This window comes from Wolffia australiana, chromosome 10 (assembly GCF_029677425.1).
Source record: "Wolffia australiana isolate 7733 chromosome 10, ASM2967742v1".
Lineage (NCBI taxonomy): Eukaryota > Viridiplantae > Streptophyta > Magnoliopsida > Alismatales > Araceae > Wolffia > Wolffia australiana.
Window position 1 is genome coordinate 7700887 of NC_135844.1, and position 144179 is coordinate 7845065.

The window sequence follows — 144179 nt, forward strand, 5'->3', positions numbered from 1 at the left end:
ATAAATACCCCGTAAAAACACCCCAAAACTGAGATTATCAGTGTGAAGGGGAGGGTGAGGGAATTTGTAAACGATCACTTGGATGGCTGCAAGTCGGTAGCCGACGGCGGAAGTCGACGGGGCTCAGGCGGATGGCTACGACTCCCGGCAGGGGCGGTCGGTCGGGAAATAGCGGTAGGGAACGTCCAGAGACACCGACACGGAGCATAAGGGTCACACACCGGAGTGCCCCAACCAACAAGACGAAGATCCTCGCGAATGTCACCGAGCAGGGAGAGGGCTCTCGGGGCAACTCAGCTGAAGACGTGCAGGCCGCTGGGAACAGTTCGGGTGATCGTGAATGCTCGTGACCGAGAGTGTCGGCGGTTCAAGGAGAAGAAAAGGAACCCAACGTTATCCGCCGGCGTAGCTGGGCTGGCTGGAGACGATCTTGATCGTTGATGGAGCTTGCTCAAGGGGGAAGACCAGCGGGCGCCTGTGGAAGACCAATTGACTCTTTGGGGTGGTGAGAGGTACAGGATGAGTCCCTTCTAAATTTGACTAAGAAAACATGATGAAAATTTACTAAAGAAGACCAATTATTTTTTTCTCAAAATGACAGACTGAGCAGTCCTTGGGCAGGCCTCCCCTTTATAAAGGTGGGGGAAGGGAGGATGCCAAGAGTCTAGACTAAGGGGGAGGGTTCCGTCAAGCGATGTGGCCCTCCTCTTTACACGAGAACGAACAAACATCAAATGCGAGACCGGTCCAAAGCACGACGCGGTCCGAAAGCAATACTTTAGAAAAGAAATAACAATGCTTACTTGGGGTACTTGAACTCCGGGTCACGGACGTCGGCACGAGCGGCTCGGAGTGGTCAAACATTTCCCGTGTCGGTGTCGACACGATGGTCCCCCATCACCATGCTCCTGCAGTAGGTTTTGCGTGTTCCCCCTAAGCAGTTGTGCCACTATTAGTCACTGATAACACCCTGAATTCTATCTTTATTACATGTTATTAGCACAATTTTATGCATTTAAAGAGCTTAAAATGGGGTTGTTATCATATATTTACATGAAAATAGTGGTTTCAAGTGATTTCTAATTTTTCCCTAATTTTCAGTTAATTCTATGAATTTTAAAGGATTTATTGAAGCTCAAAATAACTATTTTTGAATGAAAATGGTAATTTTAATATTTAATTTTGATATTTATCAGCATGGGGATGAATCAGCGAATTTTCTAGACTTTTCTAGAACCTTTTACGAATTTATAGGATTTTTCTGAATTTATTTGAAGAGTAAATGTATTTATTCTAAGGAAAAAAGGTATATTTATAAGAGAAAAAAGTATTTATATCATTTTCGAACTTTGAAGGGCCTTTTTGTAAAGTTTCGTTGCAAAAAGACCCTAAAAACAGCTCTCAGTCGCCACTGCAGGCGTAAAGATGTAATTTAAAATCTTCCAGGGTTTTATTGCAATTATTTAATATATTTTTTAATATTTTTAGCAGAAACCAGAGGAGAGAGAGTGCGCCAGGGACATATACACAATTACTTTTGGGCGGCGTCCAACAACAATTCCAGGCTTTTTAAGGACTTTTCTGCAAAAAGAAGGATTCAAAATGCGCTAGCCAATGAGAGAGTGACACGTCATGGTGTGTTTAAAAACGAAATGAATAAATAAATAAATTTTAAATCCAATGGATTAAATTGGTTGAAAATTAATTTATTAATAACTTTTGATCCTAAAGTCCGATTGGGGTGATTTTTTTATGGATCTGTTCGTCTTGATAATTTATTAATCATCAGTTCAATAAGTCCAACTATTCCCAAGTTGTACTTATTGACTAGGGAGAGGAGATGTGACAGGGTTAAAGGGTTGTCGATCCCTCTACAATTCCAAACAAGACTTGGAATCATAAAACTATCGACTCGCGTGACGCACCCGCGATCGGGTGTTATAGATGCGGCGTGGATCTGGGGTATCTGAGTGATGACATGGTGGAGGGGGAGTGTCCACGTCTGACTCCTCAGAGAGGGAGGTGATATCGTCCTCTTCTCCTGTGGAGGCGTGGCCGCTAGTATCTCCACAGGTGTCCTCGGAACTAGGGAGTGGTGCTTGAGTGTTAGTCAAGCATCCTGCTCAAAAGGTATATGTGATGGGTGGAGGTTGGGCAAGGAGGAGAGTATATCCGGGGGGGGGAGTGTGGCTAGGGTGGGGCGGTACGGCAGGGATGGGGATGGGTGGCGGGCAGGGTGGAGAAGAAGGGGTGGGTAGTGTCGGGGGTAGGTGGGAGCAAGGTGGAGGGGAATGAGGTGTAGGGGAGCGAGGGAAGCGAGGCAAAGATGGATGGTGAGGTGATGGAGACAAACGGGTAGGCGGGGATGATGGGGAAGGTACTAGGGTGGGAGTGGTTGGGAGGGGGCGATGGTGGGGCGGCGGGGAAGGTTGAGGTGCATGGAAGGAGCTCGAGGATGAAGGACGGAAGGATGGGGTAGTGGAGTGGGTATGCGCGACCTCCGTGCCATCTCCTTCGTGTCTCTCTAGCACATCTAATAAGGCAAAGGTGTTTGAGGTGAGGGCAGCCCTTACCTCTTTACCTTTGCCCGCCCGAGCTCTAGTAGGGGATGTCTCCGGGGCTAGGGTTGGAGGTCGCTTGTTCGCGACCTTCTTCACCCACTGTGATGTAGGCTGGCCAAGCTTGGCCGAGACCGGCTTGGGCAGCAGGGGCCCCTGTGAGGGCGGAGCACTAGGCGCTCCCTACGCTACAGGGGTATGGCGGCCAGTCTAGGGTGGCCTATGGGTAGGGCGACGGTCGTGGGTAGTGGGCCTTGCTGCTAATATATAATCGTTATACGGCAAAGGGGGGAGGTACTCCTCTATAGAAGTTGGTGTGGTCTGTGATGCCTTTTGGCGGTACATGTGGATAGTATGGCCAAGGAGGGTATAGTGTGTACAGAATTGTGGAAGGTTCTCATACAAGATCGGCTGACGGATCAACTCATCTCCGTTCCTAATAAGTACCATGCGGTGAATGGGCTCAAGGAGATCAATCTCAACACATAACTGCGCATATCCTGGGCGGTTAAACAAATGTACATCCCTATCAAGACGTATAAATGTTCCTACTCCACCAGCTAGAGATTCAAGAGCAGCCGGCGTGAAGAGATGGGGTCGTAACCCTGGGAAGCCTATCCATACCGGCACGGAGTGGGGGTGGTACTCGTCTGTTCAGCCGTCCAGCGATATGTGTGCATGGTGGAGCCATTGATCGTCCATGTAGTCCGACTCTAGGCCTTCCTAAATTCATCTTCCAATTGGAAGCGGATGAAGACACTCCGATGGTTGCGTGCGCCAATAACCACCGGGCCGAGGAAGTGTCCCGGCGCTAGATATAGCTTCATAATATCGTCAATGAGTGGGTGTTTCGTAGTGAATCGCCCAATCAGTGTGAAAGCAAATGGTGCGGCCATCCGCTAGACATCCTCCTTAGAGAAGGTTACTACGCGCATACCCCCGGTTGGGGGTCGAAGCATCATAGTGGGGGGGGAGTGCGAGTTTGGGAAGCGAGGGTGTAGTACTCGTGTTTGTAGCGCCCATGTGTGCAGCTCCCTCCACACGCGCTGCCCATGTCCTCGGTGGTACTCGTTCATCTTGTTGCTCCTTATGCGCCGGTCCTTGCATTTGCGATGCGTTGTGGTCCTCCATGCTATCAGCCGGGTTCACATTGATCGAGGCAACCAAGGCGACCGGATTGACTCGATCACGGTTGACCGGGTCAGCCTGGTTGACTCGGTCATGGTTGACCTGCTCGTCTCGAACTCGGTCATGGTTGACCGGGTTGACCTGCTCATCTCGGTCCTGGTTGGCTGAGTCGACTAAGTCAACTCGATCAGGGTTGATCGGGTCTTGGTTGACCGGTTCAACTCGATCAGAGTTGACTAAGTCAACTCAATCAGGGTTGACCACGTCTTGGTTGACCGAGTCAACTCGATCAAAGTTGACCGGGTCGACTAAGTCAGAGTTGACCGCGTATTGGTTGATTGAGTGAACCTCTTCGATCGGGTCCTATTTGACTAGTGCGGCCTGTTCACCTCGGTCCTGTTTGACCGAGTCAACTCGGCCTTGAATGGCCAGGTCGACTGGGTCAGTTTGGACCATATCGGTCGAGTCGACCAGGTCGACTCGAACCTGTTTGGGCGAGTCGACCAGGTCAACTCAGACCGGTTTGGGTGAGTCGACTAGGTCGGCTCGGGCTGGGGCGCCTAGGTCGACCCGATCGACTCGGCCATCGTCCGCCGTGTCGACTCGGTCGGACGTGGCCTTATCAGCCTGCCCAGTCTGCGTTGACTGGGCAGAGAAATCTATTTGGTCCAATAGGACCCCCTCGTTTGTGCCAGGTGGCGCCGTGAAAGCCAGAATCCGGGCGGCCACGTCATCACAGTTTTTGAAATTCAAAGAAGGAGGCGAGGTGGCGTGATCGCGGCCTTCCATCTGGTGTTCTCCGGAGCAATATAACGATGGTAACACCGTTGAATGGTCAACAAAAGTGGGCGCCGCTAGCGGTGTACTTACCGCCGCATTTGATGTGCCGCATTCTTCATCCACATGGGCGGATTCTTTCAATCCGACAGCTAGCGATGGATCCAAATTGCGGCTGAATTCCCTGCTAGCCGTCGGATCTGACGTGGATGTAGGAATCATTTCGGGTAGATATAAAGAGCCATCGGCAGTAAATGCCAACAGCTCTTTTTTTGGATTGCGTTGGTGGTCCATCATAGGTCCATCATCTAGACCGTTGGTTGTGCGACACGTGCCGTCGCCAACAGTCCAGATAGATGGACAAAGTGCGACTTCAACATTGAAGGCGGGCAATGACACAATTTCTAATTTTTTTTATTTATATGTGATTTCACTTTTTTTTCGATTTTCTTGTTGGAAGACTGTTGGATCCATCCAGGCGGTGTCGCGGCCAGCTCACCGTTATCTGATGTGGCAAACACGTCAGATGGAGGGCGAGTTGGCGACAACAGCTCGCTTGGATGGGCGGGCTGGCCATTTGACGTGGTTGACATGTTAGATGGCCAGCTCGAAAGAGCCACTGACCCTGTGGCCCGCATTGGATTGCGGGCAGCGAAATGGTTTTCTTTTGAACTTACGGCGAGGGCGTTTGAAAATCAAAATTTACATACTAAAATGATAAGTAAATAGAAAATAAATTGTACCTTATCATTCTTTGCCCAAAGACGAACAATCCAAGTCCCAATTTGACAATATTTGGCTTCGTGTAGTGCCCAAAATTAGGAGAATAAATTCGGAAATAAAACTTACCTCGAATCTTCAATTTCCTTCAAAATGAGCTATATTGATTCATTTTCAGCGATCTATGAGTCGATTCCAATAGATTTTGGCCTTTTGAATCCAAAGAAACCACACTTCAGCTTAATCTAAGGTTGGATGTAAAATTTATGGGCAGAATCGCCTCCTACGGAGGAGAGAGAAGCTCCGCCCGAGGTTCAGGGTTAAGGTTAAGGTTAAGGTTAGGGTTAGAGTTTTAGGGTTAGGGTTTTAGGGTTAAGGTTTTAATGTTAGGGTTAGGGTTAGGGTTAGGGTTAGGGTTACAGTTAGAATTAGGGCTAGGGTTAGGGTTAAGGTTAGGGTTAGGGTTTGGGTTAGGGTTAGGGTTAGGATTAGGGTTAGGGTTAGGGTTTTAGGGTAAGGGTTGTAGGGTTAGGGTTTTAGGGTTAGTGTTAGGGTTAGTGTTAGGGTTAGGGCCTTTTATTTTTATTTTTTTCCTTTTTTTTGGCAAGAAACACGGTGCCGGGTAGGGCCCTGGGGTTGTGCCCGTAGACCGATCCATCCGTGCCCTGGAGGCCAACTAGGGGGATTTTATTTATAAAGTGAAGTGTTTACCAATGTTTATAGGCCTGGAGCGAGTATAAATATCCCAATTACACTCGAATCCCACTTGTCCACGCCAATCTGCAGAAGAGGAAAAGATACATAAGTGATACCGGGCAGGTGCTCGGAGAAGTGCTCCCATCGACGTCTCACCGGAGCCCCCCTAATGACGATGATGGAGCAGTGATGCTTGTGTTATCCTCGCCTCCGACAAGTGGCAACGGTGAAGATGGTCGACGCGATAGCAGCCCCTAGCTGTCAGAGGGAGCGCCCGCCAAGAGAAAAAAAGACAAGGGGTTTGTGTGTACCGCGTGGTTGGCGAGGGCATCTACTGTCTGGTTACCTTCTCGCATCTAATGACGAACACTGATTGTGCGAGGTTGGCAGCGCACGATGTCCTACCATACACGGTGTAGTCTTCACTAGGAGCATGTACCTGCACGGAGCATGTCAACTAACACTTGTGAGTCCGATTGTACGACAATATTATGAAGGTTTCGTTCCTCGCAGAAGAGTAAACCATCACGTATCACTGTAGCTTCGGTTACTGTGTTAGTTTGTACACCATAGAAAGACAAAAAAGCGAAAAGAATATTCTCTATATGATCGCGAGGGATATCACCTCCCTTTGCTGGGCCCGAGTTCCTTTTGCACGCCCGGGTTAGGGTTAGTGATGCAACACGCCCACGGCCAAGATCGATCAGTGCGTGTTGCAATACAACAATTTGGCCAACTATATCCAATGAATGGATGATGACAAGAAGTATGCACTCGATACAGGAAAACACAAAAAACAATACGCCGTCACGAACGTGGGAATTGGCTCTTCTAGTTCATCGGGATGGGCTAGTAGGGGTCAAGCGCCCCGACTCCAGCGAATGATCCGAGACCTCCGGTTGGGGCCCCTCACGGGTGGGGTTGAAGCCTTCACTTAGAAGTTACCGATGGGTGGCTAATTCTCTCACTGAATACGCCCATCTCAAAGGTTCCCTATCAATTACCCAACCCATCTAAAGGATGTGGGGAAAGGGAAAATCATATGGATGATAGTGGAAAGTCACGTTCAACTAATGCTTGGAAAGGGATAAGTAACAACCAAATTACGAGACAGAAGTTGCAGAATGACCTCTAGAAACACGGTTCCGGCGGTCGTAGTGGGGGCAAGTCCACGCCGTGGGGGAGGGGGTCCAATCCTTGGCTGTAGAAGCTGGTAGCAAGCCTGTTGGAATCACGAGCATGGACACCGATCGGGGCGTGCCAAGAGAATTCACGTACTCGTCGTATTGGCGTCAGCCTGAGAAGTGGCGCTTCTCAATGGCAAGGAGGGCAAACCAAGAGGGCCTCTGGCAGACCGCTGGGCGATCTGATGGGGGACCATCCAGTGGACGCCACGACGGGACGACTCCAGCAACGCCGAGCTGTGCGCGCCGATGCTCGCCACCCGGGGTTTGAGTACTCCGCGTAAGCATCTTATCTTTGTCTTTTATTTGTTCTGTCTTTGCTTTGTTTTCGTTTTTGGATTTTACGGACTGGGCCGGTGTTTTGGGCCTCGTCCGCCTTATGTTTTCCTTTGATTGTAACCATTAAAGAGAGGCCAAACCACCTCTCACGACGGTTCGTCCTCTCCACAATCTCACTTGGCACCTATCCTCATTATATAAGGGGATAGCATGCCCAAGTGAAGGTTGAGGCATTTGTTGTGGAATTTTCCAAAATTGTCTCCACCTATCATAGTTAGAGAGTTAGAGTGTAGAGAGGAGTGGTTGCCCTCGCCCACGTTGAGACCACTCCGTGGAGTAGAGCCCGCGTCCCCACGTCGAGATCACTCCATGGGAACGCGTTCAATTGTCTTCGTCGAGATCACTCCGAAGACGTCTAAAGATTCAAGATTCACCGTTTCTTGAAGCCTGAAGTCTCCTTCGTCGAGATCACTCCGAGAGTGCCTTCAGATTCAAGAAGAGCCTACATTGGTGGTCATATCGTCGCCAGCCATCCTTGTCAAGACCACTCTGGGTTCATGCCACCGACGTCTTCCTCCAACGATGTTATCACCTCGCCAGCAAGAACCCGCCAACAGCTCAAGAAGTTGCATCTTCCCTTGGGAATCTTGGTTGGTTACCCTTCAAGAAACCCCATCTTGAAGGTGCCTCGCGCCGCACTCCGCCATCTCTCCGCGCGCAAGTGATCACCCGTCGCGTCCGGCCCCCCTTGCCATCCCTCGCCATCTGCCACGCTCGAATGTCGGCCGGCCGTGTGCACGGAGCACCATCCACGCACGCACACCACCCGTGGGTCCGTGCTGGTCCCAGTCCGTGCACGACCCTGCGCCCCGCCCTCAGCCGCACGTGCGGATCTCCCCTCCACCCGTTGGTCACCGCGCGCAGGATCCTGTCCGTGTGCGCGCGGCTCCCCCTTGTGCCCACCGGCCCTCCTGCCCGCCAGCTCTCCATGTCCGCGCACGGCCACGCGGTCTGTCCTCAACTGTGCACATGGACCTCCATAGCGCGTGCTCGTGCGCACCTCCTGTCCACCGGCTCGCCCTTCCCGCTTACAGCACGCAGGCCCTGCCTGCACGTGCTCGCCCTCGGTGCACCCGTCGTTGCACGCGCCTTGGTCTGTCCACTGCCCTCAGCTTGCACAGTCACCGCTGCACGTGCCAGCTCCACAATCTATCGCCGACGAATCTGCCATCTCCCTAGTCATCCATACGACTCCCAATGCCGTGGACTATCGACATTCAGGTGCCTACTCGTCTCTCCTCTATTAATCCATGCAATATTACTTATTGCAGTGTCATCCGTCCCTATCTCTTCCTCTGCCAGATTTTCACGATCTCATCTATAGGCTAGCCACCTTTGTCAAGAGGTAGGACTTTCTTGCGATAGAAGATTAATCATTGATTCCTAGACGGTGAATGCCTTTGGGCCGTTAAATGCCCCTCACTCCTTAGATGTCGTAGTTGGTCCCAAGGGTCATCAGGAGTCTAATCAGATCAATATCTCCCCTTATGGGACGACGTTGATCATCCTCCCTCTTCAGAATCATCTTATCTACTCATTTAAAGGGTTTCTCAAAGCATTCATTTCATATTAAATACGAACCATACTCATCCTTGTCTTGTGACGTAATACAAGCCGTCCGATCCCAGCACGACCATCGTATTACATCACGATCCAAATCCAGGGGAGCTCTAAAAACTGGGATCAACCTCAGTCGGGGCAGCACGAGCCGATTTCAGGATCGATTCGCCAGGGCAGCGTCGTCAAATTTCTGGTACCGCAGCACCATAGAGCCTACAACGAATTTTGCAGCTCCAAAGATTCCACTGAGAAAATCCACGTCTCAGTTGTAGTTGATGGTGTGGATAATACCGACCGATGAATCAGGATTCAGAGGCAAGAGGGTGAGGGATGGTTTAGAGAGGAGAGGAAGGGCCTGGGGAAGGACAGAAGGGATTGGAAGTTCAGTTGGAGTTCAGGATAGGATGAAGAAACAGATAGAGATGGGAGGGTGAGAAGAAAAGGGAAATCGTCAGAAGGATAGTAGGGGAGGGAGGGTCGAGGGGAAAACACGGGAGAAGAGAGGGAAGATTTGTCGGGTGGAGAAAGGGGGCCGGTGGAAGAGGGGAGATTCGTGGGAGGGGGTGGAAGAGAGGGCTAATGGTGTTGGGGGGGGGGGGGGGGGAGAAGGGGAGGGAGGAAGGCAACTCACTAGGGGAAGAACAGACACACTAGAGGGTGGAGAGAATGGGGGGGGGGGGGGGGGTGTGTGGGAGACAATGGAGGAACAAAGGCTTGTCGACAGATGTGGGTAGACGTGAAGGAATTCTCAAGAAACTATTCTTCTTCTTCATCAAAAATTCCTGCGACAAACGTAGGGCACCTCTCCCCTCTTATAGGGTGGGGAAGGGGATGCCCTAATCCAGCTTATTGGGTTAGCATTTAAGCTAACGGCGCCACCCCACGGCCTACATCAGTCCTGAAAATACACGGTGAAAACAAACGTGGAACCCCCGAATACACGTGGGTAGTTACGCAAAACAAAGAAAAAAGATGAAAGCAACATAGGTTCATGGTAAATAGAGAAAATAAACCTCACGTTATGTATTTGAATTGTGGGTCCTTAGCGTCAGCTCGGGTTGCACGTTGAGGTTGCTGGCGGCGTGGTTTTGGTTTGCGTGGATGGTCCTCCTTCAGCGACCTGGGCACTTCGGCGGTCTGGCGCTGAGAGGCTAGGGCGCGAGCGGCAGCCCTAGGCGCTGGGCAGTCGGGACGCGGGCGGCAGCCTAGGGCGTTGGGCGCTAGGCAGCCTAGGCACTAGGCGGCCTTGGGCGCAGGGCGGCCTGGTGCTAGGTGGTCTGGCACTGGGCAACCGGGCGCGAGCAGCAGACTGGGGCTCTGGGCACTTGACGATCTAGGCACTGGACAGCTGAGCGCGGGGCGGCTAAGGGTGGAGAACCCTTGGGCGCTTGGTGGCGGCCAAGGGCGTGGACGATCGGGCACGGGGAGGGGGCGGCGGCTTTCAGCGCGAGGCGATGGCGGTGGCAGCGGTGGTCTGAAGGGGTGAGGGCTAGGGCAAATCTTCCAAGAAGAAAACTCAATTCTTGAAAATAAACTTGCCAAATGTTTCTTGCAACATTAGCCTTCATATAGACCTTGGAGGAAAGAGAAAATATGAGAAATGACATAAAATAAAAATAGACGACGTGTAATCGTATCACGTCAAAGGATAGTTGAAGCCGAACGTCGTCAAGACGTCGTCCGGTTGACACCGAGGGTAGCGGCTCGGTATCAATTCAGGATCTCATTCGAACGACAACGGGCAATGTCGTCCGAGAATGCTGATGGCAGTTATAAATGATGACGATGAATGCGTGAAAGTGCTACTATCGTACGTGCGTGTGCTGAAGTGTGGTGTTGTCGTTCCAGAGATTGACGGGGTCGCGTATAGTGAGGTCAAACAGACCTCCCGAACCTCGCCCGAGAGGGTCGAGGGTGAGTTTGTCGCCGAACGGGGAAATCCCGCTAAAGTGCTCACACGCGTCGGATGAAACCGACTTGTACCAGGCAGGTAAGACTTTTGTATAGTTAATCGTCGTTTTCTCAACCTGTCTCACTCACCTATGTCTAACCCGAGCGCAGAGGAGGCAAATCGAAGGTATACTGAAGAACGTAAGAGACGTAAGGACGGCAAGGAAAGGACTACATTTGTCGCGTCCACGGACGGTAACTTCGGTCAATAATCTTAGGAGAATCAGCACGCTCGAGGGCTTTGGCGGGGACTGCTGCGGGAGTGGAGGATGGCGACGGTGCGGGTTGACCAGGAGGGCGACGGCGTAATGGGCGCAGAATGGGCCCAGCGCACCGCAAGGAGGCGAGGCACGCGAGCGGGCATAGCGCATGGCGGGCGCCGTGTGCGAGGGGGGCACAGCGCGTAGGCAAGCGCGGTTCACTGGCGGCGTCACGTGCGGGCAGCACGAGAAGTGGGGCGCACATTGCACCGCGGCTTGGTGCGCAAGTGCGGTGCGCTGGCGGGCGCGATGCGGGGGCGGACGCAGCGTGCAGCCCCGAGGCGCGGGCGGAGGCGCTGGGCAGTGAGGCTCAACGCCGCGGAAAAAGTAGTACAGGACAACGGCGTCGGGCGGCGAACAGGACGTGGAGGTGGCAGACCGGCGAGGCGAGGGTGGCCGGCGGCGGTGACCGTCGGGCTGCGGCGAGGCCGTCCGAGCAAGGTGAGTTTGACCAATGGCAGAGGGTGTGGTAGCAGTGGCGTGCCCGACAGAACAGCGGTGTCGAGGGGCGACGGAAATGGGCAAGGGACGGCGGCGTGAGCGTCTGAACGGCGAGTTCCCCCGACGGCGGCAGAAACGACTGACGGCGGCGAGCTGACAGTGGCGGCGGCACAGTGAGTCAGACAGGCAGCAGGTCGACGAGGGTGGAGCAGGCAACAGAGCTTCTTCCTCTTCCTTCTTCTTCTTCTTCTCTCTTCTCCTTCTCTTTCTTCCTTCTTCTTCTTCTTTCTTCTTCTTCTTCTTCTTTCTTCTTCTTCTTCTTTCTTCTTCTTCTTCTTCTTCTTCTTTCTTCTTCTTCTTCTTCTTTCTTCTTCTTCGTCTTCTTCTTTCTTCTTCTTCTTCTTCCTCTCATGATCATGACTCTTGGTCTCCCAAAAAACGTTATAACTTTCAATTGGAAATTTCAAGAGTGTTTTGGGGGGTGCGCCCTCCCCTCTCTTATATAGGAGAGAGGAAAATGGGCCCCCATAACAACAAAAGGAAATAGAAAAAAAGAAGGAAATAAAAAAGGGGGGTTGTAAGGCCCACTAAGGTAGGGGGAGGGGAAGATATCCTCATATGGGTCCTTCCCCTCACTACAATGACAAAATGAAGGATGAAAAGCTACGAAAGAAAATAAGGACGAGTAAGTAGAATGATCCGACGATGAAGATGGCGCGTCATCATGGCGAGTATCTGAATCTGGGGTCGCGTGTCGCTGCTGCAGCTCGTCATGTCGGCTGGATGCGTGTTGGCGGCGGGCTCGACGACGGCGCTGGTTCTTTGAGTGATGGCTCTGGGATGTCGGACGGTGCCGCGCCATCAGTCCTCCCTGGGTGGAAAGGACTCGACTCCGGCAAGTCAGGGTGGATGAATGGCATCGGTGGAAGCAGATCTGGCCGAAGGCGCTGGAGCTCCTGCTCTGAGATCCAAGTGTCGTCCGCGCAAGTCCGTCCCGCCCAATGCCCCAGGAACCTCCTCGATATCCCCTCACCTGCATGGTCAATTACCTCCTGCAGTACACAATCAATTGCCTCGTGCCTATCGGGCGAAACAATGGGGGGAGTGTTTGCGGCAAACTCACTCACGCTGATGGGGTCTAGAGAGGCTGGGTCTAGGGGTGAGAAGGGGCCGATACGGAGCTAGGTCCGCCACATTGAATGTTGAGCCTATTCCCCAAATGGGAGGAACCTCGACGACATACGCGTTGTCGCCCACTCTTCAGAGGATCGGGAACGGGCCGGCACTACGAGCATGCAGCTTCGTAGCCATCTCGGGAGAGTACCTCTCCAGCCTAAGTCTAACCATCACTAAGTCTCCCACGTCAAATTCTCTAGGTCAGCGATGCAAGTCGGCAGCTTGCATGTACAATGCATTTTGCTGCGTGATCCTATCATGTATACGATGATGTAATGCAGAAATATGCTGGGCAAATGCAAGACTGTCTTCGGAAACCCTAACATGCGGATCTATAGGAGCTAGGTCTAATGGTCGACGTGGTGCCTGGCCGTAGGCGATCTCAAAGGGGCTCAACCCGGTGGTACAGTTCATCGAGGAAGTGTATGCGAACTCAGCGCATGGTATGATAAGGTCCCACGACGCGAGATGTTTGCCAACTAGGGAGCTGAGAAGGTTGCCCAAACTTCGGTTGACTACCTCTGTCTGACCGTCGGTCTGCGGATGGTAGGCAGTCGAGAACTTGAGTTTCGTGCCCAAGAGGCTCCACAAGGTCCTCAAGAAGTAGCTTGTGAAGCGTACGTCACGATCGGACACGATCGGACACGAACGAGGATGGCAGGCTGTGGAGGCGCACGATCTCCCTAAAGAAGAGCTGGGCGACCTTCACGGCGTCGGATATCTTCATGTAAGGCACGAAGTGTGCCATCTTCGAGAACCTATCCACGACTACCATGATAGAGTCATGGTGCCTCGTGGTGCGAGGCAACCCTAGGATGAAGTCCATGCTCACATCGTCCCAGGGACGCTTGGGCGTCGGTAGCGGGGTATACAACCCGGCACTCTTCTTGACCTGCTTGGCCAAGACACATACGCGGCATTGGGCAACTATGTTGCCGACATCGCGCTTCAGCGAAGGCCAGTAGAACTGGTATTCTACGGCCGCAATCGTCTTGTCACGGCCAAAAATGGCCGCTAAGTCCTCCAGTGTGACACTCCCAAGTGAGGAAGTCACGCAGCGACGTGCGTGGCACGCATAATCTGTTCTTGTAGAATAGATATTCATCCGTGATGACGAAGTCTCTATAGTCCTGGGACGGGCCTCGTCGGACCTCGGCGATGGTTGAACTGAAATCGAAGAAGCTGTTGTAGCCATCTCGGATGGTGACGACGTTCATGACGTTCATCGAGGACTGTCACCTTCATGACGTTCAGCACGTAGACTCTCTTGCTAAGGGCGTTGGTGACGACGTTGTCCTTGCCCTTCTTGTGTTTGATGACAAACGTGTAGTCATGTAGGTATTCGACCCACCTGGCATGTCGGTCACTCAGTTTCTGCTGCGAGCGCAGATACTTGAGTGCCTCATGATCTGAGAAGAGGACAAACTCCGAAAATAAGAGGTAGTGCCGCCAATGTCGTAGGGCCTGTATGACAGTATAGAACTCCTTGTTGTACATGAAGTAACGCAACTTGGCGTCATTCAGCTTCTCGCTGAAGAACTCGACAGGGCGACCCTCCTGGCTGAGGATGCCTCCAATCCCGATGCCCGAGGCATCACATGTGACCTCGAATACCTTCCCGAAGTCGGGAAGCCGAAGTACCGGCGCCTGTGTCATCATGAACTTTATCTGTTGGAAAGCTCGTTCTATTGTCGGTGTCCAAGTGAACAACTCCTCCTTGAGGCAGTCGGTGATGGGAGCTATGACGGAACTTAAGTTCCGTATGAATCGTCTAAAGAAGGTTGCGAGACCTATGAAACTCCTAACGTCGTGCATGTTGGCCAGTGTCGGCCACGACGTGATAGCCCGGACCTTCTCCGGGTCCGCGGCAACGCCCTAAGCGGAGACGATAAACCCAAGGAAGGCAACTTCCGAGGTGAGGAAGCTGCACTTCTTGGGGTGAGCGTATAAGTGCTCGCGCCGCAGGACGGTGCAAACCTGCCAGAGGTGGTCGAGGTGCTCGTCTGTCGATTGGCTGTAGACGAGAATGTCGTCGAAGTAGACGACTACGAATTTCCCTATGAACACGCGTAGTACCTCATTCGTGGGGCACTGGAAAGTACTAGGTGCGTTGGAGAGGCCGAATGGCATTACTCTCCACTCATATAAATTGTTCTTTATCTTAAAGGCAGTCTTCCATTCGTCGTCGGGACGAATCCGAACCTGATGTTATCCGCTTCTCAAATCTATCATGGAGAAGATAGTAGATCCTGCCATCATGTCGAATAAGTCCTGGACTCAGGAAATGGGAAAATGGTACTTGACCGTTATCTTGTTGATGGCACGACTATCGTAGCACATACGCCACGTGCCATCCTTCTTCGGTGCTAAGAGTGCCGGAACCGCACATGGGCTAAGGCTCTCCTAGATAAGGCCCTTCTCTAAGAGCTCCCTGACCTGTCGTAGTAACTCCTCGTACTTTGGCAGCTCCATGCGGTAATGCGGTAAGTTCGGTAGTGACGCGCCGGGTACTAGGTCGATTGCGTGCTGTGTGTTCCGCATCGGGGGCAATCCACCTGGTAACTCATCCGGGAAGACATCTCTGAACTCCGATATGAGAGCCTCGACCTCTGGTGAATGAGGTGTAACTGGGGGGTCGACAGGGACATCGAGGGTGACGGTGAGACACAAGGGTGTGTCGTCACCCTCACGACCCAGGTCACGGGCGAACAAGGGCCCTCTGACGACCATTATCCCTATGGGTTTGGTCGCGGTCGGCTTGCCTGCCGGCTTCATGGCATATGAGTGTCATGTAACCTGTCGTCCCTGGTACATGAACGAACAGGTGTTCGCATGCCCGGCTAAGGTGACATCGTGGTCATACAACCAAGGGCGGCCCAGGATGATGCTCCCCACTTTCATGGGGAGTACGTCGCAGAGGACGTCTTCGGCGTAGGTGCTCACCTTCAACGGAACGCGGCATTGACGCTTCACGGGTAGTGAAGAAGCGTCAATCCACGAAACATCGTAGGGAGTGGGGTGCTCGATTGCTATCAACCCTAGTCCGGTGACCAACATGTCGGAGATAGCGTTGATGCAACTACCACTGTCCACGATCAGCTTGCATGCCCTGCCATTGATCTTGACGTACGTATAGAAGATCGAGGTGCAGAGGGTTGCATCAACGAATGGCGTCGGCTGAGGTGTAGCCAAGGGGTCCTAGTAGGATTGGCAACCCGCGGTGATGGTCGCGCTCTAATAGTGCCGGATATGTCGACGGCGATGTTGGCCAACGGCCGGTTGGACACTCAGGGTGCCACGGAGGTCTCTTGTGCCTCGATAATCTGTAGTACCCGACCTGACCATCGGGCTCCTCATACTCAAGGGCGTACTCCTCGTCTCGGTGGTAGTGATCCTCCTACGGTGTATCTGCTCCATCAATGTGATCATGTTCGACATCTCCAGCGTCGATCAAAATTGCGGAAGAGGGGCATTGATTGGCCCGATGTCCTCTTCCTTGGGACTTGTAGCACGTCACGTGTGCTTGGCTGACGGCGGTGCTCCGGGCCGATAAGTCGTTGGCGGCGGCCCGAGCTAGTGGGGTGGACCCCATAGAAGTGACGGGGGCGGTCCCTTGCCCCCCCGTGGTCGGAGTGACCCGTGTGGTCGTGGGTGGTGGGGTACGAGCAAGAATGATCCAGACGGGTGGAGTCCGGGGCGCGGAGTTCGCGCTAGGTGCCGGGGTGTCGTCAGCGGGAGGATCCATATGTTTCACTAGGTGGTAAGCCTCGTCGACTTCAGCCGGTTGGCACTCGAGGACCTTGCTGAACAAGGAAGGTCTGAGGCCACGGGCGAAAAGTCTGATGATAATCCATGGGTCCTCCACGAAGCGGCAGCGCATCCGACATTCCTCGAAGGCTTCGATGTACTCTGTCACTGGGAGTCGACCATACTTGAGGTCGAGCCACGAGAGGAAGAGGGACATCTGGTATTGCCGAGGAACGAACTTGCTCCGTAACTTCTACGTCATTTCCACCTAGGACGTGATGGGTCGTCCTCGTCGCTCGACCGCGACTCGCTCGTTCTCCCAAAAGATCTTAGCCTGTCCGCCAAGTCGTGTCTCCACATACTCGACACAAAGGTCGTCATCCATGCGATACCACCTGAAGTAAGAGTTCATATTCAACTCCCAATCAATGAACTCTTTGGGCTTCCGAGAGCCCTCAAAGATGACAACGTCGGCGCGCACGCTTCTATGGATGCGTGCACGGTGCTCCTCGCACCGACGTTATTCATCGTCCAAGTGCTGTTTGGGCACGGGGTAGTCTCCACGTCACGGCTCCAAGTGGCGACGGTGCAGGATCGGTTTGTAACCGCGATCGTCTTTGAGTATGATATTAAAAACGCCTTTCTTCATGATGACTTAAAAGAAGAGATCTACATGGATGTTCCACCAGGCTATGAAGAAAACATAAATCAAGGAAAGGTATGTAGACTCTGAAAAGCTTTGTATGGATTAAAGCAATCACCTAGAGCATGGTTTGGAAGATTCACCCAAACTATGAAGAAACTTACGTACAAATAGTGTAATGGTGAACATACTATGTTTTTTCAAGGGATGACCCAAGGATTGATAACAATTTTGATAGTATATGTAGATGATATTATAATTACAGGAAATAATCTAGAAGAAATTAAGAATCTCGAACACCACTTAGATAGGAATTTTTCGAGTCAAACAATTAGGACCCCTAAAATATTTCCTAGGAATAGAATTTGCACGAAAAAGTGAAGGAATTTTAATGATACAACAAAAATATATGTTGGAACTTCTAGAAGAAACAAAACATATAAATTGCCACACAAATGAAACACCAATTGAAGTTAATCATAGATTAACTATCAATGAGGACGAACCCAGAATAGATATTAACTCATATCAAAGTATTGTTGGAAAACTCCTATATCTGTCTCACACCAGACCAGATATTTGTTATATGGTAAACGTGTTAAGTCAATTTATGCACTCACCTAGAAACTCTCATTTTCAAGCTGTTAACAGGATTCTCAGGTACTTAACGGGAACTCCAGGGCTGGGCATCGCATATCGGAAAATAGGTAAACTTGACCTCACTTTATATACAGACTCTGATTATGCTGGGTTTCGTCTTGACTACAGGTCAACTACGGGATATTTTACAATACTGGGAGGAAACTTAGTGACTAGGCAAGAAACAAAGTGTCGTCTCCAAGTCTAGCAAGGAAGCTGAATTTCGAGCTATGTCAAAAGGAATTGATGAAGTGATGTGGATTAAACATGTGCTAGATGATCTGAAGATTACTTATATAAGCCCAATTGTCATCCGCTGCGACAACAAATCTGCTATCAGCATAGCACATGATCCCGTTGATCACGGCAAGATGAAACATGTCAACATTGACCGATTCTACATTCAAGATCATTTGGAGCAAGGGCTATTGAAAACAGAGCGCGTCAAATCTGAAGACCAATGCGCTGACATCTTCAAAAAGGGTCTACCAACCAAAAGCTTACAACATCTAATATCCAAGCTTGGAATGGCAAATATCCATTCCTACACTTGAGGGGGAGTGTTGAATGTATTGGAAAATTATAAGCCAAAAACTATATTTTTTGTTTTTTCCTTTATCGGGTCCGGGTAGACCCATTACCTGATTCCTTATCAGAATCGGGCAAGTTATACTGGTTAGTTTAATAGCCGTTATAACTAGCCATTATTAACAGCTAGTTATCCCTCTATAAAGAGGGATAAACTATGTTCTCTTTTTCTTACCTATTTTTAATACAATCAAGTTTTCTCTTCTTCCTCTTCTGCTCTTTCTCTTCCTCTCTCTCACTGTGTTGGGCAAAGTCAACAGTAATAAGTAAAATTAACGTTTCCCTACACGCAGAATCCGGCAGAAGACATAAAATACTTTTTTTTTTATGTCCCAGAAATTTCATGAGAGCCCATTAATCTAAATGGGTCATATGAGTAAAAGCACCAACGCGTTGCACAATAACATTTTCTAATGCTAAAGTAACTTTGGGTACTTCGCCAAACCCTAAGAACTCTGCAGAATCAGAATGAGAATAACAATATTTTACCCAAGCCAACTCATCAGTCATAAATTATCAGAACTAAATAACAAAAACATTTTAAAGATTCAAATAGCAATTAAAGAGCGAACACACCACAGGAAAGTTCAATAACCTACAAGTCTAAAAGACGCGGAAAAAAGAACTTCAAACATATTATCGATCAACGCTCCGTTGACACCAATAAATAAAAATGAAAGCTACATGATGTTCAGATATAAATATTTTTTTTGTCCTGCACTTGCAGAATCCAGCAGAACATTTAAAATATTTTTTTGAATGACCCAGAAATTTCCAGAACGAGAATAACAATATTTTACCCGAGCCAGCTCAACAGTCATAAACAATCAGAACTAAATAACCAAAAACATTTTAAAGATTAAAAAAAAAATTCAGATATAGATAATTTTTCTGTCCTGCTTAGTAATAGGTAAAACTAATGTTTCGCTACACACAGAATCCAGCAGAACATTTAAATATTTTTTCTGACGGCCCCAGAAATTTCCAGAAAGAAAATAACAATATTTATCCAGGCCAACTCAACGGTCATTAATAATTAGAAATAAATAACAGAAACATTTTAAAGATTAAAATAACACTTTGTGAACAAGCCAGAGGAAAATTGATAACCTAAGCTACGAGTCTACAAGAAGCAGAAATAAGAACTTTAAACCTACTATCGAAAAAATTGTTGCCAAAAGGAGCGAAAAAGCTCCTTTTGGCAACAAGAAGTAAAAATGTTAAGTACATGACGTTCAGAAATAAATGTTCATTTTCTTCTACTCGATAATAAGGAAAAACAATTAAATAATTTATTTGGATAATGTTATGATCCCCATGGAGATCTAGTAAAACCAAGAAAGGGGACAAGGGATAAAGAGGAAAATAGGAGAGATGGAAGAGGTTAGAGCGCGAGAGGTGAACAAGCTCTCAAGAACTTCCGAATCGGGAGCTCTTACCCTCGCGAAAGCCAGATACAGCTACTTGTGCCATGAAACCACAGGGTAATCATTTATCAAAAGTCTCCGTAATGGACTTACAAGGGGGAATTTATAACCGCACAATTTAAAGAATTGGTTACGCCATCAGGACTCTAACAGATGACTTGGTAGTTGAATCTAAATGTGTTATATGAGAAAAAACAACCAATCCCTAAGAAAACAAATTCTCCTTGGCAAACCCCTGTGAAGTCTATAGGAAAACCAAATCAAAACAAATATTACAATATTTTACTCAAACCCAACTGAACGGTCATAAATAACAGCAAACCCAATTATCTGTACCTATAAAAAAAATGAACAAGGTCCTAAATTACTTAGGAATAAACTAAATCCACATAGACAACATTAAATTAATAACATTCAAATTGTAAAAAGATAAAATAGCATTAAAAGTAAAATATAATACGTAAGAGAAAAATTTATAGCATAAACTCTAACTCAAAAAAATACTAGAAATTTTTTTCCAAACCTGTTTTGGATCAAAAACTTAAATTAGCGCAGAAAAAAATTTAAATCATAATGAACAAAATACACAATCCCTTGAACAGATTACAATAAGAAACTAGCAAAAATATTAGTATTCGAAAAAAAACATCACAGAAGAGTAAAATTTTGAAATAAATTATTTAGAAGAATGAGAACAATAAATAAAAATTCATATTCGAAACCTCTTCCACAAATGAACAAACAGCAGTGGCTTAGATAACGAATTTTCAAATAGTAACATCACTTAAGTTACTGTACGCAAATTTTCAATAAAAAACATTACTGTACGAAACACTGAATTCTTTTTTTTTTGAAATGTGATACACTATGAATACTAAAAAGATAGAAATCCTAAATATGGAAGAAACTTTCAACAAATTATGTAAAAATACTGAATCCACAACAAATAAATAATTTTAATATTAAAATTCTTTATTAATAATCTTAAGAGTAAAATGAAATCATAAGAGGAAAAATTAGAAGATAAACAAAGACTCATATAAAATAAGAACAAAAGAATTGGATACATATTTTGGGACAAATTAATTAATCAATGGATGTAATTGGTGGTTAATATTTTTAGGATCAAACAGAACATCTGAAATATGTTAAAAAATGCTTCATTCTTTGATATAGGTGTTCAAGATATGTTTATTTTTTAAAAAATAAAGACATAAGAGTGTAAATACTAAGTTCAGAAAACAAATAAAGATGAAATTTATAAAGCATTGAGAAATAATAAAGAGGAAAACATAACACTACATGTTACGAGATAAACCAGGACTGAGAAGAAAAAAGAAAAAATAATAATGGAGCATATATTAAGTAAAAAATTTCAAATTTATTCAAATAAAAAAACTCTTGTTTGAAAAACTATTATGATAAAAGAATAAATATTATCACAACATATATAATTTGTATTTATGTATTGTAATAATAAATAAAAATCGGCAATACCAAATACTTAAGAGAAAAACTTGTTGTGAACACTTTTTCGAATTCAAACATTTTTAATAAAAAATTTATTTGACAATTATAGTCCACAAATTTAACTTACAGTAAAAACATAAAATATTAAATTATTCAGATCAAGAAAATATCACAATATTTCTCAGAAAAGCAGATAAAACATTTGGATTTATAGGACGTAGAAAATACTAAACAATTTAAATTTAAAAAACCATAAAGATAAACTAGTTAGATATATTAACGTTTTTTATTTATATAACTTGTTTTTATGTGACGTGCTAGAAATTCTGATAAATAAATATTTTAAAAATAAAAACTTATGGAGCTTGCTGGCCCACACAATAGATGTAGCCCCGAGAGTGAAACCTGTTCTGATGTCAACAAGCTGCCTTTTGTCCACTTCACCTCTCCTTTCTCCCTGTCTCGGTCTCTTTCTCTCCCTTACAGACTTATTAATCTTATGTTCTTCATCTTCTCTCCTATCATAACTCCTCTATCTTGTTTACCTCCAACTTTTCTTCATTTTTTCTCGCTCTATTTTTTTTTCACGTGTTATCGCCTTCACCCTTATTTCCAACCTACCCCAACGTCCCCAACTGCAGAGGCGTATCACACCTGACATTTCAGAAACAATTTCAGACACTCGCAAGCACAAGGCAAGTACAAGCATGAGCATTATAATGAAAAAACATTACGTGGCAGCCAAAACATTTCAAGGCAGCCAAATCCACATCATTTTGAATGACATCCAGCATTACGTAGAAAAATATTTGGGAAAGTAAAAGCTTTTGACCTTGAATGATACCTCTCAAAGGCTTCCATTTCTTCTCATTTTTGGCCCCATATGAGACTTTACAAACTGAACTGCAGATGATGTCAGGTTTCTGTCTTCATAAATATATAACAAGCAAAGGTGAATCTTTTTTGAACACGATATGCAATCCTTAAATGTTTCCCAACATTGAGAGGCTGCGGCCTGAAGACAAATTCGGGTTTTGTATTCTTTATTGAATACATAAAAATCATGAGATAAATGCAATATTTAGTGAGTTCTCATGCCCATCAGCTTAATTCATCGCTTTTCCCTAAGCAATGCCCTTGAATTTTCCTTGGATCATCCACTTACCTTAGAAACCTAAACGCATGAGTATGAAGTGTTAGTAGTACCAATTACACCTCTAAGTATGAATATCCCCATGAAATACTAGAACACCCATGATCAACTCCTTTGAGGTTTTGGAAAGAGCTGGTGGTGATGAGGAGTGAAGCTTACTTCTCGCAGGGTATGATACTATAATCCAGGAGGTGATCAAACATCTCTCCCTCTCTAGGTCACACTCTCACATATGGTGGCTAATTAGTGCTTGGGGTTTCCCACTAACCTTCCTCCTATCTGAGAGTAAAGGATGGTCATTCTTCTCCTCTTGTTCAAGCACAAAATATCAAATGTGTGTCAATAAGATAAGGTGGTGAGGATATAATAGAAGAGGGTCTCTATGGGTACAGAGGGAAGAGAAAGGCGGAATGGCACAAGAGAGGGGAAGAGGTGGATATAACAAGAAACGAAAGATGAACAAAGGGCACATATTACTTAAGATAGCCAACTCCCAAGATAGAAGAATGCACAGAAGGGTAATAGAATGAGGGGAAGATGATTTGCATCATCAATGATGCAAAAATATTTTCAAAGTAAGCAATAAACAATGTGCACAACATCAGACATGGGAAGATGATGATGAACAAATCATGTTGATTTCCTTGGAACAATAACTAAAAACATAGTACAAGCCCCCATTTATTTTTTTCTTTTGCTCCTCGGATTTTTCTTGCTATTGAGGACTTCCATATTTTCATTTTGTTTCTTTCTTCGTTTTTTGCTTGTCAGCTTTCTTGCTTTTTTTTCATTTTTGCTTGCTTGATTTTTTTGCTGGCTTTCTCTTTTTTGCCTTTTGCTTTTTTGGTTTTTTCTTAAAAAGGGGTAGAAACAATCAATCCTACTTAAATAGAGCAAACATCATACAAATGATATCTCTAACATGAAGGACATGCCTCACAATAGATAACTAAAAAGTGATAACAGCTCTTCCCAATTCAAAGTCAAAAGAGCTGGTGATAACTTAAGAGAAAAGAATGAAGAAGAAGAAGAGAAGCAAAGAGGAGGAAAAGAAGGAAAGCATAATAACAAAGAGGGAGGAAAGGATGGCTTGGGATTGGGAGTTGGGCATATCTTAAGTAATAAGGAAATAGGTTCAAGATGGGTTCCTATAAAAGATATGATGATGGTAGATATGGTTAGTCGGTGGCGAGATGCAGACGGTAAGAATATTTTCCAAATTTTGGCTTTAGGTAGCTCAAGGAAAAGTGATTCTGTGCTCAAGACTTGAAGAAATGATCACCCGGTACCCTAAGTAAGATTCCATTTAATGGAGATCCAAAACAACTAAGTAGGTTTTGCTAACACGAGGTGGTATGATGAGGTTGTTTACTCAGCACTCAACCTAGGAAAATAGTACTTCAACCCTTTGATTTTCATGTCTGTTCCTCACCCTACCAGATATCTTAACCACTTAGAAGCTTAATACGCAAGTCTAGACCCATGGCTCATACCATAAAGAGGTGCATTTGATCCGTTACAAGAGCCTAACTTCAATACACATGCATCTAAGAAGTAAAATAAATGAACTCTCCAAGGTGGGGTTTGATTAAATTCATTAAGGAAAATTTTGGAAAAATTTCAACATTTTACACCTATTACTTCCCCCCACCCCATCTTTGAATTGATGCACCAAACAAAAAACTTTGGAGCCCATGTAATGGTGTCTTCTCATCCCCAACTTAAAACATGCATCGTACCAAGTGCAAGAAAATTAAATATATGTCAAACCTCAATTCCTTCTGCTCCTACAGCTTATGAAATGATAATAATTTCTCCTTGAATACTTTTGCTCGTTTCACTTGTTTCCCCTTGATATCCTGATAACATAAAGAAACACAATCAAAAAGAAAAAGATAAAATCACAGTATCAGATGCTTGGTAGGAATTTTCTAGTGAAGCTAAGGTCCTCGTTAGAATCAGTGGACCTTGGTACTAATCAGTGTCCAGTTAATCTACCCTTTGCCTTCTCCTTTGCCCTCCCGATCTATTTCCTCATCTATTTTCCCAATTGTTCTAGTGTTTTTCTTGATAACCTAAAGAAACACAATCGAAAAGAAAAAGATAAAATGACAGTATCAGATGCTTGGTAGAATTTTCAAGTGAAGCTAAGGTCCCCGTTAGAATCAGAGGACCTTGGTACTAATCAGTGTCCAGTTAATCTACCCTTTGCCTTCTCCTTTGCCCTCTCGATCTATTTCCTCATCCATTTTCCTAATTGTTCTAGTGTTTTTCTTGAGATTCTGTTATCCTGATAACTTAAAGAAACACAATCAAAAAGAAAAAGATAAAATGACAGTATCAGATGCTTGGTAGAATTTTCTAGTGAAGCTAAGGTCCCCGTTAGAATTAGTGGACCTTGGTACTAATCAGTGTCCAGTTACTCTACTCTTTGCCTTCTCTTTTTCCCTCCCGATCTATTTCCTCATCCATTTTCCTAATTGTTCGAGTGTTTTTCTTGAGATTCTGTTATTTTTCAGAAGCTCTTTAGAGTCCAAGAAAAATCTCAAGTAATTTTTCTACTCCTCTAGATGACTATTTGATACCTCTCCAAGGGAGAACGCATCAGTTTGACAGGGATTCTAGATGACAAAGTGTTCCCTTATTCGTATCGGTTGGATATCCCCGTGATTCTTCCTCGCCAGGTAAAGTCATCTATTTTCCTCGCGGATATATGATCACGACGAGAAGTCACCTATTTTCCTTCCATCTCTTGCATGAGATAGAGAAGTACTCACGACGAAGCCAGCAAACAAGCCAGTCCTTGTTCGCTCGAGACTTGGGCCGCGAGGGCAACGACATGCCCCTATGCCTCGCCGTCACCCTCGACGTCTCTGCCGATCCACCCATAGAGCCCCGAGCCCCGGAGATCGACACCATTTTATCGGAGTTTGGCGAGGTGTTCCCTGAGGAGCTACCCGACGAACTACCGCCGATGCGTAGCATCCAGCATGCGACCGACCTTGTGCCCGGCGCCTCATTGCTGAATTTGCCACACTATCGCATGGAGCCGCAGAGATACGAGGAGCTATTACGACAGGTCCACGAGCTACTCGCGAAGGGCCTCATACAGGAGAGCCTCAGTCCTTGCGCCGTACCGGCACTACTCGCTCCAAAGAAGGACGGCACATGGCGCATGTGCTGCGACAGTCGCGCCATCAACAAGATAACGGTACGATACCGTTTTCCCATTCCGCGCGTCCAGGACCTCTTCAACATGATGGCTGGAGCCACTATCTTCTCGAAGATAGATCTACGTAGTGGCTACCACTAGGTTTGGATTTGTCCCGGAGACGAATGGAAGACCGCCTTTAAGATAAAGGATGGGTTATACGAGTGGAGAGTCATGCCTTTTGGTCTCTCCAACACGCCGAGTACCTTTCAGCGCCTCATGAATGAGGTGTTGTGCGCCTTTATCGGGTGGTTCATTGTCGTCTACTTTGACGACATCCTCATCTATAGCCAGTCTAGGGAGGAACACCTCGACTACCTTTGACAGGTCTGCACCGTCCTCCGGCGCGAGCAATTATACGCTCACCCTAAGAAGTGTAGCTTCCTCACATCAGAAGTCTCCTTCCTCGGGTTCATCGTATCCGCCCAGGGCGTCGCCGTGGACCCGGACAAGGTCCGGGCCATCACATCGTGGCCCTCACTGACCAGCCTTCACGACGTACGGAGCTTCATCGGCCTCGCCACCTTCTACCGACGCTTCGTACAGAACTTCAGTTCCATCACGGCTCCCATCACCGACTGCCTCAAGGTGGAGCTGTTCACTTGGACCCCCGCCGTCGAGCGAGCTTTCCAGCACGTGAAGCTCTTGATGACTCAGGCGCCTGTCCTCCGCCTACCCAAATTCAGGAAGGTGTTCGAGGTTACATGTGATGCCTCAGGCGTCGGGATCGGTGGTGTCCTCAGCCAAGAGGGTCACCCCGTTGAGTTCTTTAGCGAAAAGCTGAATGACGCGAGACTACGTTACTCGACATACGACAAGGAGTTCTATGCAGTCGTTCAAGCACTACGACGCTGGCGACATTATCTCCTTTAGAAGGAGTTCGTATTTTTATTGGATCACGAGGTGCTCAAATACCTACACTCCCAGTAGAAGTTGAGCGACTGACACGCGCATTGGATGGAGTATCTACAAGACTATTCCTTCGTCATCAAGCACAAGAAGGGCAAGGACAATGTCATCGCCGACACACTTAGCTGATGAGCACATGTGCTCAACATCATGAGGGTGAAAGTCCTCGGGTTCAAGACCATTAGAGACGGATACGACAGCAGCTCGGACTTCGGGCCGATTATCGCACGAGTTCAACAAGGACCGTCCCGCGACTACCAGGACTATGTCATCACGGACGATTACCTATTCTATCAGAACAGACTCTACGTGCCCCACACGTCACTACGTGACTTCCTCACGTGGGAATGTCACGTCGATGGTCTTAGCGGTCAGTTCGGATGTGACAAGACCATCTCCGCCGTAGAGTACCAGTTCTACTGGCCGTCGCTGAAACGCGACGTCGGCAACATCATTGCCCAATGCCGCGTATGCGCCTTGGCCAAACAGGTCAAGAAGAGCGTCGGGTTATACACCCCGCTACTGACGCCCAAGCATCCGTGGGATGACGTTAGCATGGACTTCGTCCTAGGACTACCTCAGAAAGCACGACGACACGACTCCGTCATGGTCGTCGTTGACAGGTTCTCGAAGATGGCACACTTCGTGCCCTGCGCGAAGACGTCCGACGCCGCGAAGGTCGCACAACTATTTTTCTATCATGCGCCTCCATGGACTACCATCTTTGATCGTGTCCGATCGAGACGTCTACTTCACGAGCTACTTCTGGAAGACCTTGTGGAGTCTCCTTAGCACACGGCTCAAGTTCTCGACTGCCTACCATCCGCAGATCGACGGTCAGACAGAGGTCAGCAATCGTAGCTTGGGCAACCTACTACGTTCTCTAGTGGGCGAACACCTCGCGACGTGGGATTTGATCGTCCCTCACGCCGAGTTCGCCTACAACTCCTCGGTGAACCGCACCACCGGGTTGAGCCCGTTTGAGATCATCTATGGCCAGGTCCCTTGTCGCCCACTAGACTTAGCACCTGTTGACCCGCATGTTAGGGTATCCGAGGACGGCATTGCATCAGCATATTCATGATCGGATCACGAGCCAAAATGCATTGTGCACGCAGAGGGCGACCCCGCGGGCGGCCGAACTCGGTTTGGAGTGCGCAGGCGCGACGGCTAGGCACGTGGACGCGGCGGCGAACCCGCGGCATAGGCGAGCGCGGGTGTGCAGGAATAATACCCCAGGGCGGGGCGGATGGCAGGCGGGTGTCCCGTCAGATAGCGGCGCCAGACGAGGGTGACTGGCAGCCGTGAGCGCGCCGGCAGGCGGTGTAGAGTGGAACTGGGCGAGAGGTGGTAGGTCAAGGAAGGGGGGGGGGCGCGAGGGAGGTGGTAGGTGGTAGGGAAGGTAGAGGTGGTGTGAATGGGGACGGACGAGGATCAAGAATCGTGGGAGGCTGGAGAAGCGTTGTGAGAGGGAAATTGGTGAGGGCGAGGATCAAGAAAGCGAGAGAAGATGAGAAGGAATCGGGAACGGCAAGGTGGAGGGGCGTAGGCAGCAGGGCAAGAGTGGGGGAGGGCTGGCGATGGTGGGGAAGAGATGGTGGCTTGATGGTAAAGAGAAAGGTGGAAGAGGCACGAAGAGGGGGGGGTTCTTGGGTGTCACAACCCAATAACTCTTCAATAACTGGGTTTTCTATGGTACCTTGAGGGGCCTTGGGTGGGATCCTTGGCGATCCCGTAGAAGGCGAGAATCGTCAACCAGCCGGTAGCAACCGAAGCTCTCGGAGTGATCTCGACGAGGACTCCTTCGGCTTCCGGTAGAGAAGACTTCTTGAATCTTGAAATGTTTCGTCCGGAGTAATCTCGACGGAACGATTGGGCACATTCACACGGAGTGATCTCGACGTGCGAACGAGGGCTCTAAGCCACGGAGTGATCTTGACATGGTTGAGACTAGCCACGTCTCCTACGCTACTTCCTATGGTAGGGAAGACACAATTGTGATTTTCTTCAGCAAAATGACTCCAAAGAGTTCCTTGGGCATGCCATCCCCTTATATAGTGAGGATGGGTGCCAAGTGAACGTGGGGAGAGGATGAACCGTCGCGAGACGTGGTTCGACCTCTCCTTACAAATTTGAAATACAAATGAAATGAAAAGGGAAAGACCGAGGATGGGGCCCAACATTAGCCCAGTCCATAAAATCCATAAACACAAATGAACAAGAAATAAACATAAGAAAAAAAAAGTACTTACGCGGGGTACTTAAACCACGGGTGGCACGCGTCGACTCGAGCCGCTCGACGTGGTTGCTGGCGTCCCGTGGTGTCTTCTTCCTGATGGTCCTCCATCAAGGTAGAGATATAGATGGAGATATAGATAGAGATAGAGATATAGATAGAGATAGAGATAGAGATAAAGATAGTCATAGAGATAGAGATATAAACAAAGAAAGAGATAGAGATAGAGATAGAGATAGAGATAGAGATAGAGATAGAGATAGAGATAGAGATAGAGATAGAGATAGAGATCGAGATAGAGATAGAGATGGAGATGGAGATAGAGATAGAGATAGAGATAGAGATAAAGATAGAGATAGAGATAGAGATAGTGATCAAGATAGATATAGAGACAGAGATATGGGTAGAGATAGATATGTAGATAGATGGAGAGATAGAGATAGAGTTAGAGATAGAGATAGAGAAAGATAGAGATGAGATGGAGCGCGTCCAGAGGACACCAACGAATCATCAGCGGAGTGAATCATCACCACTGGTCCGTGTCCAGCTGGACCTGCATGCCAAAGTATCCATGAAGGCGCGTAGGTTCATTACCCTGGGTAGAGCACGTGTTCCCATTTTTATGTTATCTGTTTTATTTTGTTTAGTCACTGTTTTGTGTTTGTCAGGGCGTGTGCTCCTACTTGTCATGACACGTCCGTGTCGCCATGGTTTTGTATCTGTTCGTATCATTTTCATTTTCATGTCGTTTAATTTTGGTATTTTTTAACTATGATGTAAATTGGGGGGGGGGGAGGTTCTTATTGGACTCCCCTTTCTGGACTCCTTGTAGGGGCCCATCATGGCCATATATTAGGCCATGATAGGACCACGTTCATGTTCAGCTCTAGAAGTATTGTTGCAGTTACATTCACTTTTTTATATCTCTCCATAGAGGAGGAAGAGGAATAGAGGGAGAAGAAAAAAAGAGGAGAAAGGAGACATTGCGAGGAAGATTGGTGCCCTACCTCCATGGCAGCAGCCCAACACCGACAAAGGTCGGTATTGGGCTGCTGCATCGCGCAGTCTATATCGCCGAACCAACTCCACACACTGTCAAGAGTTTCACCTTCGAGTTTCTCCCTGACACGTAGACCTTTGCTCGATTCCTATCCCGCGATTCACCCATGCAGAAGATCCCACGACCGATGAATCTGACGATCTGCACGATCGATTGTGCGACATCCAGGAACCAAGATTCGCCGCTACCCCTCCAAGCTCGGCCGCTCCAGGAACGCACCCGTACAGCATCTTTTTTTATCAACTCCCGCCGACTTCTCCAAGCATTTGATTCCCGGTCGACAATACGGCTGATCGCTCGCCCATCCCTGATACACACCCTATCACGGCTGAACAATGGTCTTCACTGTGCACACGATGGTGCGTTGATTGCATCTTGAACTACACGTTGTGCGACGCCTGGTTGGATCATGGATGGCCCACCAATCCACTCTCTCTTTGAATGCTTGTTGGTGGGTGCGCTAAAGCCAAAGCCACGCACCGACGATGCATACGATCCTCATTAATGATACCAAGCACCAACTTTGCGAGGACATCCGCTTGTTCTCTAGAACAGTCTGTTGACCACGACTAGGCCCTTTGACAAGGCGGGGTGGGGGGGGGGGTGGGGAGGGAGAAACTATTGCTTGTCTTCTCAGGCGGTCCCCGGACACCTTCGGCTGGATGTTGCACTACTAGACGGTTCCGCAAACACCGACGGTCGCGTTTGCGCGTGTACCACCAGGTGGCCCAACTGTCGTCGTGCTTGCTCCCTTGCACTGCCGGGTGGCCCCTCTACCATTAACGTCGCCAACAAACATCGATCTCCCTTTCATCTTTGGCCTACCCACTGAACACGGTAGCACAGTTGAGACTCAGACATTCATTCGTGTTGCGAGCCGTTAATCTTGCCTCTCCTCGCCTGCGCTCTTCAACTGTTCTCTTCAACGTCATGCTAGCACTACTAGTTGAGCTACTCTGGGCCCCTCCCTGGCATCCCTCCACCGTTCTTGCCTACACCGGTTCTTGCACCGACAAAATAGCCATTGACGAACACCACCACCAATGAGGTATGCCATTCCCCTAGCTCGTCAAGTTACATTATGTCTTCCAGTATATTTTTGTCTTTACTCCATCCTGCTCGGGTTAGAATAGGTGAGAGATTATTGAGAAAACTACGAGTGGAGCGGCTTCCTAGTTCAGGGTTGAGCCCGTCCGTTACATGTGAGCCCCTACAGAATTACTCTGGTCAGCGCCGTGGTCACCATCATCCCTCTGACGAGGGTCAGAAGGTCACCGTCATCGTCATTGGTTGCCCACTCTATATCTCAGAATTCGACAAATTCCAACTCGTTGGCCCTGCACGTACATTCCACCTATGTCATCTGCATCCACGTAGTTCCGTTCTCATTAGGGAATCACCCGTCAAACGTTGCCTTAGACGACGTCTGACATTATTTTTGGTATTAGAGCCAGGTTGTGGATGCCCACAGTATGCCTCCGTACCCTCGCATCATAACATCTGCATACATCCGTTTTCGAAAACCCATCTGAGTGTCCCATAAAGAAACTCGCCATGGTCGTCGAGACTCGATCGAGTACAATGATGCAGTTGATAAGCTCAAATTTTGGGTGTTTTTACTGGTTATTTATCAGTTAAATCGTGAGAGGATTGAGCTTATGCAACAGTACTTATAACCTCACTGCCTTAGGGCAAGAAAGGGTAGATCCACAGGGAGCAGAAAAAATAGCAGAAAATTCTTTTCAGTTTATTGTAGATTATCAGTTCAAGATTTTTAATTTCAGCTTTAATTTTCAGTTAAACTAACCTCAGTTAAGTTCTACAAATTATTCTTTGTAAAACTTAACTGAACGGACCCGTCAGCAGAGAATTTCCTGCTGACGGTGTGCTCTTGCCCTTTGAGGCAAAGGAGCAAACACCTTGCGCGCAGGTGCTGTCTGTGCGCAGGTGAATGCTCACACACGGGGTTGCTGCCCGTGTGCAAGTGCTGCCTACGCGCGGGCACGACCTGGGCGGTTCGCAGCTAGCTGCGCGCGGCCTTGGCAGCGTGCGGCGGTGCGCGCGGGGGCTGCGCGGCGCGGCGGCGGTGCCTTGCGCGCTGCGTCGCGGCGATGCGCGCCGCGACGGCCGCAGCGCGCGTGCGGCGCTGCGCACGGCCTTGGCTGCAGGAAGCTCGGCCTGCTGGCTATCGCAGTGGTGGCCTTGGTTGCTGGCTGCCTAGACCTGCTCAGAGGAGTCGATTTCACAGAATTTGCTGAAGAACAGTTTAGGTTTTCAAAAAAACGAGAGGGAAAATCAATCTGAACAAACAAAGAACTCAAAGATCAAACTAGAAGATGAACAATCTCATTTGGAACAACAGAGAGGTACTACTCAGCACCTTCCCCTCCAACCTCGATTGTCTTTGTAGAGAGAGGATGCACCACTGAAACTGAAACTCTCACACCACCTTGTGTCACGCCCTTCCGGCAAGATGATGATCGTCGTGCTCCAGCTACTCCTCAGCTTGCTTCTCTCCCAGCTCCAATGCTCATCAGCCTTGGCGGGTCTGCAGAAATCCTTCCTCTCCAAGCCCTAGCTTCCTTGAGAGAAATTCTGGACAACCCCAAAATGAACTCTCAAGAGAGTATTTATAGGTTTCTCTTAACACATGCCCCGGGGGCATTTTTGGAATTTTCTTCTTCTTGAATTTTCGCCAACTCCTCTTGATTCTTGTCGTCCTCCTTTGGTTGTCTTAACCTGTTTCTGAACTTACTAACCAAAAAATGTCAAATATAATCCACTTGATTCGACGAATCAAGTGGGGTTAGTAATTTTATAAAATAATGCATATGTATGACAACTCACATGAATTAACTAAATATTCTTGATGCTTTGATACTTAAAAGTCTAAATATTTGATGACTTATTGAGAGTCATCAAACACCCCCCAACTTAGATCATTACTAGTCCCTTAGTAATGAAATGCAAGTGAGAAATAATGATGATCTCTAGTTGACTTTTGACGTTTGATAACTTTGACTCATGCTCTCGTCAAGGAGTGCTTTCATCAATTGAGCTTAGCCAATTTAGGGGAAAATCCTAAGGATCTATTTCAGCCTTTCTACCGTAACTAGGTGCACTTCTGACTTACGGAGTACATATAATAATTACATAATATATATGGAGTAAGGTTGAGTCAACACCCCAAGTGCACTACTGAATGAGGCGTAGAGAGCGGTACTAATGCTGGCTCAATACTAACGGCTATACTAGCATCGGCTCAAACACATGGGAGACAGCTTTTCCAACTTTATTTTCGATTACGTTTGCTGCTTGTTGGCCATTTTTCGATGACAATCAACTTTAATTTCAATGATGCAAGCTTATGCTTGTTTTGCTCAATGCAGCTTATACTTTGCACTTTGATGGCGCTTATCCACTACCCATGTGCCGTCCTTAATAGACTGGCAGCTTATTCCCCCGAAGAGGTTTTGTATCCCTCTTGGTTCAGGGAGCTTCACTCACGTCAATAATAATAGTGCCATTGAGCCAACACTCGCCCTACTCTCCACTAAAGCTAAAAATTTCATGCATGTAAGTGCTAACTCAACCCGAGGTGGATGGCAAGATGAGAGAGATATGGGGATAAGATGTGTGAATTGTGGATAGTAAGAATCATTTTTGCACCTAGCTAGGCCTATTTCACCTAGGGTCCCCTAAATGGCCAGTCTTTCAACTCTAACACCCTTGAAAAGAGCCCTATTGTCGTGCTTATCATTGTGTGAGTATCGCCTAAGATCATCGAATATCCATGGTTTGGTTAATGCAAAACGAAAAAATTTTGATGGATGACAGAGTAGTTATGCATGCGGCATTATTCCCCCCCCCTCCATAAAAAGGCATGTTCCTACATGACGAGAAGTAAAATGGAGCAAGGGAAATAGAGACCAAACCAGGAGATGGAGAGCGGCGACCGGCGTTTGAGTTGTCCACTTGCGGTGTAGGTGAGCTAGGAGAGGGATGGCTGCACATGACGACGCAAACAAAAACGAAGAAAACAAAGGCAGAACGGAATAACAAGATATGTAAAATAAGGAAACAAACAAAGATACTAGTCAGATCATGCTGCTATCATTCTGTGGTTTCTCTAGAGGGATATTCACAGGGCCTTGTAGATCTTCCTCTTCTAAATAAGGTTTGAGCCCTTGTCCATTAACAGTGAATTGTTTTTGAGACGTAGGATCTAGAACTGTGACAGCTCCGTTCTCAAAAACTTTTTGAACAATGAAGGGGCCATCCCACCTAGTTTTCAATTTTCCTGGAAAGAGTTTTAACCTAGAGTTGTAAAGCCACACTTTCTGGTTTTCTACAAAGGCTCTTCTCCGCAAGCTTTTATCATGAAACACTTTCATTTTGGCTTTATAAATCCTCAAATTTTCATAAGCCTCATTTCGTAGTTCTTCCAATTCATTCAACTGAAGAAGTCCTTGTTTGCCGGCTTGATCTAAATCCAAATTGAGTTTTCTAATGGCCCAAAGGGCCTTGTGTTCTAACTCAAGAGGTAGGTGGCATGCCTTCCCAAAGATAAGTCGAAATGGGGACATCCCTAGAGGGGTTTTGTAGGCTGTTCTATAGGCCCATAATGCCTCGTCTAGTTTCCTAGACCAATCATTGCCATCAGGACGCACTATCTTCCTCAAGATTTTCTTAACTTCCCTATTGCACAGTTCCACTTGACCATTGGCTTGAGGATGATACGGAGTAGTGACTCGATGATGGACACCAAACTTCTTAAGGAGAGTTCTAAAGTTGTAATTTGTGAAATGAGAACCTCCATCACTAATAATGGCTCGAGGGCATCCATATCTATAAAAAATATTTTTCTCTATAAAATTGATCACTACTTTACTATCATTGGTTTTGGTGGGAATGGCTTCTACCCATTTGGATACATAGTCGACTGCTATGAAGATATATTCGTATCCATGAGAGTTAGGAAAAGGACCCATAAAATCAATTCCCCACAAATCAAAGATTTCTACTTCTAGGATGGGTTGGAGAGGCATACGATCTTTCTTGTGCATGTTAATGGAAGCTTGGCAAGCTAGGCAGGTATTATAAAATTTTTGGGCATCTTGAAATAACGTCGGCCAGAAAAAACCAGATTTGACTATTTTATGAGCAGTTACCTTAGCTGAGTAGTGCCCTCCTCCTAGTTTTGCATGGCAGAATTCCAAGATGCTTCGCTGCTCACTTTCGGGGACGCACCGCCTCAAGATTTGATCCTGCCCTTGGTGAAATAACTCCGGGTCTTCCCAAAAGTAAAACCTTGCATCCTTCAACAGCTTCTTCCTCTCGTGAGATGTCCAACCTGTAGGAATTTTTCCTGCAACAAGAAAGTTGACAATATGTGCATACCAAGGAACCGATGTTCCTTGTGCGGATAGAACATGCTCGTCAGGAAATGCATCATTTATGAATTCAGGTGGGGCGCCTACTATCCTAGAGAGGTGATCTGCAACTACGTTCTCACACCCTCTCTTGTCTTTAATCTCTAAATCAAATTCTTGTAGTAAAAGCACCCATCTAATGAGTCTAGGTTTAGCATCCTTCTTTGCTAACAAATATCTAATAGCTGCATGATCAGAAAAAATGGTAATTTTGCTACCTAATAAGTAAGACCTAAATTTTTCTAAAGCAAAAATAATCGCCAGCGGTTCCTTCTCAGTGGTAGTGTAGTTCAGTTGCGCATCAACTAAGGTTTTGCTGGCGTAGTAGATGACCACGGGTTTCTTGTCAACTCGTTGACCTAACACTGCTCCTACAGCAAAATCAGAAGCATCACACATTAGTTCAAAGGGAAGGGTCCAATCTGGCCCTTGCAAAATAGGCGCATTCACCAAAGCTTCTTTCAACATATAAAATGCATTTTTAGCTTCTAGTGTTAGTTCAAAATTATTATTCTTAGACGATAAAAGATTCGTGAGAGGTTTAAAAATTTTAGCAAAGTCTAAAATAAAACGTCTATAGAAACCCGCGTGGCCGAGGAAACCCCTAAGGGTTTTTAGGTTGGTTGGAGGTGGAAGGTCCTGGATGATTTCGATCTTGGCCTTGTCCACTTCCAATCCACGGCTGCTTACCATGTGGCCCAGCACTACTCCCTCCTGCACCATGAAATGAGATTTTTCCCAACTTAGTACGAGGTTGGACTCAATGCACCTCTTTAATACTTTGGTGAGGCTTAGGAGGCAGTTTTCAAAGGTAGATCCAAATACAGAAAAATCGTCCATAAAGATTTCTAAACACTCTCCCACTAAATCGGAGAAGAGTGCATTCATGCATCGTTGGAATGTGGCGGGTGCATTACATAGCCCGAAGGGCATACGCCTAAAGGCATATGTCCCTACCGGACTCGTGAAGGTCGTTTTCTCTTGGTCTTCAGGATGAATATTCACTTGGTTGTATCCTGAATAGCCATCAAGCAAACAGAAGTATTGCTGCCCCGACAGTTTTTCTAGTATTTGATCCATGAAGGGTAGTGGATAGTGATCTTTCTTGGTCGCCTTGTTTAATTTTCTATAATCAATACACACCCACCATCCTATGGTTAACCTCTTCTGCACCTCTTCTCCTTTCTCATTAATCTCTACAGTCACTTCTGACTTCTTAGGAACCATGTGCACCGGGCTCACCCATCTACTATCAGAAATCGCGTTTATGACACCGGCATTTAACCACTTTAGGATTTCCTTTTCAAGGACTTCTCTCATATGAGGATTAAGCCTTCTTTGATGCTCTCTACAAGGCTTAGCTTCTTCCTCCAAGAAGATCCTATGCTCACAAATTGAGGATGGGATCCCCTTGATATCATCAAAAGTCCAACCTATTGCTTCTTTATGCTCCCTAAGCACCTTGAGCAAGTCTTCTTCTTGTTCTAGAGTGAGTGATGAGGATATGATCACAGGTAAACTCTTCGTGTCATCTAAATATGCATATTTGAGGGATGAAGGTAGAGGCTTTAACTCTAGATTTACCTCAACTGAAGGTAAGTCCCTAATCTCTTTATTTAGCTCTCTATTTTCTATGTGTGATAAGTATTCCTTCACTACGTTTTCCTCTTCTTCGTCTTCTGCACAAAACTTTAACTCCTCATTACTCCCTAAGGGGCACTTCATCATCTTCGAAATATCAATTTGCACTCTCTCTTTTCCTATCTTGAACTCTACAGTCCCCTTCTCCCAATCCATGATCGTCCTTACCGTTACTAAAAACGGTCTTCCTAGAATAATAGGAGCTAAACTAATGCTTCCTGAAATCTTCACATCAGTAACTATAAAATCTACAGGAATTTCACAATTTTCTATAGTAATCATGACATCATTCAGTCTTCCTTCAGGTTGCCTAACAGTTCCGTCGGCTAAGAGTAGGTCCATATGGATTTCTTTAAGCTCCCCAAAGCCATATTCCTCGTATAAGGCCGTTGGAATGATGCTAATGCTCGCTCCCGTATCTAATAAAACTTTCGAAAAATCCTTTCCTCCTATTACACATGTGATGAAAGGGGCACTTGGATCCCTCATTTTGATAGGGATGTCGTTCAAAATACTAGAAGCATTTTCTGAAAGTTTTACTACCTCCCTAGTTTTTCTAGTAGTGCAAGAATCCTTAAGATATTTCTTAAGAGAGGGTGCACACCTAAGCATGTCTTCCACTGTGAAAGTCATGGTGGCCTTTTTAAAGTTTTCTAATAACCTGTTCTCATAATCATGTACAGGTTTTTTTCTATTCAGAGCAGATGGGTAGGGTACATTTTGCCCACTCGTAGAAGGTAGAGGTTCCTCCGCGTAGGGAAGATCCTCCCCTTCTTCCTCCTGATGACTCTCAAATATGTCATCAAATAATTAAACTTTTTAGTTTTCATTCATCAAAATTATAATGTTAATTCATGCTAATATCATGCATATGCATCATTTTAGGAAATCACTAACCCCACTTGATCCTTTGAATCAAGTGGAATATATTTAACATTTTATGGTTAGTAAACATTCAGAGACAGGTTAAGAAGATCAAGGAAAGAGACGAGGATCAAGAGGAGCGGGCAAAAATTCAAAGAAGCAGAAATTACGAAAATGCCCATGGGCATGGCTTAAGAGAAACCTATAAATACTCTCTTGAGAGTTGATTTTAGGTTGTCCAGAATTTTCTCTAAAGGGCAAGGGCTTGGAGAAGAAGGTGTTCTGCAGACCCTCCAGTAGCTGATGAGCCATTGGAGCTGGGAGGAGAAGCAAGCTGAAGAGTACCCGCTCAAGAAGATCATCGACTCACCGGACAGGACGTGACACGAAGTCGGAGTGATTGAGCTGGTTCAGCTTTGTTTTCTTCTCCCTCTTGGACAATCTCAGTTGGGGTTGAAGCACCTTGCAAGGTTCTTCAGCAGTTTCCAACCAGAGTTGTTTTGTTTAATTCGAAGATTTTCTTGTTGTTCAGAGTTCATTTTCTTTTACCTTTTCTGTGTTTGATTTCATCCGAATCTTAACTCATCATGCTTAATCGATTCTCTACATAACAATCGGTGAGGTCTTGCTCAGGCAGGAAGAACATAGCCGCCTGCTGCCAAGGGATCTGCGCGTAGGATCGACCAGCACACAGCCGCCTGCGCGTGAGAACCTGCGCGCAAGCAGCGCCGTGCACAGGGATCCCGCGCGCAGGCCACGCCCGCGCGGAGGCCATGCCCGCGTGCAGCAATAGCCGCGCGCAGGCCACGCCCACGCGCAGCAGCTGCCGCGAGCGAGCACTCACCTGCACACAGGACACCACCTGTGCGCAGGGTGCTTGTTCTTTTGCCCCAAGGGGCAAGAGAGAACCGTCAACAAGAAACTCTTACTGACGGTTCTGCTCATTCCAGTTTATAAGAACTTGATCTATAAACCTAACTGGAAACAATCTAATTGAGGAATTAGCCGAATCTATATTTGTAAAGAATCTCTGCAACTTAACTAAAAAGTTTCTACAGAGATTAACACTCAGAATTAGAGAATTAAATGAACTGATTTGATAGAAAGAATTCTTCTGCTGTTTTTTGCCGTCTCCCTGTGGATCGACCCTCACTCGCCCTAAGCTGTGAGGTTATAAATTTCGTTGTATAAGCTCAATCCTCACACGCATTAACTGATTATTAACCAGTAAGAAACCATTGCAAAATTGAGTTTATCAATGCCGCTCGCCGCCGCCGCTCCCCCCCGCTGCTCGCCGCCGCCGCTCGCCGCCGCTCGCCGCCGCTGCCTGTTGCTGCCTCCAACTACCGCCCACCGTTGCCTTTTAAGATCGCCGCCCGCTGCTATCGTCGAGAGCACCGACACTGCGACGTCCGTCACGGCTGCATTGTTCGCCGCCGTTTTCGTCGTCCGGTCGGTGAATCGCCCCCCCACCAGTAGTGGGGCCCACCAGTGCCTCGATGACTATCCATGGAGCGTCGATCACGTGAAGATAGAGACACCCTTCGGCCCCAACAAATTGAGGACCCCACGCAGGACCTTGCCGGGACACCCCACCTAGAGCGGGACATGTCGTCCAAGATGAACGTCCTCAAGCCGGACAAACGGGCACCATGATTCCCACTGCAGGACGTCGACCACGTCTTCCATCCTGCATCACAGAGTGAGAGCAACCCAAATTTCCCTCCGTTTCCTACCCTTGTACGGCACGAAGAGATAGAAATGGTACTGCCGGAGGTAATTCACGCAGCATCACGGCACTATGACCAGCCAGCTTACCAACCTCGGCATCACAAGCATTGGAGCTGGGAGAATCACCGACGGAGATCGCAGCCACCCGACGGGTATCGCACCCAGCGCTACCACGAGGAACGGCCCTATCGGCATGATAGGGAACACTACCCATCGGAGGCGAGAGTGCCCCCTCATTATGATCATCCCGGTCAGCATCACGGGGCCCCCCCCATGCAGACCCATGCCTCGGCGCCGTATGCGCCGACCTACGCCACAGGGCCAAGTGGGCTACCCTATGTCGCCCTCCTCCGGCACCTCCAGTCACTTATGGGCCGCCGACCTACTATAGTACGGCACAAGTACCCGTGCCCCAGCCTCACGGCGCCCCGCACACACCACCTACCATGGTCCCACAGTACCCCACGGGGTATCCTCCGGCATCGCAGCCGACCTATCCGGTAGGCATGCATGGTCAGCCCGCCGTTACCCATACCTATGCTCCCCATCCATATCAGGAGCCAGCGGCCCGTACGAGACCACCAGCACCGACCACGGCCTACCCACACCCGGGCTACGCCCCGGAGGCGGCCTACTACCTGCAGCCGGTCCCGCCGGCCGTACCCGCCCCGGACCGTGTAGGGCAAGTAGGCCCTCGGGAGGTCCCTCGACCTCCACCAGCTCGTCATCCGGATGATGAACAAGAGAGACGACGTGAGGCGCATCGCGCCGTGATCAAGAAGAGCGTGCGCATGGAAGTACCCATCTTCGAAGGATTGGGAATCCGACTTGGAGAGCTACTTCTAGTGGTACGATATGGACGACGATCTCTGCATGTCCTATGCCGAAGCTCATCTCGGAGGGCAAGCCAAGATCTTCTGGAAGAACGAGAAGGAAGCTGCCCGACACCGTGGACACCCACCCCACACGTGGGATGAGATGTCTCGCAAGCTTAAGGATAAGTACATCCCTAAGCTCTACATGACCCGCTTGTTACTCAAGTGGATGGACCTAAAGCAAGGTCGACGACGAGTCAGTGAGTACATTGAGGAATTTGAGGAGTATCGCATGAGGTGCAAGTTCATAGAAAGCCCTCAGATTCAGATTGCTTTCTTCATCCACGGATTACGGTCAGACTTAGGGGTCAGAGTTCTAGAGCAGAACCCTAGCACCGTGGACCTAGCATATAGCCTAGGGGAGAGTAACGAATACTCTCATGACGACGCTACCCCGACGACCACCGTCGCGCCCCGAACGAGCAGCACTGGCTCATTCGCGAATTCTACCCCTAGAGCGACATCCGGATGGACACGAGGAACACCGGCAACACCCCGACCAGCCACTCCGGCCTCCACCCCAGCACCCGCTCTGGCACCGTCGACCCCCTCCGCGATGTCGACCGCTAGGGCACTGGTAGCCACCCGTGAACCCATGCAGTGCTTCAAGTGCAAGGGGTTCGGACACCGCCGCACGGAGTGCCCCTCGCTCCTACACATGGACATTCACGGGAACCCGATAGACGCCCCACCGGAGAACGATTGGGAAGTGGCCAAATACCCAGGGGAGTGTCCCGAAGGGGAAGACTACGAGGAGCCCCTCAGATACATACAGATCACCCCAGTACCTCCGAACCCAGCCCAGCCCGTTGCGACCCTACGCATATAGCAGGGCACACCGTCTAGAGACCTTAGCACCCGTGCACGTCCCGTCACCACCCCACCAGCGGGGTCGGCCCCCGTGGCCATCGCCATTCCTCGGACGAGGGCACGTTTCACCGAACCCGCTTTGGTAGCCCCCCCGCGCGCCCAAACCCTGGCGCCAAAGCTACCCACTCTGGGAGGTGCGGACACGAGCACCGCACCTCCATCTTCTATCTGTACGTGAAGATCGCCGGACGTACGTAAAAGCTCATCGTGGATAGTGGAAGCTATGTCAACGCCATATCCGAAGACACATCTCACAAGCTAGGACTCACGTTGGTACCGCACCCGACGTTGTACAACGTGTCTTGGATCGATGCATCCACCCTCCCGGTACAGATGTAGTGTCATGTCCCCTTGAAGATGAGCACGTATGATGAGCAGGTGCTCTATGACGTACTACCAATGAAAATTGGTAGTATCATTCTCGGACCATGGTTGTTTGACCATGACGTCCAACTAGCAGGACGAGCGAACACATGTTCGTTTGTTTACGGGGGTAGGCGCCTCATATGGTCCCCCTTGACCCATGCCCATAGCCCCCAGCCAGCACCCACTACCGGACAGGCAGTCTCACTGCCGACACCGGTCGTCACCAATGGGTACATATTTAGGCGAGGCCTAGAGCCCGTCGAGGACACGCTACCGGTCTACTTTGCACTCGCCATATCACCATCCTCGGCACCAGAGGAGATGGAGCCCAAGGACCCTGAGGTGTCCCAGATAGTACCGCAATTCGCAAACGTATTTCCTGCCGAACTCCCTTGTGAACTTCCTCCACTGAGGAACATCCAGCATGCGATAGACTTAGTTCCGGGAGCATCTCTCCCAAATCTACCTCACTACCGGATGGACCCGGTCAAGTACGAGGAATTGCCCGGGCAGGTGAAGGAGCTGCTCTCCAAAGGATTGATCAGGGAGAGCCTTAGGCCGTGCGCCGTACCAGCCTTACTCGCGCCCAAGAAGGACGGGACTTGGCGCATGTGTTGTGACTCTAGGGCCATCAACAAGATTACGGTGAAGTACCATTTCCCGATCCCTAGAGTACAGGACTTGTTCGATGAGATGGTCGGCGCCACTATCTTTTCGAAGATAGACCTACGAAGTGGATATCACCAGGTCAGGATCCGACCTGGAGACGAATGGAAGACGGCGTTCAAAATCAAGGACGGACTATACGAGTGGAATGTCATGCCATTCGGGCTCTCGAACGCCCCGAGTACTTTTCAGAGGCTCATGAACGAGGTACTCCGCCCGTTCATAGGGAAGTTCATCATCGTATATTTCGACGACATATTAGTTTACAGTGCTACGAGGGACGAGCACCTCCAGCACCTTCGGCTAGTGTGCACCACGCTGCGTCATGAGAAGCTGTATGCTCGCCTGAAGAAGTGTAGATTCTTTGTGCCCGAGGTATCATTTCTAGGATTCATTTTGTCATCGAGAGGAGTCGCCGCCGATCCAGCCAAAGTGGAGGCGATCACCACTTGGCCGAAACTGAAGAACGTGCACGACGTTCACAGTTTCATAGGACTCGCCACCTTCTACAGGAGATTCGTGCCCGGCTTTAGCGGTGTAACTGCACCCCTCACGGACCTCCTCAAGAAGGACCACTTCGAGTCGACCCCAGCGGCAGATCACGCCTTCGAGCTAGTGAAGAAGCTCATGACGAAGGCATCGATACTCCGGTTACCTGACTTTGCGAAAGTCTTCAAGGTGTCATGCGACGCCTCGGCAGTCGGGATAGGGGGAGTCCTCAGCCAGGAAGGACACCCCATAGAGTATTTCAGCGAGAAGTTGAATGACACGCGCCAGTGATACGACAACTACGACAGGGAATTCTACGCCCAAGTCCAGTCATTACGCCATTGGCGTCACTACCTCTTCCCGAAGGAGTTCGTCCTCTTCTTGGACCATAGTGCCTCGCGCCACCTTCACGATCAGCGCAAGGTCAGCGATCGCCATGCGCGTTGGATCGCCTATTTACAGGATTTCACATTCATTGTTCGTCACACGAAGGGCAAGAAGAACATAGTAGCCAACGCCCTGAGTAGACAACCACTGATCTTGAACGTGATGAGGTCTCAAGTCCTCGGGTTTGAGCAGCTACGCAAGGATTACAGCGATTGTCCCGACTTCGGGAAAATCTTCGCGCATTTCTGCAACAGCACAATCCCGAAGTCCTGGGATTACTACATCGACAACGGGTACCTCTTCCATGGCCAGAGGCTTTGCATACCTCGGACGTCCCTACGAGACTTCCTAGTATGGGAGACGCACGCTAGGGGGTTGAGTGGACACTTCGGCATCAACAAGACCATCCAAGAGATGGAGCATCGGTTCTTCTGGCCATCTCTGAAACGAGATATGGGAAAGATCATTTCCCAATGCTCCAGGTGCACGAGGGCCAAGATGACAAAGCAGAACACGGGCCTCTACACGCCACTACCCGTTCCCAACAGGCCGTGGGAGGACGTCAGCATCGACTTTGTCTTAGGTTTACCTAGGACCATTAGGAACCATGTCGTCGACCGCTTCTCGAAGATGGCGCACTTTGTGCCATGCTCAAAGGCATCCAACGCATCTCGAGTCGCTCGACTCTTCTTCGATAACGTAGTTAGGTTAAACGGCGTACTTAAGACCATCGTCTCTGATCGAGACGTTAAGTTTACTAGCTATTTCTGGAAGACTCTTTGGGTTTTCATGGGGACCCAACTGAAGTTTTCCACCGCGTATCATCCTCAGACGGATGGTCAGACGGAGGTTACCAACCGTCATCTGGGTAACCTCCTTAGGTCACTAGTGGGTAAGAACCTTAAGACGTGGGATTAAGTCCTACCGCGCCGAATTCGCCTTCAACCACTCGGTGAACCGCACATGCCACTCGCCGCTCGACGCCACCGCCGCCACTCGCCACCGCCACCGGCGCCGCCGCCCGCCCGCCGCTTGCTGTCGCCGCCGCTGCCGCCGCTGCCAGCTGACGCCGCCGCCTCGCCGCGCCACCACTGCTCGACGTTGCCACCGCTCGACGCTGCCGCCGATGCCCCTCGCCGCCGCCGCTCACCGCCGCCGCTCGACACCGCCGCTCGACACCACCGCCACGCGACGCCACTAGCCGTCGCATGTTGCTGCCTCCAACTGCTGCCCGCCGCTATCGTCGAGAGCACCGACATCGCGATGTCCGTCACCGCTGCATTGTTTGCCGCCGTTTTCATCATCCGGTCGGTTGAGTCGCCAATCCACCAGTAGTGGGGCCCACCAGCGCCTCGACAACTATCTGTGGAGCATCGATCACGTGAAGATAGAGACACCCTTCGGCCCCAACGAATTGAGGAACCCGCGCAGGACCTTTTCGGGACACCCCACCTAGAGCGGGACATGTCGTCCAAGATGAACGTCCTCAAGCTGGACGAATGGGCAGCATGATTCCCGCTACAGGACGTCGACCACGTCTTCCATCCTGCATCAGAGAGTGAGAGCAACCCAAATTTCCCTCTGTTTCCTACCCTTGTACGCCACGAAGAGATAGAAACGGTACTACGGGAGGTAATTCACGCTGAGGGGAAGCGAGTAACCGCACATTTCTAGTCCACTGGCAGGGACGGCCTTCTGATGACTCTCAATAAGTCATCAAATATTTAGACTTTTAAGCATTAAAGCATCAAGAATATCTAGTTAATTCATGTGAGTTGTCATGCATATGCATTATTTCATAAAATTACGAACCCCACTTGATTCTTTGAATCAAGTGGATTATATTTGACATTTTTTGGTTAGTAAGTTCAGAAACAGGTTCAGACAACCAAGGAGGACGTCAAGGATCAACAGGAGCTGGCGAAATCTCAAAGAAGAAGAAAATTCCGAAAATGCCCCTGGGCATGTGTTAAGAGAAACCTATAAATACTCTCTTGAGAGTTCACTTTGAAGGGGTCCAGAATTTTCTCTAAGGAAGCTAGGGCTTGGAGAAGAAGGTTTTCTGCAGACCCTCCAAGGTTGATGAGCATTGGAGCTAGGAGAGAGCAAATTGAGGCATACCTGCTCAAGAAGATCGTCGACTCGCCAAACACGAGGTGACACGAAGTCGGTGTGATTGTGTTGGTTCAGTTTTTACTCCTCTCCCTCTTAGACAATCTCAGTTGGGGCTGAAGAATCCTGCAAGGTTCTTCAGCATTTCCCAATCAGAGTTGTTTGGTTTTTAATTCGAAGATTTTCTTGTCGTTTAGAGTTCATTTTCTTTTCCCTCTTAGGTGTTTGATTTCATCCTTATTTCAACCCACAATGCTGAATCGATTCTCTACATAGCATTCTCTCAGGTTTCGTTCAGGCAGGTAGAGCATAGTGGGGGCGACCAAGGTTTCTGTGCGCAGGATCGACCTGCACACAGCCGCCCGTGCGTGAGAACCCCGCGCGCGAGCAGCACCGTGCGCAGGGATCTCGCGCACAAGCTACGCCCGCGCGCAGGCTGCGCCGGCGCGCAGGAATAGCCGCGCGCAGGACAAGCCCGCGCGTAGTCACAGCCGCGCGCAGGACAAGCCCGCGCGTAGTCACAGCCGCGCGCAGGCCACGCCCGCGCGTAGCTGCTGCCGCGAGTGAGCACACCCCTGCACACAAGGCACCGCCTGTGCGCAGGGTGCTTGTTCTTTTGCCCCAAAGAACAAAAGCAGTACTATCAACAAGAAAATTCTTGCTGACGGTTCTGCCCATTCCAGTCCTTAAGAACACTATTTATAAACCTAACTAGAAACAATCTAACTAAAGAATTAGTTGAATCAATATTTGGAAAGTATCTCTGTAATTTGACTGAAGAATTCTTTACAGAGATTAACACTCAGAGTTAGAAAATTAAATAGACTGATTTGCTGGAAAGAAATTCTCTGCTTCCTTTATCGTCTCCCTGTGGATCGACCCTCACTCGCCCTAAGCTGTGAGGTTATAAATTTGTTGTATGAGCTCAATCCTCACATGCATCAACTGATAAATAACCAATTAAATCACCTAAAAATCAAGTTTATCACAAGGCGAAGAACAAGCGAGCGTTGAGTGGGCGAGCGAAGAGCGGGCACAGTGCCGGCGCGACGCAAGGCGCGTGGTGCGGCACGGAGCACCGGGTGCGGCATGACCCGGCGGGCACAGCGCGACGCGCTGGGCGTAAGGGGTGGCACGAGGTGCAGGGCGTTGGGCACGTGATGCGGCGCAGAGCACTGGACACGGCCCGACGCGCCGGACACGGTGCGGAGTGCCGAGGCATCGTGGCACGACGCGACTCAGCGTCACAGGGATGGCACCACGGCGCACAACAGCGGGAGGCACGGAGTTGAGCTCAGGTGCGGCGGAGAAGCTGAAACAGCGGAGGCGGCGGCGAGGGAAGTGGCGGACGGCGGCGAGAGCAGCTGCTGGTGGCGGCGGGCAGGCAGCTAGCGTCGGCGCGGCCAAGGTCAGGCGGCGACCCGAACGGAGGCGACCGGCGGCAAACTACAGTAGGCGGCAATGGGGACAGCAGCAGACGGTGGCGTGCTCGGGCAATGAGCGGCGGTGCGGCGGCGCTGCGGCGGCGCTATGGCGGGGAAGAACAGTCTCGGTGGCCTGCTCTCTCCTCCTCTTTCCTTCTCTTCTCCTTCCCCTTCCTTCTTCTTCTTCTTCTTCTTCTTCTTTCTTCTTCTTCCTCTCACGAACGTGACTCTTGGAATTCCAAAAACGTTATAATATTGCAATGAAAATCAAGAGTGGTCTGGGGGGGGGCGCCCACCCCTCCCTTATATAGGAAGGATGAAATGGGCCCCTTAAACTACAAAGGGAAAAAATAATAATAATAAAAGGGCTTGTAAGGCCCACTAGGTAGATGGGAGGGGAAGATATCCTCATATGGGTTCTTCCCCTCACTACAACGACAAAATGATAAAGATGAGAAAGTGATGAAAAGAAAATAAGAAACAAGTAAAACGATCCGAAGGTGGTGTGTCATCACGCCGAATATCTGAACCCGGGGTTGTGCGTCGATGCTGCGGCTCATCATGTCAGCTGGACACATGTAGGTGGCGGGCTTGATGATGGTGCTGGCTCCGCGAGTGAGGACCCTGTGGTGTCGGACGGTGCCATGCCATCAATCCTCTTGGTGTGGAAAGGACTCGACTCCAGCGAGTCAGGGTGGATGAACGGCAGCGGTTGGAGTAGATCTGATGGAGGACCATCTCGGAGACGACACGCCGGGGCGTCGTCAGCCACAGCGAGCAGCTCGCGTCGACGCTCACCACCCGGGTTTAAGTACCCCGCGTAAGTATGTCTTTTCACTTACGTTTTTTTTCATTTGGTTGTATTTCTGGATTTATGGATTGGGCTAATGTTGGGCCCCATCCTTCGTCTTTTGTTTTCTTTTTATGTTTGTATTTCAAATTTGTAAGGAGAGGCCAAACCACATCTCGCGACGGTTCGTCCTCTCCCACGTTCACTTGGCACCCATCCTCACTATAAAGGGAATGGCATGCCCAAGGAACATTTGGAGTCATTTGTTGAAAGTTTCAAACTTGTGTCTCCCCTACCATAGGACTTAGCGTAGGAGGCTTGGCTAACCTCAGCCACGTCGAGATTACTTCGTGGTGTAGAGCCCACGTTCTCTTGTTGAGATCACTCCGAGGGACGTGTTCAAGCGCGCCGTCGAGATCACTCCGGTGCGAGGAAAGATTTTCAAGAAGTCGCCGCCGTCAAGAGCCGAAGAGGCCCTTCGTCAAGATCACTCTGGAGGTCCTTGGAGATTCAAGAACGACGCCGGTCCACTACCGAACTGGGATACCCCATCCCAGGTTCATCAAGAAATCTTCGATTTGGAAGAGTCTTGGTGGTTACCGGGCCAAGAACCCCTTTCTTGGCACCTTCTCTCCACAATCAGCCCATCCCTTGCACCCTGCCACCCCACCCTTTCTCCACTTCCATCCTCCACCCTCATTCCCCGTTCTCCCCACCCTCTCCTCTCCATCCTCTCCATTTCTTGTCCTGCCGTCCCTCCACCTCTTCTTCCCCTGCCGTTCTTGATCCTTAACCCCGCCCGCACCCTTGCCCCCACGTTTCTTGATTCACCTGCTCACCCCGCCCCCATCCCTTTCGGTCCTTGACCACTCATGCTCGCCGTGCCCCTCCATCTTCGTCCCACAATCCACCCCGACGCCGCCCCCTTTCTCCCTCTTTTCCCCTCCATTGTCGTCCAAGCTCCCACATCGGGCGCCAAGATCCCGCCCGCGTTGATCGTTGGCCGATCGCCAAGACCTTCTGTGCACCGACGGCCACCGGTCCCGACGCTGCAGCACCTTCCCGCCTGGCGCCGGTGCCTTCATGCTCGCACCACATCCCTGTGTGTCGCGCCCAGGGATCAGCTCGGGAATGCCCTACCGCGACGACTCGGCTCCAACCTCTCAGCACCGTGAGCACGCGCGTGCCTAACGATTAGGCGCGCACATTGGTCACGTGCTCCCTCAGGGTGCCTCCTCCCTCGGCGCCTACGTGTGTGCCTTCAAACGCCGCACGACAGTGCCGCGCGCACGCACCACTCGGCACCAGTATCACGACGCCCGCCGGTCGCCCCCGTCACTCAGCCCGCCATCCCAAGATCTCCTCTGCAATCCTTCATGACGTTGCGAACACCACTGCCCCAGGTCGTCTCTCGCATGCATCGCCATAGTGCGTAGAGATCGTTACGATGACTCAGAGCTTAACGCTACACCGTGGACTAGCGCTCTCCAGGTATCTTCTCGTCTCCCCTCCGTTGCTACCAGTATTATTACTGCTTGCAGTCTCGTCTTCCGCTATCACGTCCTATGCTGTCGAATCTCGATACAATCTCACAGATAGGATTAGCCACTTGTTGAGTGTAGGGTTTATTGTAGTTGATAGGATAATCCACTGATCTAGCTGTCGAACACCTCTGGGCAGTAAAACGCCTCTCATTGACTGGACGTCTAGTTGGTCTTACGGGTCACCAGGAGTTTGATCCCTGGATTATTCTCTTCTCCCTGACCGGCGTGACCTGCACCTTACCTGTTGATACTTGCCGGTGCTCATTCGTCATTTCCACTTCATCTGCTTGCATCTCACGCATTCCTTCTTCCCTGTGAAGTAAAACGAGCTGATCGATCCCGGCCGATCGTATTACATCAAGATCTGGCCGAAGGCGATGGAGCTCCTCCTCTGAAATCCAGGTGTCGTCCACGCAAGTCCGTCCCGCCCAGCGCACCAGGAACCTCCTTGATATCCCCTCACCTGCATGGTTAATTATCTCCTGGAGTACACAATCGATTGCCTCGTGCCTATCGGGCGAAACAATCGGGGGAGTGGTCGCGGCAAACTCACTCACGCTGATGGGGTCTAGAGAGGCTAAGTCTGGGAGGTGAGAAGGGGTTCGATACGGAGCTAGGTCCGCCACATTGAATGTAGAGCCTATTCCCCAAGTGGGGGGAATCTCGATGATGTATGCATTGTCGCCCACTCTTCGAAGGATCGGGAACGGGCTGGCACTACAAGCATGCAGCTTCGTAGCTGTCCTGGGAGAGTACCTCTCCGGCCTAAGTCTAACCATCACTAAGTCTCCCACGTCGAAATCTCTGGGTCGGCGATGCAAGTCGGCGGTTGCTTGTACAATGCATTTTGATGCATGATCCTATCATGAATGCGATGATGTAATGCAGAAATATGCTGGGCAAATGCAAGACCGTCTTTTGAAACCCTATCATGAGGATCTATGGGAGCTAGGTCTAATGGTCGACGGGGTGCCTGGCCGTAGGCGATCTCAAAGGGGCTCAACCCGGTGGTACGGTTCTGAGGAGTTGTATGTGAACTCGGCGCGCGGTATGATAAGATCCCACGACGCGAGAAGTTCGCCAACTAGGGAACGGAGGAGGTTGCCCAAACTTCGGTTGACTACTTCCATCTGACCGTCAGTCTGTGGATGGTAGGCAGTCAAAAATTTGAGCTTCGTGCCCAAGAGGCTCCACAAGGTCTTCCAGAAGTAGCTTGTGAAGCGCACGTCCCGATCGGACATGATCGAAGATGGCAGGCTGTGGAGGCGCACAATCTCCCTGAAGAAGAGCTGGGTGACCTTCACAGCGTCGGATGTCTTCGCGCAAGGCACGAAGTGTGCCATCTTCGAGAACCTATCCACAACCACCATGATAGAGTCGTGGTGCCTCGCGGTGCGAGGCAATCCTAGGATGAAATCCATACTCACGTCGTCCCAAGGACGCTTGGGCGTCCGTAGCAGGATGTACAACCCGGCGCTCTTCTTGACCTGCTTGGCCAAGGCACAGACGCGGCATTGGGCAACTATGTTGCCGACATCGCGCTTCAGCGAAGGCTAGTAGAACTGGTATCCTATGGTCGCAATCATCTTGTCGCGGCCCAAATGGCCGCTAAGTCCTCCGGCGTGACACTCCCAAGTGAGGAAGTCACGCCGCGACGTGCGAGGCACGCATAACCTGTTCTTGTAGAACAGGTATCCATCCGTGATGACGAAGTCCCTATAGTCTCGGACCTCGGCGATGATCGAGCTGAAATTGGGGCAGTTGTCGTACCCGTCTCGAACGGTCTCGAACCCTAGGACTGTCACCTTCATGACGTTCAGCACGTGGGATCTCCGACTAAGGGCGTCGGCAACGACGTTGTCCTTGCCCTTCTTGTGCTTGATGACGAATGTGTAGTCCTGTAGGTATTCGACCCACCTGGCGTGTCAGTCACTCAATTTCTGCTGTGAGTGCAGATACTTGAGCGCCTTATGGTCCGAAAAGAGAACGAACTCCAAAGATAGGAGGTAGTGCCGCCAATGCCGTAAGACCTATATGACGGCGTAGAACTCCTTGTCGTATGTGGAGTAACGCAGCTTGGCGTCATTCAGCTTCTCGTTGAAGAACTCGACGGGGTGACCCTCCTGGCTGGGGACGCCACCAATACCGATGCCCGAGGCATCACATGTGACCTCAAACACCTTCCCAAAGTCGAGTAGGTGAAGCACCGGCGCCTATGTCATCATGAGCTTTATCTGCTGGAAAGCTCGTTCTGCTGCCGGTGTCTAGGTGAACGACTCCTCCTTGAGGCAGTCGGTGATGGGAGCCGTGACGGAACCAAAGTTCCGTATGAATTGTCTGTAAAAGGTCACATGACCTATGAAACTCCTAACGTCATGCATATTGGCCGGTGTTAGCCACGACATGATGGCCCGGACCTTCTCTGGGTCCGCGGCAACGCCTTGAGTGGAGACGATAAACCCGAGGAAGGTGACTTCTTAGGTGAGGAAGCTGCACTTCTTGGGGTGCACGTATAGCTGCTCGCGCCGTAGGACGGTGCAAACCTGCCGTAGGTGGTGGAGGTGGTTGAGGTGCTTGTCTGTCGATCGTCTGTAGACAAGAATGTCGTCAAAGTAGACGACTACGAATTTCCCTATGAGTGCGCTTAGTACCTCATTCATGAGGCGCTGGAATGTACTGGGTGCATTGGAGAGGCCGAATGGCATGACTCTCCACTCATATAACCCGTCCTTTATCTTAAAGGCGGTCTTCCATTCGTCGCCAGGACAAAACCGAACCTGATGGTATCCACTCCTCAGATCTATCTTGGAGAAGACGGTAGATCCGGCCATCATGTCGAATAAGTCCTGGACTCAGGGAATGGGAAAACGGTACTTGACCATTATCTTGTTGATGGCATGACTATCGCAGCACATACACCACGTGCCATCCTTCTTCGGAGCTAAGAGTGCTGGAACCGCACATGGGCTAAGGCTCTCCTGGATAAGACCCTTCTCTAAGAGCTCCCTGACCTGCCATAGTAACTCCTCGTACTTCGGCGGCTCCATGAGGTAATGCGGTAGGTTCGGTAGTGATGCGCTGGGTACTAGGTCGATTGCATGCTGTATGTTCTGCATCGGGGGCAATCCACTAGGTAGATCATCTGGGAAGACATCTCTGAACTCCGATATGAGAACCTTGACCTCTGGTGAACGAGGTGTAACTAGTGGATCGGCGGGGACGTCGAGGGTGATGGCGAGGCACAAGGGCCTGTCGTCACCCTCGCGGCCCAGGTCACGGGTGAACAAGGGCCCTCTGACGATCATTAACCCTACGGGTTTGGTCCCGGTCGGCTTGTTTGCCGGCTTCATGGTATATGGGTACCATGTAACCCGTCGTCCTTGATACATGAACGAACAGGTGTTCGTTCGTCCAGCTAGGGTGACATCGTGGTCATACAGCCAAGGACGGCCTAGGATGATGCTCCCCACTTTTATGGGGAGTACGTCGCAGAGGATGTCCTCGTCGTAGGCACTCACCTTCAACAGAACGAGGCATTGACGCTTCACTGGTAGTGAAGAAGGGTCGATCCATAAGACGTCGTAGGGAGTGGGGTGCTCGATCGCGGCCAACCCTAGTCTGGTGACCATCGTGTCGGAGATGGCGTTGATGCAACTCCTGCTGTCCACGATCAACTTGCACGCCTTGCCATTGATCTTGACGTACGTATAGAAGATTGAGGTGCGGAGGGCCGCATCAACGAATGGTTCTGGCTGTGGTGCAGCCGGAGGGGTCCTAGCGGGATCGGTAACCCGCGGTGATGGTCGCACTCTACTAGTGCCGGATGTGTCGCCGGCAATGTTGGCCAACGGCCTGTTAGACACACGTGGTGCCACGGAGGTCTCTTGTGTCTCGATAATCTATTTGTCCATCGGGCTCCTCATACTCGAGAGCGTACTCCTTGTCTCCGTGGTAGTGATCCTCCTACGGTGTGTCCGCTCCATCAATGTGATCCGGGTCGACATCTCCTGACGTAGGACGGCTACGGAATGGACGACTAAGGAATGGACGACTAAGAAAAGAGCGACTGAGGAGACGGATGGGTTGACGACAGGTAAAGGGTGCTAGACGGGTTTGTAGGAAGGGATAAAACAGTCCACAGAAATTCACACGGTCGGATTCGGACTTTAAAACCGATGAAATCTGGTGGTGCAGCTCCGACCCTTATCGAGGGCGGGAGTACTGTCTTCCCCCACCGCGACGATGCCTAAGCACTGAAATCAATACCCGAATTCGCGGTGCGAGGAAACATTCAAGAAAGAGGGAGAAGAAGTAGAAAATCTAAACCAAATCTAATTCTGACGGTGGTGGAAACTTCTCGAGAAAACACTGAATGGAGAACACTTCGACACCAAAGAGTTCAGGCGTACCTCGGCACCGTAGTGCGTGAAGAGGTTGCGGGGAATTCAGATCGTGACAAGGCTGGACGAATCCGGGCGTTGAGTGGCCCACTAGACGAGGAAGATTCTGGGTGTTCCAGGCGTTGAACGGCCCTGGTAGTGAGTAGACGTCGTTGTCGCAGAGTCAGGCGTAGGTGACTACCCGCGCGCGTGAAGCGCGGCGTGAGTCTGTGAGCACACAGGCGTCTTGGCTGCGCGCCGCAGCGCTGGCGCGCGCAGCACGCAGAGTGCCAACGCGCGCGCAGAGTGCGGCGGAGCGCACCCGGAGCGCACGCGACTCAAAGCGTCGGACGGCGTCGACAACGACCGGCGGCCTAGGGTGCTCTGGGCGACGATCTAGGACGTGGCTTGGGCGGCCCTGGCAGGGGCGGCCTGGGCGGCCTGGGGCGGCACTGGCAAGGGTGGCCCTAGGCGGGCCTGGGGCTGCCCTGTTGAGCAATTTTGGTGGGGCTGCCTGAGGGCGGCCCTGGGCGTTCTTGGGCGGCCTTGACGGGGCTACAAAGGGCGGCCAAGGGCTGCCCTGTTGGGGCGGCCTGGGGGCGTCCCTGGGCGGCCTTGGCGGGGCTACCTGGGGCGGCCTGGGGCTGCCCTATTGGGTGGCCTTGGCGGGGCTGCCTGAGGGCGGCCCTGGGCGTTCTTGGGCGGCCCTGGCGGGGCTACCAGGGGCGGCCAAGGGGTGCCATGTTGGGGCGTCCTAGGGGCGTCCTTGGGCGGCCTTGGCAGGCCTGCCTGGGGGCAGCCTGGGGGCATCCCTGGGCAGCCCTAGCGGGGCTACCTGGGTGGCCTTGGGCGGCTTGGGTGGCCCTGGCGGGGCTGCCTGGGCAGCCTTGGGTGAGAGAGAGGGAGAGAGGGAGAGAGAGAACGAGAGAGAGTAAGAGAGAAAGTGGATGGAGAGAGAGGAAGGAGAGAGGATGGTAGGCTGACGTCGCGAGGCAGCGGCGGCGGCGGCGACGACTAGGTTTAAGTGCGATAGGGGAGGCTGGGTAGTCCTCCAAGAAGAGTTAAACAAAACTCAATTCTTGAAATTATGACTGCCTAAGAGTTTCTTGAAAACAATGGCCTTTATATAGGCCTCGGAGGAAAGAGAAATTGACGAGAAAGTAAAGATGTGTGCCGTGTCACGCCAAAGGGTAGTTGTGGATCTGCCTTTGGCGTCGTGTCATGACGAGCGTAGAGACGTGCGCAGGTGGAGACATGCTAGTTGGCGGTGGTGGTGTGTCAGCTTTAGTGTTGTCTCCAGTTGACCGTGGCGGGTTGACTTTGGTTGACTCCAGTTGACCGTGGTCCATAGCAGGCGTGTTGACTATGGTTGACCTTGGTGACGCGTTTGTCGATGATATGTTGGCATCCTCGCCATCATCTCCGGCGTCGATCAGAAGTGCTGAAGAAGGACATTGATTGGCCCGGTGTCCTCTTCCTTGGCACTTGTAGCACATCATGTGTTCTTGGCTAACGGCGGTGATCCGGGCCAGGAAGTCGCTAGTGGCGGCCCGATCTAGTGGAGTGGACCCCACAGAGGTGAGGGGGGCGGTTCCTTGCCCCCCGGTGGTCTGAGTAACCCGTGTCATCGCGGGTGGTGTAGTACGAGCGGAATGGTCCGGATGGGCAGGTTCTGGGGCGTGGTGTTCGCACTAGTGCCAAGGTGTCATCGGCGGGAGGATCCATGTGCTCCACTAAGTGGTAAGCCTCGTCGACCTCGGCCGGTTGGCACTCGAGGACCTTGCTACGCAAGGCAGGTCTGAGGCCATGGGCGAACAGTCCAATGATGATCCGTGGGTCCTCCACGAAGCGGCAGCGCATCCTACATTCCTCGAAAGGCTTCGATGTACTCTATCACCACGAGTCGACCTTGCTTGAGGTCGAGCCACGAGAGGAAGAGGGACATCTGGTACTGCCGAGGAATGTACTTGCTCCATAACTTCTGCGTCATTTCCACCCAGGACTTGATGGGTCGTCCTCGTCGCTCGACGGTGACTTGCTCATTCTCCCAAAAGATCTTGGCCTGTCCGCCAAGTCGTGTCTCTGTGTACTCGACACAAAGGTCATCATCCATGCGATACCACCAGAAATAAGAGTTCATATTCGACTCCCAGTAGATGAACTCTTTGGGCTTCCGAGAGCCCTCAAAGATGGCAACGTCGGCACGCACGCTTCTTTGGATGCATGCACGGTGCTCCTCACGCCGACGTTCTTCGTCATCCAAGTGCCGCTCAGGCACAGGGTAGTCTCCTCGTCGCGGCTCCATGTGGCGATGGGGTGGGATCGGCTTGTGACCGTGGGGAGGACCATCCCGAAGTGCGCGGTCGATATGCATCGCGCAATGTGGAGGTAAGGGAGCGTCATCCACCCCGTAAGGTTGGGATGGGGGCGGCTGAAAATAGTCGTCACAGCGCGCCGGTGGGTCAACCATCCTAGGATCACGGGGCTGGATGGGGTCATATCGAAGGACCGGATAATCGTTGTCCATGTCGCGGTCATATCGTCGGATGTAAGGGTCCGGGCGGACCGGTCGGTCTGCGTCATACCCGCGGGCGGGGTCGTCCCGCAGGTGCTGCATATCCCAAGCACGGATATCCTGGGGCTCTCGTGCTGGCTCTCTGATTAGGCGTCCCTACGGAGGGGCGCCGTCTGAACGATAGTCGAAACCCTCGTAATCATCATCGAGGTCGTGGATAAGTCTCCCCTGGGGTCCTTGTCGAGCAACTCATGGTCGGTTGCGAGGTCACCCTCTGGCGGCCGGACCCACATCAACTATGTGCTCGTACGTCCGTTGGTTGGCGAACATGCGCTCCATGAGTTCCATCCTAGCAGTTATGGCGCGGAAGTAAGCTCCTTGATCGTCCGAAAATTCTTCTCGTAGCGGGTACTGGCGAGGGGCTCCTCCCCGACCTCGTCCTCGACCCCGTGTGGGGGTCGCGCGGGGGGTGTACTCAATAACGGGAGATTTCCCGTGGGGTCATCGACGTACGGTCGCCCTAACCTCGTAATCACTAGTCGAGGCATCGTCAAGGAATCATGGTGAGCCGCATGGAGAGTGCTGCAGCTCGCGGGACGCACCGGGAAGTTCCGATGGGCCTGATGTCCCGGGACCAACCGTACCGTCGGGTGTGGTCCACGTGGCCTCGACATGCGATAGGACGGGGTCAGCTATCGGGGTCGCGGGTTGGGGTCCTGAGAGGGTAGTATCATTGCCTCTCTCGTCGTGCGATGGTTCGGATCATCGCGGGGAGGTAGAACCTCCACGTTGTGCCATCCGTGTGGATCGCGTCTCTACGGCCATTCTTGGAATTCCTATATGAATGTTCGAAAAGATGATGTAATGCGGATGCAACTAGATGCGGATGCAAAGTCGGAGACGTGCTATGGGCGACCACAGCCTAGCTCTGATACCAATTTGATGCCGGACGTTGTCAAGACGTCGTCCGGTCAACACTAAGGGTAGTGGCTCGGTATCGAGTCAGGATCTCGAACGGACAATGACGATCTGCATCATCCGAGAATGCAAATGGACAGGTATAAATGATGACGTGAATGCGAGAAATCCTACGTGTAGTACGTGCGAGTGCCGAGATGCGGTGTTGTCATTCCAGAGATTGACGAGATCACTATTAGTGAGGTCAAACGGACCTCCCAAACCTCGCCCGAGAGGGTCGAGGGTGAGTACGTCGTCGAAAGGGGATTTTCCTCTAGTATGCTCACACTCGTCGGGCTCGCCCGACTTGTACCAGCCAGGTAAGACTCTCGTTGAAGTCGTCGTCATTTTCACAACCTGTCTCACACTCACCTACATCTAACCCAAGCGTGGAGGAGATAAATCGAAAGTATACTGAAGAAAGTAAGAGACGTAAAGAGCAGTAAGGAAGGGTACCTTCCTTGCGTTCTACGACGGTTATATCGTAACACTTTGGAGCCAGAGATCAGCAACGTCGAGGGTGCAGCGCCTGGGATGTAGGGGCAGTGGAGTGGCGGTGCGGGCAGACCGGAGGTGTAGACAGAAGCGTGTCGACGGGGAGTGTCGGCTCGGCGCACAGCAGGCTGGGCGCAACCGAATGCAGTGCCAGGCGCAGGGCGAAGAACGGGCGAGCGTTGAGTGGGCGAGCGACGAGCAAGCACGGTGCCGGCACGACGCAAGGCATGTGGCACGGCACAGAGCACAGGTGCGGCACGACCTGTCGGGCACAGCGCGACGCGCTGGGCGTAAGGTGTGGCACGGGGTGCAGGGCGTTGGGCGCGTGGTGTGACGCGGAGCACTGAACACGGCCCGATGGCAGGACATGGTGCGGAGTGCCGAGGCGTTGTGGCACGGTGCGGCTCGGCATCACAGGGATGGCACCACGGCGCACAACAGCTCAAGGCGCGGCGTCGAGCTCAGGTGCGGCGGAGAAGTCGAAATGGTGGAGACAGCGGCAAGGGAAGTGGCGGACGGCAGCGAGAGCAGCTGCTGGTGGCGGCTAGATCAGCTGCTGACGGTGGCGGGTGGGCAGCTGGCGCCGGCGCAGCCAAGGTCAGGCGGCAACCCGAACGGAGGTGGCCGACGGCGGACTACGGCAAGCGGCAATGGGGACAGCGGCGGACGGCGGCATGCTCAGGCAATGAGCGGCGATGCGGCGGCGCTGTGGTGGGGAAGAACAGTCTCGGCGGCCTGCTCTCTCCTCCTCTTTCCTTCTCTTCTCCTTCCCCTTCCTTCTTCTTCTTCTTCTTCTTCTTCTTTCTTCTTCTCCCTCTCGCGAACGTGACTCTTGGAATTCCAAAAACGTTATAATATTGCAATGAAAATCAAGAGTGATGGCGCAGCACCGTCCGACCCCGCAGATTTGTCACACGAGGAGCCAGCACCATCATCGAGCTGGCCACCGACACGTGTCTAGCTGACACGACGAGCCGCTACATCGACGCGCGACCCCGGGTTTAGATACTCGGCATGACGACGCACCACCTCCATCTTTGAAGCGTTCGACTTATCCGTTCTTATTTCCTTTTCATCGATTTTCGTCTTTCACTTGTCATTGTAGTGAGGGGAAGGCCCATATGAGGACATCTTCCCCTCCCCCGCCCCCAATACTTTAGTGGGCCTTCATTTTCGTCCTTTTCTTCTTTTTTTTCCTTTTGTTGTTATGGGGGCCCATTTTCCTCTTTCCTATATAAGGGAGGGTAGGGCGCCCCCCCTACTCACTCTTGAATTTTGAAGTTATAACATATTAAGATGTTGAAGAGTCACGTACGCGAGAAGAGGAAGAAGAAGAAAGAAAGAAGAAGAAGAAGAAGAAGAAGAAGAAGAAGAAGAAGAAGAAGAAGAAGAAGAAGAAGGAGAAGAAGAAGAAGGAGAAGAAGGAGGAGGAGAAGGGGAAGAAGGAGAGAAGGGAGAGAGGAAGGAGATCTCGATGTGCCGCCGCCCTCCTACCGGAGTTCCGCCGCACCGCCGCCCTCCTGCCGGAGCACCGCCGCGCCGTCACCTTTCTACCCTCCGCCACAGGCCGACCTCACCCGTCGCCCAATCTGACTCGCAGCAGCCCGACGGCTGACTCCGCCGGCCAGTCTTGTCCGCCGATCCGCCATCTCCACGACCCGCCGCCCGTTCGCGCGACGGCACCGCGCTCAAGCCAACCGCGCCGCGCCACCTCTGACCCACACTCCCCCGCAGTCGGGTCCACCGAGCCCTGTGCCCGCCGGGGGTCAACGGTCGCCTGAGCCCAACGCATCCACCCGCGTGCTGCCCGCCTGCGCGCGCGCCCTTCGCGCGTTGCGCCGCCCCGCGCACATCGCGCTCGCCTGAGCCACGGCCGTGATGTGCAGTGCGCCCACTGTCACTGTGGCCGATGTGACCCAAGGCTTCCCGGTCCATCGCGCCTGCTTGCGCGCGGCCGACCCCCAGCGCACCTGCAGACGCGCAGCCAGCCCGCACGCGCGCTCGCTGCGCCCCGCTCGCTAGCCCACCGTATCCATCGCGTCGCCACCCCGCCTATCAGAAGACGCCCTCGCCTACGCCAACCCCAGCTCTTCACCCGCCTCACGTCGGCACCTCGCCCTCTTATTATCTCCGGGATCTCCTCCAGTTCGTGATATCCGTCGCCAGCGCGACGAAGGTACTCCCATGCCCCTGCTCTTTAAGTCTCTTACGTCCTTCAGTGCTCTTTGGATTTGCCTTTTCTGTGCTCGGGTTAGAAGTAGGTGAGCGAGACAGGTTGAGAAAACGATGCATTTTACGAGAGTCTTACCTGCCCGGTACAAGTCGGGTTCTCCCGACGCGTGTGAGCACTCTAGCGGGCCATCACTCATAGCGATCCCGTCAAACTCTGCCCGGTACAAGTCCGTTTGACCTCACTCATAGCGATCCTGTCAAACTCTGGAACGGCACACCCTACTCTTCGGCGCACGCACGTACGACACGTAGGATCTCATACATTCACGTCATCATTCATACCTGTCCCCTAGCATCCTCGGACGACATCGCTCAACGTCGTCCGACTGAGTTCCTGATTCTATACCGAGCCGTTACCCTCGGTGTCGACTAGACGACGTCTTGACGGCGTCCGGCATCAAAGAGTGGTCTGGGGGGGGCGCCCACCCCTCCCTTATATAGGAAGGATGAAATGGGCCCCTTAAACTACAAAGGGAAAAGAAAAAAGAAAATAAAAGGGCTTGTAAGGACCACTAGGTAGATGGGAGGGGAAGATATCCTCATATGGGTTCTTCCCCTCACTACAATGACAAAATGATAAAGACCAGAAAGCGATGAAAATAAAATAAGAAACAAGTAAAACGATCCGAAGGTGGCATATCACACGCCAAATATCTGAACCCGGGGTTGCGCGTCGATGTTGCGGCTCATCATGTTGGCTGGACACGTGTTAGTGGCGGGCTCGATGACGGTGCTGGCTCCTCGAGTGACGGCCCTGTGGTGTCGGACGGTGCCGCACCATCATGTGGCCTTTCTCATCATATTCATAGTTGTCGTCGTCGTATGCGTAGTTGTAGTTGTACATAGTATTATTGGGATACCTTGCACCTTTCTGATATGGTTGATAGTGGGTGGAGTTTACTCGCTCTGGATTGGTGCTCCAGTAATCAGCTGGATCGATGTTGGCAGCTGATGGCGTGTTGATCTCAGTTTGGGCTGAATAATTCTCCAGTAGTTCAATGGTCTCCCAGGGCTTTGTGGTAGAGGACGAGTTGTCTGCCGATGGGGTGGTAGTTGGCCCGACATCAACCGACAAACCGGTCTGCGCAGCTATGGATGGGGTGGCCACGTCGACTGATTGAGCAATGGCTATGGGAGGCTCCTATGTTGCAGATAAATCAGCGATGCTCGCAAATATCGTCGCCATGTTCAGTGCGAGGGAAGTAGAGGGCAACCCCTCTGACCCGACGATGATTGGTGACGAGATCATTGTAGTGCAGGTGGTGAGGTTGGCAGGGGGGATGATGCAGCTGGCATCCTGTGGACTGTCCCCTCCAACTGGGCCTCCCTGGACCGCTGAACCCCAACGGCCAACAGGCCTTATTGGGACCAATGGTTCTCTGAGATCGGCCTTGGGCTCACAGTCCATCGATTGGGCTGAAGAGGGCCCAATTGTGTGTGGCTCTTTAGGACCTTCTTGGTCCAGGTCGTGACATGACACACCACTTCCGGTCGTAGGCTCATGTCTAGATAACTCCTTTATTGCCCTACAAACCATCTCTATAGAACCGTTTTGGGGAAATTGATCCATAGCAATCATAGGGCCATGTGTTGCTACCTCGGTAACCTGGGTGATTTCGGTGGTGGCGTTGCTGTAGATGTCCTTCTCTGGCAGCACTGCGAAAACCCCTTTAGATACATCCCATTTATCCTTCTTCTTCTGGTGCTAAGGTGGTCTTCTCCACAACAGGAGAGGTGCTGATGGCTTGGTTGTGGATGAGACATGCTTGGTCTAGTCGTGTGATGACAAGCCCGAGCATTTTCTCCATGCGGTCAAAGCGATCATCTCTTGCCAGCACTTCGGCAACGAGTGTAGAAACTTGGCGTTCAAGGCGCTCCAGCCTGGATGAGAAGAGACCGAGAGCCATCAGATAAGGATCCTTTGCTCTGATACCAATCTGATGCAGGACAACTAATGAAAGGATGACTCAGGGGATGGATACGACAACGACGGATGTGGGGTGCTGGAGGGGTTTGAATGGGGAGGACAAAACAGACCACGAAATTCACACGAACGAATTCAAATTTAAAACCGATGAAATACTGGTGGTGCAGCTCCGATCCTCGTCAAGGATGGGAGTACAGTCTTCACCCACCGCGACGATGCCAAACCACTAAAATCGATACCCAAATTCACGTCACGATAGAAACACTCGAAGAGAATTTTAGGAAAAATCCAAATTAAAACAAATCTGACGGGGGGGGAGACTTCTCGAGGAACACTGGACGAGGAACACTTCGACACCAAAGAGTTTAGGCGTACCTCTGCACCGTAGTGTGTGAAGAGGATGCGGGAAATTCTGATCGTGATGAAGCTGGGCGAATCCGGGCGTTGAGAGGCCCACTAGAAGACGGGTTCTGGACGTTCCAGGCATTGAATGGCCCTAGTTGAGACTCGGCATGGTTGCTCAAAGGCCGGAGTGCTTGGGCGTGGGGCGTCGTTGGCGGGACGACTGACGTGCGCTACGACAGGGTGTCGCGGATCCAACTGTGCGGTCAGTTGGTGGGGGGTCAAGGGGGGAGTCGCCCCCTTGCGGGGTTTGGGGCAGCGCCCTGAAACCTAAATGGTATGCGCCGCAGTAAGAGGCTTCGAGGGCGTCCAAAAGCTCAAGTGACGAAGGCGCGGTGTGCACGGGTGGCCCTAGGCAAGCGGCCTAGGGCGACCCTCGGTGGGAGGCCTGGTGCGGCCCTGGGCGGCCGGCCTGGTGCAGCCTAGGGCGGCCCCAAGCGGGTAGCCTGGGGGCGGCCTTGGGAGGCTCTGATAGGGGCGGCCTGGGCGGCCCTAGTTGGGGCGGCCTAGGCAGCCTTTGGGCGACCCCAAGGGGGCGGCCTGGGGGCAGCCTTGGGTGGCCCTGGCAGGGGCGGCCTGGGTGGCCCTGGTTGGGGCGGCATGGGCGGCCTTTGGGTGGCCCCATGTGGCGGCGTGGGGGTGGCCTTGGGCGGCCTTAGTAGGGGCGGCCTTGGTAGGGGCGGCCTAGGCGACCTTTGGGCGGTCCAAGTGGGCAGCCTGGGTGGCCTTGGGCAGCCCTGGCAAGGGTTGCCTGGGCAGCTCTTGAGCGACCCTAGGCGGGCAGCCTGGGCGGACCTTGGGCGGCCTTGGGCAGGTGGCCTGGGGTGGCCTGGAGGTGACCTTGGCTGCCTTGGTAAGGGGCGGCCTGGGGCCTTAGGGCAACCTTGGGAAGGCGAGAGAGAGAGGGCGAGAGAGAGAGAAAGACAGGAATGAAGGGGTGGAAGACCGACAACGGAAGGCGGTGGCAGCGGCGGTGGTGGCGGCGGCGCTAGGGTTAGAGGAAGGGTAGGGGAGGCTGGGCAGTCCTCCAAGAAGAGTTAAAACAAAACTCAATTCTTGAATAATGACTGCCTAACTGTTTCTTGAGAACAATGGCCTATATATAGGCCTTGGAGGAAAGAGAAAATGGCGAGACATTAGAGACGAGAAATTAAAAACGAAGGATGTGCTTCATGTCATGCCAAAGGACAGTTGTTGATCTGCCTCTGGTGATGTGTCATGACACGCGTAGGGACGTGCGCGGGTGGAGACATGCGTGACGATGGTTGCGGCGTGTCCATGGCGGAGATGTTGACTTCGGTTGACTGCATCGTTGTGTCTGTAGCGGAGATGTTGACTTCGGTTGATGGCGTTCGGTGTCGAAGCATTGGCGTCCACGCCACCAATTCCCCTGAGGTGCGAAGAACTCGACTCTATCAAGTAGGTGTCTGAAAGCTCCAGCAGGGTCACCAAGTCGGGGCGCAGGCGAGCCAGGTCTTCCTCTGTAATCCATGTGTCGTCCGTCGATGCTTTGTCCTGCCAACGAACAAGAAACTTCTGCACCATCCCACCTTTGGTGAAGGTGATTACCTCGTCCAGTGTAGCCTCGATGTTCTCTTGCCAGTCAGAGGGTAGTGAAGGAGGAGTGGACAAGTCAAACTCACTCACAGAGAAGTCCGAGGGTAGAGGAGGGCCATTAGATGAAAGAGGTGGGGCTTTGAATCCGATGAAATCCGAGACATTGAAAGTGGTGCTTATCCCCCACATGGAGGGTATGTCAACGGCATAGGCATTTTCCCTAACTCGTTTGAGGATTGGAAACGGCCCGGCACTACGAGCATGAAGCTTAGTAGCCCGCTTGGAAGAGAATCTCTCCGGCCTAACCCGCACTATCACCAAGTCACCTTCTTTAAATTCGCAAAAATGTCGGTGTAAATCTGCGGTCTGTTTGTATGAGGTGTGGCTACTGATGATGCGCGTATGAATTTCCTCGTGCAGACGCCTAATATGACTTGCAAACTCATGACCATCATCTGAGACTCTAGTATGCGGTAACATGGGTATAAGATCAGTGGGTGTACGAGGGGAATGACCATGGACTATCTCAAATGGGCTCATGCCCATAGTATGGTTGAACGACGCGTTGTAGGCAAATTCGGCACGCGGAATGACAGAATCCCAAGACTTGAGGTTCTCTCCCACCAGTGATCGTAATAGGTTGCCGAGGCTCCTATTAACGACCTCAGTCTATCCATCAGTTTGGGGGTGAAAAGCTGTGGAAAATTTGAGCTTCGTCCCCAAAAGATGCCAAAGAGTCTTCCAAAAGTAGCTAGTGAATCAGACATCTCTGTCTGATACTATGCTTTTTGGAAGTCCATGGAGAGGCACAACTTCATTGAAATATAATTGAGCAACATGAGAAGCATCAGAAGTTTTAAAGCAAGGAATGAAATGAGCCATGTTCGAGAAACGATCCACAACCACCAAGATGGAATCATAACGTTTGTTCATCCTCGTAAGCCCTAACACAAAGTCAATGCTCACATCGTCCCAGGGTTTTTCAGGGACCGGAAGAGGGGTGTAAAGGCCAGTGTTTTGTTTAACCTGCTTGGCAAGGGAACATACACGACATTGGGAGACTACATTAGCTACGTCTCGCTTAAGGGATGGCCAATAGAATCTGTGCTCGACCATGGCAATCATTTTATCTCTCCCAAAATGACCACTAAGGCCTCCAGAATGTGTTTTCCACACAAGAAAATCCCTAAGAGATGACTGTGGGATGCATAGGCGACGATCATAAAATAAGAATCCATTCTCTAAGATATAAACTTGGTTATCAGGGCTCGAGTACTTGCCTAAAGTCTGTAAAACGGGAGCAAAATCCGGGCAATCAGGATATAGGTCCTTCATCTGATCAATAACCTCAACCTTCATAACATTCAACAAGTGGACTCATCTATTCAAGGCATCGGCGACTCGATTCTCAACTCCCTTCTTGTGTTTACGGACAAAGGTATAAAACTGAATGAATTCGACCCACTTAATGTGCCTAGGTTTAGATTCTGTTGGGAGTGGAGATACTTTAAAGCTTCGTGGTCAGAGTAGAGGACGAACTCCTTGGAGAGTAAATAGTGATGCCAATGACGTAAGGATTGGACAATCGCATAAAACTCTTTGTCATAGGTAGAATACTTAAGCTTAGCGTCATTCAACATTTCACTAAAGAAAGCGATGGGGTGATTTTCTTGACTCAGGACTCCTATTCCTAATCCTGAAGCATCACAGGTGACCTCGAATACTTTATCAAAATCAGGTAAACGGAGAATAGGGACCTGAGTCATTCTAATTTTGATCTCCTCAATGGACTTTTGCGCTTCTACCGTCTACTCAAAATGATTTCCCTTAAGGCATTCAGTCAAGGGTGCCATGATGGTGCTAAAGTTGGATATGAATCATCGATAGAAAGTTTCTAGACCGTGAAAACTATGAACATCATGGGTATTTTTAGGCGTTGGCCACTGGGTTATGGCGTCAATTTTGGCCGGAGCAACAGATACGCCTTGGCCAGATAAGATAAAACCTAAGAATGAGACATGACTAACAAGAAAGGAACATTTTTTTGGGTGAACGTATAATTGCTCGGTTTTCAATACTTCACAAACTAAACATAGGTGATGGAGGTGATCGGGTGTCATCTTACTATAAATAAGAATATCATCAAAATATACGACGACAAAATTTCCTATGAACGGTCTAAGTATGTGGTTCATCAATCGCTGAAAGGTGCTAGGTGCGTTCGATAAACCAAAGGGCATGACTTTCCACTCATATAGTCCATCTTTGATCTTAAAGGTGGTTTTCCATTCGTCTCCTGGTCGGATACGAACTTGGTGATAACCACTTTTAAGATCAATCTTGGAGAAAATTGTCGTCCCTGCCATCATATCAAACATGTTGTCGATGCGGGGAATAGGAAACCTATACTTGACTGTAATCTTATTTATTGCTCTACTGTCTATGCACATGCGCCAACTCCCATCCTTTTTGGGATCCAGCAGTGCGGGTACGGCACACGGGCTAATGCTCTCTTGGATGAATCCCTTGTCCAAGAGTTCTTGGACTTGACGATGTAGCTCCTTGTACTGTGTGGGATCCATCTGATAACGAGGAAGGTTGGGTAAGGATGACCCCGGAATGAAATCAATGGCGTGCTGGATATCACGCATCGGGGGTAGGTCATCGGGCAAATCATTAGGGAAGACACTTGCGAATTCCTCGAGTAGCTGAGAAACCTCGGGGGGTGGCGTGGAGGAATCCTCGAAGGAGTGATCAGGGATCATGGCTAAGCACATAGTCATTTCACCATCGAGTTCCTTTTGAAATTGGTAACAGCTAATGACACACAAGCCTACGGATGGAGATTTTGGTGAGGATCTCTACGGGCTATGAGTATAAGGATGCCATGTAATCTTCTTGCCCTGATGGATGAAAGAACAGGTATTGCTCCGACCATAGAGGTGTACATCATTATCACACAACCTAGGGCGGCCAAGGATAATGCTGCCCACCTTCATGGGTAAAACATCACACAGTATCTCCTCTTTGTAGGATTGAACCTTCAAAGGGAGACGGCATTGGCTCTTCACAGGGATTGAAGTAGCATCAATCCAACACACAAAATATGGGTGAGGATGATCAATCAAAGGTAATCCCAAACGTGATGTCATAACATTGGAGACGACATTGATACAACTACCACTGTCTACGATCGTCTTACACATCTTATCACCAATTTTAAAATATGTGTAAAATATGGATGTCCTCAATGCGGGATTATCAGTGGAAGGCTGAGTAAGGTTACAGAGGACGATTCCCCTAACTGACGTAGATGGGTCATGACGAGGAAGAGACGGTGGACAGTCCGTGATGCCAATGAAACTCACTAATCCTTTTTCATGCACAAATTCATCGACAACATAACTCTCAAGTCTATACTCCTCATCAATAGGTTGATCGTCTATATTGGGGTCGCTATCGAGGGGCTCTTGTCCTATGTGTAAGGCTCGTGATGAACATTGGGAAGCTCTATGACCTCGACCCTGGCATTTAAAACAAGTCAAGCCGGAAGGACCGAGTTGTGCGGGATTGGGTTGAGGAGGGGCCCTAGCAGTGGACTCGAGGGAAGGTGATATACGAGTATTTGGTGTAGTAGATGACCGAGTCGGAGCTAGAGGGCGGTGCTCGGTGGTAATACGAGTGGGAGTGGGAATGGGAGGTGCCAGGAGAGCTAACGGAGGATGGCATTGGATGGCACGAAGGCCGCCTCCAGGCCGCCCAAGGCCGCCCAAGGCCACCCCCAAACCGCCCAAGGCCGCCCCCAGGCCGCCCGCTTGGGGCTGCCCAAAGGCCGCCCAGTCCGCCCCAACCTGGGCCACCCAGGCCGCCCCTGTTAGAGCCTCCCATGGCCGCCCCCAGACTACCCGCTTGGGGCCGCCCTAGGCCGCATCAGGCTGCCCGCCCAGGCCCGCACCAGGCCTCCCACCGAAGGCCGCCCTGGGCCGCTTGCCCAGGGCCACTCGTGCACGCCGCGCCTCCATCACTCGTGCTTTTGGACGCCCTCGAAGCCTCTTACTACGGCGCATACCATTTAGGTCTCGGGGCGCTGCCCCAAACCCCGCAAGGGAGCAACTCCCCCCTTGACCCCCCACCAACTGACCGCACAGTTGGATCCGCGACACTCTATCGTAGCACACGTCAGTCGTCCCGCCAACGACGCCCCACGCCCAAGCACTCCGGCCTTTGAGCAACCATGCCGAGTCTCAACTAGGGCCATTCAATGCCTAGAACGTCCAGAACCTGGATTCGCCCAGCTTCATCACAATCAGAATTTCCCGCATCCTCTTCACACACTACGGTGCAGAGGTACGCCTGAACTCTTTGGTGTCGAAGTGTTCCTCGTCCAGTGTTCCTCGAGAAGTCTCCCCCCCGTCAGATTTGTTTTAATTTGGATTTTTCCTAAAATTCTCTTCGAGTGTTTCTATCGTGACGTGAATTTGGGTATCAATTTTAGTGGTTTGGCATCGTCGCGGTGGGTGAAGACAGTACTCCCGTCCTCGACGAGGATCAGAGCTACACTACCAGTATTTCATTGGTTTTAAATTTGAATTCGTCCGTGTGAATTTTTGTGGTCTGTTTTGTCCTCCCTATTCAAACCCCTCCAGGACCCCACATCCGTAGTTGTCGTATCCATCCCCTCAGTCGCCCTTTCATTAGTTGTCCTACATCAGGGAGCGTCACATTCAACTTAAAGAGCAGCTTGAGGACACTATGTGGCGCCAGGATATTTTTTATCTCTAGAAATCGTGTATCCAATGGCTACGAGAAGGTGATAGAAACACACGTTTCTTTCACACCTCAATCCACCACAGAGCTAGGCCCAATTATATAACTTTACTAGAGACGCATAATCAGGACCCCGCCCAACTGGCAGACGCAAGAGTTGCATTTTACCGCTCGCTCCTATCCTCACAACTAAATGCGGTGAGTGAGGACCTTCTCTCCTCTATCCCTCACTTGGTGGCCAACCAGTAAGCGCCCTCCTCACAGCCCTTCCCACTCGAGCAGAGATCAAGGCGGTCGTCTTTTCCTTGGCTACAAACAAAGCCCCCGGACCAGATGGATTCTCAGTGGAATTCTATATGGCTTGTTGGGACATCGTAGGCATCGATTTGTGCTCGCTATCAAGGAAGTGTTTACGCGTAAAGTCTTCCCTCGTAGTTGGAAATCTACTTTTTTGGTGCTCATACCAAAAGTGGCTCTTCCAACTACCTTCCGAGACTTTTGCCCCATTAGTCTTTATAATGTATGCTACAAAGTTGCATCCAAAATCATTACTAACATACTAAGGAACCTCCTTGAACAACTCATCTCGCCTGAGTAGTATCATTTTGTCAAGGGTAGATAGATCCATGACAACATCATGCCCGTCCATGAGCTAGCCCAATCCTTGGACGCTCATATTCTGGGCTCAAATGTCATCATCAAACTGGATATGGAGAAGGCCTTTGGTCGAGTCAAGTGGAATTTCCTCACCCAAGTGTTGCGACGCTTTGGGTTCACTATTGAGTTCATCAATCTTGTCGATGCTTGCATAAGAGAGAATCACTTCTCTCATCTGATGGATAGAAACTCCACTGGCTTCTTCACGGCCACGAGAGGCCTCCGGCAAGGCGACCCTATCTCGCCTACCCTTTTCATATTGATGGAAAGAGGTCTTTAGCCGATCGCCCACCCGTGCGATCGATCAAGGCCTCATCCAACCGTATTTAATGAAAAGGGGTTGTTTGATCCTCTCGCATTCTCTATTTGCAAACAATGCCATCCTCTTCCTCAATGGATCTAAAAAATCTATTAAGGCACTTATGAGTCTCCTCACGGCATACGAGCAAGCTTCGGGCCAGCTAGTAAATGCCTCGAAGAGTAGCCTTATAGTTAATCCTTCCACTACTATAAAGCGCTCTCTTGGATGCCTCGAAGAGTAGCAGATCATCCAACATTATACTCACTACTCACGAGGATGTCTTCCTTTTGAATATCTTGGATGTCCTATCTTTTGAGACCCGCAAGGCATCATTACTTTGATACCTTGTTGGGTAAACTCCGAAAGAAACCAGAGGGATGGAAGCTTCATTTCCTATCACCTGGCGGCCATATCCAACTTATTTGACACGTCCTCATGAGTATCCCATTGCACACCCTCACGGTTCATTCACTATCTTCTACGGTCCTCTGCTTAGTGGAACGACTATGCGCACGTTTCTTATGGTCAGGTCACCTCGAGGGATAGCATCGCCAGCATGGTGTTCTTGGGAGAAAGCATGTCGGCGGACAGATGAGGGGGGTCTAGGGATCAGACGCCTCACGGATGTCCAGGACATGCTCCAAAAGAAGCTCGTATGGCGTTTGCGCACCACATACTCACTATTGGGTTGTTTCATTTACGCCAAGTATGGCGAGTGGGCCCATCGAGAGGTCAGTATTTGGTGTCCGCGGTGATGGCAGACTTGGCAGCGCCCCTAGCTTCAGCTTGTCGAGGTCACCCGTAGGCACATTGGACGAGGAGAGATTAGCGCCTGGTTTGATACCTGGCATGATGATGACCCACTCGCGCACCATCCACAGTTTGTCCCACATGAAATGCGCCTAATAGTGGCTCAGCTGCTTATGGGAAACACGCAACACCTACTGGAGCAGCATGGCCTCCCTTCAGATACGTTACCAGAGGTCTAGAGTACCTCAATAGGGTCTACTCCCGACTTTGCCATTTGGACGCTCACACCCGAAGAAACATACTCGTGCAAATCTTCATGGAAGCATTTTTGTGAGAAATCCCCTATCCACCACTAGGGTCACCGCATCTGGCATCCGGCGATCCTTCCTCGAGTCTCCTTTTTCCTCTGGAGACTCTTGCATCACAGTCTACCGACTGATGATCGCGTGACCCGTAGAGGTTACTCTCTCCGTTCCCACTGTCACTACTGTCCCACAGCCCCACATACTGAGACCATGGATCATCTTTTCTTTCATAGTGAGACATCACTTGAATGCTTGCGCCAAATCACAGACCATTGGCGCCCACTACCTCATGCTACACTGACCCCATTCGAGAGTTTTGGCAGGGTGTTTCTCTCGCCAACCTACTCTAAACGAAGCCCCATTCTATACATCACCTGATGTAGAACGACTAGAAAAATGGACGACTGGAGGGACGGAGAAATGACAAGGACAGGTGGAAGGCAATGGATGGATGGGGTATGGGAGGGACAAAACAGACCACAGAAATCCACACGATCGAATTTGAAGTTTAAAATTGATGAAATACTGGTGGTGCAGCTCCGATCCTCGTCGAGGGCGAGAGTACTGTCTTCACCCACCGCGACGATGCCGAAGCACCATAATCAATACCCGAATTCACGTCACGATAGAAACTCTCGAAGAGAATTTTAGGGAAATCCAAATCAAATTAATTCTGACGACGGTGGAGACTTCTCGTGGAATATTGGACAGAGAACACGTCGACACCAAAGAGTTCAGGCGTACCTTGATAAGCCTAAAAATGAGCGTAAATATGTCGTTAATTTTGGATTTAGACTTATACAATAAAATTTATGATTTTCCTTAATTACTAAATGTGGAATATAGAGCAAGTAAGGGGTTGAACCACACGGAGGCAGCAAGTAAGAATTTTATCCAATTTTAATGAATTAATTCAAAAAATGAATTAATTTTGCAATTAATAAATCTTAACTATCCTCAATAATATTCTTTAATTAATCAAAATTAAGTAAAACTTAATTTTGATTTTTAATATTTATGTCATAAAATTCAAGATGGATTATTTTAATTTTAAGCTCAGATTAATTCAGATCATTAATTTCCCAATTATTATAAATTTAAAAATTCAAAAAATTGGGAATTATATAATCAAGAAAGGGATTTTAAAATTGGACTTCAAGATGATCAATTTTCGATTCAAATTTTATTTTTAGTTTTTTATATGTTGAATTAAATTCCTAAATAATAAAAACCAAAATCTAGAGAGAGAAACTAAACAAATTAACCTAGAGAGAGAGAGTGAAGAATTTGGGGAAAAGATTAAATCTAACCCTAAATTAAAAATCTAATGAAGCAGAAATGTTTTAAATTGATGTAGAATTAAGGATCAAAAATCAGATCTTGAATTTGAATCAAAATCAGATCTTCATTCAAAACAAATTTGTAGGGCATGTACATTTCGCCCATGCCTTGGCATTTTAGAATTGTTCAAGAAGAAGATTGAAATACGAATCAGAGACTTACAAATTTGAGTTCAGAAGCAAGATCTGTCAACTTCAAGAATCCCTCCTGTGTCCTTCATGGCCAATTGCTTGGGGGAGAGCATCCAAAAGTATTTTTCGCCCTTTTCCAGACCTCCATTTAAAGATCCAACCGTCTGGATTGTAGAGGGAGAAAAGACAAACCTACCCTCAAAATTTCAGCCCAATCTGACGTCTAGATCTCAAGATATCAAGGTTTTAGTGATGATAAATCTAGGCCGTTGGATCATTTTATCTCTCCTCCAAGAAGCTTGGAAATGGCGTTTTCTGATTGGTTGCCATATTATTTCTCATTTTTCGCTTCCTCGGATCGCATTCTGAGGCTTCGTTGTCTGCGTCGGCCGCCCGTAATGATTGGAGATTGATTAGCCTTTTTCAATGGCTATAGAGAAGCCACGTCACCCTGTACATAAAAAAAATATAAAACAAACAAGGCCAGCCGCAATTTTTTATCCACGTGCGCCGTAGCCGCAATGTTTGACTTGAGTTTTTTTTATAAAAGAAGGGCGGTGAGCTTACCTTAAAATAATAATAAAAAAAACAGACTCTCTCTCTCTTTTTAAAGATATTTAAATCGTATAGCCGCAATTTTTTTTACCCACGTGCGCCGTAGCCTCAATGTTTGACTATTCTTCTCTCTCTTTATTATTTTTCACGTGTGTCGGTGGCCGCAGTTTTTGACTAGTCCTATAATAAAAAAGCGGTGAACATACTGTTTTCATTTTTTTATTGTTTTTGGCGTCGATATCCGCGGAAAATCGACGCCGTGAGGCGTAAATTTTCAAAAATGTCGGTGGGCGTATATATATAAATAAAAATCTCTCTTATTATTAATAATAATTATCCACTCATTCACCCGAATCTCGGGCGAATGACGTGGATGCCCTTTAATATATAAAAAATATATTATCAAATTCCAAATAAATTAAATATGTATTATTTAAATATATAAAAATCATTTCTTGGCTATATAATGGTCAAAAAATTATATAAAAATATGGAAAAATTCCATAAAAATCATGAAAACACTTACCAACCGTAAGCCAAGTATTTAAAGCCCTGCAAAAAATATTTCTTCACTAAAATGAGGTTAAATATCATGTGATAAATGATAAAAAATCAGAAAAAATAATAAAATGAAAGTGTAACTGATTTATCTTTATTTAAATATGATAACATGCAAATATAGTCATTAAAATACATAAATATAATGTAAAACTCATTAATTAATCATATTAATTTGCAAGTTATCATACCTCGGCACCAGAGTGCGTGAAGAGGCTGGGCGATCCGGGCGTTGTATGGCCGACTGGACGAAAAGATATGGACGTTTCGGGCATTGAGCGGCCCTGGCAATGAGACATTCCGCGCTTCAGTGTCCGGAGAGCTCGGGTGTGGGGGCGTCGTTGGTGGGACGATTGATGTGCACTTCGACAAGATGTCACGGAGGACAAGATGCAGCGCCCCGAAACCTAAACGGTATTGATGGGGGACCATCGCGCCGACGCCGACACCGACACTAGACAAGCCCGACCACTTCGAGCTGCTCGTGCTGACGTACGCGACCCAGGATTCAAGTATTCGTCGTGATCTCCCGTAAGTTTTCTTGGTTATTCTACTTAATTGTAATTTTCAGGACAATTGGATTGGGCCATCGTTTGGGCCTCGTCCATATCTCCGTTTTCATTTTGAAATACGTGTAGAGAGGAGGACCACGTCTCGCAACGGTTTCCTCCTCTAAGGTTGGCCTCTTGGCACCCTTCCCCCCTATATAAGGGGAAGGTATGCCCAAGGGGAGGTAGAGAGACTTTTGAAGAAAAAAACCACTTTCTTGTTTGTTTTTTTCTGTCGTTTCCTTTTCCTAGTGAAACCTAGTGCAATTTTCTCTTCTAGTGCAATTTCTCTTCTAGAGCAACCATACTCCCAGCGCCGGCCCTCCCTCTTCTCAGATCAGATCTGGAGGAGGGTCACCGCCGAAGACATCCACCGCCGTCGACTGGTTGGTCCATAGACCACCCCTTGCAGGAGCTCCGCCTGCCTTCATCCGACGGCATCTCTATTTTGACCTCGCTGACGGTAGATCATCTGGTCTGGCCTCGCCAGCGCGGAGCCCGCTGCGCGCCTCGTCTTGGTTGTTGGTTTGCACATCAACCCGCGGTCAGCCGACTCATCACTGAGCTTATTCTGGCCAACGCGCAACGCGGGCATTTAGTCCTTGTCACCGCGCACGGCCCCGCGCCATTGGGGACTCCAACGGAGAGCTTATGCTGCCAAACGTGATCCCTCTTCAGCACTCCTTGTGAAAGTGAGTGCCCCGCCATGCCTGGTGCTGCTCGACCGCTGTTCTCGGAGCCTCCGCACGCCGCCTACCGCTTCCCTCGCTCGCTACGCATTGCGTCCCGCCAGCCCATCCCCTTGGATTGCTATACCGGTGAACCTACGCCTCTTCATACGTATCCCTCAGTGATATGAGAATTCCTATGGAGCAAGCTTGCTAGACGCTGGTGCTGCCCGACGACGTCGTCCAGCCAGCCTTGGCGCCACAGTCGCTTTTGAGTGTCTCCTAAGGCGTGCCGAATCTAGTTAGTTCCTGCTCTCTGCCCTTTCCATTCAGTATCATTACCTCCTTCAGTACCGTCCTTCCCTATCGCATTCCTCTGCCTATTTCATCGATAAAGTCGATAGGTTAGCCACCATTGTCAAGAGGTAGGATTTCCTAGCGATTGACGATTGGGTCGCTGGCGACGAGGGTTGACGCCGACGGCCGTAAAATGCCTCTCTCGTCATAATTGTTCGTGTAGATTTTGAGGGTCATCTGGAGTCAACCTTAATCTATTCACCTGTCTGATTTTGCTGAAATTGTTCGCCTTCGTCGGAATGTACTTACTGCTCGCTAGAGTTCTTAAATTTACATTCTTTGGCATTAATAAAAATCACCTAACGTGCGTAGCTGTGACGTAATACGTGCCGTCGATCCCGGCTGACAACGTATTACATCAGGTATGCACCGTGGTAGGAGGCTTCAAGGGCTTCTGGAAGCGCGAGTGACGGGCATGCGGCGTGCACGGGCGGCCTTGGAGATATGGCATGGGCCGGCTCTGGGCGGGCGGCATGGGGTGGCCCCTGGGTGGGCGGAATGGGGAGGCCTTGGGCGGCCTTGGGCGGGCGGCCTGGGGGCGGCCTGGGGGCGGCCTTGGGCGGCCCTAGGCGGGTGGCCTGGGGCAGCCTAGGGCAACCGTGGGGGGGCGACCTTGGGTTGCCTTGGACGGCCTAGGGCAACCGTCGGCGGGCGACCTTGGGTTGCCTGGGGCGGCAGCCTAGGGCGTCCTAGGGTGGCGGAGTCGACCGTAGCCGGCAGCGCGAGACGACGACGGAGGCGGCGGCAATGACGGTGGCGGTGAACGGAGGCAAAGATAGGGAGGCTAGGGTTGGGGCAAGTGCTCCAAGAAGAGTAAGTTGAAACTCAATTCTTGAAATTACTTGCCTAACTGTTTCTTGAAACAATGGCCTACACTGATATGCCTTGGAGGAAAGAGAAAACACAACTTAATGACGAGAAATTAAATACGAGGGACGGGTCGTGTCACGTCAAGGGGTAGTTGTGTAACTGCCATTGGTGACGTGTCACGACTCGCGAGGGAGCGTGCGTGCGTGGCAATGTGCATGACGGTTGCAGCATGTCTGTAGCAGTGGCATGAATCTCGGTTGACTGTGGCGGAGTCTCTGTAGTGGCGATGTTGACTTCAGCGGATTGTGGCGACGCATCCGATGTCGATGTGTTGGCGTCCTCGCCATCCTCACCATAGCTTATCTGCTATGGGAGATCTGGAAAGGGCGAAACTCTTCTCGTTTTGCAGGATCGCCCATGCGCCCCATGGATATCATGTGTCGAGTCAAGTTGTGGATCAGGCGCATCCACCATCTCATTCCCCCTCAAGCTGGCAAATCAGCACTCGCATGTGACCTCCTCCGTCCCTAGGGCATTCCGGTGACCTCGGCCCCTACATGCATTCTGTATCGGGTTGTTTATTGGCTGCCACTGCCAATCCGCATCCTTAAATTGAATGTGGATGGTGCGGCCAAAGGGAACCCAGGGCCCACGGGAGGGGTGGTATTCTACGAGACCATACAGGGAGCATTCTTTTGCTTTTTCTTCTTTCTATGGCACGCAGACTAATAAAGTAGCCGAAGCTATGGCGATACGTGATGGTCTATTGATGCCGGACGTCGTCTCAACGGCGTCCGACCGTCACCGAGGGTAGGAACTCGGTGTCGTATCACTAACTAATCGGTTCACGTCCGCGACGTCAACCGATGGATATGCGGAGAACAGAAATGTATGTATGACGATAACGAGGATGATGGTCCTACTATGGTACGTGCAATGCGCCGACAAGCTATGAGAGCCAACCCGAGCGGGGCGGGTCGCCAGCTGGTCGACCCAGCCCTCCAAGTCGTCCGAGGTGGGTCGAGGGCACGCACGCCGTCGAATGGGATAACTCCCACTGGAATGCTCACACGCGTCGGGGCGTCCCGACTCGTACCGGACAGGTAAGACGCTCGTCTTTGTTTCGTCGTTCTCTCAATCTGTCTCACTCACCTATCTAACCCGAGCGCGGTGGAGGCAATACGAAAGAGTACTGTAAGAAATAAGGACCGAAGAAGCGAGGGTAGCAAGGTACCTTCGTCGCGGGGCGACGGTTGACTCGAGTAGGAGCTTCCACGAGAGGAGCCGCTGGTGAAGGAGTATGCCAATCACGAGCACGTGACAAGGGGGAGGCGACCGGGCGCAGCAGCAGCAGTGCAGCAGCAAGAGCGGGGGCGGCGCGCGCGGCGCAGCTCGGCGGTGACGAGCGATGCGGACTCACGGTGCAAGCTCACGGCGGACCCGGCAGTTGTGCTTGCGGCGCGCCGGTCGAGCAGGTCGCACTCACGGTCGGCTCGGCGCGGCAGGTGGCAGCACGCACGGCGCTCGCGCGCGACAACGAGCAGCGGCGACACGCAGCGCGGCTCAGCGGCGGTCGGGCAGGCACACGGCGCGACCAGGTCGCGTAGCTGGCGGCCTGCTGATCGCGCAGGCGAAGTCGCGCGATCGGCAGCGCCGCGCGCGTTGATCGGCGATGCGCGGGCGCGGCGCGGCAGCGGCGCTGGCGCCGCGGCGTCGGCGGCTCGGCAGCGGGCGGCACTGGTAGCCCTAGCGGCGCGAAGCGCGGGCGGCTGCGTGGCGCGGCGGCGGTGCTGCTCGAGCAGCGGGCGGCGCGGCGGCGGCGCGCGCGCGGCGGCGCGGCAGCGGCGGCGTGGCGCGGCGGCGGGCGGCAGCGGCGCGGCGCGCGGCGCGCTGGCGCGGCGGCGCTGGCGCGCGGCGCGCGGCAGCAGCGGCGGCAAGCGCGGCGCGACGGCGCGGCTGCGCGCGCGGCGCGTCAGCGCGGCTCGAGCAGCGGGCGCGCAACGGCGACGCGGCGCGGCGGCTGCGCGGCGCGCGCGGCGCGGCTCAAATGGCGGCGCAGCGGCGGCGCTAGCGCGGCGCGAAGCGGCGGCGCGCGCGGCGGGCCGCTGCTCTAGCGGCGCGGCGCGGCAGCCCCTGGCGCTGCGAGCGCGCGGCGGCGCGCGGCAGCGTAGGCGGCGTGATCGGCGCGCGGCGGCGCGCGCAGCTGCGCGTGCGCGCGGCGCGGCGTGCGATCTCCTTCCCCTTCTCTTCTCCTTCTCTTCTTCCTTTCTTCTTCTTCTTCTTTCTTCTCTTCTTCTTCTTTCTTCTCTTCTTCTTCTTTCTTCTCTTCTTCTCCGACCTGACCCTTCTTTCTCAAAGTGCAATTCTTCAAAATTAGGTCAAAGGTGAGGAAGCGCCCACCTCTTCCCTTATATATGGGTGAAGATGGGCCCTTCCTTAAGTCCAATAACACAAAAGAAAAGGAAGGAAAATAAGCAAGAAAAATAGGAAACGCGCTTGTCAGGCCCAACATAAAAAGGGGGGGGGGGGAAAAGGGGTCCTCATATGGGCCCTTCCCCCGCTACACGACAATACGAATAAAGGGAAAAACTATAAGATAAAGTAACTGACTGTAACGGTGTGCTCCGGTGGTCGGCGTCCGCGTCATGCCGAGTAACGGAATGCGGGATCCCGTGTTGCTGCGGCGGCTCATCGTGGTGGCTGGACTCGTCTCGGTGGCGAGCTGGGTAGTGCCGGCTCCTCGGGTGCTGAGTCGGGGACGTCCTACTGCTCCTCTGCTGCTGGCTCGATGACGACCGGTGGTGACGCGCCATCATCTACTCCTCTGTGAGGAACGAAACCTTCATAGTATTGTCGTAAAATCGGACTCACAGGTGTTAATCGACATGCTCTGTGTAGGTACATACTCCCAGTGGCGACTCCATCGTGTATGGCACGACATCATGACGTGCCGTCCTCACACAAAATGCTTTCATCATCAGCTCCGAGAGGGCAACCAGACAGCAGATGCACTTGCCAACCACGCGGTACATGCACAAACCCCTTCCTCCATCTTTCTTTCTTGGCAGGAGCTCCCTTCGACAGCTAGGGGCTGTTATCACGTCGATCGTCTTGGCATGCCGACCCTCCGCACACGGCGCATCCTCGTAGGCCCGCGGGATTGGAGGATTGCGTGGAACACTGGAGCTAGAGGGGTGGAGTGCGCCCGCCTCGACTAGAGCCCTCACCACGCCCTTTATCAATCTTACTTGAGCGAGGACATCTCCCAAACTACATCGTCATCGCAAGGCGGCTTTGGTGGGACGAAGACGTGCACACTTCCCTGAGCGCCTGCAAGGTATCATTTATATATCTTTTCTTTTTCTCAACATGGGCGTGGGCAAGTGGGATCCATGTGTAATTAGGATATTTAAACTCTCTCCACGCCTATAAACATTGACAAACACTTCATTTTATAAATAAAATCCCCCTGGGTGGCGTCCAGGGCACAGATGGATCGGTCTACGGGCCCAACCCCAAGGTTGGCCGTACCCGGCATCGTATTTTTTGCCAATAAAAAAAAACCCTCAAACCCTAACCCTGAAACCCTAACCCCGAAACCCTAACCCCGAAACCCTAACTCCGAAACCCTAACCCCAAAATCCTAACCCCAAAACCCTAACCCCGAAACCCTAACCCCGAAACCCTAACCCCGAAACCCTAACCCCGAAACCCTAACCCCGAAACCCTAACCCCGAAACCCTAACCCCGAAACCCTAACCCTGAAACCCTAACCCTGAAACCCTAGCCCTGAACCCTAAACCTGAAACCCTAACCCTGAAACCCTAACCCTGGCCATTAAGAAACTTATGAGTGTCCTTACCACGTACGAGCAAGCTTCGGGCCAGCTCGTCAACGCCTCGAAGAGTAGCTTTATTGTGGGACCTTCCACCACTATAAGGCGCTCTGAGATACTTCAGCATTATACATGATTCTCACGAGGACGCCTTCCGTTCGATTATCTTGGATGCCCTATCTTTCTTGGCCCCACTCGTCATCATTATTTTGGTGCTGTACTGGGCAGGCTTAGAAAGAAGTTAGAGGGATAAAAACTTCGTTTCCTATCCTCAGGAGGATGTATCCAACTTATTCGTCATGTCCTCATGAGTATCTCATTACATACCCTTGCGATCCATTCACTATCTCTCACCGTTCTCCGCTCTATGGAACGCTTTTGCGCCTATTTTCTATGGTCTGGTCACCTTGAGGGAGAGAGCCGTCATCATTGGGTTTCTTGGGCGAAAGCATGTCGGTCGACGGATGAAGGGGGTCTAGGGATCAAACGCCTCTCGGACGTCCAGGACATGCTTCAAAAGAAACTCATATGGCGTATGCGTACCACACACTCCCCATTGGGGAGTTTTATCTTCGCCAAATATGGCGAATGGGCCCGTCGAGAGATAGATATTCGGGGTCCTAAGAGATGGCGCACGTGGCAACGCCACTGGCTTGAGATGGGTCAAGTCACACGTTGGCATATCGGCCGGGGGGACATTAGCGCATGGTACGATACCTAGCATGCCGATGCGCTACTCGCTTGCCACCCACAGTTCGTACCATCCCGAGTGAGACTCACTGTGACCCGTTGTTTAGAGGCAACACGCCACAACTATGGGAGCAGCACGGTCTCCCCTTGGACACACTACCCGAGGTCCAGACTACGCCTCTTGAATCTAGTTCTGATTGTGCTATCTGGACACTCACATCTGACGGAGCATACACGTGCCGCTCCTCCTGGGAGCATTTCCGTGTGAAATCCCCCCCACAGCACTAGGGTCGCCACATCTGGCATCCGGTGATCCATACGAGACTCCTACACCAAGACCTCCCGACTGACGACTGAGTGACTCGGAGAGGCTATTCTCTTAGTTCACACTGCCATTGCTGTCCCACCCTCCCGCACAAGGAGACGATCGACCACCTTTTCTTCCACAGCGAGACAGTAGTGGAGTGCTGGAGCCTCATCACCGACCGCCTTCGCCCTCTAACCCCGTCTAAGTGTTTTGGCAAGTTTATCCTCTCGCCAACTCGCTCTACACGGAGCCCCATCCTTCATATCACCATAACTTATCTTCTATGGGAGATTTGTAAAGGGCAAAATTCTTCTCGTTTTGCAGGAACGCCCATGCGTGCAGTGGACATCATGCGTCGAGTCCAGTTGTGGCTTCGGCACATCCATCCTCTACTTCCCTCTCAAGTCGGTAGATCAGCATTTGCGTGCGACCTCCTCCGCTCCGCTGGCATTCCGGTGACCCCCGCCACCACCCACATCCAGTACCGAGTTGTTTATTGGCTTCCGCCGCCAATAGGCTTTCTTAAACTGAATGTGGATGGTGCGGCCAAAGGGAACCCAGGGCCAGCAGGGGGAGGAGGTATCCTCAGAGACCACACCGGGAGTATACTCTTTGCCTTTTCTTCTTTTTATGGCATACAAACTAATACAGTAGCCGAGGCTATGGCGATACATGATGGATCCTCCTCTGTAAGGAACGAAACCTTCACAATATCGTCGTAGAATCGGACTCACAGATATTAGTTGATTTGCTTCGTCTAGGTACATGCTCCCAGTGGCGACTCAGTAGTGCGTGGAAAGACATCATGCGGTGTCGTTCCCGCATAGCCTGCTTTCGTCACCAGCTGAGAGAGGGCAACCAGATAGCAGATGCCCTCGCAAACCACGTGGTACACGCACGAACCCCCTCCTCTCTTTTTCTTTCTTGGCAGGCTCTCCCCCCCACGGCTCGCGGTTGCTATCGCCTCAATCGTCTTGGCATGCCCACCCTCCGCACACGGCGCATCCTCACGACACCAGGCCCGCGGGATTGGAGGATTGCGTGGAACGCTGGAGCTAGAGGCGTGGACAACGCCCGCCTCGACTAGAGCCATCACTACGAGATTCCTCTCCCCACTTGACGACGGAGAGGACACTTCCCACATAACATCGTCATCGCGGAGCGGCTCTAGCAGGACGACGGCGAGCACGCTTCCCCGAACACCCGCGAGGTACCACCCATGTTATCTTTTCTTTTCCTCAAATATGGGCGTGGACGAGTGGGATCCGAGTGTAATTGGGATATCTATACTTGCTCCACGCCCCAAAACATTGAAAAACACTTCACTTAATAAATAAAAACCTCCTGGGTGGCATCCAGGGCACGGATGGATCGGTCTACGGGCACAACCCTGGGGTTGGCCGTACCCGGCACCGTGTTTTTTGCCAATAAAAAAAAAACCCTGGCCCTAACCCTAACCCTAACAAATAATGTTTAATATTTAAAAAAATATCAAATTAAATATTTAATAATGTTCAATATGAATTAAGTATTTTAAATTGCTTAAGAAAATAGTGAATTACATATGATTTAATAATGTTTAATTTTGAATTAAATATTTTAAAATTTAATACTGTCATTTAATTATGTTTAATAAAATTGCTTAAAAAACAGCAAATTAAATATTATTTAATAATGTTAAAATTAGAATTAAATATTTTAAAATTAAACACTATCATTTAATTATGTTTAATAAAATTGCTTTAGAAACAGCAAATAAAAGATTATTTATTTAATTTAGAATTAAATATTTAATAATGTTTACCACATATATTATGAATTAAATATTAAATAATGTTTAATATTTAAAAAATATATAGAATTATAAATTAAATAATGTTTAAAATGAATTAAATATTATTAAATTTAATACTATGATTTAAAATTGCTTAATAAACTTGCTTACAAAAACAAAGAATTAAATATGATTTAATAATGTTTAATTTAGAATTAAATATTTAATAATGTTAAATAATTAAAAAAATTAGAATTAAATATTTTATAATGTTTAATATGAATTAAGTATTTTAAATTTAAATACTATGATTTAATAATGTTTAGTAAAATTCCTTAGAAAAATAGCGAATTAAATATGATTTAATAATGTTCAATTTTGAATCAAATATTTTAAATATTAATACTATCATTTAATAATGTTTAGTAAAATTGCTAAAAAAAACAGCCAATTAAATATGATTTAATAATGTTTAATTTAGAATTAAATAATTAATAATGTTTACCACATATATTATGACTTAAATATTAAATATTATTTAATATTTTTTAAAATTTTTAATTAAATATTTAATAATGTTTAATATGAATTAAATATTTTAAATTTTAATACTATGATTTAATAATTTTAGTAAAATTGCTTATGAAAACAGCAAATTAAATATGATTTAATGATGTTTAATTTAGAATTAAATATTTTAAAATTTCATACTATCATTTAATTATTTTTAATAAAATTGCTTAAAAAACAGAGAATGAAATATTATTTAACAATGATTAATTTAGAATGAAATATTTAATAATGTTTACCACATATATTATGAATTAAATATCAAATAATGTTTCGTATTTCAAAAATTTAGAATTAAATATTTAATAATGTTTAATATGAATAAAGTATTTTAAATTTTAATACTATGATTTAATAATGTTTAGTAAAATTGCTTAAGAAAACAGAAAATTAAATATGATTTAATAATGTTTAATTTAGAATTAAATATTTTAAATTTTAACACTATGATTTAATCATGTTTAATAAAATTGCGTAAAAAAGCAACAATTTAAATATTATTTAATAATGTTTAATTTAGACTTAAATATTTTATAAGCTTACCACATATATTATAAATTAAATATTAAATAATGTTTCATAGCATTAAATATTTTAAAATTTTAATACTATGATTGAATAATGTGTAATAAAATTGCATAAAATAGAACGAATTAAATATGATTTAATAACGTTTAATTTAGAATTAAATATTTAATAATGTTTAACACATATATTATGAATTAAATATTATATATTTTTTAATATTTTCAAAAAATATATAGAATTTAATATTTAATAATGTTTGATGTGAACTAAGTATTTTAAAATTTAATACTATCATTTAATTATGATTAGTAAATTTGCTTAAAAATAAGCAAATTAAATATGAATTAAGTTTTTAGAAATATTTTTTAATATTTTCTAAAAATATATAGAATTTAATATTTAATAATGTTTAATATGAATTATGTTTATAAAATTGCGTAAAAACCAGTGAATTAAATATGATTGAATTATGTTCAATATAGAATTAAATATTTAATAATGTTTACCACATATATTATGAATTACATATTTATTCATGTTTACCACATATATTTATGAATTAAATATTTAATAATGTTTAGTATGAATTAAGTATTTTAAATTTTCATACCATGATTTAATAATTTTTAATAAAATTACATAAAAACAAAAAATTACATATGATTTAATAATTTTTAATTTAGAATTAAATATTTAAAAATGTTTACCACGTATATTATGAATTAAATATTAAATATTGTCTCATATTTTCTAAAAATGTATAGAATTAAATATTTAATAATGTTGAATATGAATTAAGTACTTTAAAATTTAATAATATCATTGAATTATGTTTAATAAAATTGTTTAAATTAGAACCAAATTGAATATGATTTTATAATGTTTAAATTAGAAGTAAATATTTAATAATATTAAATATGAATTAAATATTTTAAAATTTAATACTATCATTTAATTATGTTTAATAAAATTGCATAAAAAACAATGAATTAAGTACAATTTAATAATGTTTAATTAGAATTATATAAGTAATAATATTTACCACATATATTATTAAATAATGTGTAATATTTTGAAAAAATATATAGAATTAAAAAGTTAATAAGGTTTAATATGAATTAAATATTTTAAAATGTAATACTATGATTAAATAATGTTTAATAAAATTGCTTAAAGAAACAGCAAATTAAATATGATTTAATAATATTTAATTTAGAATTAAATAAGTAATCATGTTTACCTCATATATTATTAATTATTAATTAAATATTAACACCACATATATTATTAATTAAATATTAAATATTAATAACTAAGAAAAAAGCAAATTGAATTTGATTTTATAATGTTTAAATTAGAAGTAAATATTTAATAATATTAAATATGAATTAAATATTTTAAAATATAATACTGTCATTTAATTATGTTTAATAAAATTGCGTAAAAACAACGAATTAAGTACGATTTAATAATGTTTAATTTAGAATTATATAAGTAATAATCTTTACCACCTATATTATTAATTAAATATTAAATAATGCGTAATATTTAAAAAGTATATAGTATTAAAAGTTAGTGAGGTTTAATATGAATTAAATATTTTAAAATTTAATACTATGATTTAATCATAATTAATAAAATTGCTTAAAGAAACAGCAAATTAAATATGATTTAATAAAGTTTAATTTAGAATTAAATAAGTAATCATGTTTACCTCATATATTATTAATTAAATATTAAATGATGTTTAATATTTAAAATTAGAAATAAAAATTAAATAATGTTTAATGTGAATTAAATATTTGAAAATTTAATAATATGATTAAATAATGTTTAATAAAATTGTGTAAAGAACAACGAATTAAATATTATTTAATAATGTTTAATTAGAATTAAGTAATCAAAAATGTTTACCTCATATATTATGAATTAAATATTTAATAATGTTTAATATGAATTAAGTATTTTATATTTAATACTATGATTTGATAATATTTAGTAAAATTGCAATAAAAACAGCGAATTAAATATGATTTAATAACGTTTAATTTAAAATTAAATATTTAATAATGTTAACCAAATATATTATGAATTAAATATTAAATAATGTAAAAATTCTAAAAATATATAGAATTAAAAATGAAATAATATTCAATATGAATTAAATATTTAAAATTTTAATGCTATGATTTACTAATGCTTAATAAAATTGATTAAAAACAACAAATTAAATATGATTTAATAATGTTTAATTTAGAATTAAATAATTACTAATGTTTACAACATATATTATGAATTAAATATCAAATAATGTTTACTATTTAAAAAATTATAGAATTGAATATTTAATAATGTTTAATATCAATCAAGCATTTTATATTTAATACCATGCTTTAATAATATTTACTAACCTTGCAATACACGCAAACAATTAAATATGATTTAATAATGTTTCATTTAGAATTAAACACTTAATAATGTTTACTGCATATAATATGCATTACATATTAAATAATATTCAATTGTAAAAATATATAGAATTGAAGATTAGATAATGTTTAATATGAATTAAATATATGCAAATTTAATACTGTGATTTAATAATGTTTATTAAAATTGCTTTTAAAAATGACGAATTAAAACTAATTTAATAATTTTTTAATTTAGAATTAAATATATTAAAATTTAATACTATCATCTAATTATGTTTCATAAAACTGCTATTAAAAACCGTGAATTTATAATTTAATATTTAATAATGTTTACCACATATGTTATGAATTAAATATTAAATAATGTTTAATATTTAAAAAATATATAGAATTAAATATTTAATAATGTTTTATATGAATAAAAAATTTTATAATTAATAATATTATTTAATAATATTTAGTAAAATTGCAATAAAACAGCAAATTTAATATGATTTAATAATGTTTGATTTAGAATTAAATATTTAATAATGTTCACATATATATTATGAATTAAATATTACATAATATTCAATTATAAAAAATATATAGAATAAAAAATTAGATAATGTTTAATATGAACTAAATATTTGAAAATTTAATACTGTGTTTTAATAATGTTTAATAAAATTGCTTTAAAAAAGCAAATTGAATATGATTTTATAATGTTTAAATTAGAAGTATATATTTAATAATATTTAACATGAATTAAGTATTTTAAAATTTAATACTGTGCTTTAATAATGTTTAATAAAATTGCTTAAAAAAACAGCAAATTACATATGATTTAATAATGTTTAATAAGAATTATATAAGTAATAATATTTACCACATATATTATTAAATAATGTGTAATATTTTGAAAAAATATATAGAATTAAAAAGTTAATAAGGTTTAATATGAATTAAATATTTTAAAATGTAATACTATGATTAAATAATGTTTAATAAAATTGCTTAAAGAAACAGCAAATTAAATATGATTTAATAATATTTAATTTAGAATTAAATAAGTAATCATGTTTACCTCATATATTATTAATTATTAATTAAATATTAACACCACATATATTATTAATTAAATATTAAATATTAATAACTAAGAAAAAAGCAAATTGAATTTGATTTTATAATGTTTAAATTAGAAGTAAATATTTAATAATATTAAATATGAATTAAATATTTTAAAATATAATACTGTCATTTAATTATGTTTAATAAAATTGCGTAAAAACAACGAATTAAGTACGATTTAATAATGTTTAATTTAGAATTATATAAGTAATAATCTTTACCACCTATATTATTAATTAAATATTAAATAATGTGTAATATTTAAAAAGTATATAGTATTAAAAGTTAGTGAGGTTTAATATGAATTAAATATTTTAAAATTTAATACTATGATTTAATCATAATTAATAAAATTGCTTAAAGAAACAGCAAATTAAATATGATTTAATAAAGTTTAATTTAGAATTAAATAAGTAATCATGTTTACCTCATATATTATTAATTAAATATTAAATGATGTTTAATATTTAAAATTAGAAATAAAAATTAAATAATGTTTAATGTGAATTAAATATTTGAAAATTTAATAATATGATTAAATAATGTTTAATAAAATTGTGTAAAGAACAACGAATTAAATATTATTTAATAATGTTTAATTAGAATTAAGTAATCAAAAATGTTTACCTCATATATTATGAATTAAATATTTAATAATGTTTAATATGAATTAAGTATTTTATATTTAATACTATGATTTGATAATATTTAGTAAAATTGCAATAAAAACAGCGAATTAAATATGATTTAATAACGTTTAATTTAAAATTAAATATTTAATAATGTTAACCAAATATATTATGAATTAAATATTAAATAATGTAAAAATTCTAAAAATATATAGAATTAAAAATGAAATAATATTCAATATGAATTAAATATTTAAAATTTTAATGCTATGATTTACTAATGCTTAATAAAATTGATTAAAAACAACAAATTAAATATGATTTAATAATGTTTAATTTAGAATTAAATAATTACTAATGTTTACAACATATATTATGAATTAAATATCAAATAATGTTTACTATTTAAAAAATTATAGAATTGAATATTTAATAATGTTTAATATGAATTAAGTATTTTATATTTAATACTATGATTTAATAATATTTAGTAAAATTGCAATAAAAGCAAAAATTAAATATGATTTAATAATGTTTAATTTAGAATTAAACATTTAATAATGTTTACTGCATATAATATGCATTACATATTAAATAATATTCAATTGTAAAAATATATAGAATTGAAGATTAGATAATGTTTAATATGAATTAAATATATGCAAATTTAATACTGTGATTTAATAATGTTTATTAAAATTGCTTTTAAAAATGACAATTAAAACTAATTTAATAATTTTTAATTTAGAATTAAATATATTAAAATTTAATACTATCATCTAATTATGTTTCATAAAACTGCTATTAAAAACCGTGAATTTATAATTTAATATTTAATAATGTTTACCACATATGTTATGAATTAAATATTAAATAATGTTTAATATTTAAAAAATATATAGAATTAAATATTTAATAATGTTTAATATGAATGAAGTATTTTATATTTAATACTATGATTTAATAATATTTAGTAAAATTGCAATAAAAACAGCAAATTTAATAGGATTTAATAATGTTTGATTTAGAATTAAATATTTAATAATGTTCACCGCATATATTATGAATTAAATATTACATAATATTCAATTATAAAAATATATAGAATAAAAATTAGATAATGTTTAATATGAACTAAATATTTGAAAATTTAATACTGTGTTTTAATAATGTTTAATAAAATTGCTTTAAAAAAGCAAATTGAATATGATTTTATAATGTTTAAATTAGAAGTATATATTTAATAATATTTAACATGAATTAAGTATTTTAAAATTTAATACTGTGCTTTAATAATGTTTAATAAAATTGCTTAAAAAAACAGCACCTTACATATGATTTAATAATGTTTAATAAGAATTATATAAGTAATAATATTTACCACATATATTATTAAATAATGTGTAATATTTTGAAAACATATATAGAATTAAAAAGTTAATAAGGTTTAATATGAATTAAATATTTTAAAATGTAATACTATAATTAAATAATGTTTAATAAAAGTGCTTAAAGAAACAGCAAATTAAATATGATTTAATAATATTTAATTTAGAATTAAATAAGTAATCATGTTTACCTCATATATTATTAATTATTAATTAAATATTAACACCACATATATTATTAATTAAATATTAAATATTAATAACTAAGAAAAAAGCAAATTGAATTTGATTTTATAATGTTTAAATTAGAAGTAAATATTTAATAATATTAAATATGAATTAAATATTTTAAAATATAATACTGTCATTTAATTATGTTTAATAAAATTATAAAAACAACGAATTAAGTACGATTTAATAATGTTTAATTTAGAATTATATAAGTAATAATCTTTACCACCTATATTATTAATTAAATATTAAATAATGTGTAATATTTAAAAAGTATATAGTATTAAAAGTTAGTGAGGTTTAATATGAATTAAATATTTTAAAATTTAATACTATGATTTAATCATAATTAATAAAATTGCTTAAAGAAACAGCAAATTAAATATGATTTAATAAAGTTTAATTTAGAATTAAATAAGTAATCATGTTTACCTCATATATTATTAATTAAATATTAAATGATGTTTAATATTTAAAATTAGAAATAAAAATTAAATAATGTTTAATGTGAATTAAATATTTGAAAATTTAATAATATGATTAAATAATGTTTAATAAAATTGTGTAAAGAACAACGAATTAAATATTATTTAATAATGTTTAATTAGAATTAAGTAATCAAAAATGTTTACCTCATATATTATGAATTAAATATTTAATAATGTTTAATATGAATTAAGTATTTTATATTTAATACTATGATTTGATAATATTTAGTAAAATTGCAATAAAAACAGCGAATTAAATATGATTTAATAACGTTTAATTTAAAATTAAATATTTAATAATGTTAACCAAATATATTATGAATTAAATATTAAATAATGTAAAAATTCTAAAATATATAGAATTAAAAATGAAATAATATTCAATATGAATTAAATATTTAAAATTTTAATGCTATGATTTACTAATGCTTAATAAAATTGATTAAAAACAACAAATTAAATATGATTTAATAATGTTTAATTTAGAATTAAATAATTACTAATGTTTACAACATATATTATGAATTAAATATCAAATAATGTTTACTATTTAATAAAATTATAGAATTGAATATTTAATAATGTTTAATATGAATTAAGTATTTTATATTTAATACTATGATTTAATAATATTTAGTAAAATTGCAATAAAAGCAAAAAATTAAATATGATTTAATAATGTTTAATTTAGAATTAAACACTTAATAATGTTTACTGCATATAATATGCATTACATATTAAATAATATTCAATTGTAAAAAATATATAGAATTGAAGATTAGATAATGTTTAATATGAATTAAATATATGCAAATTTAATACTGTGATTTAATAATGTTTATTAAAATTGCTTTTAAAAATGACGAATTAAAACTAATTTAATAATTTTTTAATTTAGAATTAAATATATTAAAATTTAATACTATCATCTAATTATGTTTCATAAAACTGCTATTAAAAACCGTGAATTTATAATTTAATATTTAATAATGTTTACCACATATGTTATGAATTAAATATTAAATAATGTTTAATATTTAAAAAATATATAGAATTAAATATTTAATAATGTTTAATATGAATGAAGTATTTTATATTTAATACTATGATTTAATAATATTTAGTAAAATTGCAATAAAAACAGCAAATTTAATATGATTTAATAATGTTTGATTTAGAATTAAATATTTAATAATGTTCACCGCATATATTATGAATTAAATATTACATAATATTCAATTATAAAAAATATATAGAATAAAAAATTAGATAATGTTTAATATGAACTAAATATTTGAAAATTTAATACTGTGTTTTAATAATGTTTAATAAAATTGCTTTAAAAAAGCAAATTGAATATGATTTTATAATGTTTAAATTAGAAGTATATATTTAATAATATTTAACATGAATTAAGTATTTTAAAATTTAATACTGTGCTTTAATAATGTTTAATAAAATTGCTTAAAAAAACAGCAAATTACATATGATTTAATAATGTTTAATAAGAATTATATAAGTAATAATATTTACCACATATATTATTAAATAATGTGTAATATTTTGAAAAAATATATAGAATTAAAAAGTTAATAAGGTTTAATATGAATTAAATATTTTAAAATGTAATACTATGATTAAATAATGTTTAATAAAATTGCTTAAAGAAACAGCAAATTAAATATGATTTAATAATATTTAATTTAGAATTAAATAAGTAATCATGTTTACCTCATATATTATTAATTATTAATTAAATATTAACACCACATATATTATTAATTAAATATTAAATATTAATAACTAAGAAAAAAGCAAATTGAATTTGATTTTATAATGTTTAAATTAGAAGTAAATATTTAATAATATTAAATATGAATTAAATATTTTAAAATATAATACTGTCATTTAATTATGTTTAATAAAATTGCGTAAAAACAACGAATTAAGTACGATTTAATAATGTTTAATTTAGAATTATATAAGTAATAATCTTTACCACCTATATTATTAATTAAATATTAAATAATGTGTAATATTTAAAAAGTATATAGTATTAAAAAGTTAGTGAGGTTTAATATGAATTAAATATTTTAAAATTTAATACTATGATTTAATCATAATTAATAAAATTGCTTAAAGAAACAGCAAATTAAATATGATTTAATAAAGTTTAATTTAGAATTAAATAAGTAATCATGTTTACCTCATATATTATTAATTAAATATTAAATGATGTTTAATATTTAAAATTAGAAATAAAAATTAAATAATGTTTAATGTGAATTAAATATTTGAAAATTTAATAATATGATTAAATAATGTTTAATAAAATTGTGTAAAGAACAACGAATTAAATATTATTTAATAATGTTTAATTAGAATTAAGTAATCAAAATGTTTACCTCATATATTATGAATTAAATATTTAATAATGCTTAATATGAAATAAGTATTTTATATTTAATACTATGATTTGATAATATTTAGTAAAATTGCAATAAAAACAGCGAATTAAATATGATTTAATAACGTTTAATTTAAAATTAAATATTTAATAATGTTAACCAAATATATTATGAATTAAATATTAAATAATGTAAAAAATTCTAAAAATATATAGAATTAAAAATGAAATAATATTCAATATGAATTAAATATTTAAAATTTTAATGCTATGATTTACTAATGCTTAATAAAATTGATTAAAAAACAACAAATTAAATATGATTTAATAATGTTTAATTTAGAATTAAATAATTACTAATGTTTACAACATATATTATGAATTAAATATCAAATAATGTTTACTATTTAAAAAAATTATAGAATTGAATATTTAATAATGTTTAATATGAATTAAGTATTTTATATTTAATACTATGATTTAATAATATTTAGTAAAATTGCAATAAAAGCAAAAAATTAAATATGATTTAATAATGTTTAATTTAGAATTAAACACTTAATAATGTTTACTGCATATAATATGCATTACATATTAAATAATATTCAATTGTAAAAAATATATAGAATTGAAGATTAGATAATGTTTAATATGAATTAAATATATGCAAATTTAATACTGTGATTTAATAATGTTTATTAAAATTGCTTTTAAAAATGACGAATTAAAACTAATTTAATAATTTTTTAATTTAGAATTAAATATATTAAAATTTAATACTATCATCTAATTATGTTTCATAAAACTGCTATTAAAAACCGTGAATTTATAATTTAATATTTAATAATGTTTACCACATATGTTATGAATTAAATATTAAATAATGTTTAATATTTAAAAATATATAGAATTAAATATTTAATAATGTTTAATATGAATGAAGTATTTTATATTTAATAATATGATTTAATAATAATGAGTAATATTGAAAAAAAAAAAGCAAATTTAATATGATTTAATAATGTTTGATTTAGAATTAAATATTTAATAATGTTCACCGCATATATTATGAATTAAATATTACATAATATTCAATTATAAAAATATATAGAATAAAAATTAGATAATGTTTAATATGAACTAAATATTTGAAAATTTAATACTGTGTTTTAATAATGTTTAATAAAATTGCTTTAAAAAGCAAATTGAATATGATTTTATAATGTTTAAATTAGAAGTATATATTTAATAATATTTAACATGAATTAAGTATTTTAAAATTTAATACTGTGCTTTAATAATGTTTAATAAAATTGCTTAAAAAAACAGCAAATTACATATGATTTAATAATGTTTAATAAGAATTATATAAGTAATAATATTTACCACATATATTATTAAATAATGTGTAATATTTTTAAAAAATATATAGAATTAAAAGTTAATAAGGTTTAATATGAATTAAATATTTTAAAATGTAATACTATGATTAAATAATGTTTAATAAAATTGCTTAAAGAGACAGCAAATTAAATATGATTTAATAATATTTAATTTAGAATTAAATAAGTAATCATGTTTACCTCATATATTATTAATTATTAATTAAATATTAACACCACATATATTATTAATTAAATATTAAATATTAATAACTAAGAAAAAAGCAAATTGAATTTGATTTTATAATGTTTAAATTAGAAGTAAATATTTAATAATATTAAATATGAATTAAATATTTTAAAATATAATACTGTCATTTAATTATGTTTAATAAAATTGCGTAAAAACAACGAATTAAGTACGATTTAATAATGTTTAATTTAGAATTATATAAGTAATAATCTTTACCACCTATATTATTAATTAAATATTAAATAATGTGTAATATTTAAAAAGTATATAGTATTAAAAAGTTAGTGAGGTTTAATATGAATTAAATATTTTAAAATTTAATACTATGATTTAATCATAATTAATAAAATTGCTTAAAGAAACAGCAAATTAAATATGATTTAATAAAGTTTAATTTAGAATTAAATAAGTAATCATGTTTACCTCATATATTATTAATTAAATATTAAATGATGTTTAATATTTAAAATTAGAAATAAAAATTAAATAATGTTTAATGTGAATTAAATATTTGAAAATTTAATAATATGATTAAATAATGTTTAATAAAATTGTGTAAAGAACAACGAATTAAATATTATTTAATAATGTTTAATTAGAATTAAGTAATCAAAAATGTTTACCTCATATATTATGAATTAAATATTTAATAATGTTTAATATGAATTAAGTATTTTATATTTAATACTATGATTTGATAATATTTAGTAAAATTGCAATAAAAACAGCGAATTAAATATGATTTAATAACGTTTAATTTAAAATTAAATATTTAATAATGTTAACCAAATATATTATGAATTAAATATTAAATAATGTAAAAAATTCTAAAAATATATAGAATTAAAAATGAAATAATATTCAATATGAATTAAATATTTAAAATTTTAATGCTATGATTTACTAATGCTTAATAAAATTGATTAAAAAACAACAAATTAAATATGATTTAATAATGTTTAATTTAGAATTAAATAATTACTAATGTTTACAACATATATTATGAATTAAATATCAAATAATGTTTACTATTTAAAAAATTATAGAATTGAATATTTAATAATGTTTAATATGAATTAAGTATTTTATATTTAATACTATGATTTAATAATATTTAGTAAAATTGCAATAAAAGCAAAAATTAAATATGATTTAATAATGTTTAATTTAGAATTAAACACTTAATAATGTTTACTGCATATAATATGCATTACATATGAAATAACATTCAATTGTAAAAAATATATAGAATTGAAGATTAGATAATGTTTAATATGAATTAAATATATGCAAATTTAATACTGTGATTTAATAATGTTTATTAAAATTGCTTTTAAAAATGACGAATTAAAACTAATTTAATAATTTTTTAATTTAGAATTAAATATATTAAAATTTAATACTATCATCTAATTATGTTTCATAAAACTGCTATTAAAAACCGTGAATTTATAATTTAATATTTAATAATGTTTACCACATATGTTATGAATTAAATATTAAATAATGTTTAATATTTAAAAATATATAGAATTAAATATTTAATAATGTTTAATATGAATGAAGTATTTTATATTTAATACTATGATTTAATAATATTTAGTAAAATTGCAATAAAAACAGCAAATTTAATATGATTTAATAATGTTTGATTTAGAATTAAATATTTAATAATGTTCACCGCATATATTATGAATTAAATATTACATAATATTCAATTATAAAAAATATATAGAATAAAAAATTAGATAATGTTTAATATGAACTAAATATTTGAAAATTTAATACTGTGTTTTAATAATGTTTAATAAAATTGCTTTAAAAAGCAAATTGAATATGATTTTATAATGTTTAAATTAGAAGTATATATTTAATAATATTTAACATGAATTAAGTATTTTAAAATTTAATACTGTGCTTTAATAATGTTTAATAAAATTGCTTAAAAAAACAGCAAATTACATATGATTTAATAATGTTTAATAAGAATTATATAAGTAATAATATTTACCACATATATTATTAAATAATGTGTAATATTTTGAAAAATATATAGAATTAAAAGTTAATAAGGTTTAATATGAATTAAATATTTTAAAATGTAATACTATGATTAAATAATGTTTAATAAAATTGCTTAAAGAAACAGCAAATTAAATATGATTTAATAATATTTAATTTAGAATTAAATAAGTAATCATGTTTACCTCAGATATTATTAATTATTAATTAAATATTAACACCACATATATTATTAATTAAATATTAAATATTAATAACTAAGAAAAAAGCAAATTGAATTTGATTTTATAATGTTTAAATTAGAAGTAAATATTTAATAATATTAAATATGAATTAAATATTTTAAAATATAATACTGTCATTTAATTATGTTTAATAAAATTATAAAAACAACGAATTAAGTACGATTTAATAATGTTTAATTTAGAATTATATAAGTAATAATCTTTACCACCTATATTATTAATTAAATATTAAATAATGTGTAATATTTAAAAAGTATATAGTATTAAAAAGTTAGTGAGGTTTAATATGAATTAAATATTTTAAAATTTAATACTATGATTTAATCATAATTAATAAAATTGCTTAAAGAAACAGCAAATTAAATATGATTTAATAAAGTTTAATTTAGAATTAAATAAGTAATCATGTTTACCTCATATATTATTAATTAAATATTAAATGATGTTTAATATTTAAAATTAGAAATAAAAATTAAATAATGTTTAATGTGAATTAAATATTTGAAAATTTAATAATATGATTAAATAATGTTTAATAAAATTGTGTAAAGAACAACGAATTAAATATTATTTAATAATGTTTAATTAGAATTAAGTAATCAAAAATGTTTACCTCATATATTATGAATTAAATATTTAATAATGTTTAATATGAATTAAGTATTTTATATTTAATACTATGATTTGATAATATTTAGTAAAATTGCAATAAAAACAGCGAATTAAATATGATTTAATAACGTTTAATTTAAAATTAAATATTTAATAATGTTAACCAAATATATTATGAATTAAATATTAAATAATGTAAAAATTCTAAAATATATAGAATTAAAAATGAAATAATATTCAATATGAATTAAATATTTAAAATTTTAATGCTATGATTTACTAATGCTTAATAAAATTGATTAAAAACAACAAATTAAATATGATTTAATAATGTTTAATTTAGAATTAAATAATTACTAATGTTTACAACATATATTATGAATTAAATATCAAATAATGTTTACTATTTAAAAAATTATAGAATTGAATATTTAATAATGTTTAATATGAATTAAGTATTTTATATTTAATACTATGATTTAATAATATTTAGTAAAATTGCAATAAAAGCAAAAATTAAATATGATTTAATAATGTTTAATTTAGAATTAAACACTTAATAATGTTTACTGCATATAATATGCATTACATATTAAATAATATTCAATTGTAAAAATATATAGAATTGAAGATTAGATAATGTTTAATATGAATTAAATATATGCAAATTTAATACTGTGATTTAATAATGTTTATTAAAATTGCTTTTAAAAATGACGAATTAAAACTAATTTAATAATTTTTAATTTAGAATTAAATATATTAAAATTTAATACTATCATCTAATTATGTTTCATAAAACTGCTATTAAAAACCGTGAATTTATAATTTAATATTTAATAATGTTTACATATGTTATGAATTAAATATTAAATAATGTTTAATATTTAAAAATATATAGAATTAAATATTTAATAATGTTTAATATGAATGAAGTATTTTATATTTAATACTATGATTTAATAATATTTAGTAAAATTGCAATAAAAACAGCAAATTTAATATGATTTAATAATGTTTGATTTAGAATTAAATATTTAATAATGTTCACTGATATATTATGAATTAAATATTACATAATATTCAATTATAAAAATATATAGAATAAAAATTAGATAATGTTTAATATGAACTAAATATTTGAAAATTTAATACTGTGTTTTAATAATGTTTAATAAAATTGCTTTAAAAAGCAAATTGAATATGATTTTATAATGTTTAAATTAGAAGTATATATTTAATAATATTTAACATGAATTAAGTATTTTAAAATTTAATACTGTGCTTTAATAATGTTTAATAAAATTGCTTAAAAAAACAGCAAATTACATATGATTTAATAATGTTTAATAAGAATTATATAAGTAATAATATTTACCACATATATTATTAAATAATGTGTAATATTTTGAAAAATATATAGAATTAAAAAGTTAATAAGGTTTAATATGAATTAAATATTTTAAAATGTAATACTATGATTAAATAATGTTTAATAAAATTGCTTAAAGAAACAGCAAATTAAATATGATTTAATAATATTTAATTTAGAATTAAATAAGTAATCATGTTTACCTCATATATTATTAATTATTAATTAAATATTAACACCACATATATTATTAATTAAATATTAAATATTAATAACTAAGAAAAAAGCAAATTGAATTTGATTTTATAATGTTTAAATTAGAAGTAAATATTTAATAATATTAAATATGAATTAAATATTTTAAAATATAATACTGTCATTTAATTATGTTTAATAAAATTGCGTAAAAACAACGAATTAAGTACGATTTAATAATGTTTAATTTAGAATTATATAAGTAATAATCTTTACCACCTATATTATTAATTAAATATTAAATAATGTGTAATATTTAAAAGTATATAGTATTAAAAGTTAGTGAGGTTTAATATGAATTAAATATTTTAAAATTTAATACTATGATTTAATCATAATTAATAAAATTGCTTAAAGAAACAGCAAATTAAATATGATTTAATAAAGTTTAATTTAGAATTAAATAAGTAATCATGTTTACCTCATATATTATTAATTAAATATTAAATGATGTTTAATATTTAAAATTAGAAATAAAAATTAAATAATGTTTAATGTGAATTAAATATTTGAAAATTTAATAATATGATTAAATAATGTTTAATAAAATTGTAAAGAACAACGAATTAAATATTATTTAATAATGTTTAATTAGAATTAAGTAATCAAAAATGTTTACCTCATATATTATGAATTAAATATTTAATAATGTTTAATATGAATTAAGTATTTTATATTTAATACTATGATTTGATAATATTTAGTAAAATTGCAATAAAAACAGCGAATTAAATATGATTTAATAACGTTTAATTTAAAATTAAATATTTAATAATGTTAACCAAATATATTATGAATTAAATATTAAATAATGTAAAAAATTCTAAAAATATATAGAATTAAAAATGAAATAATATTCAATATGAATTAAATATTTAAAATTTTAATGCTATGATTTACTAATGCTTAATAAAATTGATTAAAAAACAACAAATTAAATATGATTTAATAATGTTTAATTTAGAATTAAATAATTACTAATGTTTACAACATATATTATGAATTAAATATCAAATAATGTTTACTATTTAAAAAAATTATAGAATTGAATATTTAATAATGTTTAATATGAATTAAGTATTTTATATTTAATACTATGATTTAATAATATTTAGTAAAATTGCAATAAAAGCAAAAAATTAAATATGATTTAATAATGTTTAATTTAGAATTAAACACTTAATAATGTTTACTGCATATAATATGCATTACATATTAAATAATATTCAATTGTAAAAAATATATAGAATTGAAGATTAGATAATGTTTAATATGAATTAAATATATGCAAATTTAATACTGTGATTTAATAATGTTTATTAAAATTGCTTTTAAAAATGACAATTAAAACTAATTTAATAATTTTTAATTTAGAATTAAATATATTAAAATTTAATACTATCATCTAATTATGTTTCATAAAACTGCTATTAAAAACCGTGAATTTATAATTTAATATATAATAATGTTTACCACATATGTTATGAATTAAATATTAAATAATGTTTAATATTTAAAAAATATATAGAATCAAATATTTAATAATGTTTAATATGAATGAAGTATTTTATATTTAATACTATGATTTAATAATATTTAGTAAAATTGCAATAAAAACAGCAAATTTAATATGATTTAATAATGTTTGATTTAGAATTAAATATTTAATAATGTTCACCGCATATATTATGAATTAAATATTACATAATATTCAATTATAAAAAATATATAGAATAAAAAATTAGATAATGTTTAATATGAACTAAATATTTGAAAATTTAATACTGTGTTTTAATAATGTTTAATAAAATTGCTTTAAAAAGCAAATTGAATATGATTTTATAATGTTTAAATTAGAAGTATATATTTAATAATATTTAACATGAATTAAGTATTTTAAAATTTAATACTGTGCTTTAATAATGTTTAATAAAATTGCTTAAAAAAACAGCAAATTACATATGATTTAATAATGTTTAATAAGAATTATATAAGTAATAATATTTACCACATATATTATTAAATAATGTGTAATATTTTGAAAAAATATATAGAATTAAAAAGTTAATAAGGTTTAATATGAATTAAATATTTTAAAATGTAATACTATGATTAAATAATGTTTAATAAAATTGCTTAAAGAAACAGCAAATTAAATATGATTTAATAATATTTAATTTAGAATTAAATAAGTAATCATGTTTACCTCATATATTATTAATTATTAATTAAATATTAACACCACATATATTATTAATTAAATATTAAATATTAATAACTAAGAAAAAAGCAAATTGAATTTGATTTTATAATGTTTAAATTAGAAGTAAATATTTAATAATATTAAATATGAATTAAATATTTTAAAATATAATACTGTCATTTAATTATGTTTAATAAAATTGCGTAAAAACAACGAATTAAGTACGATTTAATAATGTTTAATTTAGAATTATATAAGTAATAATCTTTACCACCTATATTATTAATTAAATATTAAATAATGTGTAATATTTAAAAGTATATAGTATTAAAAGTTAGTGAGGTTTAATATGAAATAAATATTTTAAAATTTAATACTATGATTTAATCATAATTAATAAAATTGCTTAAAGAAACAGCAAATTAAATATGATTTAATAAAGTTTAATTTAGAATTAAATAAGTAATCATGTTTACCTCATATATTATTAATTAAATATTAAATGATGTTTAATATTTAAAATTAGAAATAAAAATTAAATAATGTTTAATGTGAATTAAATATTTGAAAATTTAATAATATGATTAAATAATGTTTAATAAAATTGTGTAAAGAACAACGAATTAAATATTATTTAATAATGTTTAATTAGAATTAAGTAATCAAAAATGTTTACCTCATATATTATGAATTAAATATTTAATAATGTTTAATATGAATTAAGTATTTTATATTTAATACTATGATTTGATAATATTTAGTAAAATTGCAATAAAACAGCGAATTAAATATGATTTAATAACGTTTAATTTAAAATTAAATATTTAATAATGTTAACCAAATATATTATGAATTAAATATTAAATAATGTAAAAATTCTAAAAATATATAGAATTAAAATGAAATAATATTCAATATGAATTAAATATTTAAAATTTTAATGCTATGATTTACTAATGCTTAATAAAATTGATTAAAAACAACAAATTAAATATGATTTAATAATGTTTAATTTAGAATTAAATAATTACTAATGTTTACAACATATATTATGAATTAAATATCAAATAATGTTTACTATTTAAAAAATTATAGAATTGAATATTTAATAATGTTTAATATGAATTAAGTATTTTATATTTAATACTATGATTTAATAATATTTAGTAAAATTGCAATAAAAGCAAAAATTAAATATGATTTAATAATGTTTAATTTAGAATTAAACACTTAATAATGTTTACTGCATATAATATGCATTACATATTAAATAATATTCAATTGTAAAAATATATAGAATTGAAGATTAGATAATGTTTAATATGAATTAAATATATGCAAATTTAATACTGTGATTTAATAATGTTTATTAAAATTGCTTTTAAAAATGACGAATTAAAACTAATTTAATAATTTTTTAATTTAGAATTAAATATATTAAAATTTAATACTATCATCTAATTATGTTTCATAAAACTGCTATTAAAAACCGTGAATTTATAATTTAATATTTAATAATGTTTACCACATATGTTATGAATTAAATATTAAATAATGTTTAATATTTAAAAAATATATAGAATTAAATATTTAATAATGTTTAATATGAATGAAGTATTTTATATTTAATACTATGATTTAATAATATTTAGTAAAATTGCAATAAAAACAGCAAATTTAATATGATTTAATAATGTTTGATTTAGAATTAAATATTTAATAATGTTCACCGCATATATTATGAATTAAATATTACATAATATTCAATTATAAAAAATATATAGAATAAAAAATTAGATAATGTTTAATATGAACTAAATATTTGAAAATTTAATACTGTGTTTTAATAATGTTTAATAAAATTGCTTTAAAAAAGCAAATTGAATATGATTTTATAATGTTTAAATTAGAAGTATATATTTAATAATATTTAATATGAATTAAGTATTTTAAAATTTAATACTGTCATTTAATTATGTTTAATAAAATTGCTTAAAAAAACAGCAAATTACATATGATTTAATAATGTTTAATATGAATTAAATTTTTGAAAATTTAATACTGTGCTTTAATAATGTTTAATAAAATTGCTTAAAAAAAGCAAATGGAATATGATTTTATAATGTTTAAATTAGAAGTAAATATTTTATAATATTTAATATGAATTAAATATTTTAATATTTAATACCGTCATTTAATTATGTTTAATAAAATTGCTTTAAAAAACAGCAAATTACATATGATTTTTAATAATGTTTCATTTAGAATTAAATAAGTGATCATGTTTACCTCATATATTATTAATTAAATATTAAATGATGTTTAACATTTAAAAAATATATAGAATTAAAAATTAAACATGTTTAATGTGAATTAAATATTTGAAAATTTAATACTATGATTTAATAATGTTTAATAAAATTGCCTAAAAACACAACTAATTAAATATTATTTAATAATGTTTAATTTAGAATTAAATAATCAAAAATGTTTACAACATATATTATGAATTAAATATTAAATAATGTTTAATTATTAAAAAATATATAGAATACAAAATTAAATAATGTTTTATATTAATTAAATATTTTAAAATTTAATGCTATTATTTAATAACGCTTCATAAAATTATTGTAAAAACAACAAATTAAATATGATTTAATAATGTTTAATTATGACTTAAATATTTAACAATGTTTACCACGTATATTATGAATTAAATATTAAATAATTTTTAATATTTAAAATATATATTAAATATTTAATAATGTTCTATATGAATTAGGTATTTTATATTTAATACTAGGGCAAATTGTCCCATATATTGAGAGTTTTTTAAAATGTACGCGATCCATCCTGAGTTTTTTTTTCACGCAATCTATCCCAAAAGTTTTAAAACGTCCGCAATGTATGCCCTGTTTTGTTAAAGCTTCCGCGATCTATCTCACTATTTCCCGACGCTGACGTGGCGTCCGACACGGACGGCGAAATGGGCAGCTGGGCTGACCGTAATGGACGTGGCATCCAAGTCGGACGCCACGTCCGCGTCCAAAAACCCTGGGAGAGAGAGAGAGACTGATCGCGGAGAGAGAGAGGGAGTGAGAGAGACCACACAGAGAGAGAGAAGGGGAGAGAGAGAGATCACGGAAGAGAGAGAACGAGGGGAAGAGAGATCGCGGAAGAGAGAGAGAGAGACTGATCGAGGAGAGAGAGAGGGAGGGAGGGAGAGAGAAGGGGAGAGAGAGAGAGACCACAGAGAGAGAGAAAAACCCTGGGATTTGTGGTCATCTTCGATCGGAAATCGCCGCAAAAAAAACCTTCTGCATCTCTCTGGCGATTTCGACGAGCGATCCATTCAAGGCCGAAAGGATCGATCCCGAAGAAGCGTTTCTGCAAGACCGGTAATTTTCTTCCCGATCCTGAGACAAATAGTTTTCTGCAAGCCCGGTAATTTTCCTCTTAGGAGTTTATATTTCAGCATCAACGTCATTTACTTGCGGCATCTGCACATTACTTTTTCTAAAAGTGCGATTTCTTCCGAGTTCTATCAAACCGTCGCCAAATGAGTTGCCCCTCAATTTTAAGGGGGGGCGGTTATTCATGTGGTTGAAATTCAAAATTACAGTAGAAATCAACTGGAGTTAAATATTGCAATCAACGAGGAGACAATGAACGCAAAGCGATACAAGTGTCGTGTATTTTTTTGAAAAATGTCCCAGAAAATACTCACAAGAAGAAACGGAATGAACAACTTGAGTATTTTTTTGAGGACAGCTGGATAAACAATAAGACCCTGATTTTTCTTATGCCACTATATGCAGGGAAGAATTCAGGAAAGTTTCCTCTTCTAGACAGCGGCTTGATCTTCAATTATTTAAAATTTCAATTACAGTAAGAAGCTAGACTGGGCGATGCATACTGGAGCCGAATGATCACCAAAAAGGCTGGTACTAAACTTCTTTTTTATTTAAATTTCTTGGGAAACATATTCTGTTTTGGGATAGATTAAGCAGCACGAAATTGTATCGTGTAGATTCTTCATCGCCATGACTCAATTCGTAGGCTCCATCAGATGTGAGTGTCCAGATAGCAGAGTCAGAACTCGAGTCCAGTGGTGTAGTGTGGACCTCAGGAAATGTGTCCAGGGGGAGACCGTGTTGCTCCCAGAGGTGTGACGTATTGCCTCTAAGCAATTGAGTCACCGTGAGTCTCACTCGGTGTGGAACGAACTGGGGGTGGCAAGCGAGGGCTCATCAGCATGTCAGGTATCATACCACTCGCTGATGTCACCTCAGCCTATATGCCAACGTGTGACTTGAGCCATCTCAAGCCAATGGCGCTGCCACGCCCGCCACCTCCTAGATCCCCGAATACCTATCTCGCGACGTGCCATTTGCCATATTTGACGAGGATAAAATTCCCCAATGGGGAGGATGTGGTACGCATACGCCATACAAGCTTCTTTTGAAGCGTGTCCTGGACGTCCGAAAGTCGTCTGATCCCTAGACCTCCTTCTTCCGTCAGCCGACATGTTTTCTTCCAAGAAACCCAATGATGACGCATCTCTCCCTCGAGGTGACCAGACCATAGAAAATGCGCACATAAGCGTTCTACAGAGCGGAGAACGGTAAGAGATAGGGAATGGACCGCAAGGGTATGTAACGGGATACTCATGAGGACATGCCCGAATAAGTTGGATACGGCCTCCTGGAGAGAGGAAATGAAGTTTCCATCCCTCTAGCTTCTTTCTAAGCTTACCCCGCACGGATGACGAGTGGGGCCAAGAAAGATAGGGCATCCAAGATAATCGAACAGAAGGCTTCCTCGTGAGAATCGTGTATGGTATTGGAGTATCTCAGAGCGCCTTAAAGTGGTGGAAGGTCCCACTATAAAGCTACTCTTCGAGGCGTTAACGAGTTGGCCCGAAGCGTGCTCGTACGCGGTAAGGACGCTCATAAATTCCTTAATGGATTTTTTAGATCCATTGAGGAACAAGATGGCATCATCAGCAAATAGTGAGTGCGAGAGAATCAGGCAACCCCTCTTCGTAAAGTACGGCTGGATGAGGCCTTGGTTGATCGCCCGCTTGAGCGTTCGGCTGAAGACCTCCTCCATCAATATAAAGAGGGTAGGTGAAATAGATCACCCTGCCTTAGTCCCCACGTAGCCGTGAAAAAGCCAGTGGAATTTCCATCCATCAAGAGGGAGAAGTGATTCTCCCTAATGCAAGCATCGACAAGTGCAATGAACGCATCTATGAATCCGAAGCGCCGTAACACTTCGAGGAGGAAATTCCACTCAACTCGATCAAAGGCCTTCTCCATATCAAGCTTGATGATGACATTGGAGCCCCGGATACGAGTGTCTATGGACAGGGCTTGCTCGTGCACTAGTGTGATACTGTCATGGATCTGTCGACCCTTGACAAAACCACACTGCTCTGGTGAGATAAGTCTATCAAGGAAGCATACTAGTCATTTTGTAATGATCTTAGATGCGACTTTATAGCATACATTACAAAGACTGATGGGACGAAAGTCTCGAAAGGAAGTTGGAGTGTCCACTTTTGGAATGAGCGCTAAAAAAGTGGATTTCCAACTTCGTGCGACGACTTTACTCCTGAACACCTCCTTGATAGCTAGCACCAGGTCGGTCCCTACAATGTCCTAGCACGCTGTATAAAATTCTGCGGTGAATCCATCCGGTCTTGGGGCTTTGTTACGGCCCAAGGAAAAAACTACCTCTTTGATCTCCGCTCGGGTCGGAAGGGCTAGCAAAAGTGCATTGTCTTGGTTGGTCACCAAGGAAGGGATGGAGGAAAGAAGGTCCTCGCTCATAACAATAGGTTGTGAAGAGAGGAGTGAGTGATAGTACTCCACTCCTGCGGCTACCAGCTGGTCAGGATCCTGACTATACGTCTCCAATAGGGTCGTATAGTTCGGGCGCGCTCTATGACGGATCGAGGCGTGAAAGAAACGTGTGTTTCTATCACCCTCTCGCAGCCATTGGATATGCGATTTCTGGAGATAAAATATCTCCTGTCGTCGCATGGCATCCTCAAGCTGCTCTCTGAGACGTAGCTGGCGCTCTCCCATGTCATCTGTCCATCACTCCTGTAGGTGGCGGTCGACATCAGCTAATTTCTTTTTAAGTTCTTCGACCGGTGAATGGATGTCGCCAAAGACGTGACGATTCCACCATTTGAGGTGGAGCTTGAGGTTCCTCAGGCGATAACTGAAGTTCTCCATAGGGGATGTAGAAATCGATCCATGCCAATGTTTACGTACATAGCTATGGAAATCTCCATGTTCTAACCACATGGTTTGGAAGCGAAATGGGGGACACCGGACCCGATGGCTCGACTTCGGGAGAAGGAGGATCGGTGTATGGTTCGAGTAAAGTCTCAGAAGGTCTCTACTATGAGGGTGCAATGCATCAATGCGGTAGGTACTATTAGTAAAACAGCGATCAAGCCGTATATACGCGCGTCCGCTTGACGTTCATTGCACCAAGTCCAATTCTCCCCTATGGTCGGCAGTTCCACTAATGAAGTCGCGTGGATAAAGTCATTGAAGGCGTGCATAGAGCATAGCCGAGGTGGGCGGCCCCCTTTGGCGCTCGCTGATGTCCCGTATGCAGTTGAAATCTCCAGCTATAAGCCAAGGTAAATCAACTAGCTGCGAGTGGGAGTGAATGTGTTGGGCGAGTTCCGCCCAGAGGGCCTCCTGCTCGGTGGGTCTATGCAAGGCATACACGATAGTAAGTAGGTAGGGCTTTGGGGAGTATGGTACGTCAAAGGTGACGTACCGTGTCCCTTCGGCCAATATTGCAATCGAATAGTCTCGCGTCCAAAGAAGCCATAGCTTATTCGAGGGATGGCAGTAAACATGGTCCATCCCGAGTTTCCTCGCGATGGAGTGGGACTGGTCCGATGTAATCATCGGTTCGAGGAGCCCCACTATGCCTAATCTGTGCCTAGTGATAAGGGATAGGAGATGTGTTTGGGTGAGAGGGTTTCCGATCCCTCTACAATTCCAAACGAGAGTTAGAATCATAGATCTATCGGCTCACGTGACGCACCCGAGATCGGGTGTTGTATGTACGGCGTGAAGGTGGAGGTGATGCATCCGAACGGTGTCTCAAATAAGGAGAGGTATCCATATCCGAGTCCTCCGAGAGGGAGACATCGTCCTCCTCTTCTGTGGAATCCCGACCACTAGTACCGCTACCCATGTCCTCCAAACTAGTGAAAGTGGCTTGACAGTTTGTCAAGCTTTCCATTTGGAGGGCGGGTGTGGAGGCGGGGGGAAGGGCGTTAGGGGATGGGGATGGGTGTGGAAGTTGGGGGTGGGTGCGAGGGGATGAGGGGAGGGGGATCACATGGTGGTGGAGAAGGAAGTGAATCGCGGGGTGGTGGAGAGGTAGGAGGTGGGGCATGGGGCGATGGGGCGGGTGGAGAGGGTCGGGTGGGAGGAGGTGGTGGGGGGTGGGCAGCGGGTGAGTGATGCGAGGAGGGGGAGAGGGGCGGGGAAGATGAATGGTGTGATGGGCCGATAGGAGAAGCATGGGACGGTACACTAAGAGAGGACGTGGAAAGCGGAGTAGGTGGTCGAGGAGAGGCGGTAGATCGGGTGGGTGGTCTAGGAGAGGCGGTAGATCGGGTGGGGGGAGATATGGACCTAATGGGACGTGTGTCCGTAATGGGGATGCTATCCTCGGGAACCTCGGGAACCTCAGGTACTGCTAGTAGGGCAAAAGTATTCGAGGTCAGTGGGGCGACACTGACCTCCTTGCCCTTACGGGAGGAGGCATCTATAGTCCGTGGTGGGGTTTTGGGGCGCTTCTCAGCACCCTTCCTCACCCACTGGGAAGTAGAGGGGGGCAGGCTTAGCCGTTGGAGGCTTAGCTGCCCTGCTGACTTGTGGAAGAGAAGGTGATACAACGGTGGGTTGCACTAATGTAACCACAGGGCGCGAGTCGAGTGACGATCTGTCGACAGGTCGTCGCCCTTGGGTGACGGAGATAGTAGCGGCGATGTAGTCATCATAAGCCAAGGGTTGGAGGTATTCCTCCTCAGTGATAGGAGTGTGCGTCGCCTTTTGGCGACATGTGTGAATGGTATGACCTAGTACGATGCAGTGTGTACAAAACCTCGGGAGGTTTTCATACACCACGGTCTGACGGATCATCTCATCGCCATTTCGAATGAGTATCGTGCGATGTAGGGCAACCTCAACACATACTCTTGCGTATCCAGGACGGCTAAAAAGTTGGACATCTTTTTCCGCTCGTATGAAAGTGCCGACCATGCTAGCAAGAGATTCCAAAGCTGTAGGTGTAAATAAATGCGGTCGTAGGCCAGGAAATCCTATCCACACCGGGACAGAGTGGGGAAAATGGTCGCGTGAGCTCCCAGTCTGTTCGGCAGTCCAACGGTAAGTATGCATCGTGGAGTCGTTGATCGTCCATAGGGTGCGGCTCCAGGCCTTCCGGAAGTCAGCCTCAAGCTGGAATCGAATAAAGACGCTACTGTGATTCCTTGCTCCAATGACCACTTGTCCAATGAAAAAACCTGAGCTGTATAGACTCTCGTGATGTCATTTATGAGCAGCCGCTTCGTAGCGAACCGCCCGATCAGTGTATAGGCGAATGGCGCTGCCATTCTCGTTACCTCCTCCTTAGAGAAGGTAACTAAGCATACTCCATCGAAGTCAATGTAACCCCTCATCGGGATCATGTCATCATAGAGAGGGGGGAGGGTAGGTTTGGGGATCGGAGTAGAAGATGATGTATGTGAAGCGCCCGCCACTCTCGTTGCCCAAGTAATCGTAGGAAGTGATCCCGTGCCGTTAGATGTCATTGTGGCCTGCGTGGGGGGGTCTACTTTGACCGGGGTAGGGTGGCCAGGAGAGCCCATGTTCGGTTGGTGCAAGTCAATCGCACTAACCCGTGCATCTAAACCAATGGGGGCCGATGCACCCAATTTGGCGTGGGTTGAGTCACTCGAGTCGTTTTTGTTGCCTTGGTCAAGATTGACTAAGTCAAGCGGTTTGGCTCTTGAAGACTCTATCAAGTCGAGCTGCTGAGGAATGTTCGCTATGGAGTCAACTTGGTCAAGGTTGACTGTGAAGTCAACTGTCAACGTTGACTTGGGAGGCCATATGGAAAGGGTTGACTGTGGTGTCAACCAACATATCGCGACCCATGCTACCTGAGTCATCTAAGGTGACTTGGTCCTGATTGACCGCTTCGTTTCGGTCAATTTTGACCAAGTTGGTCAAGTTGTCACGGTCAAAATTGACCAAGTGATCAGTCTGTGTTAAGTTGACCGAGTCAACAGGGTCGACTCGGTCAACTTGGTCATGTTTGACGATTTGGTAAATAGGAGGGCGATCTACTAGACTGGCTCGGTCAATATTGACCGAGTCAAACAGGTTGACTCGGTCAGGATTGACCGAGTTGACTCGATCAGTATTGACTGAGTCGACTCGGTCAGGCTTGGCCTGGTCGACCGGGTCGACTGGATGAGATTCGACCGGGTCGCTTCGTCCTTGGATTGCCTAGTCGACCAGGTCGACTCGGCAGTCCGCGACTCGGTCAATTCGGGCGGGTTGGGCCAAGTTGACCAGGTTGACTCGGCCAGTACCCGCGAGGTCGCCACGTAATGAGTCCTCCGAGTCGACATAGTCGACTCGGGTTGACTCAGTGGACGTGGCATCCACATGGACTAGGCCGGGTGGACAGGGTGACGTGGGAGCTTCCTGACCATCCATCAGATGGTCTGGCGATGAATCCAACGGCGGCCAGACTGTGGAACAGTCAAATATGGTGGGCGGGTAAGGCGTGTCAGCAGTTAATGGCTCGGACGGCGTGGACTGGTCAAAAGTTGTGGGTGGCGACGGTAAGCTGACCGCCAACGGTAAGTGTTTTTGAATATTCGTAGGGCCCATCGATGGTCCATCATCCGGACCGTCCTCAGCGCGACACATGTCTTCGCAGACGGTCTGGATTGTCGGACAGATGGTGCCCTCGGTAATGATGGCAGGGTGTGGCGCCATTTCTAGGGTTTTTGGGGTTTTTTTGACTTTTTTACTTTTTTTGGTTTTTGTTTTTTTTTCGATCATTGGATCCATCCAGGCTGTCATCTCCGAACGGCCTGGATGGATCCAAACATGTGTGGGTCCAAGCGGCCCATATCTGATGTGTTAAACACGTCAGATGGGTGGCCTGCCTGGTCCCGCTGGCTGCCTGACGTGTTGGACACGTCAGGCGGCCAGCTGGAGGGCGCAGCTGAGTCAGCGGCCCGCATGGGATTGCGGGCCGCGGTGGTTTCCTTTGGAATTTCGACGACGACGATGGAAAAAACCACAAATTACATAATAAAAAATACGAAAATTGAAAAACTAATGATACCTTCCAGTTCGGCTCCTCAAGACGAACAATTCAAGCCCAAGTTTGACAATATTTCCTGGTTTGTAGCATCCGAATTTCGAAAAATAAAAATTGAGAATGAAAACTCACCTTCGAACTTGAAATTCCTCTAGAATGAGCTGTACTGATCCGTTTGCAGCGATTTTTGAGTCGATTCCTATAGATTTTGGCCTTCTGAATCGAATGGAACCAATTTCAGCTCATTTCGACATTGGACGCAAACATTACGAGCCAATCGCCGGTTGCGGAGGAGAGAGCTCAAATCGTACGAATTAAATATGATTTAAATAACGTTTATTTTAGCATTACGAATTTAATAATGTTTGCCACATATATCATGAATTAAATATAACATAATTTTTAATATTTGAAAAATGTAGAATTAAATATGTAATAATGTTTAATATGAATTAAATATTTTAAAATTTAATACTATGATTTAATAATATTTAATAAAATTGCATTAAAAAACAACGAATTAAATATGATTTCGTAATGTTTCATTTAGAATCACAAATTGTAAAATTTAATACTATCATTTAATTATGTTTAGTAAAATTGTTTATAAAAACACCAAATTAAATATAATTTAATAATGCTTAATTTAGAATTAAATATTTATAATGTTGACCACATATATTATGAATTAAATATTAAATAATGTTTAATTTTCAAAGAAATTTATAGAATTAAAAATTAAATAGTGTTTAATATGAATTAAATATTTGAAAATCTAATAATATGATTTAATAATGTTTAATATAATTGCGTAAAAAACAATGAATTAAATGTGATTTAATAATGTTTACTTTAGAATTAAATAAAAATAATCTTAACCACATATATTATGAATTGAATATTAAATATTATTTAATATTTTAAAATATATAGAATTGAAAATTAAATAATGTTTAATATGAATTAAATATTTTAAAATTTAATACTATGATTTAATAATGTTTGACAAAATTGTGTAAAAAACAACAGATTAAATATGATTTAATAATGTTTAATTTAGAATTAAATAAAAATAATGTTTACCACATATATTATGAATTAAATATTAAATATTATTTAATATTTTAAAATATATAGAATTCTAAATTAAATAATTTTTAATATGAATTAAATATTTTAAAATTTAATACTATGATTTAATAATGTTTGTGAAAATTGTGTAAAAAACAACGGATTAAATATGATTTAATAATGTTTAGATTAGAATTAAATATTGAATAGTGTTTAACCCATATATTATGAATTAAATATAAAATAATGTTTAATATTATAAAAAATGTAGGATTAAATATTTAATAATGTTTACTATGAATTAAATATTTCAAAATTTAATACTATGATTTAATAATGTTTACTAAAATTGCATAAAAAACAACGAATTAAATATGATTTAATAGTGTTGAATTTATAATTAAATATTTAACAATGTTTACTAAAATTTCATAAAAAACAACGAATTAAATATGATTTAATAGTGTTGAATTTATAATTAAATATTTAATAATGTTTACCACATAAATTATGAATTAAATATAATATAATGTTTGATATTTGAAAAATATATAGAATTAAAAATTAAATAATATTTCATATCAATTAAATATTTTATAATTTAATACTATGAATTAATAATGCTCCATAAAATTATTTTAAAAAACATTTAATTAAATATGATTTAATAATGTTTAATTTAGAATTAAATATTTAATAATGTTTACCACATATATTTTGAATTAATTATTAAATATTGTTTAATATTTCACAAATATATAGTTTTATAAATTAAATAATGTTTAATATGAATTAAATATTTTAAAATATAATACTAAGATTTAATAATGTTTAATAAAATTGTGTTAAAAACAACGAATTAAATATGATTTAATAATGTTTAATATAATTGTGTAAAAAAACGAATTAAATATGATTTAATAATGTTTAATTTAGAATTTAAACAAATGAATAATGTTTATGACATATATTATGAATTAAATATTAAATAATGTTTAATATTTAAAAAATATCTAGAATTAAAAATTAAATAATGTTTAATATGAATTAAATATTTTAAAATTTAATACTATGATTTAATAATGCTTCATAAAAAACTTAGAAAAACAACGAATTAAATATGATTTAATAATGCTTAATTTAATAATGTTTACCACATATATTATGACTTAAATATTAAATATTGTTTCATATTTTCTAAAAATATATAGAATTAAATATTTAATAATGTTTAATATGAGTTAAGTATTTTAAAATTTTACACTATCATTTAATTATGTTTAATAAAATTGCTTAAAAAAGGGCAAGTTAAATATTATTTAATAATATTAATTTAGATTTAAATATTTAATAATGTTTAATTTAGAATTAAATGTTTTAAAATTTCATACTCTCATTTAATTATGCTTAATAAAATTGCTTAAGAAAATAGCGAATTAAATGTGATTTATTAATGTTTAATTTATAATTAAATAATTAATAATGTTTACCACATATATTATGAATTAAATATCAAATAAATTTTAATATTTTAAAAAATATAGAATTAAATATTTTAAAATTTAATACTATGATTTAATAATGTTTAATAAAATTGCATAAAAAACAAATTAAATATGATTTAGTAATGTTTAATTTAGAATTAAATAATTAATAATGTTTACCACATAAATTATGAATTAAATATTATATAATGTTTAATATTTTCAAAATATATAGAATCTTCTTCCCCCGCCACGCCCTGGCTTCTTCTCTTCTCAGGCGGAGACCCTTCTCTCTCAACGTGAAACAACAAACTCTTTCAAAATTCAACAAAGGGTGAGTTTAGGGCATCCCTTGTTCCCTTATATAGGGGGGGGGCTTAGACCAAAAAAAACACGACGACTCACTAGGACTTAAGACCTACGATCTTAAGCAAACCGAAGAACAAATGCTCGATGAAGGAGAAGAACAAAGACCCAACGAAGGACGGGGGAAGGGGAGGTCCTTATAGGACGAACCTCCCTCCTCACATATGATCACAACGTGTCTTAAAACGACGATCAACGAAGACCCAAACAAAAATGACGAATAAAACAAAGACGTAAAGATGATGATAAGGTGTATGTTACCCGGGATATTTGAATCCGGGCGTGCGTACCGTCGCCCTTGCTTGCCGAGCGGGTTGAACACGTATGGCTGGCGGTGTCAGGGGCGACAGTGACATCTCCGAAGACGTATCCGGGGCTGCGACTGGTGCTGCGCCATCAATCCTCCCGGGGTCGGGAGAACTCGACTCTGGCGAGTTAGGTGTGTCGAAGGGCAGCGGCTGGAGTGTCAAGTTCTTGAAATCAAAGAATCAGTTATTTTGCACGAATTCTAATAATTGTAATATTGATGAAATGATAGAATGATTCCTTTAAGTAATAAGCCAGAAAATACTATCTCTTGAAAATTCAAGAAACTGTTACTTTCACCCGATTTCTTGAAACTGTCAGTTAATCAATGTAAACTTTCTTCAGCAGAAATAATCAGTCTGAAATTTATTTTTGGCGTTGAAATGTCACAGGATCAATGTGCTGATACCAGTTGATAAGATCCCCAAGAAAAACTCAATTCCGATAAAGTATATTCGTTCCAAAATAACTGGACGGAAAATCTTGACTCAGAAAATCAATAGGACTGAATGTGTTCTACTCGAGGTGGGAATCGTTTGATGCAAAGGAAGAAATGAAAGAACAGCAAACCAGGATCTCTCGATCCGATATCTGGATGCAGGACTCTCCTGCTCTCAGCCTCCCCAGCGTGCTGGCGAGCCATCGACTTCTTGAATCTTGTCCTCCCTTGTGGAGGCTTCCGTCTTTATTTATAAGCTGGTTGACTCGTTAATACCGCTGGGCTGACATGGAAAGAATTTTCTTCTTTTATAAGTTCTTGGAAAGAATTTATCAGAATCTTGGGGTCTGCCTTTGCCTTTCCCATGGGCAATGGCGCAGCCTTAGCACAGAACGGTGTAGGAACACGACTTGAGTCCACAAGCCTTGCTCTACTTGAAGTAGCTAAGTCCTGAATCCACAGAACTAGCTTCTCCAACCCTTGAGTCCACAAGGGTTGTACCTGAATCCACAAGCACAGAAGCACTCTCTAACAAAGAGAACACTCGGAGGGGAGAAACAAGAGTTTCAACAAGACATAGGTTTCAATAATTCAGTCAGGGGTACATGGGGCCTTATATAGGCCACAAGGAGTGCAGGGTCGTCCATAATGACTGTACCCATGACAAGACAAGTCAAAACATTGAGAAAAACAAATCTGACAAGCTAAAACAGAGGATAAGCAGCTCGTCAGGCCTGAGCAGAGATATCCTGCAGATTCTGGGCCTTCTAGAAGCTGTCAGAGATGTTTTGTGTGGCTCAAGAAGATCCTGATGGGACAAAACAGAATATTTGCAGATCTGACAAGTAAGAGCAGAGATTCTGGCAGAGGATTCAGTCAGAAGATCTTGTCAGAGATAATCTTGTCAGGAAAATCTTGTTAGAAGATCTTGGCAGGAAAATCTTGTCAGAATATCTTGTCGAGAAAATCCTGTCAGAGGATTTTGAGGGGCTCTAGGTATAATTCTGCAGTTTCTGTCAGTTGTAGAAGAATCTCCTTCATGGGCCACAGCTTGCTAATGGGCCTTAGAAAATGGGCTGCGTGGCGCCCCTTTCTTCAAAAGAACTCGTCCCCGAGTTATCTTCTGCAGCAAAGTACTCATATATGTCACTTACATTGAATGTTTTGGAGATTTCCATTTCCTCTGGAAGGTCAATGACATATGCATTGTCATTAATTTTCTTCAGTATCTTGTAAGGCCCATACTTCTTTGGCTTCATCTTGTTGTAGGTGCCCGCGGGGAACCTCTCCTTGCGCAGCAAGACCATAACCATATCGCCTTCGGCAAAGATCTTCTTGGCGTTTCTTGTTTGCCGCCTCCTGGTATTTTGCATAACTGGCAGTAAGAGTGTCATGCACATTGCTATGGACGGACTTGATGTAGTCTGCCATGTTGGCCGCCGCTAAGCCTTTGCCTTTGTGTAGCGGTAGTTGCAGGAGGTCCAGAGGAATCTTGGGAGGATAAATATACACGATTGAGAATGGGGATTGCTTAGTTGAGCGATTCAACCATGGAGTTATAAGCAAACTCAGCTTGTGCAAGGGTGAGATCCCATTGCTTTGGCTTGTCTCCAGAAAGACACCGAATAAGGTTTCCCAGTGTTCTGTTGACAACTTCTGTTTGGCCATCTGTCTGAGGGTGACAGGTTGAGCTAAACTTCAATATGGTCTTGAACCGGCGCCATAGCGTCACCCAAAAGTGAGACAGAAACTTGGAGTCTCGATCTGAGGTGATCGTCTCTGGCACTCCGTGAAGGCGCATAATTTCTTTGAAGAACAGATTGGCCACTTGAACCGCATCATTTGTCTTCTTGCATGGTAGGAAGTGAGCCATCTTGGAGAACCTGTCAACCACAACAAAAACAGAGTCTGCACCTCGTTGTGTGCGGGGTAATCCCAACACAAAGTCCATGGATATATCTGTCCAAGGATGTTCAGGAATTGGCAGAGGAGTGTACAGGCCTGTGTTTTGAGCTTGTCCCTTGCTGCTTTGGCAAATGCTGCAACGCTGACAAAGTTTTCAACATCCTTCTTCATTTGTGGCCAATAGTATCGCTACCAAGAAACTGGAGGGTCTTGTCGCCCAAAATGACCACCAAGGCCACCCGAGTACAGCTCCTCAACAACTTCTCCTCAATGATGTGCGGGGATGCAGAGCTGATCTCCGCGAAACAAATAGTCCTCCTGAAGGTGGAATCCCTCTTTGCATTTCCCTCAATGCAAGCCTTCCAGATTACAGCAAAATCTTCATCATCTGCATACAACTCCTTCAGGTGCTCAAAACCAAACACTTCAGTGCGAAGGCTTACCAAACAGGCAGTCTTGCGACTTAGTGCGTCTGCCACCTTGTTTGAAACTCCAGACTTATGCTTTATGACAAAAGTAAAACGCTGGATAAAGGAAACCCAACGTGCATGCATCCGGTTGACGGAGGTCTGGCTATTTAACGACTTCAAAGCTTGATGATCAGTGAATAGCACAAACTCACATTGGATCAAGTAGTGCTCCCATGTCTGCAATGCTCGCACCACGGCATAGAATTCAAGCTCGAGGTCGCCCACTTCTTTCTTGCATCAGATAGCTGTAAAAAGCCACCGGACGGCCTTCTTGGGATAGTAGTGCTCCAACTCGGACAACTGAAGCATCACAATCAACTTGAAACAGTTTATCAAAATCAGGCAAGGCTAAAATAGGAGCAGAACATAGTTTGCCTTTAATTTCTCCAAAACTCTTCTCCGCTTCCTCACCCCATGAGAATCTCCATTTCCTCATGCATTCAGTGATTGGAGCCGCGATGGCGCTAAAATTCCGAATGAACCGCCGATAAAACGAGGCAAGTCCATGGAAACTTCGCACCTGATGGATGTTTGTGGAGCCGCCAATCCTGAATTGCTTTGATCTTCTCTTCATCAACTTGTATTCCGTATGCATTAACCACATATCCAAGAAAGACTACACTGCTAGTCATAAAACAACATTTCTTGGAATTTATGTATAGTCCATTCCTTTGCAGCACGCTTAAAACTTCTCGCAGATGCAACATGTGTTCTCCCTCAGTTGTGCTATAGATCAATATATCATCAAAGTAAACAACCACAAATTTTCCAATAAAGGGTTGTAGTACCTGATTCATCATCCTCATAAATGTGCTGGGAGCATTAGAGAGGCGAATGGCATAACAAGCCACTCGTACAAACCTGCCTTTGTCTTAAATGCAGTCTTCCACTCATCCTCGGCGAATTCGAATCTGATGGTATCCACTCTTCAAGTCGATCTTCGAAAATACCTTGGAGCCACATAACATATCCAGCATATCATCAAGTCGCGGAATTGGGAAGCGATATTTTACCGTGATCTTGTTGATTGCTCGACTGTCCACACACATCTTCCAGCTCCCATATTTTTTTGGCACCCACAAAGCAGGAACAGCACATGGGCTCATGCTTTCCTTATGGGTCCATTCTGCAACAGCTCATCCACTTGATCCTGCAAAATCTGATTCTCCTTTGGGCTCATTCTGTAGTGGGGCAAATTTGGCAAACTTGCTCCTAGAACGAGGTCGATGTGGTGCTGGATATCCTCATCGGTGGAAGAGTAGAGGTGTCTTCTGAATATCTGAAACTCAAGTAGGAGCTTCTGCACCTCTTCAGGGATTTTAGGAGAACCACATGGGTGAGGATCCATCTTCTGTACAACAAACACAACATTAGGGTTTTCATCAATGCAAGAAAATAACTCCTTTCTGTCAATCAGCATCGTCGCCTTTTTCTTCTTGCTAGGAGCAGGCTTGCTGGTCATGGATTCAGCACAAATTTCTGACCATCTTTGAAGAAGGTAAAGCAATTCTTTCTTCCTCTGTGGGTTGCATCATGGTCAGATTGCCACGGCCGCCCAAGGATGATGTGGCAAGCATTCATATCCACAACATCACATTGCACTTCATCCACATATTCCTCACCAATGGAGAATTTCACCAGACAAGTCTCACTGACTTTGGCCCCAATATCATCATGAATCCACCCGATCTCATAAGGTTGGGAATGTGGCTCTGTCTTCAAAGCTAGCTTCTTCACCATGTTTAGAGAAACGATATTTTCACTACTTCCTCCATCAATAATGATGTCGCATACCTTGTCTAGGACGGTGCACCGAAAGTAAAGATGTTCCGTCGTTGAGGGTGTTCTTCCTTCCTTGGGGTGAACATGAGCCTCCTCACAACAAGAGAGAGAGGTTCCCGCAGTCGCCCTCCATGACGTTTTCTTCAAACTCCTCGTTCTCATCTTCAAGCTCCTCTTCTTCATCATCATTTGCATCTGCATAATTGATCACCTTTCGAGTAGGGCAAACATTAGATTTGTGCCCTTCCTCATTGCACCGATAGCACCTCACCACAATATTTGGTGCATATGGGTTCTTCGTTGTTGAGCTCCTCCCAGGTTCTGCTGAGCCAGCCGGTCTCGGGGTAAAAGAATTCGACCGCCCATTGTGCCCTTGATTTTCTCCAGCGTGCCTGACACCATCTTGCAAGGGGGAAGGTCCACCTTGTGCGGTGCGAGATCTTGGCCTTCTTTGCATGAGCTGCTCAACTCTCTCCGCCGCCAACACCACATCAGTAAGCTTGTGAAACGGCTGGACAGAAAGCTTTTCTTCAATATCCCACCGCAAGCCGTTCTTGTATCTCGCTATACAGTACTCCTCAAGCTCATTCAAATCAAGCCTTGTTTGTAGTCCATAAAACTCTTCAGTATAGGCACGCACAGATCTATTTTGCTGCTGGCAAACTTGATACTGTTTATATAAAACTTGTCCATAATCAGGCGGAAGAAATCGACCTTTCAGCAGCTTCTTCATCTTCTCCCACTTTCGAACAGGCTCCTTTCCGGATCGCGTCACAGAGTCTGCACCTGCTCCCACCAAGCGGATTCACAACCCTTGAACTTGTAAGAGACCACCTTTGCTTGTTTCTCTTCTGGGACCTTTGTGTAGTCAAAGAATCTTTCTACTTCAGCGAGCCAATCAAGGAACTCCTCTATTTCCAAGGTTCCATTGAAATGAGGTATCTCCATCTTCATGCGATATTCTTCTTCATGCCGGCTTCTGGCAGTTGTGGAAGAGGAAAAGTCCGCATCTTCTGCAACTTTGTAACGCCTTGCATCCTCCACAAGATCTTGCATCAGATCCTTTTCTTGGGTTTTGACTGTGAGGGGATTGCTCAAAGCAGTAATACGTGACAAAATTTGTTTCAACGTATCATGCACATTGTTGAAGTGCTCTTGAACAAAATCTCTCAAATCATAAAGCTCTTGCCTTAAAATAGCTGTTACCTCAGCTGAAGCATCTTCCTCGTCTGCGCTGTCTTGCCTCTTGACATCCTTTGACGTTGATGCTGGAACGATAGACTTGCTCTGATACCACTTGGCTTATTTAAAATTAAATAATGTTTAATATTAATTAAATATTTTAAAATTTAATACTATGATTTTAAAACATCGAAATTGTGCAATTTGGTGAAGTGTGCGGTGCATTTATGTGCACAAACGGCAGCGCCCACCGCCCATGCCCATTTGTTGAAGCGAAATTCGCACACCCTATGCGAATTTCTGCACCGCACGCCGCATGTTACTTCCATGCAGACGTAATCGAATAAAATTGAATGAAGAACAATGAAATTTCTCCTGAGGACTTCTAATAATTGTTGGAGTAATTGTCTTTTGGTTTATGAAATAGGGATGCTCTGATGTGTCAAGTTCTTGAAATCAAAGAATCAGTTATTTTGCACGAATTCTAATAATTGTAATATTGATGAAATGATAGAATGATTCCTTTAAGTAATAAGCCAGAAAATACTATCTCTTGAAAATTCAAGAAACTGTTACTTTCACCCGATTTCTTGAAACTGTCAGTTAATCAATGTAAACTTTCTTCAGCAGAAATAATCAGTCTGAAATTTATTTTTGGCGTTGAAATGTCACAGGATCAATGTGCTGATACCAGTTGATAAGATCCCCAAGAAAACTCAATTCGATAAAGTATATTCGTTCCAAAATAACTGGACGGAAAATCTTGACTCAGAAAATCAATAGGACTGAATGTGTTCTACTCGAGGTGGGAATCGTTTGATGCAAAGGAAGAAATGAAAGAACAGCAAACCAGGATCTCTCGATCCGATATCTGGATGCAGGACTCTCCTGCTCTCCAGCCTCCCAGCGTGCTGGCGAGCCATCGACTTCTTGAATCTTGTCCTCCCTTGTGGAGGCTTCCGTCTTTATTTATAAGCTGGTTGACTCGTTAATACCGCTGGGCTGACATGGAAAGAATTTTCTTCTTTTATAAGTTCTTGGAAAGAATTTATCAGAATCTTGGGGTCTGCCTTTGCCTTTCCCATGGGCAACTGGCGCAGCCTTAGCACAGGAACGGTGTAGGAACACGACTTGAGTCCACAAGCCTTGCTCTACTTGAAGTAGCTAAGTCCTGAATCCACAGAACTAGCTTCTCCAACCCTTGAGTCCACAAGGGGTTGTACCTGAATCCACAAGCACAGAAGCACTCTCTAACAAAGAGAACACTCAGAGGGGAGAAACAAGAGTTTCAACAAGACATAGGTTTCAATAATTCAGTCAGGGGTACATGGGGGCCTTATATAGGCCACAAGGAGTGCAGGGTCGTCCATAATGACTGTACCCATGACAAGACAAGTCAAAACATTGAGAAAAACAAATCTGACAAGCTAAAACAGAGGATAAGCAGCTCGTCAGGCCTGAGCAGAGATATCCTGCAGATTCTGGGCCTTCTAGAAGCTGTCAGGAGATGTTTGTGTGGCTCAAGAAGATCCTGATGGGACAAAACAGAATATTTGCAGATCTGACAAGTAAGAGCAGAGATTCTGGCAGAGGATTCAGTCAGAAGATCTTGTCAGAGATAATCTTGTCAGGGAAAATCTTGTTAGAAGATCTTGGCAGGGAAAATCTTGTCAGAATATCTTGTCAGAGAAAATCCTGTCAGAGGATTTTGAGGGGCTCTAGGTATAATTCTGCAGTTTCTGTCAGTTGTAGAAGAATCTCCTTCATGGGCCACAGCTTGCTAATGGGCCTGAGAAAATGGGCTTCAGCTGCGTCAGCGCCCGTTCTTCAGAAGAACTCGTCCCCGAGTTATCTTCTGCAGCAAAGTACTCATATATGTCACTTACATTGAATGTTTTGGAGATTTCCATTTCCTCTGGAAGGTCAATGACATATGCATTGTCATTAATTTTCTTCAGTATCTTGTAAGGCCCATACTTCTTTGGCTTCATCTTGTTGTAGGTGCCCCCACTGGGAACCTCTCCTTGCGCAGGAAGACCATAACTATCGCCTGCAAAGATCTTCTTGCGTTTCTTGTTTGCCGCCTCCTGGTATTTTGCATAACTGGCAGTAAGAGTGTCATGCACATTGCTATGGACGGACTTGATGTAGTCTGCCATGTTGGCCGCCGCTAAGCCTTTGCCTTTGTGTAGCGGTAGTTGCAGGAGGTCCAGAGGAATCTTGGGAGGATAAATATACACGATTGAGAATGGGGATTGCTTAGTTGAGCGATTCAACCATGGAGTTATAAGCAAACTCAGCTTGTGCAAGGGTGAGATCCCATTGCTTTGGCTTGTCTCCAGAAAGACACCGAATAAGGTTTCCCAGTGTTCTGTTGACAACTTCTGTTTGGCCATCTGTCTGAGGGTGACAGGTTGAGCTAAACTTCAATATGGTCTTGAACCGGCGCCATGGCGGCAGCCAAAAGGGAGACAGAAACTTGGAGTCTCGATCTGAGGTGATCGTCTCTGCACTCCGTGAAGGCGTACACTTTCTTTGAAGAACAGATTGGCCACTTGAACCGCATCATTTGTCTTCTTGCATGGTAGGAAGTGAGCCATCTTGGAGAACCTGTCAACCACAACAAAAACAGAGTCTGCACCTCGTTGTGTGCGGGGTAATCCCAACACAAAGTCCATGGATATATCTGTCCAAGGATGTTCAGGAATTGGCAGAGGAGTGTACAGGCCTGTGTTTTGAGCTTGTCCCTTGCTGCTTTGGCAAATGCTGCAACGCCGACAAAGTTTTCAACATCCTTCTTCATTTGTGGCCAATAGTATCGCGCTCAAGAAACTGGAGGGTCTTGTCGCGCCCAAAATGACCACCAAGGCCACCCGAGTACAGCTCCTCAACAACTTCTCCTCAATGATGTGCGGGGATGCAGAGCTGATCTCCGCGAAACAAATAGTCCTCCTGAAGGTGGAATCCTCTTTGCATTTCCTCAATGCAAGCCTTCCAGATTACAGCAAAATCTTCATCATCTGCATACAACTCCTTCAGGTGCTCAAAACCAAACACTTCAGTGCGAAGGCTTACCAAACAGGCAGTCTTGCGACTTAGTGCGTCTGCCACCTTGTTTGAAACTCCAGACTTATGCTTTATGACAAAAGTAAAACGCTGGATAAAGGAAACCCAACGTGCATGCATCCGGTTGACGGAGGTCTGGCTATTTAACGACTTCAAAGCTTGATGATCAGTGAATAGCACAAACTCACATTGGATCAAGTAGTGCTCCCATGTCTGCAATGCTCGCACCACGGCATAGAATTCAAGCTCGTAGGTCGTCCACTTCTTTCTTGCATCAGATAGCTTTTCGCTGTAAAAAGCCACCGGACGGCCTTCTTGGGATAGTAGTGCTCCAACTCGGACAACTGAAGCATCACAATCAACTTGAAACAGTTTATCAAAATCAGGCAAGGCTAAAATAGGAGCAGAACATAGTTTGCCTTTAATTTCTCCAAAACTCTTCTCCGCTTCCTCACCCCATGAGAATCTCCCTTTCCTCATGCATTCAGTGATTGGAGCCGTGATGGCGCTAAAATTCCGAATGAACCGCCGATAAAACGAGGCAAGTCCATGGAAACTTCGCACCTGATGGATGTTTGTGGGAGCCGGCCAATCCTGAATTGCTTTGATCTTCTCTTCATCAACTTGTATTCCGTATGCATTAACCACATATCCAAGAAAGACTACACTGCTAGTCATAAAACAACATTTCTTGGAATTTATGTATAGTCCATTCCTTTGCAGCACGCTTAAAACTTCTCGCAGATGCAACATGTGTTCTCCCTCAGTTGTGCTATAGATCAATATATCATCAAAGTAAACAACCACAAATTTTCCAATAAAGGGTTGTAGTACCTGATTCATCATCCTCATAAATGTGCTGGGAGCATTAGAGAGGCAGAATGGCATAACAAGCCACTCGCATAAACCTGCCTTTGTCTTAAATGCAGTCTTCCACTCATCCTCTGGCGAATTCGAATCTGATGGTATCCACTCTTCAAGTCGATCTTCGAAAATACCTTGGAGCCACATAACATATCCAGCATATCATCAAGTCGCGGAATTGGGAAGCGATATTTTACCGTGATCTTGTTGATTGCTCGACTGTCCACACACATCTTCCAGCTCCCATATTTTTTTGGCACCCACAAAGCAGGAACAGCACATGGGCTCATGCTTTCCCTTATGGGTCCATTCTGCAACAGCTCATCCACTTGATCCTGCAAAATCTGATTCTCCTTTGGGCTCATTCTGTAGTGGGGCAAATTTGGCAAACTTGCTCCTAGAACGAGGTCGATGTGGTGCTGGATATCCCTCATCGGTGGAAGAGTAGAGGGTGTCTTCTGAATATCTGGAAACTCAAGTAGGAGCTTCTGCACCTCTTCAGGGATTTCAGGAGAACCACATGGGTGAGGATCCATCTTCTGTACAACAAACACAACATTAGGGTTTTCATCAATGCAAGAAAATAACTCCTTTCTGTCAATCAGCATCGTCGCCTTTTTCTTCTTGCTAGGAGCAGGCTTGCTGGTCATGGGATTCAGCACAAATTTCTGACCATCTTTGAAGAAGGTAAAGCAATTCTTTCTTCCTCTGTGGGTTGCATCATGGTCAGATTGCCACGGCCGCCCAAGGATGATGTGGCAAGCATTCATATCCACAACATCACATTGCACTTCATCCACATATTCCTCACCAATGGAGAATTTCACCAGACAAGTCTCACTGACTTTGGCCCCAATATCATCATGAATCCACCCGATCTCATAAGGTTGGGAATGTGGCTCTGTCTTCAAAGCTAGCTTCTTCACCATGTTTAGAGAAACGATATTTTCACTACTTCCTCCATCAATAATGATGTCGCATACCTTGTCTAGGACGGTGCACCGAAAAGCGAAAGATGTTCCGTCGTTGAGGGTGTTCTTCCTTCCTTGGGGTGAACATGAGCCTCCTCACAACAAGAGAGAGAGGTTCCCGCAGTCGCCTCCATGACGCTTTCTTCAAACTCCTCGCTCTCATCTTCAAGCTCCTCTTCTTCATCATCATTTGCATCTGCATAATTGATCACCTTCGAGTAGGGCAAACATTAGATTTGTGCCCTTCCTCAGTGCACCGATAGCACCTCACCACAATATTTGGTGCATATGGGTTCTTCGTTGTTGAGCTCCTCCCAGGTTCTGCTGAGCCAGCCGGTCTCGGGGTAAAAGAATTCGACCGCCCATTGTGCCCTTGATTTTCTCCAGCGTGCCTGACACCATCTTGCAAGGGGGAAGGTCCACCTTGTGCGGTGCGAGATCTTGGCCTTCTTTGCATGAGCTGCTCAACTCTCTCCGCCGCCAACACCACATCAGTAAGCTTGTGAAACGGCTGGACAGAAAGCTTTTCTTCAATATCCCACCGCAAGCCGTTCTTGTATCTCGCTATACAGTACTCCTCAAGCTCATTCAAATCAAGCCTTGTTTGTAGTCCATAAAACTCTTCAGTATAGGCACGCACAGATCTATTTTGCTGCTGGCAAACTTGATACTGTTTATATAAAACTTGTCCATAATCAGGCGGAAGAAATCGACCTTTCAGCAGCTTCTTCATCTTCTCCCACTTTCGAACAGGCTCCTTTCCGGATCGCGTTCACAGAGTCTGCACCTGCTCCCACCAAGCGGATTCACAACCCTTGAACTTGTAAGAGACCACCTTTGCTTGTTTCTCTTCTGGGACCTTTGTGTAGTCAAAGAATCTTTCTACTTCAGCGAGCCAATCAAGGAACTCCTCTATTTCCAAGGTTCCATTGAAATGAGGTATCTCCATCTTCATGCGATATTCTTCTTCATGCCGGCTTCTGGCAGTTGTGGAAGAGGAAAAGTCCGCATCTTCTGCAACTTTGTAACGCCTTGCATCCTCTCCACAAGATCTTGCATCAGATCCTTTTCTTGGGTTTTGACTGTGAGGATTGCTCAAAAGCAGTAATACGTGACAAAATTTGTTTCAACGTATCATGCACATTGTTGAAGTGCTCTTGAACAAAATCTCTCAAATCATAAAGCTCTTGCCTTAAAATAGCTGTTACCTCAGCTGAAGCATCTTCCTCAGTCTGCGCTGTCTTGCCTCTTGACATCCTTTGACGTTGATGCTGGAACGATAGACTTGCTCTGATACCACTTGGCTTATTTAAAATTAAATAATGTTTAATATTAATTAAATATTTTAAAATTTAATACTATGATTTTAAAACATCGAAATTGTGCAATTTGGTGAAGTGTGCGTGCATTTATGTGCACAAAACGGCAGCGCCACCGCCATGCCCATTTAGTTCAGGCGGAAATTCGCACACCCTATGCGAATTTCTGCACCGCACGCCGCATGTTACTTCCATGCAGACGAATCGAATAAAATTGAATGAAGAACAATGAAATTTCTCCTGAGGACTTCTCTAATAATTGTTGGAGTAATTGTCTTTGGTTTATGAAATAGGGATGCTCTGATGTGTCAAGTTCTTGAAATAAAAGAATCAGTTATTTTGCACGAATTCTAATAATTGTAATATTGATGAAATGATAGAATGATTCCTTTAAGTAATAAGCCAGAAAATACTATCTCTTGAAAATTCAAGAAACTGTTACTTTCACCCGATTTCTTGAAACTGTCAGTTAATCAATGTAAACTTTCTTCAGCAGAAATAATCAGTCTGAAATTTATTTTTGGCGTTGAAATGTCACAGGATCAATGTGCTGATACCAGTTGATAAGATCCCAAGAAAACTCAATTCCGATAAAGTATATTCGCTCCAAAATAACTGGACGGAAAATCTTGACTCAGAAAATCAATAGGACTGAATGTGTTCTACTCGAGGTGGGAATCGCTTGATGCAAAGGAAGAAATGAAAGAACAGCAAACCAGGATCTCTCGATCCGATATCTGGATGCAGGACTCTCCTGCTCTCCAGCCTCCCCCCGCGTGCTGGCGAGCCATCGACTTCTTGAATCTTGTCCTCCCTTGTGGAGGCTTCAGTCTTTCTTTATAAGCTGGTTGACTCGTTAATACCGCTGGGCTGACATGGAAAGAATTTTCTTCTTTTATAAGTTCTTGGAAAGAATTTATCAGAATCTTGGGGTCTGCCTTTGCCTTTCCCATGGGCAATCTGGCGCAGCCTTAGCACAGAACGGTGTAGCAACACGACTTGACTCCACAAGCCTTGCTCTACTTGAAGTAGCTAAGTCCTGAATCCACAGAACTAGCTTCTCCAACCCTTGAGTCCACAAGGGGTTGTACCCGAATCCACAAGCACAGAAGCACTCTCTAACAAAGAGAACACTCAGAGGAGAAACAAGAGTTTCAACAAGACATAGGTTTCAATTATTCAGTCAGGGGTACATGGGGGCCTTATATAGGCCACAAGGAGTGCAGGGTCGTCCATAATGACTGTACCCATGACAAGACAAGTCAAAACATTGAGAAAACAAATCTGACAAGCTAAAACAGAGGATAAGCAGCTCGTCAGGCCTGAGCAGAGATATCCTGCAGATTCTGGGCCTTCTAGAAGCTGTCAGAGATGTTTTGTGTGGCTCAAGAAGATCCTGATGGGACAAAACAGAATATTTGCAGATCTGACAAGTAAGAGCAGAGATTCTGGCAGAGGATTCAGTCAGAAGATCTTGTCAGAGATAATCTTGTCAGGAAAATCTTGTTAGAAGATCTTGGCAGGGAAAATCTTGTCAGAATATCTTGTCGAGAAAATCCTGTCAGAGGATTTTGAGGGGCTCTAGGTATAATTCTGCAGTTTCTGTCAGTTGTAGAAGAATCTCCTTCATGGGCCACAGCTTGCTAATGGGCCTTAGAAAATGGGCTTCTGGGCTGCGCCAGCGCCTTCTTCAAAAGAACTCGCCCCCGAGTTATCTTCTGCAGCAAAGTACTCATATATGTCACTTACATTGAATGTTTTGGAGATTTCCATTTCCTCTGGAAGGTCAATGACATATGCATTGTCATTAATTTTCTTCAGTATCTTGTAAGGCCCATACTTCTTTGGCTTCATCTTGTTGTAGGTGCCCGCGGGGAACCTCTCCTTGCGCAGCAAGACCATAACCATATCGCCTTCGGCAAAGATCTTCTTGCGCTGCTTCTTGTTTGCCGCCTCCTGGTATTTTGCATAACTGGCAGTAAGAGTGTCATGCACATTGCTATGGACGGACTTGATGTAGTCTGCCATGTTGGCCGCCGCTAAGCCTTTGCCTTTGTGTAGCGGTAGTTGCAGGAGGTCCAGAGGAATCTTGGGAGGATAAATATACACGATTGAGAATGGGGATTGCTTAGTTGAGCGATTCAACCATGGAGTTATAAGCAAACTCAGCTTGTGCAAGGGTGAGATCCCATTGCTTTGGCTTGTCTCCAGAAAGACACCGAATAAGGTTTCCCAGTGTTCTGTTGACAACTTCTGTTTGGCCATCTGTCTGAGGGTGACAGGTTGAGCTAAACTTCAATATGGTCTTGAACCGCGCCATAGCGCCACCCAAAAGTGAGACAGAAACTTGGAGTCTCGATCTGAGGTGATCGTCTGGCACTCCGTGAAGGCGCATAATTTCTTTGAAGAACAGATTGGCCACTTGAACCGCATCATTTGTCTTCTTGCATGGTAGGAAGTGAGCCATCTTGGAGAACCTGTCAACCACAACAAAAACAGAGTCTGCACTCGTTGTGCGGGTAATCCCAACACAAAGTCCATGGATATATCTGTCCAAGGATGTTCAGGAATTGGCAGAGGAGTGTACAGGCCTGTGTTTTGAGCTTGTCCCTTGCTGCTTTGGCAAATGCTGCAACGCTGACAAAGTTTTCAACATCCTTCTTCATTTGTGGCCAATAGTATCGCTACCAAGAAACTGGAGGGTCTTGTCGCGCCCAAAATGACCACCAAGGCCACCCGAGTACAGCTCCTCAACAACTTCTCCTCAATGATGTGCGGGGATGCAGAGCTGATCTCCGCGAAACAAATAGTCCTCCTGAAGGTGGAATCCCCTCTTTGCATTTCCCTCAATGCAAGCCTTCCAGATTACAGCAAAATCTTCATCATCTGCATACAACTCCTTCAGGTGCTCAAAACCAAACACTTCAGTGCGAAGGCTTACCAAACAGGCAGTCTTGCGACTTAGTGCGCCTGCCACCTTGTTTGAAACTCCAGACTTATGCTTTATGACAAAAGTAAACGCTGGATAAAGGAAACCCAACGTGCATGCATCCGGTTGACGGAGGTCTGGCTATTTAACGACTTCAAAGCTTGATGATCAGTGAATAGCACAAACTCACATTGGATCAAGTAGTGCTCCCATGTCTGCAATGCTCGCACCACGGCATAGAATTCAAGCTCGAGGTCGTCCACTTCTTTCTTGCATCAGATAGCTTTTCGCTGTAAAAAGCCACCGGACGGCCTTCTTGGGATAGTAGTGCTCCAACTCGGACAACTGAAGCATCACAATCAACTTGAAACAGTTTATCAAAATCAGGCAAGGCTAAAATAGGAGCAGAACATAGTTTGCCTTTAATTTCTCCAAAACTCTTCTCCGCTTCCTCACCCCATGAGAATCTCCCTTTCCTCATGCATTCAGTGATTGGAGCCGTGATGGCGCTAAAATTCCGAATGAACCGCCGATAAAACGAGGCAAGTCCATGGAAACTTCGCACCTGATGGATGTTTGTGGAGCCGCCAATCCTGAATTGCTTTGATCTTCTCTTCATCAACTTGTATTCCGTATGCATTAACCACATATCCAAGAAAGACTACACTGCTAGTCATAAAACAACATTTCTTGGAATTTATGTATAGTCCATTCCTTTGCAGCACGCTTAAAACTTCTCGCAGATGCAACATGTGTTCTCCTCAGTTGTGCTATAGATCAATATATCATCAAAGTAAACAACCACAAATTTTCCAATAAAGGGTTGTAGTACCTGATTCATCATCCTCATAAATGTGCTGGGAGCATTAGAGAGGCCGAATGGCATAACAAGCCACTGCATAAACCTGCCTTTGTCTTAAATGCAGTCTTCCACTCATCCTCTGGCGAATTCGAATCTGATGGTATCCACTCTTCAAGTCGATCTTCAAAATACCTTGGAGCCACATAACATATCCAGCATATCATCAAGTCGCGGAATTGGGAAGCGATATTTTACCGTGATCTTGTTGATTGCTCGACTGTCCACACACATCTTCCAGCTCCCATATTTTTTGGCACCCACAAAGCAGGAACAGCACATGGGCTCATGCTTTCCTTATGGGTCCATTCTGCAACAGCTCATCCACTTGATCCTGCAAAATCTGATTCTCCTTTGGGCTCATTCTGTAGTGGGGCAAATTTGGCAAACTTGCTCCTAGAACGAGGTCGATGTGGTGCTGGATATCCTCATCGGTGGAAGAGTAGAGGGTGTCTTCTGAATATCTGGAAACTCAAGTAGGAGCTTCTGTACCTCTTCAGGGATTTCAGGAGAACCACATGGGTGAGGATCCATCTTCTGTACAACAAACACAACATTAGGGTTTTCATCAATGCAAGAAAATAACTCCTTTCTGTCAATCAGCATCGCCGCTTTTTCTTCTTGCTAGGAGCAGGCTTGCTGGTCATGGGATTCAGCACAAATTTCTGACCATCTTTGAAGAAGGTAAAGCAATTCTTTCTTCCTCTGTGGGTTGCATCATGGTCAGATTGCCACGGCCCAAGGATGATGTGGCAAGCATTCATATCCACAACATCACATTGCACTTCATCCACATATTTCTCGCCAATGGAGAATTTCACCAGACAAGTCTCACTGACTTTGGCCCCAATATCATCATGAATCCACCCGATCTCATAAGGTTGGGAATGTGGCTCTGTCTTCAAAGCTAGCTTCTTCACCATGTTTAGAGAAACGATATTTTCACTACTTCCTCCATCAATAATGATGTCGCATACCTTGTCTAGGACGGTGCACCGAAAGTAAAGATGTTCCGTCGTTGAGGGTGTTCTTCCTTCCTTGGGGTGAACATGAGCCTCCTCACAACAAGAGAGAGAGGTTCCCGCAGTCGCCTCCATGACGTTTTCTTCAAACTCCTCGTTCTCATCTTCAAGCTCCTCTTCTTCATCATCATTTGCATCTGCATAATTGATCACCTTTCGAGTAGGGCAAACATTAGATTTGTGCCCTTCCTCATTGCACCGATAGCACCTCACCACAATATTTGGTGCATATGGGTTCTTCGTTGTTGAGCTCCTCCCAGGTTCTGCTGAGCCAGCCGGTCTCGGGGTAAAAGAATTCGACCGCCCATTGTGCCCTTGATTTTCTCCAGCGTGCCTGACACCATCTTGCAAGGGGGAAGGTCCACCTTGTGCGGTAAGTAGATCTTGGCCTTCTTTGCATGAGCTGCTCAACTCTCTCCGCCGCCAACACCACATCAGTAAGCTTGTGAAACGGCTGGACAGAAAGCTTTTCTTCAATATCCCACCGCAAGCCGCTCTTGTATCTCGCTATACAGTACTCCTCAAGCTCATTCAAATCAAGCCTTGTTTGTAGTCCATAAAACTCTTCAGTATAGGCACGCACAGATCTATTTTGCTGCTGGCAAACTTGATACTGTTTATATAAAACTTGTCCATAATCAGGCGGAAGAAATCGACCTTTCAGCAGCTTCTTCATCTTCTCCCACTTTCAACAGGCTCCTTTCCGGATCGCGTCACAGAGTCTGCACCTGCTCCCACCAAGCGGATTCACAACCCTTGAACTTGTAAGAGACCACCTTTGCTTGTTTCTCTTCTGGGACCTTTGTGTAGTCAAAGAATCTTTCTACTTCAGCGAGCCAATCAAGGAACTCCTCTATTTCCAAGGTTCCATTGAAATGAGGTATCTCCATCTTCATGCGATATTCTTCTTCATGCCGGCTTCTGGCAGTTGTGGAAGAGGAAAAGTCCGCATCTTCTGCAACTTTGTAACGCCTTGCATCCTCTCCACAAGATCTTGCATCAGATCCTTTTCTTGGGTTTTGACTGTGAGGGGATTGCTCAAAAGCAGTAATACGTGACAAAATTTGTTTCAACGTATCATGCACATTGTTGAAGTGCTCTTGAACAAAATCTCTCAAATCATAAAGCTCTTGCCTTAAAATAGCTGTTACCTCAGCTGAAGCATCTTCCTCAGTCTGCGCTGTCTTGGCTCTTGACATCCTTTGACGTTGATGCTGAACGATAGACTTGCTCTGATACCACTTGGCTTATTTAAAATTAAATAATGTTTAATATTAATTAAATATTTTAAAATTTAATACTATGATTTTAAAACATCGAAATTGTGCAATTTGGTGAAGTGTGCGTGCATTTATGTGCACAAACGGCAGCGCCCACCGCCCATGCCCATTTGTTAGGCGGAAATTCGCACACCCTATGCGAATTTCTGCACCGCACGCGCATGTTACTTCCATGCAGACGTAATCGAATAAAATTGAATGAAGAACAATGAAATTTCTCCTGAGGACTTCTCTAATAATTGTTGGAGTAATTGTCTTTTGGTTTATGAAATAGGGATGCTCTGATGTGTCAAGTTCTTGAAATCAAAGAATCAGTTATTTTGCACGAATTCTAATAATTGTAATATTGATGAAATGATAGAATGATTCCTTTAAGTAATAAGCCAGAAAATACTATCTCTTGAAAATTCAAGAAACTGTTACTTTCACCCGATTTCTTGAAACTGTCAGTTAATCAATGTAAACTTTCTTCAGCAGAAATAATCAGTCTGAAATTTATTTTTGGCGTTGAAATGTCACAGGATCAATGTGCTGATACCAGTTGATAAGATCCCCAAGAAAACTCAATTCGATAAAGTATATTCGCTCCAAAATAACTGGACGGAAAATCTTGACTCAGAAAATCAATAGGACTGAATGTGTTCTACTCGAGGTGGGAATCGCTTGATGCAAAGGAAGAAATGAAAGAACAGCAAACCAGGATCTCTCGATCCGATATCTGGATGCAGGACTCTCCTGCTCTCCAGCCTCCCCAGCGTGCTGGCGAGCCATCGACTTCTTGAATCTTGTCCTCCCTTGTGGAGGCTTCCGCTTTATTTATAAGCTGGTTGACTCGTTAATACCGCTGGGCTGACATGGAAAGAATTTTCTTCTTTATAAGTTCTTGGAAAGAATTTATCAGAATCTTGGGGTCTGCCTTTGCCTTTCCCATGGGCAATCGCGCAGCCTTAGCACAGAACGGTGTAGGAACACGACTTGAGTCCACAAGCCTTGCTCTACTTGAAGTAGCTAAGTCCTGAATCCACAGAACTAGCTTCTCCAACCCTTGAGTCCACAAGGGGTTGTACCTGAATCCACAAGCACAGAAGCACTCTCTAACAAAGAGAACACTCAGAGGGGAGAAACAAGAGTTTCAACAAGACATAGGTTTCAATAATTCAGTCAGGTACATGGGGGCCTTACATAGGACACAAGGAGTGCAGGGTCGTCCATAATGACCGTACCCATGACAAGACAAGTCAAAACATTGAGAAAAACAAATCTGACAAGCTAAAACAGAGGATAAGCAGCTCGTCAGGCCTGAGCAGAGATATCCTGCAGATTCTGGGCCTTCTAGAAGCTGTCAGGAGATGTTTTGTGTGGCTCAAGAAGATCCTGATGGGACAAAACAGAATATTTGCAGATCTGACAAGTAAGAGCAGAGATTCTGCAGAGGATTCAGTCAGAAGATCTTGTCAGAGATAATCTTGTCAGGAAAATCTTGTTAGAAGATCTTGGCAGGGAAAATCTTGTCAGAATATCTTGTCAGAGAAAATCCTGTCAGAGGATTTTGAGGGGCTCTAGGTATAATTCTGCAGTTTCTGTCAGTTGTAGAAGAATCTCCTTCATGGGCCACAGCTTGCTAATGGGCCTTAGAAAATGGGCTTCGGCTGCGCCAGCGCGCCCTTCTTCAAAAGAACTCGCCCCGAGTTATCTTCTGCAGCAAAGTACTCATATATGTCACTTACATTGAATGTTTTGGAGATTTCCATTTCTCTGGAAGGTCAATGACATATGCATTGTCATTAATTTTCTTCAGTATCTTGTAAGGCCCATACTTCTTTGGCTTCATCTTGTTGTAGGTGCCTGGGAACCTCTCCTTGCGCAGCAAGACCATAACTATATCGCCTTCGCAAAGATCTTCTTGCGTCGTTTCTTGTTTGCCGCCTCCTGGTATTTTGCATAACTGGCAGTAAGAGTGTCATGCACATTGCTATGGACGGACTTGATGTAGTCTGCCATGTTGGCCGCCGCTAAGCCTTTGCCTTTGTGTAGCGGTAGTTGCAGGAGGTCTAGAGGAATCTTGGGAGGATAAATATACACGATTGAGAATGGGGATTGCTTAGTTGAGCGATTCAACCATGGAGTTATAAGCAAACTCAGCTTGTGCAAGGGTGAGATCCCATTGCTTTGGCTTGTCTCCAGAAAGACACCGAATAAGGTTTCCAGTGTTCTGTTGACAACTTCTGTTTGGCCATCTGTCTGAGGGTGACAGGTTGAGCTAAACTTCAATATGGTCTTGAACTGGCGCCATAGCGCCACCCAAAAGTGAGACAGAAACTTGGAGTCTCGATCTGAGGTGATCGCTCTGCACTCCGTGAAGGCGCATAATTTCTTTGAAGAACAGATTGGCCACTTGAACCGCATCATTTGTCTTCTTGCATGGTAGGAAGTGAGCCATCTTGGAGAACCTGTCAACCACAACAAAACAGAGTCTGCACCTCGTTGTGTGCGGGTAATCCCAACACAAAGTCCATGGATATATCTGTCCAAGGATGTTCAGGAATTGGCAGAGGAGTGTACAGGCCTGTGTTTTGAGCTTGTCCCTTGCTGCTTTGGCAAATGCTGCAACGCCGACAAAGTTTTCAACATCCTTCTTCATTTGTGGCCAATAGTATCGCGCCTCAAGAAACTGGAGGGTCTTGTCGTCCCAAAATGACCACCAAGGCCACCCGAGTACAGCTCCTCAACAACTTCTCCTCAATGATGTGCGGGGATGCAGAGCTGATCTCCGCGAAACAAATAGTCCTCCTGAAGGTGGAATCCTCTTTGCATTTCCCTCAATGCAAGCCTTCCAGATTACAGCAAAATCTTCATCATCTGCATACAACTCCTTCAGGTGCTCAAAACCAAACACTTCAGTGCGAAGGCTTACTAAACAGGCAGTCTTGCGACTTAGTGCGTCTGCCACCTTGTTTGAAACTCCAGACTTATGCTTTATGACAAAAGTAAAACGCTGGATAAAGGAAACCCAACGCATGCATCCGGTTGACGGAGGTCTGGCTATTTAACGACTTCAAAGCTTGATGATCAGTGAATAGCACAAACTCACATTGGATCAAGTAGTGCTCCCATGTCTGCAATGCTCGCACCACGGCATAGAATTCAAGCTCGTAGGTCGCCCACTTCTTTCTTGCATCAGATAGCTTTTCGCTGTAAAAGCCACCGGACGGCCTTCTTGGGATAGTAGTGCTCCAACTCGGACAACTGAAGCATCACAATCAACTTGAAACAGTTTATCAAAATCAGGCAAGGCTAAAATAGGAGCAGAACATAGTTTGCCTTTAATTTCTCCAAAACTCTTCTCCGCTTCCTCACCCCATGAGAATCTCACTTACCTCATGCATTCAGTGATTGGAGCCGTGATGGCGCTAAAATTCCGAATGAACCGCCGATAAAACGAGGCAAGTCCATGGAAAATTCGCACCTGATGGATGTTTGTGGGAGCCGCCAATCCTGAATTGCTTTGATCTTCTCTTCATCAACTTGTATTCCGTATGCATTAACCACATATCCAAGAAAGACTACACTGCTAGTCATAAAACAACATTTCTTGGAATTTATGTATAGTCCATTCCTTTGCAGCACGCTTAAAACTTCTCGCAGATGCAACATGTGTTCTCCTCAGTTGTGCTATAGATCAATATATCATCAAAGTAAACAACCACAAATTTTCCAATAAAGGGTTGTAGTACCTGATTCATCATCCTCATAAATGTGCTGGGAGCATTAGAGAGGCCGAATGGCATAACAAGCCACTCGCATAAACCTGCCTTTGTCTTAAATGCAGTCTTCCACTCATCCTCTGGCGAATTCGAATCTGATGGTATCCACTCTTCAAGTCGATCTTCAAAATACCTTGGAGCCACATAACATATCCAGCATATCATCAAGTCGCGAATTGGGAAGCGATATTTTACCGTGATCTTGTTGATTGCTCGACTGTCCACACACATCTTCCAGCTCCCATATTTTTTGGCACCCACAAAGCAGGAACAGCACATGGGCTCATGCTTTCCTTATGGGTCCATTCTGCAACAGCTCATCCACTTGATCCTGCAAAATCTGATTCTCCTTTGGGCTCATTCTGTAGTGGGGCAAATTTGGCAAACTTGCTCCTAGAACGAGGTCGATGTGGTGCTGGATATCCTCATCGGTGGAAGAGTAGAGGGTGTCTTCTGAATATCTGGAAACTCAAGTAGGAGCTTCTGCACCTCTTCAGGGATTTCAGGAGAACCACATGGGTGAGGATCCATCTTCTGTACAACAAACACAACATTAGGGTTTTCATCAATGCAAGAAAATAACTCCTTTCTGTCAATCAGCATCGCCGCTTTTTCTTCTTGCTAGGAGCAGGCTTGCTGGTCATGGGATTCAGCACAAATTTCTGACCATCTTTGAAGAAGGTAAAGCAATTCTTTCTTCCTCTGTGGGTTGCATCATGGTCAGATTGCCACGGCCGCCCAAGGATGATGTGGCAAGCATTCATATCCACAACATCACATTGCACTTCATCCACATATTCCTCACCAATGGAGAATTTCACCAGACAAGTCTCACTGACTTTGGCCCCAATATCATCATGAATCCACCCGATCTCATAAGGTTGGGAATGTGGCTCTGTCTTCAAAGCTAGCTTCTTCACCATGTTTAGAGAAACGATATTTTCACTACTTCCTCCATCAATAATGATGTCGCATACCTTGTCTAGGACGGTGCACCGAGTGCGAAAGATGTTCCGTCGTTGAGGGTGTTCTTCCTTCCTTGGGGTGAACATGAGCCTCCTCACAACAAGAGAGAGAGGTTCCCCGCAGTCGCCCTCCATGACGTTTTCTTCAAACTCCTCGTTCTCATCTTCAAGCTCCTCTTCTTCATCATCATTTGCATCTGCATAATTGATCACCTTTCGAGTAGGGCAAACATTAGATTTGTGCCCTTCCTCATTGCACCGATAGCACCTCACCACAATATTTGGTGCATATGGGTTCTTCGTTGTTGAGCTCCTCCCAGGTTCTGCTGAGCCAGCCGGTCTCGGGTAAAAGAATTCGACCGCCCATTGTGCCCTTTGATTTTCTCCAGCGTGCCTGACACCATCTTGCAAGGGGGAAGGTCCACCTTGTGCGGTGCGAGATCTTGGCCTTCTTTGCATGAGCTGCTCAACTCTCTCCGCCGCCAACACCACATCAGTAAGCTTGTGAAACGGCTGGACAGAAAGCTTTTCTTCAATATCCCACCGCAAGCCGTTCTTGTATCTCGCTATACAGTACTCCTCAAGCTCATTCAAATCAAGCCTTGTTTGTAGTCCATAAAACTCTTCAGTATAGGCACGCACAGATCTATTTTGCTGCTGGCAAACTTGATACTGTTTATATAAAACTTGTCCATAATCAGGCGGAAGAAATCGACCTTTCAGCAGCTTCTTCATCTTCTCCCACTTTCGAACAGGCTCCTTTCCGGATCGCGTTCGCGTAGTCTGCACCTGCTCCCACCAAGCGGATTCACAACCCTTGAACTTGTAAGAGACCACCTTTGCTTGTTTCTTCTGGGACCTTTGTGTAGTCAAAGAATCTTTCTACTTCAGCGAGCCAATCAAGGAACTCCTCTATTTCCAAGGTTCCATTGAAATGAGGTATCTCCATCTTCATGCGATATTCTTCTTCATGCCGGCTTCTGGCAGTTGTGGAAGAGGAAAAGTCCGCATCTTCTGCAACTTTGTAACGCTTGCATCCTCCACAAGATCTTGCATCAGATCCTTTTCTTGGGTTTTGACTGTGAGGGGATTGCTCAAAAGCAGTAATACGTGACAAAATTTGTTTCAACGTATCATGCACATTGTTGAAGTGCTCTTGAACAAAATCTCTCAAATCATAAAGCTCTTGCCTTAAAATAGCTGTTACCTCAGCTGAAGCATCTTCCTCAGTCTGCGCTGTCTTGCCTCTTGACATCCTTTGACGTTGATGCTGGAACGATAGACTTGCTCTGATACCACTTGGCTTATTTAAAATTAAATAATGTTTAATATTAATTAAATATTTTAAAATTTAATACTATGATTTTTAAAACATCGAAATTGTGCAAGTTGGTGAAGTGTGCGGTGCATTTATGTGCACAAAACGGCAGCGCCCACCGCCCATGCCCATTTGTTCGGGCGGAAATTCGCACACCCTATGCGAATTTCTGCACCGCACGCGCATGTTACTTCCATGCAGACGAATCGAATAAAATTGAATGAAGAACAATGAAATTTCTCCTGAGGACTTCTCTAATAATTGTTGGAGTAATTGTCTTTGGTTTATGAAATAGGGATGCTCTGATGTGTCAAGTTCTTGAAATCAAAGAATCAGTTATTTTGCACGAATTCTAATAATTGTAATATTGATGAAATGATAGAATGATTCCTTTAAGTAATAAGCCAGAAAATACTATCTCTTGAAAATTCAAGAAACTGTTACTTTCACCCGATTTCTTGAAACTGTCAGTTAATCAATGTAAACTTTCTTCAGCAGAAATAATCAGTCTGAAATTTATTTTTGGCGTTGAAATGTCACAGGATCAATGTGCTGATACCAGTTGATAAGATCCCCAAGAAAAACTCAATTCCGATAAAGTATATTCGCTCCAAAATAACTGGACGGAAAATCTTGACTCAGTAAATCAATAGGACTGAATGTGTTCTACTCGAGGTGGGAATCGCTTGATGCAAAGGAAGAAATGAAAGAACAGCAAACCAGGATCTCTCGATCCGATATCTGGATGCAGGACTCTCCTGCTCTCCAGCCTCCCCCCGCGTGCTGGCGAGCCATCGACTTCTTGAATCTTGTCCTCCCTTGTGGAGGCTTCCGTCTTTATTTATAAGCTGGTTGACTCGTTAATACCGCTGGGCTGACATGGAAAGAATTTTCTTCTTTTATAAGTTCTTGGAAAGAATTTATCAGAATCTTGGGGTCTGCCTTTGCCTTTCCCATGGGCAACTGGCGCAGCCTTAGCACAGGAACGGTGTAGGAACACGACTTGAGTCCACAAGCCTTGCTCTACTTGAAGTAGCTAAGTCCTGAATCCACAGAACTAGCTTCTCCAACCCTTGAGTCCACAAGGGGTTGTACCTGAATCCACAAGCACAGAAGCACTCTCTAACAAAGAGAACACTCAGAGGGGAGAAACAAGAGTTTCAACAAGACATAGGTTTCAATAATTCAGTCAGGGTACATGGGGGCCTTATATAGGCCACAAGGAGTGCAGGGTCGTCCATAATGACTGTACCCATGACAAGACAAGTCAAAACATTGAGAAAAACAAATCTGACAAGCTAAAACAGAGGATAAGCAGCTCGTCAGGCCTGAGCAGAGATATCCTGCAGATTCTGGGCCTTCTAGAAGCTGTCAGGAGATGTTTGTGTGGCTCAAGAAGATCCTGATGGGACAAAACAGAATATTTGCAGATCTGACAAGTAAGAGCAGAGATTCTGGCAGAGGATTCAGTCAGAAGATCTTGTCAGAGATAATCTTGTCAGGGAAAATCTTGTTAGAAGATCTTGGCAGGGAAAATCTTGTCAGAATATCTTGTCAGAGAAAATCCTGTCAGAGGATTTTGAGGGGCTCTAGGTATAATTCTGCAGTTTCTGTCAGTTGTAGAAGAATCTCCTTCATGGGCCACAGCTTGCTAATGGGCCTTAGAAAATGGGCTTCTGGGCTGCGTCAGCGCCTTCTTCAAAAGAACTCGTCCCGAGTTATCTTCTGCAGCAAAGTACTCATATATGTCACTTACATTGAATGTTTTGGAGATTTCCATTTCCTCCTGAAGGTCAATGACATATGCATTGTCATTAATTTTCTTCAGTATCTTGTAAGGCCCATACTTCTTTGGCTTCATCTTGTTGTAGGTGCCCGCGGGGAACCTCTCCTTGCGCAGCAAGACCATAACCATATCGCCTTCGGCAAAGATCTTCTTGCGTCGTTTCTTGTTTGCCGCCTCCTGGTATTTTGCATAACTGGCAGTAAGAGTGTCATGCACATTGCTATGGACGGACTTGATGTAGTCTGCCATGTTGGCCGCCGCTAAGCCTTTGCCTTTGTGTAGCGGTAGTTGCAGGAGGTCCAGAGGAATCTTGGGAGGATAAATATACACGATTGAGAATGGGGATTGCTTAGTTGAGCGATTCAACCATGGAGTTATAAGCAAACTCAGCTTGTGCAAGGGTGAGATCCCATTGCTTTGGCTTGTCTCCAGAAAGACACCGAATAAGGTTTCCCAGTGTTCTGTTGACAACTTCTGTTTGGCCATCTGTCTGAGGGTGACAGGTTGAGCTAAACTTCAATATGGTCTTGAACCGCGCCATAGCGCCACCCAAAAGTGAGACAGAAACTTGGAGTCTCGATCTGAGGTGATCGTCTCTGGCACTCCGTGAAGGCGCACAATTTCTTTGAAGAACAGATTGGCCACTTGAACCGCATCATTTGTCTTCTTGCATGGTAGGAAGTGAGCCATCTTGGAGAACCTGTCAACCACAACAAAAACAGAGTCTGCACCTCGTTGTGTGGGTAATCCCAACACAAAGTCCATGGATATATCTGTCCAAGGATGTTCAGGAATTGGCAGAGGAGTGTACAGGCCTGTGTTTTGAGCTTGTCCCTTGCTGCTTTGGCAAATGCTGCGCCGCTGACAAAGTTTTCAACATCCTTCTTCATTTGTGGCCAATAGTATCGCGCCTCAAGAAACTGGAGGGTCTTGTCGCGCCCAAAATGACCACCAAGGCCACCCGAGTACAGCTCCTCAACAACTTCTCCTCAATGATGTGCGGGGATGCAGAGCTGATCTCCGCGAAACAAATAGTCCTCCTGAAGGTGGAATCCCTCTTTGCATTTCCTCAATGCAAGCCTTCCAGATTACAGCAAAATCTTCATCATCTGCATACAACTCCTTCAGGTGCTCAAAACCAAACACTTCAGTGCGAAGGCTTACCAAACAGGCAGTCTTGCGACTTAGTGCGCCTGCCACCTTGTTTGAAACTCCAGACTTATGCTTTATGACAAAAGTAAACGCTGGATAAAGGAAACCCAACGTGCATGCATCCGGTTGACGGAGGTCTGGCTATTTAACGACTTCAAAGCTTGATGATCAGTGAATAGCACAAACTCACATTGGATCAAGTAGTGCTCCCATGTCTGCAATGCTCGCACCACGGCATAGAATTCAAGCTCGTAGGTCGCCCACTTCTTTCTTGCATCAGATAGCTTTTCGCTGTAAAGCCACCGGACGGCCTTCTTGGGATAGTAGTGCTCCAACTCGGACAACTGAAGCATCACAATCAACTTGAAACAGTTTATCAAAATCAGGCAAGGCTAAAATAGGAGCAGAACATAGTTTGCCTTTAATTTCTCCAAAACTCTTCTCCGCTTCCTCACCCCATGAGAATCTCCTTTCCTCATGCATTCAGTGATTGGAGCCGTGATGGCGCTAAAATTCAATGAACCGCCGATAAACGAGGCAAGTCCATGGAAACTTCGCACCTGATGGATGTTTGTGGGAGCCGCCAATCCTGAATTGCTTTGATCTTCTCTTCATCAACTTGTATTCGTATGCATTAACCACATATCCAAGAAAGACTACACTGCTAGTCATAAAACAACATTTCTTGGAATTTATGTATAGTCCATTCCTTTGCAGCACGCTTAAAACTTCTCGCAGATGCAACATGTGTTCTCCTCAGTTGTGCTATAGATCAATATATCATCAAAGTAAACAACCACAAATTTTCCAATAAAGGGTTGTAGTACCTGATTCATCATCCTCATAAATGTGCTGGGAGCATTAGAGAGGCCGAATGGCATAACAAGCCACTCGCATAAACCTGCCTTTGTCTTAAATGCAGTCTTCCACTCATCCTCTGGCGAATTCGAATCTGATGGTATCCACTCTTCAAGTCGATCTTCAAAATACCTTGGAGCCACATAACATATCCAGCATATCATCAAGTCGCGGAATTGGGAAGCGATATTTTACCGTGATCTTGTTGATTGCTCGACTGTCCACACACATCTTCCAGCTCCCATATTTTTTGGCACCCACAAAGCAGGAACAGCACATGGGCTCATGCTTTCCCTTATGGGTCCATTCTGCAACAGCTCATCCACTTGATCCTGCAAAATCTGATTCTCCTTTGGGCTCATTCTGTAGTGGGGCAAATTTGGCAAACTTGCTCCTAGAACGAGGTCGATGTGGTGCTGGATATCCCTCATCGTGGAAGAGTAGAGGGTGTCTTCTGAATATCTGAAACTCAAGTAGGAGCTTCTGCACCTCTTCAGGGATTTCAGGAGAACCACATGGGTGAGGATCCATCTTCTGTACAACAAACACAACATTAGGGTTTTCATCAATGCAAGAAAATAACTCCTTTCTGTCAATCAGCATCGCCGCTTTTTCTTCTTGCTAGGAGCAGGCTTGCTGGTCATGGATTCAGCACAAATTTCTGACCATCTTTGAAGAAGGTAAAGCAATTCTTTCTTCCTCTGTGGGTTGCATCATGGTCAGATTGCCACGGCGCCCAAGGATGATGTGGCAAGCATTCATATCCACAACATCACATTGCACTTCATCCACATATTCCTCACCAATGGAGAATTTCACCAGACAAGTCTCACTGACTTTGGCCCCAATATCATCATGAATCCACCCGATCTCATAAGGTTGGGAATGTGGCTCTGTCTTCAAAGCTAGCTTCTTCACCATGTTTAGAGAAACGATATTTTCACTACTTCCTCCATCAATAATGATGTCGCATACCTTGTCTAGGACGGTGCACCGAGTGCGAAAGATGTTCCGTCGTTGAGGGTGTTCTTCCTTCCTTGGGGTGAACATGAGCCTCCTCACAACAAGAGAGAGAGGTTCCCCGCAGTCGCCCTCCATGACGTTTTCTTCAAACTCCTCGCTCTCATCTTCAAGCTCCTCTTCTTCATCATCATTTGCATCTGCATAATTGATCACCTTTCGAGTAGGGCAAACATTAGATTTGTGCCCTTCCTCATTGCACCGATAGCACCTCACCACAATATTTGGTGCATATGGGTTCTTCGTTGTTGAGCTCCTCCCAGGTTCTGCTGAGCCAGCCGGTCTCGGGGTAAAAGAATTCGACCGCCCATTGTGCCCTTGATTTTCTCCAGCGTGCCTGACACCATCTTGCAAGGGGGAAGGTCCACCTTGTGCGGTGCGAGATCTTGGCCTTCTTTGCATGAGCTGCTCAACTCTCTCCGCCGCCAACACCACATCAGTAAGCTTGTGAAACGGCTGGACAGAAAGCTTTTCTTCAATATCCCACCGCAAGCCGTTCTTGTATCTCGCTATACAGTACTCCTCAAGCTCATTCAAATCAAGCCTTGTTTGTAGTCCATAAAACTCTTCAGTATAGGCACGCACAGATCTATTTTGCTGCTGGCAAACTTGATACTGTTTATATAAAACTTGTCCATAATCAGGCGGAAGAAATCGACCTTTCAGCAGCTTCTTCATCTTCTCCCACTTTCGAACAGGCTCCTTTCCGGATCGCGTTCGCGTAGTCTGCACCTGCTCCCACCAAGCGGATTCACAACCCTTGAACTTGTAAGAGACCACCTTTGCTTGTTTCTCTTCTGGGACCTTTGTGTAGTCAAAGAATCTTTCTACTTCAGCGAGCCAATCAAGGAACTCCTCTATTTCCAAGGTTCCATTGAAATGAGGTATCTCCATCTTCATGCGATATTCTTCTTCATGCCGGCTTCTGGCAGTTGTGGAAGAGGAAAAGTCCGCATCTTCTGCAACTTTGTAACGCCTTGCATCCTCTCCACAAGATCTTGCATCAGATCCTTTTCTTGGGTTTTGACTGTGAGGGGATTGCTCAAAAGCAGTAATACGTGACAAAATTTGTTTCAACGTATCATGCACATTGTTGAAGTGCTCTTGAACAAAATCTCTCAAATCATAAAGCTCTTGCCTTAAAATAGCTGTTACCTCAGCTGAAGCATCTTCCTCAGTCTGCGCTGTCTTGCCTCTTGACATCCTTTGACGTTGATGCTGGAACGATAGACTTGCTCTGATACCACTTGGCTTATTTAAAATTAAATAATGTTTAATATTAATTAAATATTTTAAAATTTAATACTATGATTTTTAAAACATCGAAATTGTGCAATTTGGTGAAGTGTGCGGTGCATTTATGTGCACAAAACGGCAGCGCCCACCGCCCATGCCCATTTGTTAGGCGGAAATTCGCACACCTATGCGAATTTCTGCACCGCGCCGCATGTTACTTCCATGCAGACGTAATCGAATAAAATTGAATGAAGAACAATGAAATTTCTCCTGAGGACTTCTCTAATAATTGTTGGAGTAATTGTCTTTGGTTTATGAAATAGGGATGCTCTGATGTGTCAAGTTCTTGAAATCAAAGAATCAGT